General features: G+C 44.3%; 1 pseudogene; it reads left to right on the top strand.

Moving 5' to 3' along the window:
- The first annotated feature begins 44,510 nt into the window (after positions 1 to 44,510).
- On the top strand, positions 44,511 to 44,628 carry LOC124607854 (annotated as a pseudogene).
- The last annotated feature ends 99,551 nt before the right edge of the window (positions 44,629 to 144,179 follow it).

Genomic DNA, 144,179 nt, shown 5'->3' with positions numbered 1-144,179 from the left:
ATAGCAAAACTCGTATATTACTTCCAAGTCCTTGCTGTCTCTGACTGAATTAAAATGTGATCAGAAAACCTCAAAGTTTTTACTTCTTCTCTCTGAACTTTGGTTTGCCGGCCGCAGTGGCCGTGCGGTTCTAGGCGCTCAGTTCGTAACCGCGTGAGTGCTACGGTCGCAGGTTCGAATCCCGCCTCGGGCATGGATGTGTGTGATGTGCTTAGGCTAGTTAGGTTTAAGTAGTTCTAAGCTCTAGGGGACTGATGACCTCAGATGTTAAGTCCCATAGTGCTCAGAGCCATTTGAACCATTGAACTTTGGTTTATCCTCCAAATTTTTATTTTGTTTCCTCGCCCAACGTATAGGTTGAATAAAACTGGAGACAAGGTACAATCCAGTGTCACTCATATCGATGATGTCCTACAAAGATGCAAAAAAAGTTGTGTAAATACAATGAAGCGCCAAAGAAACTGGTATAGGCAAGCGTACTCAAACACACAGAGATGTAAACAGGCAGCACACAGCGATGCGGTCGGCAACGGTCGGCAACGCCTATATGGGACAAGTGCCTGGTGCAGTTGTTAGATCGGTTACAGCTGCTACAATGGCAGGTCATCAAGATGTAAGTGAGCTTGAACGTGGTGTTACAGTCGGGGCACGAGCGATGGCACACAGCATCTCCGAGGTAGCGATGAAGTGGGGAGTTTTCCGTACGACCATTTCACGAGTGTACCGTGAATATCAGGAATCCAGTAAAACATCAGATCCCCGACATCGCTGCGACCGCGAAAAGGTCATGCAAGAACGGGACCAATGACGACTGAAGAGAATCGTTCAACGTGACAGAAGTGCAACACTTCCGCAAATTTCAGCAGATTTCAATGCTGGGCCGTCAACAAGTGTCAGCGTGTGAACCATTCAACGAAACATCATGATGACTACACAACACAAAGCCTGTTTCAAGCTGTATCTTGCGCATGGACGTGTAAGTGTAAGGAGACAACATCATGAATCCATGAACCGTGCATGTCATCAGGGGACTGTTCAAGCTGGTGGAGTCTCTGTAATGGTGTGAGGCGTGTGCAGTTACAGTGATATGGGACTCCTGATACGTCTACATACGTCTGTGACAGGTGATATGTTCGTAAGCATCCTGTCTGATCACCTGCATCCATTCGTGTCCATTGTGCATTCCGACGGGCTTGTGCAATTCCAGCAGGACAATGCGACACCCTACACGTCCAGAATTGCTGCAGAGTGGCTCCAGGAATACTCTTCTGAATTTAAATACTTCCGCTGGCCCCCAAACTCCCCAGACATGAACATTATTGACCATATCTGGGATGCCTTGCAACGTGCTGTTCAGAAGAGATCTCCACCCTTTCGTAGTCTTACGGGTTTATGGACAGCCCTGTAGGACAGTTTTCTCTAGCACTGCTTCAGACATTAGTCGAGTCCATGCCTCGTCGTGTTGCGGCATTTCTGCAGGTGTACGAGTTTCTTTGGCCCCTCAGTGGATAATGTCATCGGCAGATATCAAAGTTTTTATATCTTCAGTCTGGATTTTAATTCCTACTCCAGTTTTTTTCTTTTGTTTGTTTTAATTGTTGCTCAATGTTCGGATTGAATAACATTAGGGATAGGCTACAGCCCTTTCTCACTGCCTTCTCAACCACTGCTTCCTTTTGCACCCCTTGTCTCTTGTAACTGCCATCTGATTTCTGTACAAATTGTAAATAATTTTTCGCTCCCTATATTTTATCCATGCCTGTCACCTCTAGAATTTGAAAGAGAGTGCCCCAGTCAACATTATCAAAAGCTTTCTTTGTGGCTACAAATGCTGTAAACATAGGTTTGCCCTTCGTTAACTTATCTTCTAAGATAAGTCGTAGATTCAACATGGCCTCGCGTGTACCTACATTTCTACGGAATCCTAACTGATCTTCCCCGAGGTTAGCTTCTACCAGTTTTTCCAATCGTCTGTACAGAATTCGTGTTAGTATTTTGCAACCGTGACTTACTAACTTCGGTAATTTTTCTCATCTGCCAGCACCTGCTCTCCTTGTGGTCTGAGGGTATCTCGCCTGTTAAATATATGCTGCTCAACAGGAGGAAGAGTTTTGTCATGGCTGGCTGTCTCAAGGCTATCACCAGCTCTAACGAAATGTTGTCCACTCTTGGCGCTTTGTTTCGACTTAGGTGTTTCAATGGTCCGTTGAATTCTTCATGCAGTATCTTATCTCCCATCTCATCTTCGTCTACATCCTCTTCCATTTCCGTAATATTGCTCTCAAGTACATAGCCCTTGTATAGACCCTCTATATACTCCTTCCACCTTTCTCCTTTCCCTTCTTTGCTTAGTGCTGGTTTTGCATCTGAGCTCTTGAAATTCATAGAGATGGCTCTCTTTTCTCCTAAGGTCTCTTTAATTTTCCTGCAGGCGGCATCAATCTTACCCCTAGTGATATATGTTTGTACATCCTTACATTTGCCCTCTAGTCATTCCCGCTTAGCCATTTTGCACTTCCTTCACCGCAATTTTATATTTTCTCCTTTCATCAATTAAATTTAATATTTCTTGTGTTACGCAAGGATTTCTACTAGCCCTCGTCTTTTTACCTGCTTGAATCTCTGCTGTCTTCATTATTTCATCCCTCAAAGCTACCCATTCTTCTTTTATTGCATTCCTTCCGTCTGTTCTAGTCAATCGTTCCCTAATCCTCTCTCTGAAACTCTCTACAATCTCTGGTTCTTTCAGGTTATCCAGGTCCCATTTCCTTATATTCCTACCTGTCTGCATTTTTTCAGTTTTAATCTGCAGTTCTTAATCAATAAATTGTGGACGGAGTGTGAAAATGTCATACAATTTAAAACCTAATTCCTAAAACTCTGTCTTACCATTATGTAATCAATCTGAAACCTTCCGTTATCTCCAGGTTTCTTCCACGTATAAAAATATCTTTCATGATTTTTAAACCAAGTGTTAGCGTTGATTAAGTTATGTTCTGTGCAAAATTCTACAAGGCGGCTTCCTCTTTCATTCCTTACTCCTAGTCCTTATTCACCTACTACTTTTCCTACTACCGAATTACAGACCTTCATAACTATTAAATTTTCGTCTGCTTTAACTATCTGAATAATTTCTTTTATCTAATCATACATTTCTTCAATCTCTTCATCATCTACAGAGGTAGTTGGCATATGAACTTGTGCTAATGTGGTAGGCGTGGGCTTCGTGTCTATGTTGGCTACAATAATGTGTTCACTATGCTGTTCGTAATATCTTACCCGCGTTCCTACTTTTTTTATTAATTATTTAACCTATCACTGAATTACCCCCCTTTGATTTTGTATTTATTACACTGTATTCACCTGAGCAGAAGTCCTGTTTCTCCTGCCACCGAACTTCACTGACTCCCACTGTATTTAACTTTAACCTATCCATTTCCCTTTTTAAATTTTCTAACCTACCTACTCGATCAAGAGATCTGACATTCCACGCTCCGACCCGTAGAACACCAGTTTTCTTTCTCCTGATAACGACGTCTTCCTGAGTAGTCCCCACCCGGATATCCCAATGGGGGATTATTTTACCTCCGGAATAATTTAACCAATAGGACGCCATCATCGTTTAACCATACAGTAAGGCTGAATGCCCTCTGGAAAAATTACGGACGTAGTTTCCCCCTGCTTTCAGACTTTCGCAGTGCCAGCACACTAAGGCCGTTTTGGTTGATTTTTTTTTTTTTTTTTTTTTTTTGGTCATCAGTCTACTGACTGGTTTGATGCGGCCCGCCACGAATTCCTTTCCTGTGCTAACCTCTTCATCTCAGAGTAGCACTTGCAACCTACGTCCTCAATTATTTGCTTGACGTATTCCAATCTCTGTCTTCCTCTACAGTTTTTGCCGTCTACAGCTCCCTCTAGTACCATGGAAGTCATTCCCTCATGTCTCAGCAGATGTCCTATCATCCTGTCCCTTCTCCTTATCAGTGTTTTCCACATATTCCTTTCCTCTCCGATTCTGCATAGAACCTCCTCATTCCTTACGTTATCAGTCCACCTAATTTTCAACATTCGTCTATAGCACCACATCTCAAATGCTTCGATTCTCTTCTGTTCCGGTTTTCCCACAGTCCATGTTTCACTACCATACAATGCTGTACTCCAGACGTACATCCTCAGAAATTTCTTCCTCAAATTAAGGCCGGTATTTGATATTAGTAGACGTTTATCACCCTGTCTCTTGTTCTATTCAGTGTTTTCCACAAATTTCGTTTTTCACTGCTTCTGGGAAAGGTTACGTATTTCAGTCACTAGAAACGGAACCCTTATGAGATCAGTTTGTTGTCCGTCTATCTGTCCGTGTGCTAAAAAATTAAGCTTCTAAATTAATGCATTCAAAAGGTACGGACATTTATGTCAGATATTTGGATACCCGCAGACTCACTCATGAAAACCTACAGATGAACTATCTGTATTGTCCGGGTTTTTGTCCAATTTTTTGTCTTTAGTAAGCCCAATTCCTAGTGCTATTTTGTAATAGTAAATCTAAAGCGGCTTTACTACTATCTTTCCAGCTTTTCGCAGTTAATGATTCACATCAGACCTAACAAAATTTCTATCTGAAGTTAAGCCCTATGTCTGAAACCAGAAGACTTCTTTTGACCAGTGATATTCCCTTTTGTTGTGGTACTCCCCTGTTTGTATCCTCCTTGCTTCGTCATCACGCGTTATTCTGATTAAGAGGCAGCAGAATTCCAGCACTTCTTCTGCTTCGTGACTCGAGTTTTAATGTTACGTTTGCCACTAATCTCACTACTGCAGCTCCTTGATGATTTCGTCGATCTTTGGCTTAATCTCGATCCATACTCTGTAGTCAGTTAATGAAGTGTTAGCCGGTCGGAGTGGCCGAGCGGTTCTAGGCGCTACAGTCGGGAACCGCGCGACCGCTACGGTCGCAGGTTAGAATCCTGCCTCGGGCATGGATGTGTGTGATGTCCTTAGGTTAGTTAGGTTTAAGTAGTTCTAAGTTCTAGGGGACTGTTGACCTAAAGAATATCTATGTTATCGTCGCATCGTATCAATGATATCCTTTCACCCTGATCAATCCCACTTCTGAACTTTACATTTATTTCCTCGATTGCTTCTTCTTTTACACTGGTTCTTATTGAAAATCCAAGCAAGGGCTGGGATCGAATCCGGAACCTGGGACTTTTGGTTATTAGTCAGTGTTGGATATCATCATCAGCCATTCCATTAAATAGGTGGCTTCTCCAAGTACTGAGTTCAAACACGTGAAACTTCCGCTCCCGTGAGCAGTGGTCTTCTTGGGTGATATTTGGCCAGTGGCCTCCAGCGATCTCCCTCAGGTCTTTGTCTCCTAGGTCTGGCGGTCATCCTCGAGGTGTGTCTGTCTCTTGAACTCCACCCAGCACCACCTTTGTCCCTCGGTCATAATATCTTCTGACAACATGGTCGGTTCATTGCCATTTCATAGTGGCTGTTCTCTGTAGGATGTCTTCGACTTCGGGATTTGATATGATGTATTCTGCCCTTTTTCTTGTATTTCGTTGTAAATCCCATCATAGAACTTTCCATGCCTAGCTGTGCACTTCTAAGTTTCCATCTGGTATGTTTATGAAGTGTCCAGGTCTCAAGCCGTAAGTCAATGTGGGATGGGCACTATTTTTTTTTCATTTTTACCGTCATGTTTGACCTGAAGATTGATGAATCCCTTCAAGACGCTTGCCATCCTAATTTCTTGCGTGGAAGGATTACCGATCTTTTGTTTCCAGTCATATTTACAAGCTGGCCGTATTCTGTGACAGTGTCCAGCACTTTACTTTTGAGTTTGGCATTTCCTACCGCGCTCCATTTATTAGATCTAAATTTTGTGTTGGAAAGATTTCTTCAGTCCCACTCTCTGTACTCCGAGGTAGGTAGCGTAGTGTAGTCGGTCAGTATTGTAGCTAGGGTACTGATTATTTGAAAGGAAGTACCATATTTAAGCGAATTTAATGTGAACTATTTTTTACCATATGTAGCATTCAAAACAGGGGTGTGCAAAAGTTTCGATGCCGCGTTACATTCGAGTAAAAACTGGAATCCGTCGTTCACCGGCAACATCTTTCACATTTAGGTATTGTTACTTACGCCACAATACATTTTTGTAATTCTCAGCTTCATGACATTATTGTTGGCCTATTACTGCTTGGTTTGCGTTAGTTAGTCTCTCTTGGTAGTCACGAAATGGAAGACAAGCAGAGAAGAACATCGCACGACGTTACTTTCAAGCTTAAAATAATTCATTATGCTGAAAAGAATAGTAACAGGAGGGCAGGACGAGAGTTCATTGTAGCTGAGAGTAACGTTCGCTTATGGAAGAAATAGAAATTAGCGTTACTTGCAATTACTGCTACTAGAAAGAAAATCGCGGCCCTCGTAAAGGAAGGCATCCTGTTGCCGAATTAAAATATTTGGAATTAGCCCCTGAAAGGAAGAAGAGCATGCAACCTGTGACTAACGACACCATAGGAAGCAAAGCAAGGGAGGGGAAGCAAATACTAATACACCGAGGCAAGAGTTTAATGCTAACGGCGGATGGGGCGGGCTTATCCGTACGACGCCATATGGCAGAATGTTTCACAGAATTTCGAGAAAAAAATTCAAGAATTTCAGCGGTATGTTATCACACTTCGGAAAGAGAAGGAATTTTCCATGAGCCAAGAAGGCAAAGCTGATGAGGCGTCAGTTTGGTTTGATATGCCACGTAATTGCACGATTGATGAGAAGGGGACGAAAGAAGTTACCATAAAAACATCAGGATGTGGAAAACAATGCATGACTGTAATGCTGGCAATCACAGAAGATGGGAGCAAACTTCCCCCTTTCTTAATCTCCAAGCAGTTCTAAGGCCCCTAAAAATGAAAAACTGTTGTCTGATGACGTCACTGTTGGAAATCCAGAGGAGGGATGGGTGGCTGAAATCTTAATGCTTGACTGGCTCCGAAGCGTATGGGAACTGCGCCTCGGTGGGCTTTCAAACTACCATCAATGCTTTGTCTTGATGCATTTAGTGGTCATCTCACTGGCGACATAAAAAAGAAGATCCACAACCTAGGAGTGATACTACTCCTTCTGTTTTACAACCCTTGGACGTTAGTGTAAATAAATCTATGTTTACGTCCAGGAACAATAAGAAAAATGGTTTCGCGAACCAAACCGTGAACTGATTCCAAAAGGAAAAATTAAGCATGCTGCACCCCACATTATTGCACATTGGCTTTCGGCTGCCAGGAAAAGCACGAAAGCAACAATGATCGTAGAGTCATTCAAGAGATGCTGTACTGCAAATACTCGGGACGGTAGAGAAGTTGATGTGCTCTGGAATGACATCGAGGAAGATGGAGAAAGAGCAAATGAATATGTTTGTGACATACACTCCTCCGTGAATACCAGTGATACTGACATTAGTAAACAATGATCAGTGACACTTGTGGTTTACGATATCTTTATTTGCATGTTATGTAGGTAATCAAGTTGGGATTCTGTTTTAACAATGTCTGTGTCACTAAACAGTGAGTCACTTACAATTATTGTTGTTTGGACAGTTCATGTTGTATGAATCCGTTGTTGTGTAAAATAAATTTAGGCCACCAGTGATGCGCCAACAAACCCTTCGGTTACGAATTTGAAATGGGGGTGCGTATTACATTCGTTGGCCATTAGATTCGCGTAAATACGATAGCTTACTACGTAGACATTGTTACAGATTCCTAGAAACAGCTTGTATGGCTCCATAGTATCTTCTGTATTAGAATTTCAAGAATTCAAAACGCCGAAGGAATTTTCTCTGAACCCTCGGCTTTCTCCCGCATGACGGGACGACTTGCCCTCCCTACCCTCGGAGGATGGGCGCGCGGAACAGAGGCTGCGCTCGACCGCACACTGATTGCCTCCGGGGATGCCTGTCAGCCGCGGCAGGCGGTGTGTGTTCGCCGGGGTGATATCGAAACAGCGGGGGGCCGGGCGGCCACCCCTCGCCTCGCAGACACGCGCCCCGGCGTTTCTCTGTCTTACGGGGGTCCTGTCTGCTAGCGGCAACGCGTAGACCAAGCGGAAGAGCGTGTGTGACAGCGCAGAGGAGCTTCAAGTCGTGGTGGAGCAAAAAGTTTGGCAAATAAAATACATCAACGCAGAAATTCTCGTCTGTTTACATGCTCTGTGATCATGTCTCTTGGAAGTATCGTACTAACACAATTTGTCGTCAGTTAAGACTTGCAGGAGTATGAGAACTGTCACAGTTAAGTCTCCGCTGGTACGAGGATACTCATAAACCCTAATTTTATCACAGTGGTTCCCAACATTTGGGTAATGATTCCCTGAAGGGTAAAATCAAATTTTCCTAGGGATGAAAACAAAAGGGATTTTATTTTTTAAAACATCTTTATTATTACCCTTTTTTCATAAGTCTGTAACAATGTTTACGTAAGTTACCAATAATTACATTTATTTTCAAATATTAGTATTAACACGTTACATTGGGCTGGAGGTTACTGTTTTTGAAACGAATGTATGTGTTGTGGACTGGCAAGACAGCCAATCCACAATGACAGGTGCGAGGTAGCCGAAAGGCACCGTATAAGCTCACGCAGGCTGGCGTGAGGTCTGGAACAGGACACGGAAATGAACTAGCAAAAATAGAACGTAGCTGTGGAATACTTAACTTTAATCCATAATTGGTGAACATCGGCCTGACAGTACATGCATCACAAGATAATTAGCAAATGATAATGGCGCCTTGCTAGGTCGTAGCTAATGACGTAGCTGAAGGCTATGCTAACTATCGTCTCGGCAAATGAGAGCGTAATTTGTCAGTGAACCATCACTAGTAAAGTCGGCTGTACAACTGGGGGGAGTGCTAGGAAATCTCTAGACCTGCCGTGTGGCGGCGCTCGGTCTGCAATCACTGATAGTGGCGACACGCGGGTCTGACGTATACTACCGGACCGCGGCCGATTTAAAGGCTACCACCTAGCAAGTGTGGTGTCTGGCGGTGACACCACAGTATAAACAACATTTTCTCCACATATGCCACCAACTACACACATACATTGTACTTACTACCATGCTTGCATTAAAATAAACTGAAACATTTACTTCACATGTGCATAAATATCTTAGGAAAAAGATTTCCTGCATTCGACCAGAAATTGCTTCCTTTTATACTTCCCAACAGATAACAGCACAACACAGCAGCACAACACAACAACACAACACAATACAACAGCACAACCCAACAGTAACCATTTAATGACTACTACACTGAAGAGCCAAAGAAACTGGTACACCTGCCTAATGTCGTGTAGGTCCCCAGGTGAGCACGCGAAAGTGCCACAACACGACGTGGCATGGACTCGACTAATGTCTGAAGTAGTGCTAGAGGGAACTGACACCATGAATCCTGCAGAACTGTCCATAACTCCGTAAGAGTAAGAGGAGGCGGAGATCTTTTCTGAACAGTAAGTTGCAAGGCATCCCAGATATGCTCAGTCTAGGGAGTTTGGTGGCCAGCGGAAGTGTTTAAACTCAGAAGAGCGTTCCTGGAGCCACTCTGTAGCAATTCTCGACGCGTGGGGTGTCGCATTGTCTTGCTGGAATTGTTCAAGTCCGTCGGAATGCACAATGGACATGGATGGATGCAAGTGAACAGACAGGATGATTACACACGTGTCGTATCTAGACGTATCAGCGGTCCCATATCACTCCATCTGCACACGCCCCACTCCATTACAGAGCCTCCACCAGCTTGAACAGTTGCCTGCTAACATGCGTGGTCCATGGATTCATGAGGTTTTCTCCATAGCCGTACACGTGCATCCGCTAGATACAATTTGAAACGAGACTCGTCCTACCAGGCAACATGTTTCGAGTCATCAACAGTCCCATGTTGGTGTTGACGGGCCCAGGCGAATCGTATAGCTTTGTGTCGTACAGTCGTCATGGCTCCGAAAGCTCACATCGATGATGTTTTGTTGAATGGTTCACACGCTGACACTTGTTGACGGCTCAGTATTATAATCTGTATCAATTTGCGGAAGGTTTGCACTTCTGTCGCGTTCAACGATTCTCTCACTCGGTTTCCCGCCCAAAAGAATGGATGCGAGCAGTCACAGAACCCTATCAGGTGCTCACTTTTCTCTTGTTCAGAACTTCGTGCGAGATGTTTAAAAATGAACCGTGACTGATTTTCACTTTTTCGACTATCATCTCGATTGTGGTAAGCCACGACTTCCAGTCCTATCGCGTTTTCCAGTTCTTCGCAGAGCTGAGAGGGCCTGCCACATCCATCAACGTAATTCGAGTGACTGGGCTCCGTCGGAAGCGTCTGTATCACCTAACCATTGCGTCATATAATGGTACATTGTGCCTTATAGTCCCACCAACTCCTCGTAGACTGTTTACGGCACGATGCTCCACTTCATCAATGAGCTGCGACGTGTGCTTTTTGGCTCCTTTTGCCGCATGATTCGGTGCTGTGTTGCCGGATTTCAGTGCTTACCAATCTACAGCCGTGAGCCTGCAAACAAACAAAAAATTAATAATATAAATTTGCTTCTTCGAGGTGGTAAGTGAAACATTACCAATTTCACTTCCAAAGAACGCAGGTGCTAATGGGTGTGAATAGTACTGAACTACCAGTTTAATAAGTCATGACTGCAAACTACGAACACGAATTCTTTACGGAAGAATAGAAAAACTGGTAGGCACTGACATGGCTTCCAGAGAAATGCTGGAAAATGTGAGGCATTTTTTATTTTTTTTATTTTTTTATTTTTTATTTTTTTATTTTAGAAGTTAGGTTAAGGAAATACTATCCTACGTTTATAGCATTTGTTGATTTAGAGAAAGCTAAGACAAATATTGAAAGGCTATTTACAATTTGTACAGCAAACAGTCGGCAATTATAAGAGACACGTGGCATAACAGGGATGCAGCGGTTGAGAAGGGAGTAATGCAGGGGTATAGCCTCTCCAAATGTTAATCAACTTGTACGTTGAGCAAACAGTAAAGGAAACCAAAGAAAAATTTGGAGTAGGAACTAAAGTTTAGGGAGAAGAAATAAAAAAAACTTTGAGGCTTGCCGTTGACATTTTAATTCTGTCAGAGATAACAAAGGACTTCGGAGAGCAGATGAACGTTGTGGACAGTGTCATTAAAGGAGGATACAAGATGAACGGTAAAAAATCAAAACATGGGTAAGAGAAATGTACTCTAATTAAATTATATAATACTAAGGGAATTAAATTAGGAAACGAAACACTCAAAGTAGTTGATGAGTTTGGCAGCAAAATAAATGATGATAACCGATGCTGAGAGGATATACACTGAAGCGCCAAAGAAGCTAGTATAGGCATTCGTTTTCAAATACAGAGATATGTAAACAGGCGCTGCGATTGGCAACGCCTTAAACAACAAGTGTCTGGTGCAGTTGTTAGATCGGTTACTGCTGCTGCAATGGCAGGTTGTCAAGATTGTAGTGAGTTTGAACGTGGTGTTATAGTCGGCGCACGAGCGATGGGACACAGCGTCTCCGAGGTAGCGATAAAGGGGGGATTATCCCCTACCACCATTTCATTAGTGTAGCATGAATATCAGGAATCCGGTAAAACAATCAAATCTCCGACATCGCTGCGACCGGAAAAAGATACTGCAAGAACGGGACCAATGACGACTGAAGAGACTCTCTCAACGTGACAGAAGATTGTTGCAGATTTGAATGCTGGGCCATCAACAAGTATCAGGCGTGAACCAGTCAACGAAACATCATCGGTATGGGATTTCGGAGCCGAAGACCCACTCGTATACCCTTGATGATGCACGACACAGAGCTTTACGCCTCGCCTGGGCCCGTCAACACCGACATTGGACTGTCGACGACTGGAAACAAATTGCCTGGTTGGACGAGTCTCATTTCAAATTGTATCGAGCAGATGGACGTGTACGGCTATGGAGAGAATCTCATGAATCCATGGACCCTGCATGTCAGCAGGGGACTGTTCAAGCTGGTGGAGGCTTTGTAATAGTGAGGGGCGTGTGCAGTTGGACTGATATGGGACCCCTGATACGTCTAGATACGACACTGACAGGTGACACGTTCGTAAGCATCCTGTCTGATCACCTGCATTCATTCATATCCATTGTGCATTCCGACGGGCTTGGGCAATTCCAGCAGGACAATGCGACACCCCACACGTCCAGAATTGCTACAGAGTGGCTACAGGAAGACTCCTCTGAGTTTAAACACTTCCGCTGGCCACCAAAATCCCCAGACATGAACATTATTGAGCACATCTTGGATGCCTTGTAATGTGCTGTTTGGTAGAGACCTCCAACCCCTCATACTCATACGGGTTTATGGACAGCCCTGCAGGATTCATGGTGTCAGTTCCCTCTAGCACTACTTCAGAGCCGGCCGGGGTGGCTGAGCGGTTCTATAGTCTGGAACCGCGCGACCACTACGGTCGCAGGTTCGAATACTGCCTCGGGCATGGATGTGTGTGATGTCCTTAGGTTAGTTAGGTTTAAGTAGTTCTGAGTTATAGGGGACTGATGACCTCAGAAGTTTAAGTCCCATAGTGCTCAGAGCCATTTGAACCATTTTGAACTACTTCAGACATTAGTCGAGTCGATGACACGTCATGTTGTGGCACTTCTGCGTGCTCGCGGGGGCCATGTTAGGCAACTGTACCAGTTTCTTTGGCTCTTCAGTGTATATTTGGATAAAGTCGTATACACGGCCCAGGCTGCAGGATGTAAACCCCAGCTTCAGGCCCTACGAAAAAAGAAACAAAGAAAACTAAGAGGTATTCTGTATAAAATTAACATTGAATGAGCCCCTACAATTGTGAACATGAGGTTATACATTTATTGCGCACTAGTCGTACCAGTCGCGTAAAAAGCCGGAAAATTTATTAAGTAACATACGAGATTGCTTGTGGGTGGGGCACGAAAAGGTTCTCTGAGTCAATCAGTGCCACACGGGGTAAACGGGACATAACCGAAAAATATGAACGTAGTAGCAGCAACACCCTGTCTCTGACCTATCTAGACACACCGGAGTCCAATTGCGGTTCACACGGCAGTCCGTTGCCCGCTCTTGCTAAGCTTTTACGAATTGTTGGGGCTGTACTGTTTTATGGTAAGCTACCTTTGAGGTTCATAAATTAGCATGCTACTGCTTTTATGCATTACTTTAATTTCTTAGGCCCGTGCCGCATGTCTAGTTGCTCGCAGTTGGTCCATTGGTTGTATTAGATTGACAATGTTGTTTCGATTAGGCCCCGTTGGTTACCCGGTGTGATACTGGTTGATGCAGGGAACATTTTCATGCCCACTTGCACGAGATCTCGCTTTAAATTCGCAAGATTTTTCACATGACCGGTTCGACTTTCTCGTACGCAGTCAAGTATAACCTAAGGTTCACATTTTTATGGGCACTTCTAATGTTAACTAACTTTATGAAGATTTCCTCTTAGTTTTTCCTGTTATTTTTAGCGCCTGATAATTGGTTTATTTCTGTAACCCGAGTCGTGTGTTCTGTTTTATCCAAAATAAATTATCTGTCAAGTACTTACTACTGGAGCGAATTTCTGTATCATGAAAAACATTAAAATCTGTTCTGTTCATGTTAATTGTATTTGTATTGCAATTTTATGCCTGATGAAAGGGGTTATATCTCGAAACGTGTTGCAGTATTAAATAATTTAAGCAAATTGACAGTGACTGTTACCGGTAACGGCCTCTGAAAACACATATCTATAAAATTTAACAGACAATCGCAGTCGAATAACAGCCAGTATGGCTTCAGGTTGGTTTGCCTTACGTTTTTCTTGTCATGAAATATGCAAAGAATTTACAGTTATGTAGAAGTCGCCGGATATCATGATGGTACTGTAGTCAGAATGCTGCAGTGTTAAGGCCCTCTGCAGGAAACGTGGAAATATTCACTTATTATGAGTCAGAATTAAAAAACTCAACATACAGAAAGCATTTTTCTTTTGCAGATGCATTACACTTTCCGAGACCCTTTCCAACAAATCAATGTCCCCCAGCCTGTTTCCCTAAAACTGATTTTATGTAATCGTCCCATTTCATATCACTTCACAATATTAAACCTAAATACTTACAGACTGTGACGTGATTAAGATGTTCACCACTAATCTTGTAATGAGATACTTTGGGGTTGTGTTTCTCTGTTATAGGCATTGATTCGCATTTAAAGAAAGCTGCCATTTACTACACCAAGGAGAAATTTTGGCCAAGTCTCTTGCAGCTTCTTACGATCTTAAAACGATGATACACTACGTGATCAAAAGTATCCGGACACCTGGCTGAAAGTGACTTACAACTTCGTGGCGCCCTCCATCGGTAATGCTGGAATTCAGTGTGGTGTTGGCCCACCCTTTACCTTGGTGACAGCTTCTACTCTCGCAGGCATACGTTCAATCAGGTGCTAGAAGGCAACCCATTCTTCGCGGAGTGCTGCACTAAGGAGAGGTGAGGCATGGCACGAAGTCGTCGTTCCAGAAAATCACAAAGATATTCTATAGGACTCAGGTCAGGACTCTGTGCAGGCCAGTCCTTTACATGGATGTTATTGTCGTGTAACCACTCCGCCACAGGCCGTGCATTACGAACAGGTGCTCGATCGTGTTGAAAGATGCAATCGCCATCCTCGAATCGCTCTTAGACAGTGTGAAGCAAGAAGGTGCTGTGATAGTGCCACGCAAAACAAGGCGTGCACGCCCCCTCCATGAAAAACACGACCACACTATAACACCACCGCCTCCGAATTTTACTGTTAGCACTACACACGCTGGCAGATGACGTTCACCGGGCATTCACCATACCCACACCCTGCCATCGAATTACCACATTGTGTACCGTGGTTCCTCACTCCACACAAAGTTTTTCCACTGTTCAATCGTCCAATGTTTACACTCCTTACAACAAGCGAGGCGTCTTTTGGCATTTACCGTCGTGATGTGTGGCCGACCGTGAAATCCAGGTTTTCTCAACTCTCGCCTAACTGTCATAGTACTTGCAGTGACCCTGACGCAGTTTGGAATCCTGTGTGATGGTCTGGATAGATGTCTGCCTATTACACATTACAACCCTCTTCAACAGTCGGCGGTCTCTGTCAGTTAACAGACGAGGTCGGCCTGCACGCTTTTGTGCTGTACGTGTCTCTTAACGTTTCCACTTCACTATCACATCGGAAACAGTGGACCTAGGGATGGTTAGGAGTGTAGAACTCTCGCGTACAGACGTATGACACAAGAGACACCCAATCACCTGACCACGTTCGAACTCCGTCAGTTCCGCGGAGCGCCCCAACTGCTCTCTCACGATGTCTAATGACTACTGAGGTCGCTGATATGGAGTACCTGGCAGCACAATGCACCTAATATGAAAAACGTATGTTTTTGGGGTGCCCGGATACTTTTGATCACATAGTTTATTTTCCTGTACCCATCAGCGTCGTCAACAAATAGCATTACCGATCCAATCAGACATATGACGTCTTGTGAACATCCCGATAATGTGAAACCGTTAACGAAACTGCCACCATCCGTCAGCAGAAAAGAAATCTAGTTACCTTGTTCCTCTTATTTCTTAGCCGTGCGGGCTAGGGCTCCTTGTCACCGTTTGCGCGGGTGCCCCCGTCGGAGGTTCGAGTAGTCCCTCGGGCACGGATGTGTGTGTTGTTAGTTTAAGTTAGATTAAGTAGTGTGTAGGCTTACGGACCGATGACCTTAGCAGTTTGCTCCCATAGGAACTTACCACAAATTTCCAAATTTCTTGTTTCTACTGTCCAGTTTATGCCAAATATTGGAACAAAATTACAGAAACCCAGCCCTCCTTACGTCTGCAGATCTAAATTAAAATGGAAAAGATACCACGCAATATTTTTTTACATCTCGTTGCACAAAATATTAATCAAATCTCATTGTTGGCATGTGAGTCAACTTAAATATTACCTGCTTGTGAGACAACGATCAAGAATTTTCAGATAAAAACCATAAATATGCGCAATCATTGTACATTTAAGTTATTTCGCCAGCTGAGCATTTTGTGTAACATGTGTATTAATATTGTTCATTTTTGTGGCCATAGTGTCTGTCGTTTCTTGTAGTTATTAAATGTATCTAAATTCCGTCTGTGCAACTACCAGAAAATGCATCTTTATTTTACCATACATGCTTCGTCTTATTGCTGTAAAACACCTTCAATGGTCTCCAGTTAAACGTATTGAAAATATTGCTTTATTTTCTAAATCTAAAATCTTTTCATTATAAAAGATAGTGAGATGAAAATAAAAGATCGTTGCTCCATATCTTCTATAACGAACAATTTTTAGATCTAGAATATAGAGGAATCTTGTAAAAACGTTTTGCTGGAGACCATTAACGATGTTTTACATCTATAAGACAAACGCGTGAGTAAAATAAAGACGCATTTTTTGGTACTTACAAAGACTGATTAAAATGCTTTTAATAAATGTTTATTAATATCGGTTAAATGTAGTTAACATGGCGTCCTGAAATAGTTATTTGTGTTGTACAAGTGTCATTCGCTTTATATTTATTTCAAGTTTTAATTTAATTGATTGCCACATGTATAGATCATATTTCGTCCATCATAAGCATGCTTAATACGTACTTGTATTAGGCGGATCGTCTCTGGTGTTTCGGCAGATGTTTGCAATTTCGCTTTTGCAGCGTGCAGCTGGAGTCAGCCTAAGTAGACTCTCCTCATCACGTGTTTCATGTGGCGTCCAGTGTTGACGAAATGCGTCAGTTTGATTCCCGTTACAAACAAAGCGATATTTTAAGGGGAATTCTACGTTTCCATGCAATAGAGCGGTCCCAAATTAGTCTAGTGCGATATTTGTCTCATCGATTTGTATTAACAAGGACAATAAAACACGAGGAATAAGCAGTACTCCAGTTGCGAACGACCAGCACTGCCGCATGGCGTTAGCAGTCAGCGCGTTCCAGGGCGGTGCTGTCTCTGCTGCATTACTGGTTATTCCTGGGCAATGGGCGTCACATAATAAGTGATGAGCAGTGTTTGTTTCGGCTAACTGCTGCTTCAAATTTCAAAAACGAAATTGGAAATATTGCCGAAATACCAGAGAAAATTCGCCTGACTGCTCTTGTGAGAGCCACCCTGCATACATAAGTTTCTTATTTTTGCTTTATTATTATACGGCTTGTGTTCTGTGTACAAACACTGCTGGTGAGGAGCAAATTGTAGAAACATTTTATTAAATGAAATTAATATAAAGGGACTTGTAGGAATCCAACGTAAATTATTAAGTCAAATTTATTCACGATTTTGTTAGAATTCACTTTGAACCTTCTCAAACCAATATTCCTGGTTGAATATTCTCATTAAAGCTTCTAGTGGTCAGCTGTTATGTTAGACTAGGCTTCTAAGAGGGTTGCCATACGAATTGGGCAATTATCTTGAAAACTTGTTTGACATACAGTTTCAATGTACTGTTGTTGGCCAACGAAGAATTTACTTTTGTAAAATTACAGCGATTTTTATATTCCTGTTGAAACGGTGAAGGTAGTTAGTGCTCAAGTGGGCACAATGTTTCAGAGGAGTCTTCGCAAAGCGCTTAATTTGGCGGAAGCAGCTGCTCCAGTTTACCGCATCCGCGTGCTTCCAGCTCCATTTACACTCATTTATTTCGACCCACCAACGTATAATTAATCTGTGCACGACTATTTCCTGATTCTTGCGAGAGAAATAACGGGTCCTTATTAACAAGGTATCGGCGATAGACTTGCAACGGGTGAAAGAAACCGGTCTTTAACAATAGGCGTTTTAGGTGGGCTACTCCGCAACGTCCAATGAAGCGTTACAACTAAGAAGAGATAAAGGACCATTTAATAAAGACAAAAGAACTGTGACCGATAATGGGAGCCATGCACATGAAACAGGATCCTACGACACGCAGTTAGCAGCTGATTGCAAAAGGTTTTCTGCCCGTTACTATAATGAGTCTCCAGTTACCTAGACACCTTTTTGTGAGGGAACATAAAGTTACGCGAAAGCAGCATTTTTGGGTCAACTGAAGCCTTCGATACCATCCGTCGTCTTTGAGCAATGACGTTGTAAGTGACGTCATTTGTTAACGAGCTGAAGCTTCAAAATCTTGTGAGATTAAACACTGTCTTTGATTGTCCCACTAACGAGTAAAATCAGTGGTTAAAATGTACGTGAACTTCGAATACCATTGAAATAAAGTTTCCTCTGGAAAATATAACTTTTCACGGCTTGCTAATTCCTTTGAGAGATTGAGTCTCAGTTTGTGTGTTACAGTGGTGCTGCATATTAATCCTTTATTATATTTCTTTGTTTAATTCCCTTGTTTCATCATTTTGTTTTATTGGTTATTGATCTCGCGCTGTAATTTTTGCAAAATGGATCCTTCATTAATACTTAATGGTAGTATGTTGCAGTGGGAGATGAAAGATCAGGATGCGACTATATTTTACAAAAGTTAGCTATAATCGGAGCATGCTGTAGATGCCACGAATGCGGTGTTAATACATGAGTTTGGTGGAAGTTTCGTGTGAGCGATCACGTGACGGCTACTTGTAGAAGAGTCATCGTGATAGTTTGTAGCGGTCAGTCAGGCATGGTATGTTGTCGCAGAGATTCTCAGTCTCTCTCTCTCTCTCTCTTATATTAATGGATTACTTCTGTTACGAGTCCACTGTGAGGTACGTAAGGCAGGAAAACGATTTTCATAAACTAACGCTAAAAGACTGACTTTCTTTTTGTATGGAGACGTATATGAACCTTTTTAAGTAAAGGGTATCTTTCGGGGGTCATGGGGTGATTGTGGAAACTGATGAATCATGTTTTGATAAGAAGAAAGTGGGAGGTGGTATAATGTTGTGGGTCTTTGGGTTAGAGGGGATATTATTTGCGGTGAGAATTATTATGTTTTTAAGATGACTGAAAATCGTATTAAGCGGGTTTTGGTTTCATTTACACGAGGCAGATGGAAAAAAGTAAATAAACTGGTTATTATTTGAAAGGAGACGCCATATTTATTAAGACATTTATCCCACAAGCTGGTGAATAACTTCACGGAAAAATCTTCGCAGTGGTCTACGGAACTATGCCTATGGGTGAGTTCTCACGTTGGCAGGGTGTTTCGACGGCTCTGTAGAAGTTTCGCTGGGAAGCCCTTACATATCCTCCGTACAGTCCCGATCTTTCTCCATACAATATCCATATTTTTGGAGCCCTGAAGAAGGATATTCATGGCCGTCGTTTTGCTTCGGACGAAGAGGGGCACGCCTGGGTAGTCATGGTTCCGCATTTTTCCATGAAGGCAATGACCGGCTTGTCTCATTTTTCTTTCTTTTTGAGTCATCAGTCTTCTGACTGGTTTGATGCGGCCCGCCACGAATTCCTCTCCTGTGCCTCTTCCTCTCAGAGCAGCACTTGCAACCTACTTCCTCAATTATTTGCTGGATGTGTTCCAATCTCTGTCTTCCTCTACAGTTTTTGCCCTCTACAGCTCCCTCTGGTACCATGGGAGTCATTCCCTGATGTCTTGACAGATGTCCTATTATCCTGTCCCTCCTTCTTGTCAGTGTTTTCCCCATGTTCCTTTCTTCTCCGGTTCTGCGCAGAACCTCCGCAATCCTTACTTTATCAATCCACCTAGGTTTCAACATTTGTCTGCTGCACTACATCTCAAATGCTTCGATTCTCTTCTGTTCCGATTTTCCCAGAGTCTGCATTTCACTACCATACAATGCTGTGCTGCAAACGTACATTCTCAGAAATTTCTTCCTCAAATTAAGGCTTTTGTTTGATACTAGTTGTCTTTCTTGGCCAGGAATGCCTTTTTTGCCAGTGCTAATCTGCTTTTGATGTCCTCCTTGCTCCGTCCGTCATTGGTTGACTTAACTTCAACTACTTCTTGATCATCAATCCTGATGTTAAGTTTCTCGCTGTTCCCATTTCTACTACTTCTCATTACTTTCGTCTTTCTTAGATTTACTCTCAGTCCGTATTCTATACTCATTAGACTGCCCATTTAATTCAGCAATTGTCCTCCCCGATATGTGAATGGTCAGCGTGACGTACTGCCATTCTAAAGGGCCCGGGTTCGATTCCCGACTGGGAGTTCTGTTGTCTTCATCATCATTTCATCCTCATCTGGCGCGCAGGTCGCCCAGTGTGGCGTCGAATGTAATAAGACCTGCCCCAAGGCGTCCGGACCTGCCGCCAATGACGCCAAACGCTCATTTCCATTTTCATTCAGCAGATCATGTAATTCTTCTTCACTTTCACTCAAGATAGCAATGTCATCAGCCAATCGTATCGTTGATATCCTTTCACCTTCAGTTTCAATTCCAAACCTGAACCGTTCTTTCATTTTCATCATTGCTTCTTCTATGTACAGACTGAACAGTAGGAGCGAAAGACTACATCCCCGTTTCCCACCATTTTTAATCCGAGGACTTGGTCGTCCACTCTTATTATTCCCTCTTGGCTCTTGTACATGTTGTATATTACTCGTCTCTCCTAATTTGTGTCCATCTCTTCCTTCTCTCCTCTCTCAGTCTGTTCATCTCCTCCTCTCTCTTCTTTCTTTCCTTATAACCCGTCCCCAACTGGATGCTAGTGGTTCTTACCTCCATAGTATTTCTTTCCAGATCTTGACTAATTTGGCTGAAGTCGTTCCAAGGGTTTAGAACGAGCTTTCTACCCATGGATCTGCACGTGCTTTATTGCTAGGGAATGTCACCCTGCAGTTTCATATTCACGCAGCTCATTGTTTATGACGTCATGTCTCCTGAACTATGTGTCATACATTGACATAGTTTTGTAGGTACATTCAGCAACATACGTGGATAATGTCTGGGAAATGTGTCGTGAATAAAATTAGTAGTAAAGAAGTAATCAATTAAAATGCCGTGCATGATGTGGCAGTTTTTCAAGCATCTCAGTGTTTGACGTCATATCTCCTGAACTATGTATTGAACAATGACGTATTTTTGTAGGTGGTTACTGTCTGCGAAATGTGTTGCGAATAGAGTTACCAACAAAGAAGTGATGAATGTAAACATCATGCTTTATACGGCAGTTTTTCACGCATCTCAGTGTTTATGACTTTGTATCTCCTGAACTATCTGCCGGGCAACGATGCAATTTTGCTGGTGCATTCAGTGGTATGTGTGAATACCGTCTGAAAAATGTGTCGCGAATGCAATTAGTGACAAAAAGTGATAAATTAAAACGTCATGCTTCATACGGCAGTTTTAATGCATGTCAGCGAAAATGTAATAAGCGACCATTTTTTTCCGTTTTATCATTTTGCTGGGGTTATAAGCGAGAAAAAGCAGTGATAGATGTTTGAAATGGTGTATGAAGTTTGTTGCAAGCCTTTAAGTGCTCTCTTTCTTAAATACTCTGTGAACTGAGTATTCACATTTCGTGGGTTACACTGCTTTTTCGCCCCCTAACCCACCGCTTCGATAGGTAGGTGTTTCGTACAATCACAGTGATTCTTTCCAGCCAATAAGAAATATGTGCACCAAATTTCGATGAAATCGGTCCTGTGGTTAGGAGGACATAAGGAACAAACGTACATATATACAATCACATAAACGTACATCCATTTTTATAATATCTATGCATTCTTTCTAGGCAGTAAGTCTGTACCAAGTATGGCTAAAATCGATCTAACATACATACATACGCGGACATATTTACAGTACATGCATAGATAGTACCTCCATTTTTATAATGTGTGTAGATTAAGAAGTTATTGATAGTCTCATTTCATAGTGCGGATGAAATCGGGACATCATGTTTACAAATACCATTCATGTACACCAAATGTAACTAGGGAACGAAATCTGCTGGGGATAGCAAAAGCGTTTCACGGCTGACATGTAAACACAAAAGCGAAAAACTGCTTTCCGACTGTGTTTTTATCTTCCGGTTGCTATACTTCATTTAAAAATAGTAACTGAGAGGCTGCGATGCTACGTAAATGTAAATGTCGTGTGATTACGGTAGACCGTTCGTCGGGTGCAAGTCTTTCTATTTGACGCCACTTCGGAGACTTGCGCGTCGATGGGGATGAAATGATGATGATTAGGACAACACAAAACCCAGTCCCTGAGCGGAGAATATCTCCGATCCAGTCGTGAATCGAACCCGGGCCCTTCGGATTGACATTCTGACGCGCTGACCACTTTTTTTAAAAATTGCTCTAATTTTTTTCGATTTTTGTTCGTTGTCGTTGTTCGGTGCGGATGTCCCATTATACCCGTTTAAGTTCAGTGTTGAATCGTTGACTCAGTTTTTTTATTGCAGAGGGCAGCTAACCCTCTGACCGAACACGCTGATATACCGTGAGGGCACCACTCAACTATTGTGGGCGGACTGCGATGCTACGTTACTCAAAGAAATCTCTCTGTGGCCGAGAGGTACCGGAAACAATACGCATTGTATGATTTTGTACCTGATCGGGCTACTCACGTGTAAGACTGGTCCTGTCCTTGTTCACAAAATCCTAAAAGGCGACCGCGAGTGTATGTAGAGGCAAGCAAATTAATGAATAAAGAAACTTTTCTCGTCTCCGATCTTCACTTGTTGTTCAGGACCAAAGTGTTATACAAATATTGTATTTCAAACACTACTTGTAGACCAACATGCTTGACGTCAATGGATAGAATAAAGTTAAGTTTGCCTGATCGGATTCGAATTCAGACCCCCCCCCCCCCTCCGCCCCCTTCCCCCTCTCTCTCTTCGAAAGATCACACATTCTGCGCTGGAACTCCTTGCGGACGAAGAGGAAGATGCCCTTGAAAGGCAAAGGGCTGACCAGAATTTTCATCCAGCACACAAGGTAACAGAAGAAGTTTTCTATGTCGTGGCTATATTCGTGACAAATTGTTCTTTCCTCTGACACGGAAAGGTACAAATTTGTAATATTACTGCCGACTCAATCTTACATGGGATCGGTCGGAAGACGTGACGCGTAACGTTTGGTTTGTAAAAGTTTGCTTATCAGGGGAGAGGGTCTTCGGTGATCCACTGTAATGTGCCTTTGGTAGTTGTGTGCTTGATCGCTCATTCTCGGAAGTGAAATGACCACCTTCGTCGAGCGTCTCATACTAGAATATTTATCTCGAAAATAGAAGTTTTTAGGAACAGCTTCATCTTCAGAACTTCTGCTGGTCACTGAGTGACCTTCATTTCGATATAAAAGGTTCGTAAATATTTAGCTCAAACACCAGATAAAGCTGTTTTTGGAAGTTAGTGAATAAAATACGCTACAACAAACTAAGAGCATAAATTTTTTACTGTAATTTGCTTTCGTCATTGGCTCGAGTTGACAAGAAAAGTGAGTAAAACCAGCCGCGAGGAATTAGCCGAGCGCCGGCCAGGGTGACCGAGCGGTTCTAGGCGCTACAGTCTGGAACCGTGCGACCGATACGGTCGCAGGTTCGAATCCTGCCTCGGGCATGGATGTGTGTGATGTCCTTAGGTTAGTTAGGTTTAAGTAGTCCTAGGGGACTGATGACCTCAGAAGTTAAGTCCCATAGGGCTCAGAGCCATTTGAACCATTTGGTTAGCCGAGCGGTCTGAGGCGCTGTAGTCATGGACTGTGCGGCTGGTCCCGGCGGAGGTTCGAGTCCTCCCTCGGACATGGCTGTGTCTGTTTGTCCTTAGGATAATTTAGTTTAAGTAGTGTGTAAGCTTAGGGACTGATGACCTTAGCAATTAAGTCCCATAAGATTTCAAAGACATTTGAACATTTTTTTGACTAAAACCATTGTAAAATGAGACAAGATTTTGAATCGGACGTCTAAACGCTTCACTGCCGTGGGAATGTCTCTATGAGAGTTTTTGATGCCAGAAAAGTGATTTTCGCTCTGCCACTAGGGTGAACGCACAGAAATCAGCAAACTGATGTCCAGAAGATACTCGATAGTTTACGTCGTAAATAAAAGCCGTGGCTGAAACGGTAATTTATTTCGCTATGATGAAATGAACGGTTAGGGATCCGCGAAATTGCCGGGATAAATACTTCACTCCCGCATTTCAACGTCATCACTCGAATCCCTTACGTCCTGCTAACGATCCGAGACGGCGGGAGCGAGAATTTCCGCGTGCGCCGCGGCCTTCTTGTTGTGCCGCGCACTGTTATTGCCGCAGACGTGCCGTCGGATCTGTTTCCGAGTCTTTAGAGATCCCACGACCTCTGGCGGCGCTTGGTAACGGGCCGCTCGTGGGTGGCTGGAAACACCGCGACCCCTGGCCGGCGGTCACGTCGCGGCTACCGGTCGTGACGTCGCCGCCGCCGCCGCCGCCGCAGCCACCTGCCTCAGCAGGAAGACACGTCGCGCACCCGGCCGGCCTTTTCTTTCTTCTTCGGCGGCTCGCAACCCGAGAGCCGCCAGGAAAAAGGCGGAACTCAGTCTCGACAGTATTCTCCACATCTGAGGCAAAGCAAAAGCCTGTCCACCGCGCAGAATGAAAGAACGTTACAAATCAAAATGACACAGATGAGAGTACACAATAACAGTAGCAACAAGTGTTTCAGTATATACCATATAATCAGAAGTATCCGAAAACCTACACTACTGGCCATTAAAATTCCTACACCACGAAGATGACGTACTACAGACGCGACATTTAAGCGACAGCAAGAAGATGCTGTGATATGCAAATGATTAGCTTTTCAGAGCATTCACACAAGGTTGGCGCCGGTGGCGACATATACAACGTGCTGACATGAGGAATGTTTCCAACCGATTTCTCATACACAAACAGGAGTTGACCGGCGTTGCCTGTTGAAACGTTGTTGTGATGCCTCGTTTAAGGAGGAGAAATGCGTACCGTCACGTTTCCGACTTTGATAAAGGTCGGATTGTAGGCTATCGCGATTGCGGTTTATCGTATCGCGACATTGCTGCTCCCGTTGGTTGTGATTGTTAGCAGAATATGCAATCGGTGGGTTCGGGAGGGTAATACGGAACGCCGTGTTGGATCCCAACGGCCTCGTATCACTAGCGGTCGAGGTGACAGGCATCTTATCCGCATGGCGGTAACGGATCGTGCAGCCACGTCTCGATCCCTAAGTCAACAGAATGGGACGTTTGCAGGACAACAACCATCTGCACGAACAGCTCGACGACGTTAGCAGCAGCATGGACTATCAGCTCGGAGATCATGGCTACGGTTACCCTTGACGCTGCATCACAGACACTAGCGCCTGCGATGGTGTACCCAACGACGAACCTGGGTGCATGAATGGCAAAACGTCATTTTTTCGGATGAATCCAGGTTCTGTTTACAGCATCATGATGGTCGCATCCGTGTTTGGCGACATCGCGGTGAACGCACATTGGAAGCGTGTATTCGTCATCGCCATACTGGCGTATCACTCGGCGTGATGGTATGGGGTGCCACTGGTTACAGGTTTCGGTCACCTCTTGTTCGCACTGACGGCACTTTGAACAGTGGACGTTACATTTCAGATGTGTTACGACCCGTGGCTCTACCCTTCATTCGATCCCTGGAAAACCCTACATTTTAGCAGGATAATGCACCGCCGCATGTTGCAGGTCCTGTACTGGCCTTTGTGGATACAGAAAATGTTCGACTGCTGCCCTGGCCAGCACATTCTCCAGATCTCTCACCAATTGAAAACGTCTGGTCAATGGTGGCCGAGCAACTGGCTCGTCACAATACGCCAGTCACTAGTCTTGATGAACTGTGGTATCGTGTTGAAGCTGCATGGGCAGCTGTACCTGTACACGCCATCCAAGCTCTGTTTCACTCAATGCCCAGGCGTATCAAGGCCGCTGTTACGGCCAGAGGTGGTTGTTCTGGGTACTGATTTCTCAGGATCTATGCACCCAAACTGCGTGAAAATGTAATCACATGTCAGTTCTAGTATAATATATTTGTCCAATGAATACCCTTTCATCATCTGCATTTCTTCTTGGTGTAGAAATTGTAATGGCCGGTAGTGTATTAGTGATTACTCACATTCTGAGACCGTGGCTGTGTACAAAATGTAGGTTGACTCTTACGGAGAAGGTAACAGCAACGTTTTGGAATGCTATTTAATTATTTAAATAGCACCGCTACCGGTTTCGAACCGGCAGGCGCATCTTAAGACGACATATTCTTCATTAGCGTTCACTAGTTATTTTCCAAATGATGAAATTTTCTTGGGGTGGTAGTGCCCTGTAACAAAAACAATATGTGAGACGATAGCTTTTTAACTGAAATTTGGCTCACGACAATTTTACATTGAAAAGCCAAAGAAACTGGTACAACTGCGTAATATCGCGCAGGGCCTCCACGAGCACGCACAAGTTCCACAATACGACGTGAAATGTCTCAATATGAAGTAGGAAGGACTCGACTAAAGTCAGGAGTAGTGCTGGAAGTAACTAACACCATGAATCCTTCAGGGCCGTCCATAAATACGTAAGAATACGAGGGGGTGGAGATCTATTCTGAATAGTTCGTTGCAAGGCATCCCAGATATGCTCAATAATGTTCATGTCTGGGGAGTTTGGTAGCCAGCGGAAGTGTTTTAACTCAGAAGAGTGCTCCAGCAGCCAATCTGTAGAAATTCTGTGCACAGTGGACATGAATGGATGCAGATGGTCAGAAAGGATGCTCACGTACGTGTCACCTGTCGGAGACGTATCCAGACGTATCAGGAGTCCCGTATCACTTTAACTGCACACGCTCGACACCACTACAGAGCCTACACCAGCTCGAACAGTCCCCTGCTGACATGAAGGGTCCATGGCTTCATGAGGTTGTCTCCATACCGGTACACGGCAATCCCCGCGATACAATTTGAAACTAGACTCGTCCGACTAGGTGTTGGGGATATGTGAACAAACATTTTCCAGCGTGCATAGTGGCGCATAAGATATTATGTGCAGGCTGCATTAGACTCTGTGGAATATACATGTTCCGTGTTTGTTGATGGGCAACGTAATATATTTGCTTAGCCAAATGTATTAATATGTGTTGTGCGAATAAAGCAAAAGTTTATTTTGTCCCTTAAATAGTTGTTACTTGTCTATCTTGTCCCTTAAAGAGTTGTTACTTGTCATTTAGCTGCGTTAATCTGCATAAACTACAACACTAGGCAACATGTTTCCAGTCATCAACAGTCTAAAGTCGGTGTTAACGGCTCCAGGCGAGGCGTAACGCTTTCCGTCGTGCAGTGATCAAGAGTACACGAGTGGACCTTCGGCTCCGAATGCCCATATCAATGATTTTTCTTTGAATGGTTCGCATGCAGACACTTGTTGATGGCCCAGCACTGAAATCTGCAGCAATTTGCGGATCGGTTGCACTTGAACGATTCTCTTCAGTCGTCGTTGGTTCCGTTCTTGCTGGATGTTTTTCCGGCCACAGCGATGTCGGAGATTTGATGTTTTACCGGATTCCTGATATTCATGGTACACTTTTGAAGTGGAAAATCCCCACTTCATCGCTACCTGGGAGATGCTGTGTCCCATCGCTCGTGCGTGGACTATAACACCACCGTTCAAATTGACTTACATCTTGATAACCTGCCACTGTAGCAGCAGTAACCGATATAACAACTGCGCCAGACACTTGTTGTCTTATATAGGCGTTGCCGACAGCAGCGCCATATTCTGCCTATTTACATATCTCTGTATTTGAATACGAATGCCTGTACCACTTTCCTTGGCACTTTAGTTCAAAATGGTTGAAATGGCTCTGAGCACTATGGGACTTAACATCTATGGTCATCAGTCCCCTAGAACTTAGAACTACTTAAACTTAACTAACCTAAGGACATCACAAAACACCCAGTCATCACGAGGCAGAAAAAAATCCCTTACCCTGCCGGGAATCGAACCCGGGAACCCGGGCGTGGGAAGGCACTTTAGTGTATATGCTTCACATCTGAGGGTTAACAAAAGCCTGTCTCACGTGCAGTACGAAAGAAAGTTACAAGTGAAACTGGTACAGGTGAGAGTATAGAATAATAATAGCAAAAATGTTTTAGTATATACTATATGAATGTATGTATCCGAACACCTCTTAGTCATATTTTGCCGAAATCTGACGTTCTGAGTCTGCGGCTGTGTACAAAATTTAGGTTGACTCTTACAGGAAAGATAACAGCAACCAGCTACCTTTATTTACTTAAATAGCGCCGTTACCGGTTCCGAACAGACATGTTTATCTTCAGAAAGCTAGTTCACGTTAAGAGACATCTTACGTTAGCTTTCACTTTTTGTTTTCCCAAATGACGAAATTTCCTTAGGGTGGTGGTGTCCTACAACCAAAACAACACGTGAGAGAATGTCTTTTTAACTGCAACTGTGCCTCAAACGGTTTTAAATGATGTAAGCAAATTATTAAAGTGAAGATATTTTGCTTACTTACGCTGAATAATCCACACCATTAAGTTCCAGTGCTGACTGCTTGTGATAAAGCAGTACCGAGGACTGTTTGATGCACATTTTTTATGTGTTTGTATACATCTAATCTAAAGCACCACTCACACACCAAGTTTCACTACGTGGAGGTATGTATACAAAGATACCATACTGCAACCATAAATATGCGAAAGACTTCCACTTTCAGACAAATTTCGATATATGCATATATGTGACAGGAGGAATTGGCAAATTATTAATGTTCCGCTACTTACTATTTATACTAAAAGAAAACTTACTTAAATTAAGATAAACAAATAAAGCGACCAGTTTGTTATAAAGTGTTACTGCAGTGATATTGTGTAAATATTTTGTATACATTGGAACCAAAGTAAATGATAAGAGAAAGATGTACACAAATAAATATTACAACTGTGGGCCCACCGAGTTTGCCAATGCAGCCTTTCTTCAAAATTTCATTCACCTTCTTTTTAGTTTAAAGTAAGCACTAGTCCCTTTAAGAATAACATGCAGACACTAAGCCGAAGTAAATAATATATAACAGCTTTCTTTGTCATACAGCACCTTCAACTAGCTATATCTAAAAAAAATGCGATGTCCACTGTTGTAATATTTATTTATGTAGATCAAACCCAGATCATTTATTTTGCTTCTGATGTACGCCCTGATATTTATCTAATATGTCCACAGCTGTAATGCCTACAGCCGTATTGTTGCGTTAGATGCCATCTTACATCACCAGCAAAATGTGCCAGTGCATCGTGATGCATGAACCATATCTCCCAATCATGGGTCGAGGGTAACATTTGAGCTCAGTTACATGGGGACCTAACTGAAAATTTATATTTAAAATACATTTATACTAAACAGATGGATATTTCTCCCTGAAGCCAATGGCAGCTTGTTACCACACTTCACAAGTATCTCTCAAATGAACTGCATTCTTTTCTCGGCAATGTATACTGCCTGGACAGTGTTGGCATGAAAATAAAAGCGTTAAAACACATAAAAACGAAAATCACTACAATATGTGAAAGAAGGAAATTAAACGTGGGCTGTTATAAATGTCAAAATGGCTCAAATGGTTCAAATGGCTCTGAGCTCTATGGGACTTAACTTCTGAGGTCATCAGTCCCCTAGAACTTAGAACTACTTAAACCTAACTACCCTAAGGCAGCACACACATCCACGCCCGAGGCAGGATTCGAACCTGCGACGTAGCGGTCGCGCGGTTCCAGACTGAAGCGCTAGAACCGCTCGGCCACCCCGGCCGGCAAATGTCAAAAGACTCCATTGGATTCACAGGCTACAAATCTGTACTCGAATTAATTAGTATTCATTAAGACATTGTCTTTTACTTGAAACATATTGCCTGTATCAAGGTATTTTGACCTCGTGCATCGAATGGAATACCTCAATTATTTCAGAAATCGTTCCAAAAAAACTGGCGAAATATAAGTTGAACAGTGCTCATGTAGCAGACATAGCGAGATTCTACATCTACATCTACATTTCTACATCTACATTTATACTCCGCAAGGCACCCAACGGTGTGTGGCGGAGGGCACTTTACGTGCCGCTGTCATTACCTCCCTTTCCTGTTCCAGTCGCGTATGGTTCGCGGGAAGAACGACTGCCGGAAAGTCTCCGTGCGCACTCGAATCTCTCTAATTTTACATTCGTGATCTCCTCGGGAGGTATAAGTAGGTGGAAGCAATATATTCGATACCTCATCCAGAAACGCACTCTCTCGAAACCTGGACAGCAAGCTACACCGCTATGCAGAGCGCCTTTCTTGCAGAGTCTGCCACTTGAGTTTGCTAAACATCTCCGTAGCGCTATCACGCTTACCAAATAACCCTGTGACGAAACTCGCCGCTCTTCTTTGGATCTTCTCTGTCTCCTCTGTCAACCCGACCTGGTACGGATCCCACACTGATGAGCAATACTCAAGTATAGGTCGAACAAGTGTTTTGTAAGCCACCTCCTTTGTTGATGTACGACATTTTCTAAGGACTCTCCCAATTAATCTCAACCTGGTACCCGCCTTACCAGCAATTAATTTTATATGATCATTCCACTTCAAATCGTTCCGCACGCATACTCCCAGATATTTTACAGAAGTAACTGCTACCAGTGTTTGTTCCGCTATCATATAATCATACAATAAAGGATCCTTCTTTCTATGTATTCGCAATACGTTACATTTGTGTATGTTAAGGGTCAGTTACCACTCCCTGTACCAAGTGCCTATCCGCTGCAGATCTTCCTGAATTTCTCTGCAATTTTCTAATGCTGCAACTTCTCTGTATACTACAGCATCATCCGCGAAAAGCCGCATGGAACTTCCGACACTATCCACTAGGTCATTTATATATATATTGTGAAAAGCAGTGGTCCTATAACACTCCCCTGTGGCACGCCAGAGGTTACCTTAACGTCTGTAGACGTCTCTCCATCGAGAACAATATGCTGTGTTCTGTTTGCTAAAAACTCTTCAATCCAGCCACACAGCTGGTCTGATATTCCGTAGGCTCTTACTTTATCAGGCGACAGTGCGGAACTGTATCGAACGCCTTCCGGAAGTCAAGGAAAATAGAATCTACCTGGGAGCCTGTATCTAATATTTTCTTGGTCTCATGAACAAATAAACCGAGTTGGGTCTCACACGATCGCTGTTTCCGGAATCCATGTTGATTCCTACATAGTAGATTCTGGGTTTCCAGAAACGACATGATACGTGAGCAAAAAACATGTTCTAAAATTCTACAACAGATCGAAGTCAGAGATATAGGTCTATAGTTTTGCGCTTCTGCTCGACGACCCTTCTTGAAGACTGGGACTACCTGTGCTCTTTTCCAATCATTTGGAACCTTCCGTTCTTCTAGAGACTTGCTCTACACGGCTGTTAGAAGGGGGGCAAGTTCTTTCGCGTACTCTGTGTAGAATCGAATTGGTATCCCGTCACGTCCAGTGGACTTTCCTCTGTTGAGTGATTCCAGTTGCTTTTCTATTCCTTGGACACTTATTTCGATGTCAGCCATTTTTTCGTTTGTGCGAGGATTTAGAGAAGGAACTATATAGACTTCCGCGGCCGGTGTCAAAATGATTAAAATTCTTAAGGGTGGTTGTACCCCGTCAAGGCATAAAATATTGTCATTGTAAACTTGAAACGAACGTTTCGAACCATTGCAACGGCCTGACTAGTTTTGGTGGAAGAAAGGTGGCTCTATTTATTGCAGACGATCGGTGTCAATACGTCGTAGTTAGTTTTTTAAAACTTTATTGGACCTAGAATTTAATAGGCTTGTCATGACGGAAGGCGGAGTGCTGGAGAGAAGCTATTGTGGGCTAGCCGACCGAGCGAGGTGACGCAGTGGTTAGCACACTGGACTCGCATTCGGGAGGACGACGGTTCAATCCCGTCTCCGGCCATCCTGATTTAGGTTTTCCGTGATTTCCCTAAATCTTTTCAGGCGAATGCCGAGATGGTTCCTTTGAAAGGGCACGGCCGATTTCCTTCCCAATCCTTCCCTAACCCGAGCTTGCGCTCCGTCTCTAATGACCTCGCTGTCGACGGGACGTTAAACACTAACCACCACCACCTGGGCTAGCCGGATTTTTAAGTGACTAGGGACAGTCTTTAAATCAGAGCACGGCTTCTGGTGGTCACGTTTCAATCCTGTTTGCGCGTAAATGCACTGACAGTTCGCCTGTAGCTGTTTGTTTACTATGTCACGTCCGTGGCCGCTGAGGCGTCCGGCCCGCGACCGCTAGCGGCCCACTGGACTGGTATAGCAGGCTGCCAGGACGCCGGAACTTTGTAGCCGTCCTCTCTATTGATGTCAGGCTGCTTGATAGTTTGATAATTTCAATCCGCTCTCCAATTTTGCGTTACTGCGTCCACGACTCTTTCGTCAAAAAAAAAAAAAAAAAAAAAAAAGGGTTCAACAAATGTGTGTGAGTTCTTAAGGGACCAAACTGCAGAGGTTATCGGTCCCTAGACTTACACACTACTTAAACTAACTTAAACTACCCTATGTTAAGAACAACACACACACAGGTGCCCGAGGGAGGACTCGAACCTCGAACCTCCGACGGGAGGGGTCGCGCAGTCAGTGACATCGCGCCTCAAGCCGCGCGGCCAGTCCGCGCGGCGTTCGTCAAGACAAGACCTACCTGGAACAAGATAACCTACCCACAGTGACGGTGGTGTTCCTCTATCGCCGATTCATTATGCTGTGCTAATCGCGCATTAGTTCATTTTCTGCTACTCAAGTGTTAACTGGTCTCCCTGTCTCCTCTATGTAGGTAGCTCCGCAACCACAACATAGTTCATATACTTGTGCAGTATTTAGTTTGTTGACTACATCTTTGGTTGGATGTATCATGTCGTGGGTCAGAACAGAGGATGGCTCAACTTTCCGGCGTCCTGGGTGCCGGCTATCCCTGCCCAACGGGCCGCTAGCGGTCGCGGGGCAGGAGCTTCACAGGACACGGACGCGACACCCGTAAACAAACAGGTTACAATGGAACTGTCAACACATTGCCGCGCACACCAGGAAGAAAACGTGCCCACCAGAAGCCAAGACTGACTGACAGACTGTCGCCAATCAACGAAAAATCGGCTAGAGCCCACCAATAGCTTCCTTCCTACCTTCTCCCTTCCGTCATGACTAGCCTATTACATTGTAGGGCCAATAAAGCTTCTTTTTTTTTTTATACATTGTCGTGTTGACACCGATCATCTGCAATAAACAGAGCCACCTTTGCTCCACCAAAACCACTCTTACCATGAGGAAGGCCGTTGTAATACGGTCGAAACGTTGGTTTTAAGTTTACAATGAAAGTATTTTACATCACGACGCGGTAAAACACCCAGAAGAATTTTAACCATCGTTGCAAGATTAGATCATTGAAGCTCTCCTCCACAAAACCTATTATGTCATTCTGAATAAGAGGTGGTTCCGACTTCAAATTAGTGTGAGTAATTTCTGAAGGGGAAATGAAATGCGAAAACTAGGATCACACGAAGGAAGCTGAAAAAGTGAATATAAGTAAAAGACTGCTAGAAAAGTACGGATTTTATTCTTACCTTTCCTTAGATCTGATCTAAATTTTGTTGTTTTGGTCTTCAGTCCAGAGACTGGTTTGATGCAGCTCTCCATGCTACTCCGTCCTGCGCAAGCTTCTTCATCCCCAAGTAGCTACTGCACCCTACACCCTTCTGAATCTGCTTAGTGTATTCATCTCTTGGTCTCCCTCTACGATTTTTACCCTCCACGCTGCCCTCCAGTACTTATTGGTGATTCCTTGATGCCTCAGAACGTGTCCTACCAGACGATCCCTTCTTCTAGTCAAGTTGTGCCACAAATTCCACTTCCCCCAATTCTATTCAGTACCTTCTCGTAAGTTACGTGATCTACCCATCTATTCTTCAGCATTCTTCTGTAGCATCGCATTTCTAAAGCTTCTATTCTCTTCTTGTCTACACTGTTTATCGTTCATGTTCCATCTACATCTACATCTACGTGGATACTCTCCGAATCACATTTAAGTGCCTGGCAGAGTATTCATCGAACCACCTTCACAATTCTCTATTATTCCAATCTTGTAAAGCGCACGGAAATAACGAACACCTACATGTTTCCGTACAGGCTCTGATTTCCCTTATTTTATCGTGGTAATCGTTCCTCCCTATGTAGGTCGGTGTCAACAAAATATTTTCGCATTCGGAGGAGAAAGTTGGTGATTGGAATTTTGTGAGAAGATTCCGTCGCAACGAAAAACGCCTTTCTTTTAAAGATGTCCAGCCCAAATCCTGTATCATTTCTGTGACACCCTCTCCCATATTTCGCGATAATACAGAACGTTCTGTCTTTCTTTGAACTTTTTCGATGTACTCCGTCGGTCCTATCTGGTAAGGATCCCACACCGCGCAGTAGTATTCTAAAAGAGGATGGACAAGCGTATCCATACGTGGCTACACACCATACAAATACTTTTACAAAAGACTTCCTGACACTCAAATCTATACTCAATGCTAACAAATTTCTCTTCTTCAGAAACTGTTTTCTTGCCATTGCCAGTCTACATTTTATATCCTCTCTACTTCGACCATCATCAATTATTTTGCTCCCTAAAAAGCAAAACTCACCTACTACTTTAAGTATGTCATTCCCTAATCTAATTCCCTCAGCATCACCTGATTTAATTAGACTACAGTTCATTATCTTCGTTTTGCTTTTGTTGATGTTCATATTATATTTTAGTTTTATTACGCGCAAATTTAGCTTTTGGTGTACGACGGGTCTTCCCTGTGAAGCAGTCGATTAGGTACAGTTCAAGTTACTGTTATCAATAGTTAATTAAGGAAAAGAGCGGGGAATGCAGTATAATTACATCACAGGTAAACCTCTGTGAATGGTTTACCCTGTCAGTCCAAAAACCTTCCTAACTGGATTAATGAAAAAATAAAGTTAAGATGCCAGTTTAATGGTTCAGGTGTCCTACATAGTCTCCCCTCACTTAAATAAAACGCACAGAACGTTCTTAACAACTATGTAAACCGTCAGAAAAATCCTTCTTTTGGGTGATCAACTCACGCGTTACATTGGCTTGAATGTCGGTTATGTCGTAAAAGCGCTGACACTTCATATGAATTTCTGTACTTTGTCGATATGTGGCAGGTTTTTATTGATAACACCAAGTCTCGTAACCCGTGATTTTTCCAGAAAAGAACTGTCTGCGATTCGCCTTTGAAACAAGTCGCGGCAAGTGTCCCCGGTCTTGTTCTGTAGTCAATGTGTTCGGGACCAGTTTTGCACACACTTTCCTCTTCTTCAAAACATTGCGGCCAATGTCTTAGACGCTTGATTTAGGGGTGTTGCTCCTTTGCGTTTTGTGACTGGACAACTCTTGACACCCTGCAGTAGCTCGTCCACTACTCAACAGTGCCTGATTACAACCTACTGCTGGAATGCACATGAGTTGTTTACAGTAACGAGCGTCTGAGAACCAAAGTGATGTAATTCAGTTTTGGCCACTTCTGAGAAATGAAAGGTTTTGCGTTTAGATTAATGTAAATTAATGCTTTACAATAAAGATAAAGTGGTATAAATCAAGAGTTTTACAACTCTCCTTATAAACGTTTTGATGAATTTGAATACCTGAGAATAAATACATGACGGAGTAAATAAGAGTCTTCACTTATTGCTCCCAGTATGCATTTTTCTGTCATAAACTGCTGACGCTTCCCAAATAAAAGAAGCGAAACGCGTATGGCAATAAACAAACTGCCTTTATTTAGTTGCATAGACGGTACATACCTCCACGAATTAAAATGATTTGCTTTATTGATTTTAATTAATAGAATGCTATCTACTGAGTCTGTCTAATAGTTCAGCAGTGCGTTCATATACCGATTATAAAGAAATTGTTGTTACTAAATGTCGAAGTTTCTTAAAATGTATTTCTCATCATTCTGATATTTCAAAAGGCTTTATAATGGGGTCTGTCTGCTTACTAGATTTCACCACATCATCTTCCTCTGCTAAAGGGTCAACATATCGATGTCTAGTTTGCTGAGCCGCACTTCCAGTTTTTAGTTGATTGAGGAAAGCGTGGTGCACCGAAGGGATTTGCGGAAGAAGTGTTATCATGTCTTTCCGTTTGGCCTCGGCGACAGGTCGCATAGCGTTGTTGAGAGGGATGAGTTTAATGGTTTCTGTATTTAATGTGAGACAGCACTGCTTGATTCGTATAGGGTCTAACCTAGATTTCAACACTGAGTGCAAACTTCCCTTATAAATACAATTTTTGGTTTAATATCATGTGACCATTATAAATATAGACTAAACAACGCTAATACCAGCACTGTTTCAATCGCTTTTTGATTTTGGATCGTAAATAAAGACGCAAAACAACATAGAACAACATGACCACGTCGCGTTGCCGATTGACTTAAACTACTTTTCCCGGGAACGCAAACCGAGCGGGATGGCGCAGTGGTTAGACACTGGACTCGCATTCGGGAGGACGACGGTTCAATCCCGCGTCCGGCCATCCTGATTTAGGTTTTCCGTGATTTCCCTAAATCACTCCAGGCAAATGCCGGGATGGTTCCTCTGAAAGGGCACGGCCGACTTCCTTCCCAATCCTTGCCTAATCCGATGAGACCGATGACCACGCTGTCTGGTCTCCTTCCCCAAACCAACCAACCAACCAACCAACCAACCGGGAACGCACTTCACTCTGGAGTGAGATGAAGAATGCATTTGGAGCTCTCATGTCGCTCCGACGGGAGTTACCGTTATACCACTTCTCAACAATAAATATCCGTGCAGTAAGAGTAAACTGACTTAGCTTTTGTTCTCAGTGACTCAGTTGTTGTTCAAGCTGCCATTGTAGTTATTGCGCTGACGTCACTAATACGCCAGGAATAAAGTCAGTCTCGGAACTTTTTGGACGGACGCTGTATGGTGCTAACAATGATTTCTATCTTCAGTAGAAGGTAAGACAAGCAGGTCGACGCAGCTAAAGTAACATGATTCAATAAAGATAGGGCAACAGGGTTTATCATCTTCAGATGGGCCCATACCGCTAGAAAACACTTAGGTTTCTAAAATACCTGTCATGGTATTTGGTAGCATCAGATTTCACCATGGATTTGCGATTGCGCTCTTTATGGTTATTCCAGACATGTCTGGTAACATAGCATCCAGTTTTTCTATGGTAACTGATATCCATCAACAGACAACATTCTGATTGCTCAAGGCTATTTCAAAATACCCGAACTACTCAAATACTGACTGCAGTACAGCACTCTACAACTGATCTAGATTAGTCTTACGGCCCGGTGGGCTCCAGTATCTGTCACATGGACCACATACTGTTGTCACATACTTGCCCTGAAATTTAGGTCTGTCTCATATGACATTCGTTATAATGCTCACTACTCCTCAATCTGTTGAGAAATGCGTTAGCTGAAGTTAAAAAAAAAAGTCACCCATCTCTCACACAGTTATGTCACATCAGCAATCCCTAAACCCTCACTTCCTAATTAATAAGGAAATATTAACAAGAAATACGAGTAAATATACATTAGATCACTCTGCCTGAGGAAAAGTATTATTGGCCATTAAGTATCACTGTACTCACGCCTAGATACACATACTTCAAAATACCCTGTCGAATAAAAGAAATAAGGTTTAATTGAAGGGCACTCTGTCGGAAACAAGTCTGCTTGGCATGCGAAGGATGTCAGTCAATCAAAATGGATATCTTATTGCAGCCCACCAAAAAAGTCATTTGCCGTATCAGCCGCCAGAGCTAGAATCGTCTCCTGTTACCAAGTACCCTATGAAGCCCCGTTTCTGTATGTGTGTGTTTTCAGTTTCTATGCTCGAAAACTAATCTCTTGCCAGTGATAAAAAACCAAGTTTAGTTTCACGTTGTGATTAATCCTGAATTGAAAGACATCTTTTTATAATAGCACGAAGATGAACACTCAACTAAACAACTCCGCTTAACATATTCTTTTTTGTTGTTTAATGAGTATGACATGCAGATCTGTTCTTTCATTGAGGAACAATGATTCACTAGGCCGCTCATCTGTTTCACAGACTTGTAAGTTAGGAAAGAAGTTGGTAACAATTTTAATTATGTTTGTGTGAAAAATGTGTGTGAAATCTTACGGGACTTAACTGCTAAGGTCATCAGTCCCTAAGCTTACACATTACTTAACCTAAATCATCCTAAGGACAAACACACACACCCATGCCCGAGGGAGGACTCGAACCTCCTCCGGGACCAGCCGCGCAGTCCATGACTGCAGCAACTTAGACCGCTCGGCTGATCCCGCGCAATTATGTTTGTTTAATGGTATGTTAGACATCTCAAATAAGCATTGGAATATCTTCCGCTACGGATTAATAGGACAACATTCCGAGAAATAATTTAATATGGTTGGGGGAACAATGACAGCCGTCAGTTACATACTTCTTTCATATTATGTATTCATACGATGGTCAATAAACACTTGTAGGTCTCAAAGAACATATAGTCAGCCTTCCATGTAATCGGGTAGCTTCGTCTTTGGCTGAGAACCGCAAAGGCATGTGTTACGCAGATTACTTAAACTCAAGAGATTATCTAGCCAATTGTACTGCTTGGCGCATAGACCCAACGAGACGACGTATGGCTGCTGGACAAAGGGGAAACGCTCTTCACTTCCGCCTGCTGCACGGAGCACGCTCTGTTTTCCCGCTGGGAGAAGTTGAACTATTTAGTGTAGAAGATTGTCTTCTGATATTTAAATGGGCACAATGAAGCGAATGGTGTTACCTTCGTGGGTGGCTACAGTTATGAAGAATTTTTTAAAAGAAGTTTCCTTTACATGATTTCGACTTTATAGCTATTCTCAAGTGAATGTGGAAATAATTATACAGTGCAGGGCATAGGAACAAGATGTTATTACATATATGACAACCTTACTTATGTGGTAAAATATATCTGACGTATGATTTGTTCTCACTATCAATTCCAAAGATCTGTTAAATGTACCTCTGATAATTATCTGACGCAGTACATTCAAGAGACAAATATCATTCAGGTCAGGAGTAGAGTAACGGAATGTAAAGGTGACAAATGGATTCGCCTATACCTATGAGGAAAGGTATATCGGTAATTAGAAACATATTTCTGTTCTTATAGACCAGTTGTTGTATTATGGGTATGAGTACATGTCGGAGATACATGATATGGCTGAAGAACAGTTATCAAACATTAAGGCGTATTTTATCGCCAATATATTCCTGTGACCTACATTCACCTCTTCTGTTCATCACCTGAGGTTAACATTTGTCAAAACAGCGGTAGAGATCGTAACAAAGGAGCATCACGGTGTGAGCCACATGATCTTTGCATTACCAGAGGTATTACCACGAAAGGCGGTGGGTGGGTATTTATTCAACTAAATTCTTAATATGTCTCCGTAATACACGTTTGTGACAGCCACTTACGGGAATACATTGTAATACTCCATACTCTGAGTGTAAATATAACGATTTTAGATGCACAATAAAATTTTGAGCTCAAAACGATCGCTTAGCTGCCATATCGTAAAATCGTCATTCACTGATTGAAGGAGATTTACATAAAAAATGACACACTTGTGCAGCAAATTGCATGAGACCTGTGAAATGGTGGGACTGCCACAAACTCAGAAACTGAAAGATCCTGAACCAGAACTGTTGAGTGACATTCTCTGCACATTCCTAAAATACGACAGTCCGCGCAGAGGGAGAATGAAAGGGGAGCGGGTGACAAGGGGCAGGTGACGGCGTATGATGCTTTGTGGGGTGAAGGGAAGAAGAGGAAAGTTGAGAGCGAATGGGAGGTGTTGGGTTGGCTGAGGGAAGGAATAGATTTGGAGGTGGGCAAAAGGGGGGGGGGGGTGCGGGAGGGGCAGAGGTATGCTACATCCATATATTTCAGTATTACTGAGCTCGTATGGTAATTAAATATTGACGTCTTCGCCACCGAACGCGTGCCTTGAGCTGCATTAAATTCTTATTAATGTACTCCCACTACTTTTAGCATATGAAGACCTGCACAAAACGTAATAGGTTCTATACATATTTCCAAGACGATACATCACTATGCTATATTATGTGTCTATATCATACACTGCAATATTACATCATTATTATTCCAGAATGAGATTTTCACTCTGCAGCAGAGTGTGCGCTGATATGAAACTTCCTGGCAGATTAAAACGGTGTGCCGGACCGAGACTCGAACTCGGTACCTTTGCCTTTCGCGGGCAAGTGCTCTACCAACTGAGCTACCCAAGCACGACTCACGCCCCGTACTCACAGCTTTACTTCTGCCAGAAGTTTCGCAGAAGAGCTCCTGTAAAGTTTGGAAGGTAGGAAACGAGGTACTGGCAGAAGTAAAGCTGTGAGTACGGGGCGTGAGTCGTGCTTGGGTAGCTCAATTGGTAGAGCACTTGCCCGAGAAAGGCAAAGGTCCCGATTTCGAGTCTCGGTCCGGCACACCGTTTTAATCTGCCAGGAAGTTTCATCATTATTATTAATTGCATATTAATGTAGTCTTACTATTAAAGCATATGAAGGTCTGAACCAGTCATAATGAAGGTGATACATCTATATATTATTTTTACAGGTAATTAAATATGGGATGGTTCAAAGATTATTAGGAGTTGTTAAAATTCTAAAATTACTAGCTGTTGTTGAAGCGAGTGCGTCCAACTTTGTCGTGAGATGGTTGCGTGGTTTTTCACGTATGATACTTTGTAATTGCATTTCATGTGAGCAGAGTTAGTTTCTTCGTCCGATTTCACAGTCTGACTGGAACACAAGGGAATCAAGCTCCACTTTCTATTCATTCATCCAAGAAGCTAGTAGTTTATCTCATTGTCTTTTCACTCATTAAATAATATTATGGTAGTTGATATGAATTCAGATTTATTTTTCTGACTGTTGTGAATGTGTGACCACGTTAAGGCACGTGGTACGTTGAAAGGCACTTGTATGTAAGATATGAGACTTTGTATTCATTTTTAGCAGAATGTACGCAAGCTTATGCAGTAGTAACACAATCTGTGGCTTTTGCGAAGGCATTTTCCAGTCCGCTGAGTTTGATCGTTGATTTGAATGTACTCACTTCAAAGCCTCGTTACTAGATATCTACATTCAGTTTTTTTTATACTTCAAGAAGAAAGAATGATTTACGTTCAGCAGATAGATTATTTTTAAATCAAATTTTCAGGCAGCAAGGTAAGAGCGTGTCGCAGCGGAACTTCAAGACACGCTTTTGCAGTAACAAAGACGTCAATATTTAGTTATCACACGAGCTCAGTTCAATTCTCTTAGGTGTTACTGGATACTGTGTGCAAGTCCATTTGTACGTATTACTGGAATTACTCCTACGAGGAGTGGTTGAACAACACAGATAGGGAGTAGCTACATGAGATTTGTTAAAACAGTTTTGGTTTCAAGTTATCTTGGTTTAGCTTATGTCAAGTGCCTTAATTATTATTCCGTTGCCCTATGACAAAACTGCTGGTCAGTACAACATGTACGGTAAACATTAGTCAGACCGCGTTGTTATTCACTTATGGGTCGGGTTTCAATTAAAGGGGAACATTTCAAAGTATTAAAACTTGTGTCATAGTATCTTACTAACTCACACTTTAAAGTCTAAAATTTACTGACCAGTTTTCAACGTAAACATACACACATGGTTACATGTCCATATATAAACACTCAGAATAAAATTAAATTAAGTGTTGATCACTGACATGTTCCACACCCAGGAGGATTTCCTCTTTTATGGATCTATGGAATAAATAATTAATCTAATCTAATCTAATCTAATCAGTGTGTCATTTAGGTAGATTCCTGTGAAGTGACAGATCCTAGTATCATTCGTGCTTGACGGGATAGTAATGGGTGTTGGTAATCGAATCTTCAGCTGATTCAGTTTGCAGTAAAATTTTGTTTGCTGTGTTCGGTATTTGGTGCGTGCTAACATGACGTGATTAAAACGGTTTGTCCTTCAATGTGATGATTGCACATTGCGATGTCTATACCTTTAATTTTGTATATAAGAAACTATCAGCCTCGATTGCAGTAATGAAACCAACCTTTATCTAGGTTTCAGACCAAGCAATTGAGTCTTTTTCGGAATATATATCTGAATCTATAATATGTCTAAAAGGGCCTGGTCTGTAAATAAAACTAAAACAGCCTGAATAAGAGTCACTAGATTATCACGATTGCTGACCGTGCTTCAACGGTGAAAATATTCTAGCATTATTCGTATTATGAAGCTCTGGCGTCGTTTACTCAATTTGACTCCCTCCAATCACCGTCTTCTCGGCAGTTCCAGCTGAATGTGGACTTAAAATATTTCTTTGTTACTTTGAGTTTCTGTAGACTTCATATTATGTTCTTCCTGCACTTGTTGGCATGTTTCCCGTGTAAAGTCACTAAATAGGAATCTAATTCCTTGGGATTTGCCTTGAATAATACCTTTCTTAAGACTTCTATAGATTTCTATCGGCTATTTCGTTTCCAATGATCCTTTCATCCACATCAACCTTTCCGGCAGTATGAATCAAACTCAGCATCTTGTATGTAATCGGGATGGTCGCATTCAGATATGGTGTTTCTGTTCTCTGTAGAGTACTTTTAGAGTCTGTTAAGATCAGGACCTTTTGAAATTCGTTTCTTTCATAGATAACCGCTGCTCGAACTGCTAATATTTCAGCAGGGTAAATGAACGTTTCGTTAGGTGCAGCACACATCCCTATTGTGTTAATTACCATGGTATGTTGCAGCTGTCCATGTAGGTTTGACCGTAATTTTACCAACAATTTTCTGTGATAGGAGACACTGTTGAATGCATGTCTTCTGTACTGTTTGTAAATAAGAGTGAGTCCTTGTTTTCCAAAGAAGCTATCTTGCGCGGACAACAGTTTTCTGCTGTACCGTTGACTTGTAGGACTAACGGCAATAATGCACTTAAACATTTATATACATTGCGTGCATAAGTGCGTAAGTTATTTAAATAACACTAAAATTCAATGTATCATATTTCTTGCCCTGTATAAAATATGTATGTATGTGTTTCAGGAAAAAAATAAAGAAAAATCGCAATATTTGAGTATTAAAGCAAAACAATAATTTTGTACTTGAAAAGGCAGACCCATCTTTAATTCATCATTATTTTTCTGCAAGTACGGCAAGCTTAGAATTCTAGGATGATAGTTGTCAATTACTGCGTAGCATAAACGTGTTTTATTTCATTTCTCTTTATTCCTATTAGCTTTACAACAAGAATATTAGGTTGTCAATAGGGTTTGTTTTCAACTCAATGCACAACGTACAATAATATGAATCAGTTTTATTGTATCCATTATCAAATGGGTCTTGAAAGCCTGTGACTGCAGAAACGTTGGTTTTGCTTGTTAAACAGTTATACTTGGTTTTATACAATGGCAGCGGCAGATTGAAAACAGATTTGTGGTGTCCTGCAGGATGCTGAATTATACAGCAGGTCACAGAAATGTGAGAATATTCAAACTAAGTGAATTGATTTAACGGGATCTGTTAATCGCTTTTTTCCGGGATACCAATTTCCTAGAGCAATATGACATAAAAATGACACCCTTGACTTCTATTAGAACTGCTCAAAACCACACAAAAAACAACATAACGCTAGAATTAAAAAAAGCCTAAATATCTGGAATTCTCTTCAACTGTAGCGATAAATACGTCTTCGATCTAAGTTTTTAAATGTTATTTATTCGACGACGGTTTGTTCTCACTATCAATTCCAAAGAGCTGTTAAATGCACCTCTGATAAATATCTGACGCAGTTCATTCAAGAGACAAATGTCATTCAAGTCAGGAGTAGAATAACGAAATGTAAAGGTGACAAATGGATTCGCCTATATCTAAGAGGAAAGATATATTGGTAATTAGAAATATACGCTTGTTTACATTACAGTAAAGTCATCAAAGTAATGCAGTAGCCAGCACATTGCAAGAATAACGCTTAAGATGACATAGTACGCGATAAAAGCACTTCATAGAGGAACCATGTTGCGAAATGCGTCCTTCTGTGACTGGCAACAGCAAATGCCATTGTATAACAAAAACAAACATATGATTCCGTGCTAGCAGACAACTAGTATCAGCCAACCTGACGTTGCAAAATATTGCAGCTAAATTTCAAGTTAGCTTCTAATATGGTGGTGCCTTGGCCATTTTGAGTTATTTATATAGGTCGTTGGGGTACACGGCCTTGAGGCGCGCAGGTGGGGTTGCCACGTCCAAAAATAGAAAAGCCGGACTTGGTGTCATATGTAGTCGGACATTTTGCTCTAAAAACCCATTTTTAATACAATATGATAAGTTGGGTATTTTCAATTAGCTTTTGCAACATCAACTTTAAGGCAACGGCCCTGCCGCAGTGGTTACACCGGTTCCCGTGAGATCACCGAAGTTAAGCGCTGTCGGGCGAGGTCGGCACTTGGATGGGTGACCATCCGGGCCGCCATGCGCTGTTGCCATTTTTCCGGGTGCACACAGCCTCTTGATGCCAACTGAGGAGCTACTCGACCGAATAGTAGCGGCTTCGGTCAAGAATACCATCATAACGACCGGGAGAGCGGTGTGCTGACCACACGCCCCTCCTATCCGCTTCCTCTACTGAGGACGACAGCCCGCATCTCGTGGTCGTGCGGTAGCGTTCTCGCTTCCCATGCCCGAGTTCCCGGGTTCGATTCCCGGCGGGGTCAGGGACTTTCTCTGCCTCGTGATGGCTGGGTGTTGTGTGATGTCCTTAGGTTAGTTAGGTTTAAGTAGTTCTAAGTTCTAGGGGACTGATGACCATAGATGATAAGTCCCATAGTGCTCAGAGCCATTTTTTTGAGGACGACACGGCGGTCGGATAGTCCCGGTAGGCCACTCGTTACTTGAAGACGGAGTGCTAAACATCAACTTTAAACACGGTTAAACTAAAAAAAGTAAACTATTAAGAACCATTCTTTTGATTTGGAAGCTATGATAGCAACTAAGTGCCCAGTCTTCTTAACTGCTCAGTCTTTTTCCTACTATAAACTTGACAGTGACAGTGTGAGGAGGGAGCCCTGGCTGGTATTGCCACGTTCTACTTTATACATGAAACGTATACACATGCGGATCAGCGGAAATTGAAGGATTTATCTATTTGTAAAAAAACTGTTATTATGAAGTTATACGGAATTGACGTTACCTAAATTGAGAGAAAAAAGAAAACATTAGGCTGAGCACGAATCAAGACTAGGCGCAAACTTTTATATCTCTTCAACCATATGTCTAAAACATGCACTCATACTTTCATTACGTATGTTTCCGTACAGGAAAGACAGTTTAGTTGAAAGTCTCTTTCCCGTTGTCGGGGGATAGATACGATATTGCAGTGCCTGTGTTGTTCAGGAGTACGATCCAAAGTTCCTTCGGACTTGCGTGCATCCTGGAATCTCTGGAATAGAAATATCTTCAGCGATGAGTCCTGCTTCGAATTTAGCCCCAGTTACCAGCAAAGACGTGTCTGGAGACAACCCGGAAAGTGGAGGGATAACAACCTGAGAGTCCCTCACCATACAGCCCAACAACTAAGATTGATGATCTGAGCTGCCTTTTGATTTCATAGCAGGTCTCTTTGGTTGTCATCTGCAGCACCGCTATAGCACAGCAGTTAAGTCGACAATGTTCTACGCCCCGTTTAGTTGCCCTTCAGGCAAGCAATTCTGAGCGTACGTTTCAGCAATATAATGCCCGCCCACACACAACGACTATTTATACTGCTTGTCTTGATGCTTGCCAAACCCTGCGTTGGCCATAAAAGTCGCCAGATCTCTCCACAGTTGAGAACGTTTGGAGCATCATGGGCAGAGCCCTCAAACCAGTTTGGAATTTTGACCAGCTAATGCACCAGTTGGACAGAATTTGGCACGATATCCCTTAGGAGGACATACAGCAACTCTTTCAATCAGTGTCAAGCCGAATAACAGCTTGGACAAGTTTAAATATTAAAAAACTAAAAACCCGCCTCGATTGTGTAAAAAGCACCTCGTGTTAACACTAGGTGCTTTTTACGCAATCGAGGCGGGTTTTTAGTTTTTTAATACATTAACTAACGATTGTTGACGCGCTGGGATGTTGAAGATTCTTAGCTTGGACAAGGGCCAGATGTACACCAAGTCGTTACTGACTTGCTCAATTTGTGATCTTTCTCATGAATAAATCATCAAACTTTATGAAAGTGTAATAATTTGTTTGTGTGCATGCACACCACATCTATCGATGTATATTCCATTCAGATAATTCTTTCGCGGTGCGTCTTTTCTCTTTTGCCTTCGAGAATATGTACAAGATGGTTCACCTGCCCCTTTCCATGTGTTTTATACAACTCGCTACACCGTCAAATACCAAGCTAAAGATTTCCAGACTCTCTATCGCTTCACGCGATCTATCAGTCCTACAGAAAAAAGAACTGGACCTTTCTGTTGGAAGCTTAATGTGGTTAATAAGTTCTCTCTAGAGACTCTAGTTTCGGAATTATTCAAGCAAAATGTAGAAAAGCGACCGTCAAACGCTTTTTCTTGATAACTCTAAACTTGTGGCCAAAATCGAAAATGTGTCCCAGTACAGAATTTAACTACATTAAAATTTTCAGAAACAAGTCCCTTCATTTTTTCTGGAGGGACAAATAGTTTGCTTGTAGGAAGCGAGAGAATATGAAAATCTCACACGTGGTTTCTGTTGGCATTGAGGGTTGCATGAAACCTATCCCTAGGGGGAACTGAATCATCCTGTGCAACTTTACGCTTGTTGTTGTTGTGGTTTCAGCCCTGTGACCGATTTGTTGCAGGTCTCCATTCTAGTCTATCCTGTGCAAGCCTCTTCCTCTCCGAGTAACTACTGCAACCTACGTCCTTCTGAATCTGTGTAGTGTATTCACCTCTTAGTCTTCATCTACGATTTTTACCCTCCATGCTTCCCTCCAATATGAAATTGGTGATCCCTCGGTGCCTGACAGATCCCTTCTCCTAGTCTAGTTGTGCGACAAATTCCTCTCCTCCCCAATTCTGTTCAGTACCTCCTCATTAGTTACGTGATCTATCCACCTAATCTTCAGCGTTCTTCTGTAGCACCATATTTCAAGAACTATTCTCTTCTTGTCTGAACTATTTATCGTCCATGTTTCACTTCCATACATGTTTTCAGTCCATACATATACTTTCAGAAAGGACTTCCTGACACGTAGATCTATACTCGATTTAATAAATCTCGCTTCTTCAGAAACGCTTTTCTTGCCATTACCAGCGTACATTTTATATCCTCCCTATTCCGCTCGTCATTAGTTATTTCCTTACCAAATAATAAACCTTATCTACTTTTTCTAAGCGTCCCGTTTGGTAACCTAAATCCCTCAGCATCACCTAATTTAATTCAACTACAATCCATTATCCTCATTTTGCTTTTGTTGATGTTCATCTTATCTCCTGATTTCAAAACACTGCACATTCCGTTCAATTGCTCCTCCAGGTGTTTGGCTATCTCTCATAGAATTACGATATTATCGGCAATCCTCGAATTTTTTATTTGTTCTTCATGGATTTTAACTCCTACTCAAACTTTTTCTTTTGTTTTCTTTACTGCTTGCTCAATATAAAGATTGAATAACATCGTAGATAGGTTACAACTCCGTCTCGGTCCCTTCTCAACCAATGCTTCTCTTTCATCCCCCTCGACTCGTATAACTGCCATCTGGTTTCTGTGCAAATTGTAAATAGCTTTTAGCTCCCTGTATTTTACCCCTGCCACCTTCAGAATTTGAAAGAGAGTATTCCAGTCGACATTGTCAAAAGCTTTCTCTAAGTCTACAAATGCTGAACACGTAGGTTTTTCTTTCCTTAATGAGAAGTCGTAGGGTCAGTATTGCCTCGCGTGTTCCAGCATTTCTACAGAATCCAAACTGATGTTCCCTGACGTCGACTTCTAGCAGTTTTTCCATTCGTCTGTATCCTTGCGGTATACCTCACTATCCCTGCTCAACCGCACGGAGTGGCCGAGCGGTTTCAGGCGCCATGTCACGGAATGCGTGGCCCCTCCCGCCGGAGGTTCGAGTACGGTAGTCCCTCGGGCATGTGTGTGTGTTCTTCTTAGCGTAAGTTAGTTTAAGTAGTCTGTAAGTCTAGGGACCGATGACCTCAGCAGTTGGTCCTTTAGGAATTCACACACATCTTAACATTTATTCCTGCCCATAGTTATTACTCGTGTTTACGTTACTAGCTTGGAACAGGCATCAGCTTGTTTGCTCTCCGTCCTCGCTAAGAAGAATGGCGGAAGCGGGTCAGGCGGTTCTCGTATAAAGGGTGGTCCATTGATGGTGACCGGGCCAAATATCTCACCAAAGAAGCGTCAAACGAAAAAACTACAAAAAACGAAACTTGTCTAGCTTGATGGGGGAAACCAGATGGCGCTATGGTTGGCCCGTTAGGTGGCGCTGCCATAGGTCAAACGGATATCAACTGCGTTTTTTAAAATAGGGACCCCCAGTTTTTATTACACATTCGTGTAGTACGTAAAGAAATATGAATGTTTCAGTTGGACCATTTTTTTCTCTTTGTGATAGATGGCGCTGTAATAGTCACAAACATATGGCTCACAATTTTAGACGAACAGTTGGTAACAGGTAGGTTTTTTAAATTAAAATACAGAATATGGTACGTTTGAACATTTTATTTGGGTTGTTCCAGTGTGATACATGAACCTTTGTGAACTTATCATTTCTGAGAACGCATGCTGTTACAGCGTGATTACCTGTAAATACCACAGTAATGCAATAGATGCTCAAAATGATGCCCGTCAACCTCAATGCATTTGGCAATACGTGTAACGACATTCCTCTCAACAGCGAGTAGTTCGTCTTCCGTACTGTTCGCACATGCATTGACAATGCGATGACGCATGTTGTCAGGCGTTGTCGGTGGATCACGATAGCAAATATCCTTCAACTTTCCCCACAGAAAGAAATCCTGAGACGTCAGATCCGGTGAAAGTGCTGGTCCTAGTATGGTGCTTCGACGACCAATCCACCTGTCATGAAATAAGCTATTTAATACCGCTTCAACCGCACGCGAGCTATGTGCCGGACATCCATCATGTTGGAAGTACATCGCCATTCTGTCATACAGTGAAACATCTTGATGTAACATCGTTAGAACATTACGTAGGGAATCAGCAAAAACTGCACCACTTAGATTGCCATCGATAAAATGGGACCAATTACCCTTCCTCTCATAATGCCGCACCATACATTAACCCGCCAAGGTCGCTGAATGTTCCACTTGTCGCAGCCATTTGGATTTTCCGTTGCCCAATAGTGCTTATTATGTTGGTTTACATTGCCGCTGTTGGTGAATAACGCTTCATCCCTAAATAGAAAGCGTGCAAAAAATCTGTCATCGTCCCGTAATTTCTCATGTGCCCAATGGCAGAACTGTACACGACGTTCAAAGTCGTCGCCATGCAATTCCTGGTGCACAGAAATATGGTACGGGTGCAATCGATGTTGATGTAGCATTCTTAACAGCGACGTTTTTGAGATTCTCGAATATCGCGCAATTTGTCTGCTACTGATGTGCGGATTAGCCGCGACAGCAACTGAAACACCTACTTGGGCATCATCATTTGTTGTAGGTCGTGGTTGACGTTTCACATGTGGCTGAACGCTTCCTGTTTCCTTAAATAACGTAAGTATCCGGCGAACGATCCGGACGCTTGGATGATGTCATCCAGGATACCGAGCAGGATACACAGCATACGTCCGTTGGGGATTTTGCTCACAATAGCCATATAGCAACACGATATCGGCTTTTTCCGCAATTGGTAAACGGTCCACGGGTAACGCATCACGAAGCAAATACCGTCCGCACTGGTGGAATGTTACGTGATACCACGTATTTATTCGTCTGTGACCATTACAGCGCCATCTATCACAAAGAGAAAAAAATGGTCGAACTAAAGCATTCATATTTCTTTACGTACTACACGAATATGTAATAAAAATGGGGTTCCTATTTAAAAAAACGCAGTTGATATCCGTTTGACCTATCGCAGCGTCATCTAGCGGGCGAACCATAGCGCCATCTGGTTTCCCCCTTCAAGCTAAGCGAGTTTTGTTCTTTGTAGTTTCTTCGTTTGACGCTTATTTCGTGAAATATCGGGTGTTTAAAAAGTTAGTATGAATTTGAAAACTTAATTAACCACGGAATAATGTAGATAGAGAGGTAAAAATTGACACACATGGTTGGAATGACATGGGGTTTTATTAGAAAAAAAAAATTCAAAAAATATCCAACAGATGGCGCTGCACAGCATAATAACTCCTACCGTGACGGGTGAGAGGTGTTACAGAATCGCATCATCCCCAGACTGGCTGATAAATACCTGCTGGAACGTACGATGTTTATGCAGGATGGCACTCCACCATATATTGCTAGACGCGTGAAAGATCTCTTGCGCGCGTCGTTTGGTGATGATCGTGTGCTCAGCCGCCACTTTCGTCATGCTTGGCCTCCCAGGTCCCCAGACCTCAGTCCGTGCGATTATTGGCTTTGGGGTTACCTGAAGTCGCAAGTGTATCGTGATCGACCGAGATCTCTAGGGATGCTGAAAGACAACATCCGACGCCAATGCCTCACCATAACTCCGGACATGCCTTACAGTGGCTGTTCACAACATTATTCCTCGACTACAGCTATTGTTGAGGAATGATGGTGGACATATTGAGCATTTCCTGTAAAGAACATTATCTTTGATTTGTCTTACTTTGTTATGCTAATTATTGCTATTCTGATCAGTTGAAGCGCCATCTGTCGGATATTTTTTGAACTTTTGTATTTTTTTGGTTCTAATAAAACTCCATGTCATTCTAAGGATGTGTGTCAATTTGTACCTCTCTATTTACATTATTCCGTGATTTATTCAGTTTTCAAATTTATACTGACTTTTTGATCACCCGGTATTTGGCCCGGTCACCATCAATGGACCACCCTGTATATTTGGCAGGAGACGACAAGGATGTGAGTCAATTTTACCTCTCTATCTAAATTATTCTGTGATTTATTGTTTTCATATTTATATTGACCTTTTGATCACCCGGCATTTGGCCTGGTCACCATGAATGGACCACCCTGTATGTTTGGCAGGCGACGACAAGGATGTGTGTCAATTTTTACCTCTCTATCTACGTAATTCTGTGATTCATTGTTTTCAAATTTATACTGACTTTTTGATCACCCGGTATTTGGCTCCAATCGGTGTGCGGTGCGCGAGACAAACTGCGCAACGTATTTCTCGGCAGATTTAGTCGGTAACTTTTATTGGTCGCAATGCTACACCAACAAATCAGTCTTCGAAAGGGTCGTCAGCCACCCTGTATATTTGGCAGGAGACGACAAGGATGTGTGTCAATTTATACCTCTCTATCTAAATTATTCCGTGATTTATTGTTTTCAAATTTATACTGACTTTTTGATCACCCGGTATTTGGCCCGGCCACCATCAATGGACCACCCTGTATATTTGGCAAGAGACGACAAGGATGTGTGTCAATTTGTACGTCTCTATCTACATTATTCCGTGATTTATTGTTTGCAAATTTATACTTACTTTTTGATCACCCGCTATTTGGGCCGGTCACCATGAATGGACCACCCTGTATATTTGGCAGGAGATGACAAGGATGTGTGTCAATTTGTACCTCTCTATTTACATTATTCCGTGATTTATTGTTTTCAAATTTATACTTACTTTTTGATCACCCGCTATTTGGGCCGGTCACCATCAATGGACCACCCTGTATATTGGCCGGAGCCGACCGTAAAAGGCTGGGCACATGGCAAAACTACGCTCGCGGGACCTGGATGGCGCTGCGCCTCTGGCCTCGTCACAGGCGACCGTGGGTCGGCGTGTCCGTGGCCGTGACCGCGCCGAGCGCCGGCCGGCCGGGCGGCCACAGCTCTGCGCCTTATGACGGCTGACCCCTCGCCGCGGCCGCTGAACCCGGCCGGCCGGCAGGCAGGCAGCAGCGGCCAGCGGCCACCGCGCCAGGGGCCGGCGGGCCGCTCCGCCACCGACGCCCGCGCCCTTCCGCGCCGCACCTTCCGCGTTCTCTCGGCGCCCGCGAATTCCTCGCTTTGTTCCGCACCAGTCTCCCACTCTGCGCTCGTTCACCTCCAGTGCTCCTCTGCGCGGCTACTCGCCTCTTTGTTGTGCAAACGGAATTGTGCAATACCACCGCAGCCCCGGTAATTCCACTCGTCGTAATCTCGCCGCTTTACACGGTAATGGGCCACAACTAACGTGGCCGAGGCGGGTCGTTGCCTGTTTAGTATGTTCCGTATCCAGCGCCGCTGCCCCGCCGGCACACAGTAAGTTGCCACATTATACTCGTCGACGGGAAACGTTCCCTTCGCCCGTTCGCGGAGCTATTGTGGCGTTGTGCGCAGTACCAAACGCGCCCGCATCCAGAATACGTGCGCTCCAATCGGTGTGCGGCGCGCGAGACAAACTGCGCAACGTATTTCTCGGCAGATTTAGTCGGAAACTTTTATTGATGGCAATGCTACACCAACAAATCAGTCTTCGAAAGGGTCGTCAGCCACGCTTTGACCCGTGTTAGGTTAAACTTCTCTCCGTTCCAGAGTCAAGAATTACTGCTCTACTCTCGCGATAACCAACTACAGGTGCCTCATCCCCTGCTCTATTCGCTCCAGTGCTCTGCCGGTTATTATTTTCTGGCTACTTCCTCCCCTCTTCATGGCGTTGGACTTTGTGACACTACTAAAAAAAATGATTCAGATGGCTCTGAGCACTATGCGACTTAACATCTGAGGTCAGCAGTCCCATAGAATTACTGAAACCTAAGTAACCTAAGGACATCACACACTTCCATGCTCGAGGCAGGATTCGAACCTGCGACTGTAGCAGCAGCGCGGTTCCCGACTGAAGCGCCTACAACCGCTCGGCCACATTGGCCGGCACACTACTTACTTAACAGCTATTTGCGGTTTTACACAACTACAGTTTACCTAAATGAATATTTTGCCATCAGGAACAACTGATTGGAAATTAATATTTCAGCTAGTACGAGGTCTTCATTTAACATGAGTGAAACAGTGCGCGTGCCGTAGCCTTTGGTAAGCTCCACCGTGGATACAGGCGACTGGGCCGACAATGGACTAGGTAGATTTGCAATAGATGTAATAGTTAATAAAACTGAAGGGGTATATCGTTTAATTAAAAATATCTACAACAAGAAAGGCGTTACTACAATGAAGAGCCAAAGAAACTGGTATACCTGCCTAATATCGTGTAGGGCCACCGCGAGCACGCAGAAGTGACGCAACACGACGGGGCATGGGCTCGATTAATGTCTGAAGTAGTGCTGGAGGGAATCGACACCTTGAAGCCTACAGAGTTGTCCATAAATCCGTAACAGTACTAGGGGTCGAGATGTCTTCTGAACAGGCATCTCAGATTATGTTCGAGTCTGGGGAGTCTGGTGCCAGCGAAAGTGTTTAAACTCAGAAGAGTGTTCCTGGAGCCACTCTGTAGCAATTCTGGATGTGTGGGGTGTCGCATTGTCCTGCTGGGATTCCCAAGTCCGTCGGAATGCACAATGGACGTGAATGATTGCAGGTGATCAGACGGGATCCATACGCACGTGTCACCTGTCACAGTCGTATCTAGACGTATTGGGGTTCCATATCACTCCAACTGCACACATTCCACACCGTTACAGAGCTTGAACAGTCCCCTGCTTACATCTAGGGTCCACGGATTCATGAGGTTGTCTCAATACCCGTACATGTCCATCCGCTCGATACAGTTTGAAACGGGTCTCGTCCGACCAGAGAAAATGTTTCCAACCATGAACAGCCCATTGTCGGTGTTGACGGGCGTAGGTGAGGTGTAAAGCTTTGTGTCGAGCAGTGATCAAGGGGACATGAGTGGCCCTCCGGCTCCGAAAGCCCATACTGATGACGTTTCGTTGAATGGTTCGCACGCTGACACATGTTGATGGCCCAGCACTGAAATCTGCAGCAATTAGCGGAAGGGTTGCACTTCTGTCACATTGAACGATTCTCTTCAGTTGTCGTTGGTCCTGTTCTTGCAGGATATTTTTCCGGCCGCAGCGATGTCTGAGATTTTATGTTTTACCGGATTCCTGATATTCACTGTATACTCGTGAACTGGTCGTACGGGAAAATCCCCACTTCATCGCTACCTCGGAGATGCTGATTCCCATCGCTCGTGCGCCGACTATGACACCACGTTCAAACTCACTTAAACCTTGATAACCTGCCATTGTAGCAGCAGTAACCGATCTAACAACTGCACCAGACACTTGTGTTACATAGGCTTTGCCGTCCGCTGCACCGTATTCTGTCTGTTTACATACTGTATCTCTGTTTTTCAATACGCATGCCTATATCAGTTCCTCTGGCGCTTCAGTGTATGTTACATTACTAACCACCTGAAGATGCTGCTTAAACGCAGCGAAATCGGTTGTAGATAAATTATCAAGTAACAGCTGTTTGTGGTTTTATTCAAGTTCAGTTTGCCTAAACTGAATATTTTGCGATCAGGAGCATCAGTTCGGAAGCAAATATTTGAGGTGGTACAAGGTCTTACATGTTGTGTGTGATAGTATAAGTTCCGCAAACTGTACGTGAGGTAACCTGTGGTAAACTCCAACGAGATACCAACGCTTGGGCAGACAGTGAACTTGGCAGATCTGCAGTAGACGTTAAAGTTAATAAAACCGAAAGGGCATGTGGTTCAATTAAAAATACCTACAACAAGATATGCGTTGCTAGAAAGAAGAAAACTAAAACACTACACCACAGTGATAAGACGGGAATGTCTGTATGCATACGAATGCTTAACTATGAACTTCAAGCTGGGCTGAATAGAGTTACTTAAAAGACGGGTTAATAGAAAAAGAATGGGTGCAATACAAACCACAGACTGTTGGAAATGGAGAAGTAATGAGGAAGTCTATCAAAATACAAAGATAATTTTGGAAGCAACCACAAATGGAATGTCAATTTCCTTTGGACATCTCTACCTATTATATGAGGATGCAAGCGAAACGAATATTCCAGTTTTACTTGAAAGCCGGCCGGGGTAGCCGAGAGGTTCTATGCGCTACAGTCTGGAACCGCGCGACCGTTACGGTCGCAGGTTCGAATCCTGCCTCGGGCGTGGATGTGTGTGATGTCCTTAGGTTAGTTAGGTTTAAGTAGTTCTAAGTTGTAGGGGACTGATGACCTCAGATGTTAAGTCCCATTGTGGTGAGAGCCATTTGACAATTTTTTTACTTGAAAATGAAGTTCACAAGAGCATTTATCACAAAAATAAAGAAAGAATTAGAAAGAAACGACATTGAAGAAACGTAAATAAGAGAAAGAAACATTTTTAAGAAAAATATTCTAAACTTAGAAGGCAGAATAAATAAGAAGTAAGGAGAAAACATGGGTAGAGGATGAACGAGTAATGGAGAAATAACAAAGAAAGGAGAAGAACTAAAACTGTTAAGTGATGCTAGTTGGTCGACACGAACATAAAAAAGTTATAACAGTTGACAACGCCTTCCTCTATCCTGACGTTATTACGAATCTGGGCTCTGTGAGTGATAGAAGTAAGTCATTCTTGACTTAATAACCGTTAATCGCACTTATTTTTCTGGTTTCTACAGCATATTTTATCATAATACAAGAGTGAAAGACGCACACATCTTCTGTCAAAGGTGTAAGAACCTTTCTGCCTGATTTCATGTTAGGCATTGTGTTTCTGAGACGGAATTGGCGGAAAGTTCCAGCATTTGCTTATACGGCTGTAAGAAAACGTGTAAAAGCATGAGGCACACCGATCCGCTTCACCAGTGGTCGCTAATGCTGTGTGCACTTCCTATTCAGACGCGGCTCACAACCTCAGTTTCGCAAGCTGGGGCGTTAAGCCGTCCTCACACGAGACGTGTTTCTCACAGTGAAACGCGTTAGACGTGGTGTTCCCCGGGGTTGCTGCACGTTCTGGAACGACCTGCTACGGCTCAACGAACGTGTATCTCATCGTGATTTGCGATCTATAACGCCACGCGTATTTAGGGGAGCGGTTTGGTCGCCGGGAAGTAATATGAGGGGAGGTGACATTGTTGTACGGCTGAATGCTATTGAACCCTAGGTGTCAGAGCGAGCCGCCACAGGTCCGACTAGACGAGCGAAACGGGCGAGTCCAGGTACAGAGGCTCGAAAAGTCTACAGAAATGAGTAAACCTCAAGGCTGGGAATTTGTCCGGCTATGGCTCACATGGCCTTTGTGCAGGACGTGTCATAAAAACTGACACAACTCTTCCAGAACCTATAGTAATTCACAGTCAAGCTTAAAACCAAATCTGAATACATCTGCAGTCTCAAAAAGCACATGCAACAAAACAACAGCATTTCAATATCTTTGAAACTACAGATGTTAATATTTCATATGTTGTTAGTATTTCAGAGCAAATAAACATTTTCACAATGAACCTCTGAAATAACTACTTCTAGACGCTTCATGCGATTTCATCGTATTGTATCTCAGCTGATAGCTATCATTCCTGAAAGCCAAATACCAATTTTTTTTAAAAAATCCATCTTTTATTCTACATGTTTGAAAGTTTTACAGTGTGTAGAGACATTCTTTAGGAACAATTTCCATCCCTCTCAACTGCCTTACGCCATCTTGGATCCAGCGCCTTTATACCCGCACTGTAAAATTCTGGACCATCCTGTTGGAGCCACTGTTTGGCAGCGTGCACAAGGGAGTCATCATCTTCAAACCTTGTTCCACGAAGAGAGTCTTTTAGTTTCCCAAAGAGATGATAGTCACATGGAGCCAGGTCAGGACTGTAAGGCGGGTGTTTGTGTTGTTCATCCGAATTTTGTGATCGCTTCCATGGTTTTTTGACTGACATGTGGCCGTGCACTGTCGTGCAACAGCAAAACATCCTGCTTTTGCCGATGTGGTCGAACACGACTCAGTCGAGCTTGAAGTTTCTTCAGCGTCGTCACATACGCATAAAAATTTATGGTGGTTCCACTTGGCATGATGTCCACAAGCAAGAGTCCTTCGGAATCGAAAAACACCGTAGCCATAACTTTTCCAGCAGAAAGTGTGGTTTTGAATTTTTTTTCATGGTTGAATTTGCATGATGCCACGCCATTGATTGCCTCTTCGTCTCTGGTGAAAAATGATGGAGCCATGTTTCATCCCATGTCACAATTTTTACAAAAAATTCATCTCCACCATTCTCGTACTGTTCCAAAAGTTTACTGCTTACCGTTTTTCTTGTTCCTTCGTGAGCCACTGTCAACATCCTGGGAACCCACCTGGCACAAACCTTTTTTAACGCCAACACTTTCAGTATTCTGCAAACATATCCTTCCCCTATCCCAACGTAGCGTGACAATTCGTTCAGTGTGATGCTTCTGTCAGCAGTCACCAATTCGTTAACTCTATGCACATTGTCTGGAGTGTGTGCAGTACGAGGCCTGCCGCTGCGAGGACAATCCTCAATATTGCCGTGCCCGCTTTCATCACGTAAACTGCTTGCCCACCGACTAACTGTACTGCGATCGACAGCAGATCTCCATACACCTTTTTCAACCTCCTGTGGATGTTCCCCACTGTCTCGTTTTCACAGCACAGGAATTCTATGAGAGCACGTTGCTTCTGACGATCGTCAAGTGTAAGAGCCATCTTGAAGACATACTGTGACGGCGCCACTCACCGGAACAGGTTGAACTAAGTTTGAAAACAGGCGGGAAGTATGTATCTACACACTGTAAAATTTTCACACATGCAGAATGAAAACTGTATTTTTACAAAAATTGTGTGCATTTCTTTTGGTGTGACCCTCGTATATATTTTAAACATTGACTGATGACGTCTGTTATACCTTTTTTACTATGCAACTGTATGTCAGAAGATCCTACTCTCCACAGTTACCTAGCAAATGACTACGGCGAGAATACTCCATATTTTGCTATACTTGTATGTTTATTAAATGAGCAATTTACTATTCTGGCAACAACTTTTTTCAAATGGTGATTGCAAGTTCTATTAAAAAACTGTTCTAATTTAAAAGTGGTCAGTCACATACCTTAGCAGACGACACAATTGTTGTAACATGCTAGTTTGGTCTGGGTGAAGCTGAGTGAAATGGTGTCTGTAGAACTTAAGAATGACATTTATGGTGGGGACAGTCTTTAGCCAATGGAAAAGCAGGCAGTAGCAGAATAGTACGGGAATCTAGGGGAGACTGGGATTTTTCGAGTGAACAGCTCAACGGAGCGATTCTGCACACTTGGATGTTTATTCTGGAAGAAGGCATACCTGACTATGGTATCATGTGGATTTTGATGGAGTGAGTGATAGATTCTGGGCAATGAACGGCTGCTACAATACCTTAATTTCTTGAGGTTTTCATATTTAGAGAGGTCTGAATGTGCTCCAGAGTAGGACTCCCCTATTCCGCTTGGCTTACAGAACCGAGGATAGACAGAATATGAGTTTCTACTTGTCATCCATTCTCGTGACGCTATGCCGCGCACCCACCTTCGTCGCGACTGCACAGATATCCGCGGCAGCGGAGTTGATCTCAAAGTTTGTGTGTAGTAGTGTAGTATATTGTCCCGGCTAGTTAAGAACCATTCCCTGCCATGTGGGTCGGGCATAAAAGATCTCTGAATGAATCAAGTTGTGAATCTAGTCGTGAGAACTAGCAGTTGAAAATTGATCGCGTTTTTCCAGAGATATTTCATACACTTTCAACCACGACGGATCCAAAGACAGTTTTTCTATTACTCTGGAGTAAGATATCAGTTGAGTTCCAGTCTAATTTTACTAATTTGTTTTCCTGAGTAATTTGATTTAGTTACTATAGCAGTCTGTATGCATTCGTTGAATCCTATTAAATCTGTTTGTAAAAAAGTTTATCAACTTCCTTCAGTAAACCTTGAATGTTCACAGATTTTATTGTCTGTGTACTAGTTGATTATGGAATTTAGTAAACACTGGGAATGTCTCGTATATTTCTGTTTTATTGACACAATTAAGTTCTTAAATCAGTGAGAGACGGCGCTGGGGGATCAAGAAAAGGAGAGTTGGTCCTAGTGTGTATTGTTTCGGTATGATAACAGTCAGTCAGTATTACATTCCTTCGTGTACCCATCACCAAAGATATGCTTTCCCATGAAACTGTCCTTTGCCATTAATGTCCGATAAATTATAAATGTGTCTCTGGCCATACAATGTCCAAGCTTCTCAATTCTCACGACACGATATTAATTATGGATTCGAAGCCTTTCCGTCTGTTCAGCACAAGTTTAGTCTTTTAACGGGCACTGTTTTTCACTTCTCGTTTATTAGCGAAATCACCTTGACAACGAGCGGCAAAGATACTAATGTGATAAGGTTCAAATTATTTTCGGCCCCAATACTCTTTAATAATTCAGTTACAGCGAATGAAGTCCTAATTTAACATAAAAGTTTCCGTATTGTCAATAAATCTCTTCACAATCGTAAGTATACGATCATAGCGTTTCGTTTAACAACTCTATTTCTAATATCTACTCTTTGTATAATTTTAACTAACTAATACTTCGAAATACTACTACCGTTTTTTGGCTCTTAGGTCATTTCGTATTACAGAATTTAACGTAATATTTATTTCTGTATAACCATTCTCTAAAGAGCGCTTACAACGCTCTCAGCATAACTTTACTGCATTTGGTAAAGGTGTTTTCTGTCTTATTCTACTTGAATATCGTAGGACCATTTCCCATTTATTTGAGATGTCCTTCCTTGAATAAACAATATTTAACATAATTCTCTGTTGTCTACATCAAATACAGACATGAGAGTAGAACCCTTATTATTAAATTCTTCATTTAGACTTTATTTTTTTCTGTATATTTAATTAACTTCCAATTCAACCAATGCATAGACTATTAAACTGCAGGATCACAGCTACAGGTTATTATCTGCAGCGAATTAATTAGCTGTGGAGTATGAAAGCAGATGCGCATGACTCGACTCTATGACTACATCGATCTATTCTTTCTAAACCGAGCTGTGCATAGCCTAGGTACCTAAAAGTATGGGTAACCGCAGGTAAAGATGCAACTGGTTTCTCGTATGGGATGCTGTTTAAAAGAGCATCTAGACAGCAGTAACCCTTAGGTACCGTCGCAGACCACAGCGCTTTCCAGCGGTAATTGTTAGCTGCATCGGCGTAAATCACACTTCACGAAAATGGACGCGCGTAGAGTGGTTCCTTCAACCCTGGTAGCGATAGTCGAAGGAGCGTGGAGAAAATCGCGAAACAGATTCTGGTGTCGTCGATGACTTCAACAGTGAATTGCTGGTAGAGGAGTACTATATAGGCTGCAATTGACAGTGACATACAAAATGTACTACAAATCACTATTTTATAAAATACACGATTAATAGAAAAATAAGAACATCAAATGACGTGTCTCTAGTTTCCTTGGTCTCTCTCTTGTTCTTCTGCTTTCCATATTGTACGTATTTTAGGTATTTAATATTTTGTTTGGCATTTCATTAGTGTCACAAGTTCGTCCTGACACATTTCACTTTGTCAAACACCTGGGATAACACTTCAGCACAATGTTTATTGCGATAATTCGTATTTTTTTTGTTATATAAGCCCTGCTCCTCCTTGTTTGAGTTTTTATGTTGGTAACGCCATGTAGCGCTCTATATGAAAATCACTGACTGTACTGTGTGCAGTCTGTGACTGGTTTGCATTGTTGGAATTTGCTATTGTAGTGTTGGGCAGTTGGCTGTTAACAGGGCGAAGCGTTGCTCAGTTGGAGGTGAGCCGCCAGCAGTGGTGGATGTGGGGAGAGAGATGGCGGAGTTTTGAGAGCGGACGATCTGGACGTGTGTCCACCAGAAAGAGCAAATTTGTAATACTGAATATCATGAACTGATATATATATATATATATATATATATATATATATATATATATATATATATATATAATGACTTTTGAACACTATTAAGGTAAATACATTGTTCGTTCTCTATCAAAATCTTTCATTTGCTAACTATGCCTATCAGTAGTTACTGCCTTCAGTAGTTAGAATGTTTTATTTAGCTGGCAATATTGGCGCTGGCTGTATTGCGCTAGTTCGAGTAACGAAGATTTTTGTGAGGTAAGTGATTCATGAAAGGTATAGGTTATTGTTAATCAGGACCACGCTTTTGTATGGATTATTGAAAGTCAGATTGCGTTGCTCTAAAAATATTGTGTGTTAGTTTAGTGATGATCAGAATAAGTAAAGAGCGAACTGTCTGAGTACGCTCAGTTTTGCTCAGCTGTTTCAGTATCAAATAACGTAGAACTTTACCAGCACAGTCATTCTTTACATATAAAGGGGAAATTTCAAGTATAAACTGTAATGAACTGCAAGGGAATCAACCAATGTCGGATGGATAGTGCTCTTACTCATAATAAATAAAATAGAGTATTGCAGATCACACTTCTGTTAAAATAATAAGAAACTACCAGGATCTTGCAGAAAACGTAAAAGAAATTCAGAGGTAGCTGGACACGAAGGTGTTATGGCCGAATTTGGAGATAAGAGATCTGTTGTATTAAAGTCGTAGATTTATAAAAATCCGTAATACACAAGACTGCAAATAAAACTGTATTTGATTGCTAGTTTCAGCTTATCTACAAGTCATCTTTAGATCATAACGAAATACACTGATTAGCAACTGCCAAACGGCGGGACACATCCCCATATTTTGTATGAACAGGGTTGTTTGTTTTACAATCCAATGGAACAATGATGTAAATTACCGCAAAATAACACGTTGTCATCTGTTATGGACACTGAAAGAAACAGGCAGTTTAGATATGTGGACAGTGCGATAATATTAGTCGCATTACGTTATTCTGAAGTAACGCGAGAAGCATAGTCCAAAACAGTCCCTGCTCCCGACTTTTAGAATAGCATAACGTAGCAAATGTGACTGCAGTATCCACATATGGAAACTGATTCTGTGTGAGTGCATGATATATGACAACCTGTTATTTTGGGATAATTTACATTATTACTCAATTAGAGTGTGCAACAGACGATCCTGTTTCCACATATTACTATTACGTGACCTGTCGTTTGGCTGTTGATGACTAATCACTGTATTTCGTTACGATTTGAAAATGGCTTGTAGGTAAAAGCAGAAACTACTATCAAATAAAAAAAAAAGGTTCAAATGGCTCTGAGCAATGTGGGACTTAACTTCTGAGGTCATCAGTCCCCTAGAACTTAGAACTACTTAAACCTAACTAACCTAAGGACATCACACACATCCATGCCCGAGGCAGGATTCGAAACTGCGACCGTAGCGGTCACGCGGTTCCAGACTGTAGCGCCCAGTACCGCTCGGCCACCCCGGCCGGCACTATCAAATAAAATTTTATTTTCAGTCTCAACTGTTAAGGGTTTTTCTGAATCCCCAGCTATTCAAAAAATGGTTCAAATGGCTCTGAGCACTATGGGACTCAACATCTTAGGTCATAAGTCCCCTAGAACTTAGAACTACGTAAACCTAACTAACCTAAGGACATCACACACACCCATGCCCGAGGCAGGATTCGAACCTGCGACCGTAGCAGTCCCGCGGTTCCGGACTGCAGCGCCAGAACCGCTAGACCACCGCGGCCGGCCCCCCAGCTATTACCTTTTGTTTCATAGTTCAATACTGAACCCATTACGGTAAAGTTTCGAAGTAAAACTCGGGTTTACGTTGAGGCAGACGCTGTATACAACTCTATAAAGGCTATAATTACATATTTCCTTATGTGTTATTTACCGGTAACAAATTGAATCAAAAATGACGCTCCATTGATAAATCATCAATGTGCTGTAATGGAATGGCGTATTTTCATATTACATAAGTTATAATACGAAAGCAAATATGAGAAGCCTCTAACAGTCGACATGTAGAGTCTCGCCAATTTATGATAACAAATTGTACCAATAACAACGTGAACAAGATATCCTTAACGTGCTGGTGCTTTCAAGTAAATTACAATCACAGCACATCAATTATAACATAAAAACCACAGTATACACATATCAACATAATATGGTATTTAAAGTTTTTTTTTAAGTTACCGCTACCAGCCACAAACTTTGTTAACTAGTGTATTATTTATTTAAAAGCATGTTTTGAGGGAATACCTCATCTTCAGGCTAAATGGCATTACAAAAACAACTGTTATTATACAGGCTTTTCGTAAATTTTGTGGTTATCCTGTGGAAGAAGAGAAAACTTAGTAAGAGGCGATGTCACTTTGGAAGCTGGACTGATGATGGCATGAAAATGTTTTGTAAAGGTCATTCACTTTGTCCTTCTGGCGTGGCAGTCTCGTTGTGATGCGCTGAGGTGTTTCCATTTCCGTGGCTCTCTTGGCTTTGTTGGTCACTGTTCGCATATTGTCACTAAAATAGCAGTAAATTGGAAACACGATCACAAAAACAAATCTGCAGTGTAGTGGTCAAGATGGCGATCGAAATACAGCTGGTTTCGATTTGACTACCGATTTGTCGATCTATATGGTGTCAGATGTTTACATGTCTTCCGCACGTCTTGTTATCGTATTACAGATGTAGGTTGACGAAATACATTACAAATTGAGCACCTGTTACAATATTATTGTACACGTCATTATATCAATTATTTATTTTACATATTTGGGAGTACTGTAGTGAAATGGAAAAGAAATATGAATTTTTGAAGTCTGTCACTTCATTCAGGGTCTCGTTATTCCCCATGTGGCCATGGATGAATATTTCCATTTCTTCCAATATGTCCATTTTCCAGCTCTTTTCTAAATTATTTAGTACTTTGAGATTGTCGTCTATTGTAACACTGTGTCCTGTTTCATTTATATGTTTCGCTATAGCAGATTTAGTCGGTTTGCCAAGTCTGAAACAGTCAATGAGTTCTTTAAAGCGGGTTTTAAAATTTCTTCCCATTTGGCGAATGTAATATTTGTTGCAATGACTGCATGCAATTTTATAAATGCCTGCTTTGTTAAGTTTCTCTGTGAGATGTGAGATGTCATGTATCAGTTTCCTTTTTAAGTTGTTGTTGGTGGCAAAGGTGATCCTGATGTCTGTTTTTGTTAACAGCTTGGCTATTTTGTCTGATATAACACCTAAATATGGTAATGCTATGTACTTGGGATTTTGGATGTTATGTGAGGAAGCTGTATCACATTGTTTTTTGCTATTTTTAGTTGTGCATTGTGACAGTGTATCTATTTCATGTTCGTGATAGCCATTATTATGTGCAATGTATTTTATAGTGTTCATTTCTGTCTCATAGTCGGCAGCATTAAGTAGGAATTTCTATGCTCTGTTTAAGAAGGATCTGAATGCACTTGTTTATGTGAGCTGGTATGTGTGGAAGATTTATTAATGACTGTGTCTGTGTATGTTGGTTTTCTGTATACATTGATATTTAGGGTTTGGTCTGCGTTAGTTATTGACATGTCTAGAAAATTAAGTTTGTTATCTTTCTCATGTTCTATGGTGAACTGGAAGTTGTTGTGTAAATTATTGAATCTGTTTAATAGAGTTTCTATTTCTTCATCAGTTCCATTGTACACAATGAATGAGTCATCAACATATCTGCAGTAATGTACTATTTTCTGGGTTATTATGATTTTGTTGTTGAGAAGTTTATTTTCAAGGTGGTTAATGAAAATTTCTGCAATGATTCCACTTAGAGGGCTTCCAATTGCTAGGCCTACATCTTGTTTGCACATTTTACCATTAAATGTGAACTAATTGTGTGAAAAAACAAGCTCTAGCAATTCTGTTAATTCAACTACTTCAGCTGTGGACATGGTCTGACCTTTTAATAAATTATTTTTGATTATATGTATGGATTCTTTGATGGGTATGCTCCTATATAAATTTACTATGTCAAGGGAGATGAGCTTTGCGTTGGATCCCTCGAAACATGTCGCTAAATAAATAAGTAATACAATAGTCAACACAGTTTGTGACTGGTAGCGGTATTTTTTTTTTTTAAAAAAAAGAGCCTTTACATATTTCTTGAGACAGTCACGTTCGAAAAATGGCCAAAATGGCTTAAAATTCTTCCTAAGGTCTGCTTGTTAATTAAAACCGATGCTGCATCTCCCTGGCCACGTCCCTCTCTGCTAGACAAACACATTATATAGAAGATTCTCTCTTTCATGTTACTCAGTGAATTGGAATTCCACGCTGTAACGTCACCAGATACTTGTCCACTAACATTTGCACGTCCCTTGAGAGAACGCCTTTAGGCATCAAACTATGTTACTAGGTCCAAATATAGGATTATCTACGTACAGCTACATATATACTCCACATACCACTGTATATTACATGGCGGAGGATACTGTGCACCACTGAAAATGGAGCTATGGAGAACGACTACCTCTATGTCTCTGCGTGAGTTCTAATAGTCTGCCATCACCCTCATTAGATACTTGCAGTCTTACAAAGGCAGGCTGTGCGTATGAGACAGTAGAATCGGTCTGCAGTCTGTCACCACTGCTGGTTTTCTAAACTTTCTCAACGTTATTTCAGTTTCACTTCATCTGTGTCAGCCAGTATATTGGTTGATCCTATATATTTCTCGTGAAAAGACCTTGAAGGTAGAAATGAAAGAGATTCGAGCTCACACGAAGACCTATTAGCAATCGTTCTTGCTGAGGAACATTGGTGACTGGAACAGGACAAGGGGGAAATAGCAGTGGGGCACTGAACACCCTCCGTCTTACACCATACAAAAACGCATTGTCATCTAGTTTTGAGCTATGAAGAAAGTTACAAGCCTCTAGACCATCAGGAAGTCAGTTTGACTTTAACTGCAAAATTTGTACCGAACAGACAAACAAACACGAAAGGGACGTAGTAAAAGGGCGAAAACCCGTTTTAAAAAGGGCACTTTCAGATTTTTGTTTTAACTTTTATCAATATTCCTTTTATTCTCTCAGAATGGCTTCTTTTTCATTCTTCAGACCAAGTTTTTTCGGGCCCTGTTGGGTTTTTCTGCCAGAGGAAGTATCCTGTCATAGATTCTACTGTCTAAAAATTTTTCTGTCTCTTATATTAAGTTCCTGCTCACTTCAAGTCTTATTTTACTGCACCAATTGATTTTATTTTTTCAATTTTAACTTTACTGCAACTTTCGCAGGATTCTACTACCTGTTTATATTCGGATTGGAGCGGGGCTGATATACCTGTTCTGTATCTTGTAAGTAGGCTGTTTATGTAAATACATTGTTTGTTCTTTATCAAAATCTTTCATTTGCTAACTATGCCTATCAGTAGTTAGTGACTTCAGTAGTTAGAATCTTTTATTTAGGTGGCAGTATTGGCGCTCGCAGTAGTTTGAGTAACGAAGATTTTTGTGAGGTAAGTGATTTATGAAAGGTATAGGTTGTTGCTAGGCAGGGCCTTTCTTTTGTAGGGATTATTAAAAGTCAGATTGCGTTGCGTTAAAAATATTGTGTGTCAATTTAGTGATGATCAGAATAAGTAAAGTGAGAAATGTCTGAGTACGTTCAGTTCTGCTCAGCTGTTTCAAAATCATATAATGTAAGAGGTTTATCAGCACAGTAATTCATTAATTTTTCTAAGGGGACGTTTTAATCTTAATTTCTTTCCGGAATTTGTCCTAAATCGGTTCCGGTGTGTGATGGGATGATTTCTTCGAAAAGGTATGGACCTGTTTGGACCGCTGTCCTTGTGCAACTAAGCTAGAGCTTCGCCTCTAATGATCGTTAACACCTAACGTCATACCCTTTTTTCGGTAGCGGTGGTAGCACTCAGTCTTCGTGTTCTGCCGTTCAACGTAGTTAAAGACAAGACACCTTCGGGAAAACGAATATAGCTAGAAACAGCTTCCGGACACTTTACACTAAATCAGGTGAAAACAATGGAGAGACACTAACTACGCAACTCAGAAAAGATCGAGAAAGAGTCTATTAGTCCCTCTACTCGAATGCTAGAAGAACGCTTTTTCGGCCAAACAGGTGCGCGTGCCAGCATAGTTTGTAGCTGACAGTATTTGTTAATGTTTCCTGGATTAACAGAAATGGTTCAAATGGCTCTGAGCACTATGGGGCTTAACATCTGAGGTCATCAGTCCCATAGAACTTAGAACTACTTAAACCTAACTAACCTAAGGACATCGCACACATCCATGCCCGAGGCAGGAATCGAACCTGCGACCGTAGCGGTCGCACGGTTCCAGACTGAAGCTCCTAGAACCACTCGGCCACAACGGCAGACTCCTGGATTAACTTTTTGACCTTGTTGTTCACTTTCATTTCTTCCATTGTGTTGAAGAGTGTTTCCCTATCTGTGAAACCATATGCATTCTTGAAGTCGACAAATGTTGTTGTAGCGTTCCTGGACTTCCTAGTTGCTGATATAACTCTCAGGCACCAGATGCGTTCGCTGCATTATCTTCCCTTTCTGAACCCTCCGTGGTATTATCCAATTTGTGGATCTATCTTTGGCTATAGCCGACTTAATAGGGCTTTGGTTAGCATTCTGTAGCTGAGGGGTAATACTGAAATTACTCTGCAATTAACCTCTTCCTTTAAAAATAATTTTCGTCGACCTTTTCCCAGTTACGGCATTTGAGACTAAATTGCTTTCGTAAGTTGGTTTAGCATTGCAGACTCCAACAACGTGGCTTACTGATGTGTTGTAAATCAGGAGAAAATCACAAGTTTCCTGTTACGAGGGGTATTCAACAAGTAAAGAAACAATTTTTTTTCTGAAAGTAGGTTTGTTTTATTTGTATTATTACACCATACTATTCACTACTCTTTTGGCTACAGAACCCTACTTTTTAAAGTAATCTTCCTTCTGTGTGACGACCTAACGCTACCTTATTGGGAGGGTACCACTCTATTGGTGGACGTCGGAACCAACGCCCTGTCGCACCAATAACCTCCCCATCATCCACGTACTGATTCCCGTGGAGTGCATTCATCATTGGGCCAAACAGATGGAAATCGGAATATGAGAGATCCGGGCTGTAAGGTGGTTGAGGAAAAACGGTCGAATCGAATTTTGTGAGCTCCTCTCCGGTGCGCCATCTTGCCAAAGTAATCTGCTCAATTTCCTAAGAGTAACACAATACACTTCACAGTTGATCGTTCCACCATGGTGGAGGGCATGAAGCAGAATAATTCATTCAAAGTCCCAGAAAACCGTCGCCTTGTCTTTACCGGTCGAGGGTGCGCCTTTGCACTTTTTCTTCCGAAGTGAGGTGGTGTGGCGCCACTTCGTGGATTGCCGGTTTGTTCCCAGTTCGAAGTGATGAGCCCAAGTTTCATCGCCTGTGGCGATGTTCGACAAAATATTGTCACTATCATCCTCGTAATGCCCAAGTAATTCGTCACAGATAGTCCCTCCTCGCTCTTCATGACCTTCTTCTGTTAGGCACACACCTTTGAGTGGCCCAACTAGTGGACGAGTTTGTCAGCACCGCCAAAAGAGCTGTCCAGTTGACCAGCGAGGTGTTTGATTGTGACTTGCCGATCACCTCGAATTAAAATGTCCGCACGTTTCAATACTGCAGGAGCCACAGCTGTGCGGCCGGAGGGTACGCAAGAGCTCGGACAGGTACGCGCGACCTTGTTGCGATGATGACAGACGCCTCGGCCAACGACTCGCCATGCTTTTGTTCACTATTAGGTCTCCGTAGACATTCTACAATCTGTGATGCTCTGGTTTTCCGCCCAAAGGAACTCAGTGACAGCTCCCTGCTTGGAACTACCTCCGTTGAAGGCGACGTATTGCGTCGCCACGTATTGGAAATTTGTGAAGCTGTAGGGACTGAAGCGGTAATATTGATCGATGTCCCACAATGCATTCCGCATTTATTCTACCGAAACTGCTCTAGAAAAAAAGTGTTGCTTTAGTTATTGAACGCCCCTTGTAGTTGGGATTTTGGAAAATGGCGGTAAGGGCATTTTCTGGCTAGATCCGGAGTTCGCGTGTAGAGCAAGCAAAGGTTGCGAAACTCGTGTGAACTGAAGGCAATGGCAGTCCACCTTCAACGGAGCAGTGGTGACTTCACTAGTGCCCGTTTCGACGCTCATTAACGGGTAGTAGGTCGGCTTGACTTTTGAATGTAGGTGTTACAGGAAATTGAATGGTGAATACGCACACGGCTGCATTCATAAAGCCTCCAGGTGACGCCGCCTTCAATGCGGGAGACGTTTAGAACCCCGCCTCCCGTCCCGACGCTTTCTGCTCAACGTGCCTTTACCGACCGCGGAGGATTGTGACAGCGAGCACTTAGGCCGCCTCAATGGGTGCGGGATTATGGGGCAGCAGCAGCAGCTCCCGGACAAATGAGGAGGGACGGAGGACCATCATAACGGGGGCGGCAACCCAACCAGCCAGGCGTCGTTAATCTGCGGCAGGACAAAGGCTGGTAGTGCAGCAGGGTCAACGGCCAGCAGGCGGCTGGGATGGAGGCAGACGCAACGCCAGCCGGTAGCCTCCAGAGGCGGCCGCTGCCCACACCGCCGCTGGGGAGGTCTCTTCGCTGGCCCGCTGCCACTTAGGACCCGCGGCAGCGGACACGCCCCAGAGAGCCACCCACGATGTGCGTGGGCGGCGGCAGCACGCAGCTTACAAGTGCACATAATAGCACATAAACTGCAAATGGTTATTGCATTTGCTGTTTCACAAGACATTCTTAATTTCGTAATCGAAGTTAAGCTTGTGAATAATAGATTAATGACAATTTCCTTGAAATATGCGAGTAAAACACACACATGTCGATCAACCACGAAAATTAAACATGGAAGTAATGGAAAAAAGAGCCCATGAAACTGGTACACCTGCCTAATATCGTGTAGGGCACCGCGAGCACGCAGAAGTGCTGCATCACGACGTGGCATGGACTTGACTAATGTCTGAAGTAATGCTGAATCAATCCTGCAGGGCTGTCTACAAATCCATAAGAGAACGAGGGGGGTGGAGATCTCTTCTGAACAGCACGTTGCAAGGCATCCCAGATATGCTCAATAATGTTCATGTCTGGGGAGTCTGGTGGCCGGTGGAGGTGTTTAAACCGAGAAGAGAGCTCCTGGAGCCACTCTGTAGCAATTCTGTTCATGTGGGGTGTAACGTTGTCCTGCTGGAATTGCCCAAGTCCGTCGGAATGCACAATGGACATGAATGGATGCAGTTGGTCAGACGGGATGCTTCTGTACGTGTCACCTGTCAGAGTCGTATCTAGACATATCAGGGTCCTATATCACTCCAACCGCACACGCCCCAAACAATTACAGAGCTTCCACCAGCTTGAACATCCCCTGCTGACACGCAGGGTCCATGGATTCATGAGGTTTTTCTCCATACCCGTGCACGTCTATCTTCTATATACAATTTGAAACGAGACTCGTCCGACTATGCAACATGTTGCCAGTCATCAACTGTATAATCTCCGTGCTGAAGGAGCCAGGCCAGCCGTAAAGCTTTGTGTGGTGCACGAGTGGGCCTTCGGCTCCGAAAGCCCATATCGATGATGTTTCATTGAATGGTTCGCACACTGACACTTGCTGATGGCCCGGCATTGAAATGTGCAGCAATTTACGGAAGGGCTGCACTTCTGTCACATTGAACGATTCTCTTCAGTCGTCATTGGCCTGCTGTGTGCATACACAAACTCTGAGTCTCAGATATTTTTATCGCGAGTAGTAGCGAGCGAGCAGTTGTCGAGTGAGTCGGACGCAGGGAGCGGTAGAGAGAAGCTGCGCCACATGTGTCGTCGAAGCCTGCCGTGATAGTGCTACCAGCGCCGGAGGAGACTTTGGTATTAATTGTGTTTTTTTTTGTTATATGCCTTTTCGCTGCATGTGATTTGTGTGTGGATGTTGTTGTTGTTGTGGTCTTAGTCCTGAGACTGGTTTGATGCAGCTCTCCATGCTACTCTATCCTGTGCAAGCTTCTTCATCTCCCAGTACCTGCTGCAACCTACATCCTTCTGAATGTGTTTAGTTTATTCATTTCTTGGTCTCCCTCTATGATTTTTACTCTCCGTGCTGCCCTTCAATACTAAATTGGTGATCCCTTTATGCCTCAGAATATGTCCTACCAACCGATCCCTTCTTCTAGTGAAGTTGTGCCACAAATTTCTCTTCTCCCCAATTCTATTCAATACCTCCTCATTAGTTATGTGATCTACCCATCTAATCTTCAGCATTCTTATGTAGCACCACATTTTTAAAGCTTCTATTCTCTTTTTGTCTAAACTATTTATCGTCCACGTTTCACTTCCATACATGGCTACACTCCATACAAATACTTTCATAAACGACTTCATGACACTTAAATCAATACTCGATGTTAACAAATTTCTCCTCTTCAGAAGCGCTTTCGTTGCCATTGCCAGTCTACATTTTATATCCTCTCTACTTCGACCATCATCAGTTATTTTGCTCCCCAAATAGCAAAAGTCCTTTGCTACTTTAAGTGTCTCATTTTCTAATCTAATTCCTGCAGCATCACCCGACTTAATTCGACTACATTTCACTATCTCCGTTTTGATTTTGTTGATGTTCATCTTATATCCTCCTTTCAAGACACTGTCCATTCCATTCAGTTGCTCTTCCAGCTCCTTTGCTGACACTGACAGAATTACAATGTCATCGGCGAACCTCAAAGTTTTTATTTCTTCTCCATGGATTTTAATTCCTTCTCCGAATTTTTCTTTTGTTTTCTTTACTGCTTGCTCAATATACAGATTGAATAACATCGGGGATAGGCTACAACCCTGTCTCACTCCCTTCCCAACCACTGCTTCCCTTCCATGCCCCTCGACTCTTATAACTGCCGTCTGGTTTCTGTACAAATTGTAAATAGCCTTTCGCTCCCTGTATTTTACCCCTGCCACCTTCAGAATTTGAAAGAGAGTATTCCATTCAACGTTGTCAACAGCTTTCTCTAAGTCTACAAATGCTAGAAACGTAGGTTTGCCTCTCCTTAATCTTTCTTCTAAGATAAGTCGTAGGGTCAGTATTGCTTCACATGTTCCAACATTTCTACGGAATCCAAACTGATCTTCCCCGAGGTCGGCTTCTACCAGTTTTTCCATTCGTCTGTAAAGAATTCGTGTTAGTATTTTGCAGCCGTGGTTTTGTCAGGGGTGTCTCTCCCAAGGCTATCAGTAGTTCTAATGGAATGTTGTCTACTCCCAGCGCCTTGTTTTGACTTAGGTCTTTCAGTGTCTGTGGATAAACTCAGAGTAGATTCGAATCTTTGTTGTGGCCAGAAACGTGTTTGTTGAGTATAGACGCTGTGGTATAATTAAAAGTCTGCGTGAAGTTTGCCCATCCATTTTCTGAATATAGTAAATTAAAAGTTTTTATTGGTTTCTTTCATTTTTCTTTACATTGTTTAAGGTTAGTTGGCCAAACCCCTCCTGATCAATAGGTTTCTATGTGTAAAAGTATGGCAGTGATTGTTGTAATTAGTCCATGCATTGCTCTCTGCATGGGTCACAGTATTGCTTTTTGAAATATTTTAGCATGTTGCTGATCACGCAGTCGCGGTCGCAAGATGAGGTAAAATTGCCTGTTGCGTACAGTAGCAATGCAAACAGTTGTAAGGAGACGTCAGAGGATATTTAAAACTCGCAGTCAGATGGTTGACAATTAATTTATTGATAATTCGTGGGAGGGGTAACAGATTTTGTATTGAAACTTCTGTTTGTACATGTTCTCTATCAGAATACTGTCATTGTCATAAGTGGATTGCCTCATATACTTACGTATATGTTTTAAAATAATTACGAACGCGTTTGCAGGCCACGAAAACTGACAACGGCCGTTAGAGGGGTGTGCTTGACCCCACGCCACCCCGCATGGTGTCCAGTGAGGCCATAGGCAGCGGATGGCACGTGGTCGGTGGTCGGTTGGTAGCGATGGGTACTCCAGGACCTGTGGACGGGATTTACGTTTATCATTTATAAGACGGGAGAATATTTAGAGAGACAATTCACGATCGGAGAGTTCGCCTGGCAGGAAACCCAAAACAGCCGGAACTACTTGGCCTGAAGAGAGGGAAAGAGCGCATTCTGACAGAACTAAAGTAATGACCTAAAAACTAAAATAAAACTCAGAAAATATTCCGTGCTGTACATCGTGTTGTGCAATACGGCCCAAATGTGAATAATTATAATGATGAAGAATAGGAATACGAGACCCTACACGAAATTACCTGTTACTCTAGGTGGTTTAAAAATAGTAAATCTTTCTCCGTTTCAGGTCTAACTTTTATGGGTTCCGAGCGACCTAAAGTTGATGCTTAATTTTTGTCAACGTTTGGCGCGTTTGCATTACTTCGGTCTTGTCCTTGCACGCAACAATAGTGTCAGTTCAGCAGAAGTCACAAACCTTGCTTTGGTGCGCAGACTTTATGTCCATTGTTATGGTACAAAGGCAGTTTCGTTCTGTTTATAAGAAAGTAGGATCAGACGCAAAGAGGATAAAAGCGTGGTATAGGCACTTCATGGACATTGGCAGCACTGTGAAGCGGCATGTAGGCTGTAGGTGTTTCTCTGAAGAATAAGTTAAGAATGTCCGCCAAGAGTCCCAACGAAGTCCACACAGATCAATTCGTCAGGCTTCACGGGAGCTTCAGATGACAAGTGCAGTTACTCATACGCTCCTCAAAAAGCGGCTGCGTCTGTATTCATAGAAGGTGCAGTGTGTAGGCCGTAAAACCCGATGACAAGTAACGGCTATATAAATTTGCAAGTGAAATGCTTAACCGAGTCGATTGGAAGCCTGGTTTATTGTCAAGTGTAATGTTTTCTGATGAGGCCACGTTCCATATCTCTGGAACTGTGAATAAGCTTGACGTTCGCACTTGCAGGTCACAGATTACAAAATCAGGGGAAAGGTGCGAGACATCCTGAAAGTGAACGTTTGGTGTGGCCTCATGTGCCACAAGATAACTGGAACGTACTTCCTTGCTGAAGGGGAATGTCACAGGAACGACACACCTTGACATGCTGGAGACGTTTTCTTTTCCCAAGACTACAGATCTGCAACCAAACCCCTGGCTTCAACAAGATGGTGCTCCACCTCACTCGGCACTGGATGTTGGGACAACTCTGAGTTGAACATTTCCAGAGTTCTGGACTGGACTTGATGGACCCGTGAAGTGACCTCCACGTTCTTCTGACATCACACCAATGAAATTTTTTTCCTTTAGGGTTACGTGAAGGACAGATGTTCGCCACTGCAATGCTGGACCTTCAAGACATGTGTATTCGGGTTGAAGTTATCAATACGATCTCTCCAGAAACGTTGCAGCGTGCAAGATCCCTGCCCCCACTCGTAGTAAATCTCCAGAAATGTCTCAGTTCAGCCGGTGAGTGCTTAGATGGTGGTTCAAAGGACCGTATAGTACTCGTATAAGTTTGTACTCGAGTTTGCGATAATTAAGCCAGATCGTCTTTGAACTGACTAAGTGAGCCGCCACGTAAGAATACTTTGTACCTGTTATGTGGAGATGCTCTCATAATTTTATGTCGCCTTGCAGGGCCGTAGCAGGGCCTCCGTATTCTGAAAGTGCAATACCACTGTCTACTCTATGTGATCAAAAGTATCTGGACACCTGGCTGGAATCCAATATGGTGTTGGTCCACCCTTAGCCTTGATGACAGCTTCCACTTTCGCAGGTATATGTTCAATCAGGTGCTGGTAGGTTTCTTCTGTAATGGTAGCCCACTCTTCACGGGATGCTGCACTGAGGAGAGGTATCGATACCGGTCGGTGAGGTGTGGCACAAAGTCGGCGTTCCAAAACATCCCAAAGGTGTTCTCTAGGATTCAGGTCCGGAGTCTGTGCAGTCCAGTCCACTACAGGGATGTTATTGTCGTGTAACTACCCCGCCACAGACCTTGCATTATGAACAGGTGCTCGATCGTTTTGAAAGATGCAGTCGCCTTCCCCGAATTGCTCTGCAACAGTGGGAAGCAAGAGTGTGCTTAAAACATGAAGTGTAGGCCTGTGCCATGCAAAACAACAAGGGGCACGAGCCCCCTCCATCAAATACACGACCGCACCATAACACCACACCCGCTTCCGAATTTTACTGTTGGCACTACACACGCTGGTAGATGACGTTCACGGGCCATTCGCCATAGCCACACCCTGATATCGGATCGCCACCTTGTGTACCGTGATTCGTCATTTCATACAACGTTTTTCCACTGTTCAATCGCCCAATGTTTACGCTCCTTACACCAAGCGAGGCGTCGTTTGGCATTTACCGCCGTGATGTGTGGCTCATGAGCAGCCACTCGACCATGAAATCCAAGTTTTCTCACCTCCTGCCTAACTGCCGTAGTATTTGCAGTGGACCCTGATGCAGTTCTGAATTCCTGTGTGATGGTCTGGACAGATGGCTGTCTATTACAAATTTCGACCCTCTTCAACGGTCTCTGTCAGTCAACAAACGAGGTCGGCCTGTGCGCTTTTGTGCTGTACGTGTCCCTTCACGTTTCTACTTCACTATCACATCGGAAACAGTGTACCTAGGGATTTTTAGGAGTGTGGAAATCTCGCGTACAGACGAATGACACAAGTGGCACCCAATCACCTGACCACGTTCGACGTCCGTGAGTTCCGCGGAGCGCCCAATTCTGCTCTCTCACAATGTCTAATGACTGCTGAGGTCGCTGATATGGAGTACCTGGCAGTAGGTGACAGCACAATATGAAAAACGTATGTTTTTGGGTGGTGTCCGGATACTTTTGATCACATAGTCTATGTTTTATATAATGGAGCGGGAAGAAGATTTTTATGTCAATCATTTTTCACAGGATGTCACTATGGTGCGTCTGATGAAGAAACTTCGTAAAATAAACTTGTTCACACTGATTATAAGCTAATTATTAACGGTACAAAAGCATGGTCTACCACATGACTTGATCGAAAGGCATTCTATCGAAGACTGCCGACTATGGAGCACAGTATGTAACTTCAGCGTGCAATTGCTAGTATGTGTATAAGATTGTACATCTTCGGTTATGCTAAAGGTATTCATTTATTCATTAATATCAACGTTTCCTGGCATTGTAAAATTACCGAAAGATAGTATTTATGACATGTAGACTCCTCGTAATGTCTGAGCGGTAAAAGGCAACTTTTGCTAGCACATATTTATTAATAACAATTGCTTGATTCACGCCAGAATAAAAGTCCTTTCCATAAACATGCCACTGCTAATGTAACGAGCGATTTCTGCATAGCCGCCTCAGTCCACTGGCTCTGAAAGCGCCAGATGGCCAACCATCTCTGCTAGCCTGTGGGGGGGGGGGGGGGGGGGGTATCGCTTGTGCCTTACTCCGTACTGCAGCGATGATACATTAACTTCATATATGTGAAACAGCAAAACTGGAAATAAAATACCTACATGTTTAGTTTGATACTACATGAGAATATTTTATGATCTGAAGATGGTAATAGTGAAGTGTAAAAGTTTGTGTGATGACGACGGACCTGTAAAATAAAGTGATCACGGACTCATTTTCAGACTTCATGTGTTCAATTGAAAAGTAAAATGCACTCTTATCTGAAAATAATGGGTAACTTACAAGCGAACCAGAATGGAAATTGATTACAGACTACATTGTTCGCGTCATTACAGGGGCTCACGTGGTAGTGTTTGGATTTGATTTTGTAATTTTTGAGAAGAAGGTAAGTTTATTTCATTTACTTTTGTGTTGGGAACAAACAAGATAGCGCGTTTCGTTGTAGACACTACAGTTGCTGAGGTTGGATAAAATACTAAATTTACATATGTGTAAAGGTAAAGCTATGGTGTAGGCGATAGGCACAGACAGCGCTGGTGCCTGCTATCGATACTGCATAGGTGCCCCTTGCTAGTGGAGCTTCACGGGCCACACCAATGAGATGGAAGTAGCGAGGAACGTCCATAGATATTCTCTGCGTCAGCTTCGGCGCCCTGTCCTGAAGCAGGCCGACATACGGACACGAGGTCAGTCATACGCCAGGCTAAGTAGTGCGAAAAATCTCACAACTTTGGAATGCCCTCACTAAAAAAGTGTGACACTGCTACACCCTTAACCCACACCGTTGCGTCATGACGCGTAGCAGGGTAGTAACTGACGTGGAGACGGATCAGTTCGGTGGTTTCCATGGAGTGAGGCGACCGTCGCAGGAGCAATTCCAACATGCGTCGTGTGAAGAGCCGGCAGTCGGCAGCCGTAATCACAAACGAAACGGTGCATGTCGGTGTCGACATCGGCGAATCTGGGGCAGAGAGGGTCCTCGGCAAGATGTATATTGTATAAACGTTGTCGGGTGGAGAATTTTTCATTGTCCCATGCCACAGCGCCCTCACCGCGGTGGGAAGGAAAGATTAGTGTATGTTATTCCACACTCGCTTCCAGCCGACAGCCCATGTCGGCGTTCAATTACATTACGAGTCAGTTGAAAGAAGCGGTACAAGGCCTTGGTTCTAGGAGCCCTCGTGGCCCGTATAACATCCAACGGACAACTGATGCGAATGTGACACAGTGGTGGCGCGTTATGTCCAACGGGAATCCGCGGTCGGAGGGATTGAGGCGCCGCCTCCTCAATCAATGTACCAGTGAGTGTGTCCTTGTACGAGGTAGGTAGGCGATGCACCGTCCGTAGAAACAGAGCGCGTGCCCAATTTTGCACGTTTATCATTCCAATGTCGCCTGCAGGCGTGGGCAACGTCAGTGTCTCGTAACTGGTCTTGAACACCCTAGCACCGCTGACGAAATGACCAAAGGCGCCTGGAACTTGGCAGCCGCCGTAGCGGGCATTGGGAGAAAGTGAGTGATGATTAACCTTCGGGGCGAGGTAAACATTGACAAAATGTTCCCGCATGATCAAATCAAATGTTCGAAAGGTATGAAGACGAACTTGTGTGTGGATCACATTAAGTAGTCTGCGATACGTAGCTCTTCCTGTGCTGCACGTTACCACGGAAGGTCGTTCCCAAATATTTCGTCGCTGGGACCTTGGTAATAGAGACTGCTGTACGGATATTCAGTCCTCATTTCACATTTATGTAGTGTGACTTCCGCAGGTTTATACGGCTCCCGCCCACCTCGCCGGAGCGCTGAAGCCACGATATCGCCGTACACATATCTTCTACCGACCTCGCCAAGAAAATTACACCTAAGAGCCAAAGAAACTGGTACACCCGCTTAATGTCGTGTGGGGCCCTCGCGAGCACGCAAAAATGCCGCAACACGACGTGGCATGGACTCGACTAATGTCTGAAGTAGTGGAGGGAACTGACACCATGAACCCTGCAGGGCTGTCCATAAATCCGTAAGAGTACGAGGGGGCGGAGATCTCCCCTGAACAGCACGTTGCAATGCATCCCAAATATGCTCAATAATGATCATGTCTGGGGAGTCTGGTGTTTAGACACAGAGAAGTGATCCTGGAGCCACTCTGTAGCAATTCTGGACGTGTGGAGTGTCACATTGTCCTACTGGAATTGCCCAAATCGGTTGGAATGAACAACGGACGTGAATGGATGCAGGTGATCAGACAGGATGCTAACGTAAGTGTCACCTGTCAGAGTCGTATCTAGACGTATCAGGGGTCCCATATCACTCCAACTGCATACGCCCCACACCATTACAAAGCCTCCACCAGCTTGAACAGTCCCCAGCTGATATGCAGGGTCCATAGATTCATGAGGTTGTCTCCATACCTGTACACGTCCATCCGCTCGTTACAATTTGAAAGAAAACTCGTCCGACCAGGCAACATGTTTCCAGTTATCAACAGTCCAACGTCGATGTTGACGGGTCCAGGCTAGGCGTATGTCGTGCTGTCATCAAGGGTACACTAATGGACCTTTGGTTCCGAAAGCTTGTATCGATGATGTTTTGTTGAAAGTTGCTCAGCAGACATTTGTTGATGGCCTAGTATTGAAATCTGTAGCAATTTGCGGTTCTGTCACGATGAACGATTCTCTTCAGTTGTCGTTGGTCCCGTTCTTGCAGGATCTTTTTCCGGTCGCATCGATGTCGGAGATTTGATGTTGTACTGGATTCCTGATATTCACGGTTCATTAGTGAAATGGTCGTAAGGGAAAATCCCCACTTCATCGCTCCCTCGGAGACGCTGTGTCCCATCACTCGTGCGCCTACTATAACACCACGTTCAAACCCACTAACCTGCCACCTCCCAATATGGTTGTTCAGCTTGAATGACTGTAGCGAGGAGGCGAACACAAAGTATGCACGTGAACAGCTTGTAATCCGAATTCACTAATTTCGACGGCCGGAAATCTTGAGATCTGCACCCCTCGTTCGATTTTGGCGCACCATGCCCTCCAAAAATTCGGCGGGGAGGTAAAAGTCCGGATCCAAGAGCTCGCAGCACATCTGCCTCCAAACTTCGTCCATCAGGCGAAAAAAGGTGCTGTAAAATTCATGCGTAAGAGGATCAAGTCCAGGAAATTTGTTTCTCTCGCCGCACGACAGGGCCATGCGCATTCCTTCCAACGTGACGGCCTCCAAGAATGTGGCGTCATCTTGCGCTCTACTCGAAGGTGCAGGTCGTATAGTACGTCCTGAACAACATCGTCAGGCCGTTGACCTGCCAGATACAGAGAATGGGAGATGGTGGAGTGTGTGTCTGCACTTTGCTCGTCCGCCGCAATAACTGCCGTGATGAGTGGCCTCTTACGGTGTCTCGTTCTCTGCCGATATGATTGAGGGAAGCACGTTCGTCTTTGAGGGAATCTTGGAGTCTCGCTCGAACCCGTGTGCCTTCCAGTCTGGCAGCAGTGATCTGCAGAAGCTGCGCCTATGTCCTGTGGACGGCCGTCCAGCGATCTGGCGGAGGCAGTTGCTACGCTGGTTCTCCCAAGACTCAGAGGTCGATCGTTGCCAATGCGCCTTTTCTCGTCCTTACGTCATTAGAAAATTGAGAATGCGCTAGGTGACGATCAGTTTGGCTTTAGGAAAAGTAAAGGGACGAGAGAGGCAATTCTGACGTTACGGCTAATAATGCTAGCAAGGCTAAAGAAAAATCAAGACACTTTCATAGGATTTGTCGACCTGGAAAAAGCGTTCGACAATATAAAATGGTGCAAGCTGTTCTAGATTCTGAAAAAACTAGGGGTAAGCTATAGGGAGAGACGGGTCATATACAATATGTACAACAACCAAGAGGGAATAATAAGAGTGGACGATCAGGAACGAAGTGCCCGTATTAAGAAGGGTGTAAGACAAGGCTGTAGCCTTTCGCCCTACTCTTCAATCTGTACATCGAGGAAGCAATGATGGAAATAAAAGAAAGGTTCAGGAGAGGAATTAAAATACAAGGTGAAAGGATATCAATGATACGATTAACTGATGACATTGCTATCCTGAGTGAAAGTGAAGAAGAATTAAATGATCTGCTGAACGGAATGAACAATCTAATGAGTACACAGTATGGTTTGAAAGTAAATCGGAGAAAGACGAAGGTAATGAGAAGTAGTAGAAATGAGAACAGCGAGAAACTTAACATCAGGATTGATGGTTACGAAGTCAATGAAGTTAAGGAATTCTGCTACCTAGGCAGTAAAATAACCAATGACGGACGGAGCAAGGAGGACATCAAAAGCAGACTCGCTATGGCAAAAAAGGCATTTCTGGCCAAGAGAAGTCTACTAATATCAAATACAGGCCTTAATTTGAGGAAGAAATTTCTGAGGATGTACGTCTGGAGTACAGCATTGTATGGTAGTGAAACATGGACTTTGGGAAAACCGGAACAGAAGAGAATCGAAGCATTTGAGATGTGGTGCTATAGACGAATGTTGAAAATTAGGTGGATTGGTAAGGTAAGGAATGAGGAGGTTCTACGCAGAATCGGAGAGGAAAGGAATATGTGGAAAACACTGATAAAGAGAAGGGACAGGATGATAGGACATCTGCTAAGACATGAGGGAATGACTTCCATGGTACTAGAGGGAGCTGTAGAGGGCAAAAACTGTAGAGGAAGACAGAGATTGGAATACGTCAAGCAAATAATTGAGGACGTAGGTTGCAAGTGCTACTCTGAGATGAAGAGGTTAGCACAGGAAAGGAATTCGTGGCGGGCCGCATCAAACCAGTCAGTAGACTGATGACAAAAAAAAAAAAAAAAAAAAAAAAAAAAAAAAACCTTCCACGTCGCCTAACAGGCCGAGACATCGCCGTTTCTTGCGGCTGATTTTACCTCCCCTGCTGGAAGAAGTACCACTGATGATTCGAAGGGTTATGTGGCTGCTACGTGATGGTGCTCCAGCCCAGTTTGCCGTTAACGTCCAGACGCATCTCAGTCGTGTCTTCCTGGTCGATTGAGCGGACGAGGGGGTCCAGTTGCATGGCCTGCTCGTACACCGGATCTCAAGCCGTGCGATTTCTGGTTATGAGGCCGTCTCAGATGTGGAGACACTGGAGCAGTGTATTCATGCTGCCATTGACACTGTTCGGATGTAGCGTGGCCAATGTGAATGTATGAGACCGAAACGTGCTACGGTGCGTACGCACATGCGTGGACGCACATGGAAACCACTTTCAACACATACAGCATACTATCCCACAGATGCCTGCTATGAAAGCTGAAGATACCACTCCGCCTAATGGTGCCCTCATCTGTGAATAGAACGGATGACACAAATCCCGGAATTTGTGGTTGCCTGTTGGAGAAACCAGTGACAAAATTGCTCCCGGTGTGGAAAGTCTACCGTTAGTGAGCCCTGCTCATGCTGTAAGGTGGTAGTAACAATTGTCGTGGAGAACGTTCCACGCGGTCGTCTGGCTTACCCTGTACTGGCGGGCCAACTGCCTGGTACTGACACGGTGGTCGTCTTCCACAATGTTAATCCCATTTTCCTCCAAATCTGGTGTTCGAACATGTCGGGTACGTCCTTAATGATTTCCTGCTTTCTGAAATGACCCTGTCTCAGACAAACGGCGAAACAATGTTGATACGTGTTACAAACCGGACACAATAGGAAGGACCAGGCCCCTTTGCTTTTTTCTTTCATCACTCGTTTATTACATCAGAGAAATACACATTTTAAGACAAAATTTAACCACATGAAATATTGCTCCGAGTAAAGGTTAACATAAGCAGTGACAACAACAAATTTTAAGGAGGCAATGTAAGGTTTATATCAGTTTAGCTCAAACACGTAGCTAGTGATTGAATCACGACACAGACACTTTAACAATTTCGGCAACAAATAAATAGCGTGAATTTGTACTCACAGTAACCGACTAATCGACAGCCTTGCCACTGAATAAGCAGTAGGCCACTTGGAATTAATTAGCAACACCCAGCAACTAGGGGAGTCAATACCAACAGTCTTTAAATGTCTTGCTCCCCATTAAATAAACAAACTTACAGTAATTAAATGAATAACAAATCAAACACACTACGCTCCACTCAAACTCTTCAGTGGAAGCCAAGCCAAAATGAAGATTCCATTAACTGACTAGCACTGAAGTCACACTAAAGCTCATCTCTGGGTTCCCAGACACACATGGGGCAAACTTAAACAAGACAAGATTTTGAAGGGAGCACAACAGTAAAACCGGTAGTGGAGCAAACTCGTGCCACTGAAAATTAAGGTACTAGACCGGGGCACAAGGTGGTATACAATGAGGTTGCCTTAGTGCTATACTGCGCTCCGAAATATTAATTCAAATGGCCAATTCAAAATTAAGTACACATAAACCGGCATTAATTAACGAGGAGTGACACCAGGTCGCTCGAAGGGATCACAACACTTAATTGAAAAGACGAATGCCGGAGGCAGCAGTAACATCAAACACCTTCTCCGACTTTTAACCAGGAGTCACTTCCCACTATATAAGTAAACATTTAACCAAGCACAAGGAAGGAACCCCAAAGAGAAAATTCAAATAAAACCCCCAAAAGATTATAAAGGACAGGGAACTCCAACTATTTAAATCTAAAAGAATTAGCTCTCCCCAAAGGCAGTGTAAACGCTAAGGCAACCCTTAAGAGGCGACCAAAATTGGTTACAAAAAGTCTTATACATTTGCTCCTTCTCTTTAAAAGAAACACAAGGCTGTTTAACTTCTGCTGGACGTCCGGTATGGCTCGTGTAGGCCAGGCAGCAACCCAAGCTAGGCGGTCGCAAGGCACGGCGAGCAAAATCAGGAGAGCAGACAGGCAGGCAGCCAACACATATCCTCCATCCTGAACCGACAGACCGCGTGCAACCGACTACACATATACGTGGTTGCTTCCTCAGCAGGTAGCCCGAGCAAACGTCAACTGCCTCTCGCCCCGCGAATGCGGAAAACAACAAGGCAAGCAAAGATAAGAAACCTCAAAGGATCGATAATGGACATCCAAGAGAGTGGCGCGCCAGTAACGAGCGCCACTGCTCAAATGTTGCAGACATTGAATGCTGTGGTTGTTGTCGGCGGGGATAGGTCTCCTGATACAACCTTGCTGGTGGCCGCCCGTTGCCATTTGCCTTTCCGTAAGTAAACACCACGTTGTTCACACATGTTCACATGTGTGTGGAATCTTATGGGACTTAACTGCTACGGTCATCAGTCCCTAAGCTTACACACTACTTAACCTAAATTATCCTAAGGACAAACACACACAACCATGCTCGAGGGAGGACTCGAACCTCCGCCGGAATCAGCCGCACAATCCATGACTGCAGAGCCTTAGACCGCTCGGCTAATCCGACGCGGCAAACACCACGTTGGCAAGCTCTCTATTCGCATACGGAACCATTGCGTACAACGCAGTATCACATCCACTACAACGTGAGTCAGCAAGAGAAGTGAATCGGACACAACGTTACCAATTACTATGACAAGAGAGGGTGCTAGGGCGTGACGTATGAGTAACAGCACCACCCTCAAGGAGGAAACCCTGTATACTGCGTATTAGATCGCACTGTCGGTAACAAAGTATGATTCGATAAGTGGTCCAGAATGGAGACCATACATTTTCGGACATAAGTTCATTAGACCTTTTTTGTTCCTTGTCCTCTCATCGATCAGTCCCTAGAGTTTGTACACGGTGGAAAAAATCACCTTGTATATTACTTATCGGCTGAGACAAGACGTCCGTCCGACAATCCACCGGCCGCCGGCATCAGGTGGTCGCTCGAGTCTGACATCACTCTTTCTATCTCCATTTCGGACGCCCAGTCACCAGCTGGAGGTGTGGTACGATACGCGACTGATGACGTTCATCTGGTGTCTTAGCCGCAAAATCGCCAGGGTGCTCGTGAGTGTGCTGAGCATCGTCAAACCGTCTTTGTCCTTCAGATGTTGCCAACAGCGAAACACAAACTGTTGGAGTGAGATCCACAGTTCAGGTCGCAAAGGGATTGTTCTCATCCTCCCGCAACGTGTCACTATCTCGCGAAGCATTTACTGCAGACAGCCTTCTCTTCCTCCATCCTTTGGGTGACATCTGCTTGCGGGAACGCATGTCCGTTTCCTGTCGATCACGACGTACATTAGGGACCTCCCACATCTCCGAGTACGAGCTTGAATCGACTTTCTGGTGCTCTCCTTCCTCACACAGCTGGAGTGCAGACGTGGTCACTGCTGTCGAGCACGTCGACGGTTCCGATGGAGGCTGCGTCGTCGTGGGCTCGGAAACCGGTCCCACGGGGTAGGTAAATGGAACAGAACAGCCTCCGCGTCCGTCATGTTCCTCGCTGCCTCAACGTACGTAATAAGCAGCGTCCTCGGTCGCGATGTAGGCGTCGTGTCCGCACGCGGTATCTGGACGAGGCGTCTCTGCAGGCATTCAGAGTTTAAATGCCCTTCCTGCCCACACCCCGAGCAAGTTAGGGGTTGACCGTTATAAATGACGATCGCTCGACAGCCACCAAAGGTCACGTACGACGGGATGAGTTTGCGCAGTTCGATTCGCATCTGACGCACTCTATTCAGAACAGTTTACGTCTCGAATGTGTGCCACGTGACTTAGTGCTTCCCCGTAAGGCCCCTGCTCGTCCACGAAAATATTGGCCGGAACTTCAAACGGCTGCTCGGAGATTCGTATCTTCCGAACTCTAAGACCTGCATGGTCGACGATCACCACACCCACATTGCAGTCAGAGTGTTAGAAACGATATCCATCGATGGAACGGCGAATAAGCTGTTCGCACGCTGCTTCATGGACAAATTCCAGGTAAACTGTGCTAGAGACTATCGAAAGATGTATACCGAGGAGTTCCTGTGCATCGAGGTACAGTACTTCAGGCAGGAAACGCTCTACTTCGTATGCCTTAGGTCGTGCGTACCGGGCGTGGAACGTTAATTTTATCGTTGCCTTTCTGTACGAAAGCGCTATCGTCGTTCGAGGTGAGATGTCTACACTACGATACGAGAACCGGCGCGAGTAAACCACGGCCCGCTGGCGGATCGCCGCACAGAGCCCCGCGCACGTCCGCTTCGCAAGACGGCTGAGAGCCGACTGACGACTAAGATACCCAAGAGCGACCCTCGGCCCGTCCTCACAGCTTACTTCCGCCAGTACCTCGTTCCTTCCAAATATATTGCAGTTCTTATATTTTACAAGTAACTTATCACCTGTTTCGAATCCAGTTCATTTGTGGCAACCCATCACAACGAACACAAAATTGAGTTCTACAGTTTTACGAGACTTATTACCAACATATGGGATATTGTACACAATAAAACCGAAAAATGAACAAATGATTCTATATACGGATTAATGCGTACATTTTAATGAAAAAATATTTCCTTTGAAAACCTACTTTCGTTTTATAAACACGCTCTTTTCGGGGCAGCCCACTAATAATGAAGCCTCTCATTTGTATTATCTACTCACTTTCTAGTTCATACTGCTGGACATCCTTTCCTTGTGTGACGTGACTGACACCGGCTGTGGTCTATTAATTGTGTACTATACGGTTACTTCATTTTCTCAGCGTGTGAAGTGTACAACTTCATATCTTCCTCTTTTGATTGCTACCTTGCAGTGGTTGCGCTAGGGTGATGTTTCATTATTGTCTCGACTATTGTTTTTTGTGGTCTCCAGTATTACTCTCGTTAGCTGAACAACACAAATTTCCTAAGATCTCTGTGAGTGTGTACGAAAACATGAGGAAGAATGTGAACGATCGAAGAATGAATGTCCACTCTGCAGCTGAGTCTGCGCTGATCTGCAACTTCCTGGCTGATTAAAACTGTGTGCCTGACAGGGACTCGAAGCGGAGACCTTTATCTTGGTTCAAATGGCTCTGAGCACTATGGGACTTAACATCTATGGTCATCAGTCCCCTAGAACTTAGAACTACTTAAACCTAACTAACCTAAGGACATGACACAACACCCAGTCATCACGAGGCAGAGAAAATCTCTGACCCCGCCGGGAATCGAACCTGGGAACCTGGGCGTGGGAAGCGAGAACGCTACTGCACGACCATGAGCTGCGGACCCCTTTATCTTTCACGAGAAACTGCTCTACAACTTTTTTTTGTACATTCTGCCTCAATGAACTCTTTTCTTCAATAATAAAAAAAATGGTGGACAGTAGAGTGGTCAGTTCTGCGCTGGTGGAGACAGGCTGGGCAGGGGTCAAAACCCGAGGCCTGGCCACGATGCCTCCCCGTTCCCATCCCCGAATCTTTCCCCTCTAGTTTTTTTTTTTTTTTTTTTTTTTTTTTTTTTACCGGGGGAGCAGGGTAAGTAAACAAAACATCTTTATTTGTACAAGCAAATATACAACAGAAATTCCATCCTCCAGGCGGAATCAACACGAGATATTACAGTCGAACAAGACAAGCAAAAGTCTTTACTAACAAGGTGTCGGAAAAAAGTAATAATAACAATAATACTGAAGTAATGTGAGAGGTGTGAGGCAATAGACAAAAAGGGAAGAACGTGCGACGGTATGACAAGACTTGCAGTCAACTGCCCGGCAGATGGAGCGTGGAGGCAGAGTGGGCAGGACTCAACATGTGAGGCCTGACCACAGTGTCCCCCGGCACCACCACCGGGAAGAAGCGTCCGAAAGGTAGGTATAAGCCAAAGAGGAACGGACAGTAGAGTTGGGGGAATGTCCAGCGTACTCTGGTATAGTGTATAAAAGAAAGGACTCCACTGTGGGTTACGACATAGAAAGTAGCGCGGAGAGTCTCAGATATCAACAGGGGGCAGGGGGGGGGGGGGGGAGGAGGTGTGTCGTCCGCGTGTAGGACCACCCAGCTGAGCGGGGGTGACGTCAAGATCGCGTGTAGGTAATTGAGGAGGGCCCGTTAGCACGGTCGGTGCTCGACTTCACTGTGTGCAGTTTGTAAGTACTGCCAGAAGACAAGGCGCGATTTGTCGTCATCACTATACATGTAGGTGTTCGTCCACCCCTTGACCCATACAGTCGCATGATTTTTGGTGCCAGGGAAGTAAATATCTTCAGGATGCTTAAAAGTCCCTGAGTCAATCGAATCCGACGGAACGCGGAGGTAACAGGCAACGAACTGTCGACCAAGTTTCCAGACGTCACTAGTAGCAGCACAAGTCAGTTGGTGGACAGCGTCATCCATGAGGTGGCAATTTGAACAAAGCGGAGAGTCCGTTAGTCCGATGGCGTGAAGACGTTGACTTGTGGCGAATTTGCCACATGCGACGTGGTAGCATGTGGCCCGGACGTTGGATGGAATCAAACGCTGGTGGATATGCCACCAAACTGTGGGCCACCGCGTCGATGGATGTCTGAATTCCATGCTGTTGCTGGATATGTAACGAAGCAGTAGGGTGTAAAAATCTTTAGGTCGAGGAGAGCGCGTGGTCTGTGTGTGTGAGCATAACTGAAGTCAACGATGAAATCAGAAATGTGCGTCAGATGGTGCTTGATATGTCCGACTGGTATTGGTGGCGTTATGGTCGCGGGCACAAGAATTTCCAGCAAACTGCGCGTAGAAGAGGGGCCCCTGTTCCACTGCTTGTGCATGGTGGACATGGCAGCAGGAGTACCTGTGCGATGTGGACCATTCTGGACGCCACATGTTGAATGAGGTATTGGATACGTTGTAAGTAATTGAGAAGGTGGAGGAGATTTTGTCACACCCCCGTGCGGATAATTTAGAGTGTACGCAAAAATTGATGGCAGCGGAGCGGCGGACGGTGGAGGTGAAAATGATACCAAGGTATCGTAGCTTCTGCATACACGAAAGAGGTGCTAAGTCGTCGTGTGAGAGGCTGCGTCCAATGGACATCGCCGTGGATTTAGTCACATTAATGTTACTGCCCGATGCAGTTCCTCACGCTGATTTCAAATCAAGCACCGTTTGTGTTCCATTCCGTGAGCGGACGAAGAGGAGGAGGTCGTCCGCGTACGCACGACACTGAAAACTGCGCTGTCGCAAAGTGAGACCTAAAAGGTGGCTCGTCAGACTCCCGATGAGTGGCTCCAGGTTTATGGCATAGAGTAGCGTCGAAAGTGAGCCACCTTGCCTTATGGAACGCCGGATCGTCACTGGTCCCGCCACACGGCCATTGACCTGAATCAGCGATTCGGCGGTGCCATACAGGCGCCAGATGACATCGATAAAGGCGGGTGGAAAACCCATTCAGCTCATTACTGGGAACAGAAAACGATGGCGCACCTTGTCGAATGCGCTATCAAAATCAATGGCAACCATCGCGGCGCTGAGTCTGCACGCCGCTGCCAGTGCAATTAAAACATGACATTCTCCTGTGGCCGTTTGTATATTAACTGGACTACCCGGAGTTGTCTGTTCCGGGGATAGAATGCTAGGCCCTCTTGCGGCATCGCGTTGCCAGGAGCCGTGTAAAAATTTTATAGTCTGCGTTAAGCAGAGTCAGGGAACGGCAATGTGCTGTTGTCACTCCCAGTGTCGGTTTGTGGATGGGTATAATAATTCCCGTGACAAAGGACGGCGGTACGGCGTTTCCCATCATCAGTTCATAAAACATCGTCGTCCACCGTGATGCCATTAGCGCGAGGAAAGTGCGATAAAATTCTATCGGCAATCCGTCGCCACCAGGTGGCTTATTCAGAGCACATCTGTTGATTGCATCGTGGGCTTCGTCGCGCGTAACTGGCGAGGGTGCGAGTTACGAGTGGTAACACAAACTGCTCAGCGCGGTTGTTGGTATTCTCCTCTTGGTTCATTGTGCGGTAGTGGTCTACAAAGGCATTGACGATTTCGGCCTGGCAAATGACTTGCTGGGTGCGACAGGTGTAGATTTCTGTGATGAGTCCTTATCGCCGATGTTTCCTATCGGAGGAGATATGATGCATGGTGGGATGTTATTGTTCCGCCGAATCTTGACATCGGGTCCGCACCATCGTCCCCTGCAGTCTACGGCGTGTGAACGTTATAATTTGTGCCTTAATCCTGCTGCGTTCCCTTTGGGTTTCAGGGGTGGGCGACTGGGCATCGTAGACATAGTCGGTAGTGCGCCGTACGCCACCTGACGGCATTATCGGTGGCATAGCTAGGCTTCCGTCTGGGGTATCTCCACCCCAGCGTGTGGCTCGGGCCTTCGTCGACGTCGCCACTCCACGCCACTGAAGGCCCTGTCGTTGTGATGTTCTTAAGCTCCACTTCGTTCGTAGTAGCGGAGGACGTCTCGGCGGCAGTCGCAACGGTGGAGTTCATTGGTTCAGGTGCACCTGTGCGAGCCAGCAGAGTAGGCATCGACACAGCGACAGCCGGCGTCATGCTCTCGTCATTCGTGTCGCCGTGCACGTTCTCCGAGGCCTCGTCGAGCCGGACGGCTTCTGGAGCCTCAGCGGGAGGTGATCTGACCCGTTCCGAGACCGTACTGCGCCTCCTCTTGCGCCTTTTAGCTGCTTGTCCATTTGTGTCGGAAGACGGAAGGGGTCGCGGCGCTCTGGGAGAAGGGCCGTCGCGTGAAAGATAAGTGAAGGGGCGCCCATATGATCGGCCGAGTGGGGATCGGAAGTCGTCGCTGTTGGTAGAGGCGCCGGAGTAGCGTCAGGCTGTGAGCTCGACGCGTCGACCTCGGCGGTATCCGTAGAAGCAGGAAGGGTCACCGGTACGTGGTCCGACGGACGGCGGCAGGTGGGAGGAGAAGAGAGCGCCGATGCGTAGGTGCTCCGTAAAACCGGCGGCGGAGTCTGAGGTGCCACAGTAGCGACTGGCAGTTAGGTGATTCGTCGCTGAAGACACTCAGGCCTGAGGTGCCCTTCTTTGCCGCACCCGGAACAGGTCTTGCGTTGGTCGTCGTATATTACGACCGCGCGGCATCCGCTGATTGGAGGTAAGATGGCCTGTGGCGATGGAGACCGATGGTGATCTGTCGTACACCATTAAGTTCGGAAACCGCCCAGCATTCGGCAGTGTGGCCATGTACAGTGCCATAGGGGCGGAAAGTCGCGATACTGTCTTCCGTCGGGAGCTTGTATGGTGCGCATTTCCAAGCCTGCGTGGTCGACAGTGACCGCACCGACATTTCAGTCAGCGTGACAAAAGCGTAGTCCGTGTTAGATATTCTTTTGCACACCGCGTCATTGACGACTTTGACGTTCACCGTACTGCTTAATATCGAGAAATGGATGTCGGAAACTGGGATCTTAGCAACGTCGCGTAGGAAACGTTCCACTTCCAAGGCCTTGCTCGTGTGTAGTCATTTCAGAAGCTGAATCGTAGTGCTGATTTTTTAAAACGGTTGGCCATGGTTCTACTACACGTAAGCGACACGTAAGTGATGGCCGCTGAAAAGTAACAGCGAGAGCGCGCGGTCCGCAGGCGGAAACAACAATACCTCCGCACTGCACGGCTGCGAAAGACGGACTGCCCATCTGAGCTACCCGATCACTGCTCAGATGCCCTCCTCACAACTCTTCTTCCTGCTTTCCAAACTTCACAGTTCCCCTCCGAAATTTGAAAGAAGGGATATGGCCGAGACACGGTTTACTCACAGAATGAAGCCTGGAAACATTCCCCCATGCTGTGGATAAATCATGTCTTCTCAGTATCCTTTCTTCCAGGAGTGTCAGCCCGCAAGTGTTGCAGGAAAACTGTGACGTTTGGAAGGTAGGAAATGAGGTACTGGCTGTTGAGCCGTGATTGGGTCGCTCAGCTGGTAGAGCACTTCCTCACGAAAGACAAAGGTCCTGGATTCGAGTGTCTGTGCACCACACAGTTTTAACCCGCCAGGAAGTTTCACCATGAATGTTATTCATAGAAAAAATACGGTGAAAACAAATGTTCAAACAGTCATTTCATGTTTATTCACATTCTAGCACTTGTTCATAGCGCAGTCATATTATCACACTTTTGAAACGAAAAAAATGGGTCAGATGGCTCTAAGCACTATGGGACTTAACACCTGAGGTCATCAGTTCCCTGGACTTAGATCTACTTAAATCTACCTAACCTAAGGACATCACACGCATCCATGCCCGAGACAGGATTCGAACCTGCGGCCGTAGCAGCAGCGCGGTTCCGGACTGAAGCGCCTAGAACCGCTCGGCCACAGGTGTCGGCTGAAACGATTCATTTCTGTTTACTGTAGAGGAGCTCAACTGCAAGTGACTGTATTTTGATAAAAGCATGGAAGCGGTCCGTAAATTCGAAAGTGCTAACAGCGCTTTTTCTGTGAAGTAAATCAAAACCCAGTTGTGAGTGTTTGTATCGCATAATATCCACGGTTGATAATGTCATTAGTGAACAAAATAGCATTCTCTTTAATTACTCGAAAAGAAATGTATTTATTTCATGAATTCTATGATCCAGTGACTGATCAGAACAAAAGAACAATTAATTGCTAAAAATTTCTATTCCCGAAACATATTATATATGTGTGTATAAGAAAGTCTCCGTGTCAGACTATTGAGGCAGTGGTCCGACGTTCAATCCCTGCTTGCTTCAATATTTTTGTCTTAGTAACTTTTACTTCTTTCCATTTTGGCAATGATTTGAAAAAGGTGAAAAATGAAAATTTGTGGTTCCGAGTTCACCTTAAACCGACGGTTCAAGGAGGAGTACAGTGTGGTACAACTTCCAACAGCACCAGGCTTAGTCCTGCCACATTAATACCAACCCACGGGGTGATGACAGCTTTATTTTTAATCAAATGTTGATATTGGTAAAGTATTCCTGACACTTCGGAATATGTGGGTCCTAGTGATACACCTAGCGCACGTCCCATGTGAGTAGGCGGTTAGCAGCTAAGGAAGTTATCTGGAATGGTCTGATGCAGCTACAACGTTTCAACTGCTATATCTGTTTAGCGAACTTTCAAATGGGTGTGAGTAACCACAGAACCCAGCGGACGGCGATCTTTCTCATGTTCAGAATATCATGAAGGTAGGGAAAACCGAAGCGTTTTCACTTTTTCCATCTCCTCGACGGTGGTATGGCCAGTCTTCGAGCATCCGGGTTCTTAACAGAGCGATGTTCTTCTTGTTCATCATTCAGACATGTTTAACAACAATAGAATCGTCTGAGCCACTTGACCACTGTGTGGTGTGATGGAGAATTGCTGTGCGCACTCCTACCAAGTGAGCACTGCTTGTGGCATCAGTTTTCACTTTCTAATGGAGAAAATAAAAATTCACATGATATATTACTTTATCTGCGGAATTTGCCGTGTTATTTTGACTCGTTTAACGAGGCGGAGCAGTCTACCTGGAAACAAGTAAAATTTTTTTAGCAGAGCGACAAGTGTGTAGGGACTGGATTGATTACGTAGCTTATCCTACACCATGTTTATTAGAAACGAAATACCACAATAATTTGCAGGTCCATGGCCAAGTAAGAACACAAAAAAAGGCGTCACCACCAATTAAGAAAGCGAAAAAAATCAACCTTTACATACAGTTTTCTTCAAACCACAACTGTTACCTATTACGAGGGGCGTTCAATAAGTGATGTAACACAGTCTTTTTACTGAAAGCTGGTTGTTTTTATTCAAAGAGTCGTGTGCCATTACTTATCAATGTCTTATGTGCATTACATTTGTAAAATTTTAGTAGGTATGTATATCCAGTTTACGATCTCTCATTTTATCACTGCTGCGTCGCAGCGCCACCTCTTAAAGTGATTCTGTATTAGGCTTCAGTTCTGGCACACGACGCTATGGCACATTATGCTTACTACCTGAGCCCCCATCTTACTCTGGTACTCGCTCCTGTGAGCGGAAACGCGTTATACAGATCTTGGTGCCTCTCGCGTCCATCTAGAAAAGGTAATGATTTTACTATTTTATATTTCTAGTTTTTACTGAGTTTAACGAAGGCGATGTTGGCCTGATACATTTGACGATGCCCTTTGGCTTCACTGACTAAAGGATTCTTCTAAGAAATACCAAATTAAGGCATTTGCTCTTTCAATAGGTAATCTGTTTATATATGCTTATAGGTTATCCGAGCCTGCACAACGCGATCGCGATTCTTAAATAGATGTATTTGTTCTCTGTTTTCTATGTAGATAACCTGAAGATGCCTAAATAAGGCGAAACGCGTCGTTGAAAAATAAAAAAACTAAAATTGCAACCAATACTGTTTTTAACCAATATAATTCAGAATATTTTTTTAGAAAGTGTGGTGTCACCGCCAGACACCACACTTGCTAGGTGGTAGCCTTTAAATCGGCCGCGGTCCATTAGTATACGCCGGACCCGCGTGTCGCCACTGTCAGTGATCGCAGACCGAGCGCCGCCGCACGGCAGGTCTAGAGAGACTTCCTGGCACTCGCCCCAGTTGTACAGACGACTTTGCTAGCGATGCTACACTGACGAAGACTCTCTCATTTGCCGAGAAGATAGTTAGCATAGGCTTCAGCTAAGTCATTTGCTACGACCTAGAAAGGCGCCATCACCAAGTATATTGAAATGGAGATTATATCTGTACAAGAGCGATGTTATACAATTATGGATTAAAGTTAAGTATTCCAGAAGCTACGTACTTTTCTTTGTAGCATTCATTACGTATCCTGTTTCAGACCTTACGCCAGCCTGCGTGAGTTTAAGCGCGTGCCTTTCGGCTTCCTCTCAATGTGTCTAGGCTGTCTTGTCTAGACACAACAGAAAGTATAACGGATCGATTCTTCTGTCTTCCCAAAATAAGAAAATTCAGACACGCATTTCGGTACCCCAACTAATGGATGAATGTGTCAGCACTACCAACAGAGACGTCCAATAGTGTAGCGAGGTGTTTGATTACGATCCGTCGATCACCTCGAGTGGGAGCGTCAACACGTTCCACCACGACAGGTGTCTCAGCTGCTTGCGCCCGAACCGGCACGCGGGAGATCGGACAGGTTTGTGCGACCTTATCCCAGAGACCTACCCTGCTTTTGTTCACTACCACGTTTCCGTAGCCCTTCTGAAAGTGCCTATGAATATCTGCGATGCTCTGGCTTTCCGCCAAAACAAACTTAGAGACAGCTCCCAGCGAGAAACGCATGTTCAAGCTATTTTGAAAGCGACGTTTATCACCGCCACCTATCGTAACTTCATGAAACTATAGGGGCCGAAGAGGGAATGTTGTGCTATGTCCCACTACAAAATCTGCATTTTTTTCGACCGAAATTGGCCGATAAAAATGTATTTCATTACTGAACGCCACTCTACTTACAGATCACCTTAAGGGGCTCCGGAACGCAATATACTTGCAATGTTAAAATAACGCTTATAAATTACATCTTTCCTCACAAAGTATTTGAGGTAGGAAGTTGAAATTTTTACAGATTATTTATTCGAATATGGGCTACAACTTAACACAGGGATTTTACAAAATTTTGGTTCAGTTATTAAAGATGATTTTTTTTCAATTGTAATGAAAATTCACAACATTTTTTTGCAATTTTTTATTTATATGTTCAAAAATATACAGTTTTTTGGAAAAAGGCTGTGTTAAATTATGCAGAAGGTACTGTGTAACATTTACTGAAAGTTTGAAACAAATATGTTTGGAAGATCCTTAGAAAACATGTAATTAGTATGAGAAAAGAAAAGTTTTGGGAATCGAGCGACAAAGATTGGATTAACTTTTTAGTGCATTCCAGGTCCATAGGATGGATTATCTTCATCCTCTGCAAACTCCTCCTCCAGCTTCCTCTTGTTCCTCCTCCTGTTTACTCTTGCTTGTATTTCTAGACTCTTTACAGCCCTGTCTGCAGCCCGAAGGCGTTCCTTGTCTAAAGCAAGCATCGCTCGTTGTTGTGTTCGTAGATTTTGCTACCATTTTCTTCAGTTGCAGTTACTGCAACACTGTTCCAAAAGGTGGTCATGTATGAACACTTATCACATTTCAGTTGTTTTTCACTAGCAAGTCCTACGTGCTTTATTATGGAGAGTTCCAGACCAACTTCACTACAATGAATACATCTTACACAGTTTGAAAAAATTCCTTTGAGAACCGACATATCAAATATTTCATTCACATCCGATTCGCCCATAAAACATTCATAGTTTTCACTCATTGAACCAAGCTTCTTCTGTGAAGTATTTTCTTTCCCACTTTGACTGCTATGGGCAGGTGTACTTGAGAGGTTAGGTTCACTCACTTGGTTATCGTCTTTATTGTTTACAGTAATAACACATACCTTTGGCTTTCCAACATTTCTCCTTTTCTTAAAAGCCTTCAGAGGCATTCTAATAACTTTACTTTTACTCATTATTATACTTCAACAAAACAGATACTCAAGAAGCAGAATTAATTACGAATATTTTCGAGATAACGACAGAGTAAATAAACATGAAACAATCGACAATCACACCAGCGATATATATTGAACCATCACAGGTTAGCCACAGCACATACTTTATCTCACATCACTAAAATGTACCTGATGAACACGGACGTTAATAATAACACCATTTGACAGCAGTTTAACAGCGCCACAGTGGGTCACGCCCATGTAGAACACATTTCAAAAAAAATTTAAAAATGGTTGTAGTCTTCGGAATTGAATAAATTACATATCTATTGAAAGGTAATAGTCTGCAGATTCAGAAAACGCAAAAAAGTAAAAATTGAACTTTTCATGATTTTGAGCCTTTCCGGAGCCCCTTAAGCAACAATATCCCGATTAGAAAACAGGGTCCAAAAGCTTCTCGCTAGTAGCTGATAGTTACTTCAGAACTACTGGCGACGCAGCTGTAGTATCGGGGCCTCTGTATTCAACACTTCAAACTTGCGATGAACACATGGTATGTCGTGGGGCGATCACTCTGTTTTTAAAATAATTGAGAAGCCACGATCACTCCAATATCGTTTACTAGAGACAATATTTAAGCGATCGTGGCTTTTCAATTATTTTTCACCTCAAACTTGATAGGCAGGTGAGGTCGGTGCTCTCACCCAGCTGCAATAACAAGGTCCTGGCACCTGTTCCATGTTGTTACGTCTCGTTCCGCCCGAGAGCCTCCTCTGCCTTCGGTCGAACAGGCACAATCGAATTCTCCGTGTATCTCGACGGGTCGATCGACGCAGCACCGGGAAATTCAGATGCTGTGCTGGAACCAGCGGTACAACACCGTCTCCAGAACGACTCAAACCTTATTACGTAGGACGGCCAGAGTGGCCGAGCGGCTCTAGGCGCTACAGTCAGGAACCGCGCGACCGCTTCGGTCGCAGGTTCCAATCCTGCCTCGGGCATGAATGTGTGTGATGTCCTTAGGTTAGTTAGGTTTAAGTAGTTCTAAGTTCTAGGGGACTGATGACCACAGCAGTTAAGTCCCATAGTGCTCAAGCCATTTGAACCTTATTACGTAACCTCTTTCTTAGAGGTGACAGTTAAAACTTTGCAACTACCTGTCGTATCAATAAAAGAACAGCAGGCTGATGGAAGTAAGGACATTGAACGAAGGGCGTTCAAAACTAAAAGCAACACAATTTTTTCTGAAAGCGGGTTGGTTGTATTCAGGATTCCGATATACCATAGTCTTCCCCACTCTTTTGCCCACAAAACTCTATTTTTCAAGATAATCTCCGTTCAGTGCGACAGTTTACGCCCTATTTGGAGGGTCTGTATGGCCGCATGGTACCTCACAGCTGGATGACTTCTCACTGCATCAACAACGACCCCATCACCCACGTAGTGCATCACGCGGAGTACACCTTTCATTGGACTAAATAGATGGAAAGTACGATATCAGAGCTGTAGGGTAGATGAGGAAGGACAGTCCAAAGAAATTCTGTGAGCTCGTTTCGGGTGCGCAGACTTGTGTGTTGCGTTGTCGTGGAGAAGGAGAAGTTCGTCTCCATTTTTGTGGCAACGAACACGCTGAAGTCGCTTCTTCAGTTTCCTGAGACAAGCATAGTACACTTCAGAGCTGATCGTTCCCAATGAGGGAGGACTCAGAATAAACCCTTCAGAGCCGCAAAGGGTTCCATGACGGTTGAGGGTGCAGCTCTGAACCTTTTCTTCAGAGGAGAGGTGGAATGGCGTGGCTCCGTGGATTGCCGTATGGTTCATGGTTCGCAGTGATGAATCCATGACGATGTTTGACAAAACTTTGCTCTTTATGGTCTTCTGAGCACAAGGAACACAGCGGGCACACATCTTTGAGTACCCCAACTGATGGACGAGTGTGTCATCACTACATCCAGTTGGGAACGAGTTGTTTGATAGTCATCCGTCGGTCACGTCGAATGGGAGTGTCCGCACGTTCCAAAATTGCAGGAGCAAACAGCTGTGTACAGCCTGCTGTGCACGCAGGAGATAGGACAGCTTTGAGCGACTTTGATGCGATGATGACAGACGCCTCGCCCAACGACTCACCGTGCATTTTTTATTTACTGCCAGATCTGCACAGACATTCTGCAAGTGCCTGTGAATATCTGTGATGCTCCTGTTTACCAGAAAAAGAAACTCAATGGCAGAATTTTTTGTGGTAAGTTCCTACTTGACCAAATTGCTGAGGTCATCAGTCCTTATTTTTTTGTTTTTTCCTTTCTTTATTCAGTTCCCCATTGGGGCGGGCTGGCAGCAGCATATGCGCTGCTCTTCAGCCGAAAGACGTAGAACATACAATAGAAGACATTTAAAAATAACATAAAGGAGAAAATTTTGTGTACATAGATAAAAAATAGGGGGAACATTATGAAAGACAATTAACAGAAAGGGGCGACTGTAAAATGGAGATAAAAAAGTAGCACACACAAAAAACCCCACACTGGGACAGTTAGAAGAACACAAGGCGAAGTTTGACCGGAGCATAAAAGTATGGACAGACGGCATAGCACATAACAATCACTGACAGTAACACTCTGTACAAGTCCAGAACACAATTAAAATCACACCTCATGATGCACAGGAGAACAGCACCAAACACAACACTGACATAGCACACCGATGACAATGAGCAAAACGGAGGATCTGCCAGGCGCAAGGAGATAAGGGAGAAGGAAAGAAGGGAGGGAGGGGAAAAGAGGGAGAGAGACGGGAGAGGGGAGTGCCAAAGAGGGCCAGGGAGGGAAGGACGTGGGAGGGAAGGATGCGAGGATAGAGTGCAGAGACTCGGGGGGGGGGGGGGGGGAAGGAGTAAAAACCGCTCTGGGAGAAGGAGGGGAGAGGAAATGAGGGGTCCTGGGGAGGGAGGGAACAAGGCAAGGCCAGGTTACATTTGGAAGGAAGGTTATATGTCACAGCCAAGTTCAACATCTGGGAGGGAGAGGTGCTGGAAAGTGCCCTGATGAAGGAGATGGAGGGCGTCGAGGTGGAGAGAGGGAGGGATACAGAGATAGACAGAGATAGAGGCACGACAATGGGTGGGGGGTAGAGAGGAAGAAGGAACCCAGGGGGTGGGGGGATCTAACCTGCGGACAGTGTAAAAGATGTGAAGATATTGGAGGAAAAGGAGGAGGTGGAGGAAGGGGATGAGGTTGTACAGGAACCATGTAGGTGAAGGGAGGCAGATACGGAAGGAAAGGCGGAGCGCATGGCATTCGAGGATTTGGAGGGCCTTGTAAAAGCGGGTGGGTGCAGAGATCCAGGCAATGCTGGCATAACAGAGGATAGGATGGATGAGGGATTTGTAGATACAGAGGATGGTGGAAGGATGCAATCCCCATGTCCGGCAAGACAGGAGTTTCAAGAGGCGAAGTGGGAATGGGCTTTCTGTGGATGGTCAGGAGGTGAGGGCTCCAGGTGAGGTGATGGTCGAGGTTGAGTCCAAGGTATCTCAGGGTGGGGGTGAGCTGGATGGGACGACCATAAAGGGTGAGGTAGAAATCATGGAGACGGAAGGAGTGGATGGTGCAGCCTATGATGATTGTCTGGGTTTTGGAGGGGTTGAGTCGAAGGAACTGATGGTTACACCAAGTGGTGAACTAGTCAAGGTGGGTTTGGAGGGTGCATTGGGACCGTTGAAGGGTAGGATAGAGAGCCAGCAAGGCAGTGTTATCAGCATAAAGGTGGACATGTGGGGGTGGCTTGGGCATATCAGCTGTGTACAAGAGATGAAGGAGAGGGGATAGGACGGGGCCCTGGGGGACACCAGCAGTGGGATAAAAGATATGGGAGTTGGTGTTATTGAGGGTGACAGAGGAAGGACGGCGTGAGAGGAAGGAAGCGACCAGACGGACAGAATTGATAGGCAGGGCATAAGTTTGGTGTTTAAAGAGGAGACCGGGATGCCATACCCGGTCATAGGGAAACAAAAATGGCGGATAGGCCTCTAGGCTTACACACTACTTAATCTAACTTAAACTAGCTAACACTATGGACAACACACACACCCATGCCCGATGGAGGACTCGAACCTCCGACGTGAGGAGCCGCGCGAACCGTGGCCAGACGCCTTAGACCGCGCGGCTACCCCATGCGGCTTGAAATGCACCCTTTTTAAAAGAGCCATTTTGAAGGCTATGTACAGCGCTTCCATTTATCGCAACTACAGGAGCCGTAGCGGGCATATTCAGGCATATTCTACAACGTCCGACAGCAGATTGCGCTGGAAAAAAAAAATGTGCTGCAGTACTTATTGAACGCCTCTCGTAGCATACCCTTAACCAATTTAGAGGTCGCATTAAGCAATAATGTCATAAGAACATAGCGTCGAAAATCTCCTCGCTAGTAGCTAGTGACGCACCTGTGATGTAGGGGCCCACCACATTCGGCAAGGTCGGTGCTCTTGCCCACCAGCTACCACGGAGGCTGGGCGCCTTTTCGGTCTCGTCCCTTCTCGCCTCGTCCCTTCTCGCCTCGGGCCAATAGACTCGGTGGAGGCACAACGTATTCCTATACAAAAAAGCTACATCAAATATCCTACAAAAATATGCTTTTTATTTTATCTGTATGTGTATTGCGAGGGAGAGATTATGAAAATCTTGCTCGTGGTATTTAAAGGCATTGCTGGTTGCAAAACTCCCATAACTATGGACGGCTGAAACATCCTATGTATGGGTGGTATCACTGGACTCAGCTGCCGGGATATTCAGATGCCTTGTGGAACGCTGCCGTGACCAACACTACACAAAACTTTGCGACTGTCTCTTGTATCAGTAAAAGGACAGCAGACTGATATAACACACAGTACGGACATTGTAATATGATACTCTGAAACGCACACTCGTCAAATGTTAGGCAACTCAAGTTTGAGTAAGTTAACAGGTTTAGTTTTGTTGTTATGCCTATGAAAGATACAATGAAGAGCCAAAGAAACTGGTGTACCCGCCTAATATCGAGTAGGGCCCTGCGAGCACGCAGAAATGTCGCAACACGACGTGACATGGACTCGACTAATGTCTGAAGTAGTGCTGGAGGGAAATGAAATTCATGAATTCTTCAGGACTGTCTATAGATCCGTAAGAGTACGATGGGGGAGGAGATCTCTTCTGAATTGTACGTTGCAAGGCACCCCAGGTATGTTCAATAACGTTCATGTCTGAGGAGTTTGGTGGCCAGTGGAAGTGTTTAAACTCAGAAGGCTGAACCTGCAGCCACTCTGTAGCAATTATGGACGTGTGGGGTGTCGCATTGTCCTACTGGAATTACCCACGTCCGTCTACATCTACATCTACGAGGTGCATTCAAGTTCTAAGGCCTCCGACTTTTTTTCTCCGGACTGGAAAGAGATAGAAACATGCGCTTTGTTTTAAAATGAGGCCACGTTCATTGTCAATACGTCCCAGAGATGGCAGCACCGTACGGCAGATGGAATTTTACCGCCAGCGGCGAGAATGAGAACTGTTTTAAATACTTAAAATGGTGCCGTTTTCCTTACTTGAACAGCGTGCAATCATTCGTTTTCTGAATTTGCGTGGTGTGAAACCAATTGAAATTCATCGACAGTTGAAGGAGACATGTGGTGATGGAGTTATGGATGTGTCGAAAGTGCGTTCATGGGTGCGACAGTTTAATGAAGGCAGAACATCATGTGACAACAAACCGAAACAACCGCGGGCTAGCACAAGCCGGTCTGACGACATAATCAGGAAAGTGGAGAGAATTGCTTTGGGGGATCGCCGAATGACTGTTGAACAAATCGCCTCCAGAGTTGGCATTTCTGTGGGTTCTGTGCACACAATCCTGCATGACGACCTGAAAAGGCGAAAAGTGTCTTCCAGGTGCGTGCCACGAATGCTGACGGAAGACCACATGGCTCCCCGTGTGGCATGTTGCCAAGCAATGTTGACGCGCAACGACAGCATGAATGGGACTTTCTTTTCGTCGGTTGTGATAATGGATGAGACGTGGATGCCATTTTTCAATCCAGAAACAAAGCGCCAGTCAGCTCAATGGAAGCACACAGATTCACCGCCACCAAAAAAATTTCGGGTAACTGCCAGTGCTGAAAAAATGATGGTGTCCATGTTCTGGGACAGCGAGGGCGTAATCCTTACCCGTTGCGTTCCAAAGGGCACTACGGTAACAGGTGTATCCTACGAAAATGTTTTGAAGAACAAATTCCTTCCTGCACTGCAACAAAAACGTCCGGGAAGGGCTGCGCGTGTGCTGTTTCACCAAGACAACGCACCCGCACATCGAGCTAACGTTAGGCAACAGTTTGTTCGTGATAACAACTTTGAAGTGATTCCTCATGCTCCCTACTCGCCTGACCTGGCTCCTAGTGACTTTTGGCTTTTTCCAACAATGAAAGACACTCTCCGTGGCCGCACATTCACCAGCCGTGCTGCTATTGCCTCAGCGATTTTCCAGTGGTCAAAACAGACTCCTAAAGAAGCCTTCGCCGCTGCCATGGAATCATGGCGTCAGCGTTGTGAAAAATGTGTACGTCTGCAGGGCGATTACGTCGAGAAGTAACGCCAGTTTCATCGATTTCGGGTGAGTAGTTAATTAGAAAAAAAAATCGGAGGCCTTAGAACTTGAATGCACCTCGTAAATCTACACTTGTACTCCGCAAGCCACCCAATGGTGTGTGGCGGAGGGCACTTTACGTGCCACTGTCATTACGTCCCTTTCCTGTTCCAGTCGCGTATTGTTCGCGGGAAGAACGACTGCCGGAAAGCCTCCGTGCGTGCTCGAATCTCTCTAATTTTACATTCGTGATCTCCTCGGGAGGTATAAGAAGGGGGAAGCAATATATTCGATACCTCATCCAGAAACGCACCCTCTCGAAACTTGGACAGCAAGCTACACCGCGATGCAGAGCGCCTCTCTTACAGAGTCTGCCACTTGAGTTTGCTAAACATCTCCGTAACGCTATCATTCTTACCAAAATAAGCCTGTCTAAACGCACAATGGACATGAATGGACGCAGGTGATCTGACAGGATCCTTACGTTCGTGTCGCCTGTGACAGTCGTATCTAGAAGTTACAGGGGTTCCATATCACTCCAACTGCACACGCCCCGCGCCATTACAAAGCCTGCTCCAGCTGGAAGTCCTCTGCTGACATGCAGTGTCCATGGATTCATGGGGTTGTCTGCGTAGCAGTACACGTCGATCCGCTCCATACAATTTGAAACGAGACTCGTCCGACCAGCGAACATTTTTCCAAGTGGCGAGGCGTAAAACTTCGTGTCGTGCAATCATCAAGGGTATACGAGTGGGTCTCCGGCTCCGAAAGCTCTAATCGGTGATGTCTCGTTTAATGGTTCGTGCCCTGACACTTGCAGGATTTTTTTCCAGCGGCAGAAATGTCGGAGATTTGATGTTTTACCAGATTCCTGATACTCACAGCATAGTCGTGAATTGGCCTACAGGAAAATCTCCACTTCATCGCTACCTCGGAGACGCTGTGTCCCATTGCTCGTTCGCCGACTATAACACAACGTTCAAACTCACTCAAATTTTGATAACCTTCCATTGCAGCAGCAGTAACAGATCTAATAACTGCGCGTGACACTTGTTGTGTTATTTAGGGGGTTGTTTGGTGGAAGAAACCAAACTGCGACGTCATCGGTCTCATCGGATGAAGGACGTACGGGGAAGGAAATCGGCCATACCCTTTCAAAGGAACCATCCCGGCATTTGACTGGAGTGATTTATGGAAATCACGGAAAACCTGAATGAAGATGGCCGGACGCGGGATTGAACCGTCGTCTTCCCGAATGCGAGTCCAGTGTGCTAACCACTGCGCCACCTCGCTCGGTAGTCTTATATAGGCGTTACCGGCTGCAGCGCCGTTTTCTGCCTGTTTACATATCTCTGTATTTGAATACGCAAGCCTGTACCAGTTTCTTCGGCGCCTCAGTGTATGTCGCGGACGACCGCATGCTGCGTTGGGAGGCCGAGCAAAGGACGCGCATTCCGCAGCGGACCCCGCTGGCGGCCTCGCTCGCTGCGACAAGTATCTGGCTGCTGGCTGCTGGCTGGAGGGCAGACGCCGTGCGAGGGGCCAAGTCTCGGGGCGGCAGGGATCGATGGCCGGCTGGCCGCATGAATACTGCAGCAGAACGGCCGGGACGAGCTGCTCTCGCCTCCCCTCCTGCGCCCAGGGCGCACCACCACCACGCTGCTTCCTCAGTCTCTCGCGTTTCGAGAAAAGCGGCACGTGGCCGGTTTCTCTGGATGCTGTGCCTGTAGTGGCGTCCCAGCAGCTTTCGGTGAGATGTTTCATACCGATACTGGTACCTAAAATTAAATCGATACTTCAATATTATTTTAGCAACAGTACACTCACTGATGGTACTGCAAACAAATGATTCCGATTTTGTGCATTTTGAAACTTTTCTTTTGCACTGCTAACACTATGATCTCTGCCCGCGGCGTGATTTAATGTCACCTGGTAGCGTTGACGGCAGGTGACTTGGTAAGGGAAGTATACCCTTTCTGATCTGAAGTATCCGAACGCCCATATGTAATGAGGAATTGACCCCTGGATGTCACTAGAGGAGGAACCGCCAGTATAAAAGGAGTCGGGGAGTACTTCGTCCATTATAATTATCCGGGCTATTATGCCGTGGTCGGTTGATGAATTCTGTGTCAATTCCCGACGTTTCGTCCCCGTCTGCGGAGGACATCTTCAAGAGGGTCTGTAGCTCGATGGAAGGTCCAACACACCCACTGGCTCGCTACTGACTGTCAGGCTGTGTGGTGTGTTGGACTTTCAATCGAGCTACAGACCCCTTTGAAGATGTCCTCCGCAGACGGGGACGAAACGATGGGAATTGACACAGAATTCATCAACCGACCTCGGCAGAACAGCCTGGATAATTATAATGGACATGGCATTTCCGGCCGTGAAAGTCTGCATTTTAGTATCAGACGCCTCTACAGGAGGGGGGGGGGGGGGGGAGGAGTACTTTGTTGGAATTAAGAGAAACAATGAAACAATAACTGGAGAACAGATGGATCAGAAGAGCTCAGTGACCTCGAACGTGGATTAGTCGTTGGATGTTACCTAAGTAAAAAATTCAGCTAAGCACACTTCAACCCTTCTAAATCTGCCCAAGTCGATTGTTGGTGATGTGATTTTGAAGTGGAAACGCGAAAGAACAATCACAGCTAAACCAAGATCAGGCATATATCATGAACTGACGAACACAGACCGTCCAGCATTGTGGAGGGTGGTTGTAGAAAGTCGAATGAAATTAACGGAAGGAATCACCCATGATTTCCAAAGTGCTACCATCAGTCCGGTAGCACAGTGACTGTACATCAGGTGTTAGAAAGAGTGGCGTACATTGATCGAGCAGATCCTCATAAGTCACGTATGTTGTTGTTGTGGTCTTCAGCCCAGTGACTGGTTTGATGCAGCTCTCCATGCTACTCTATCCTGTGCAAGCGTCTACATCTCTCAGTACCTACAGCAACCTACATCCTTCTGAATCTGTTTAGTGTATTCATCTCTTGGTCTCCCTGTACGATTTTTACCCTCCACGCTGCCCTCCAATACTAAATTGGTATACCTTGATGCCTCAGAATACGCCCTACCAACCGATCCCCTTCTTCTAGTGAAGTTGTGCCACAAATTTCTCTTCTCTCCAGTTCTATTCAAGACCTCCCCATTAGTTATGTGATCTACCCATCTAATCTTCAGCATTCTTCTGTAGCACCACATTTCGAAAGCTTCTATTCTCTTCTTGTCCAAACTATATCTGTAGTCAATGCCTTTCAGGTGGCATAAAAAAGACCGACACCACTGGACGGTGGGTGACTAAGAAAGAGTGACGGATCACGTTATGTCCTGTGGTAATGTGATGGAAGGGTTTGGATTTATCGAAAGCCTGGAGAACGTTACCTGCCATCTTGTGCAGCGACAACAGTGAGCTATGTAGGAGACGGTGTTACGGTATGGGGAAACTTTTCGTCCTTACGGTGCTGTCTCCTTATTCTGTAAGGCGCACAGTAGATGAGTTCGGAAACTGTTTGTACCAGCCTTACAATGTACTGTGTGATGAAGTATCGTCTGTAACGCAATGGTTTGTAGACAGCAACGTTCCTGAAATGGACTGGACTGCAAGCCTCCTGACCTGACACAATGCGAAAGTTTTAGGCTGAGTTTGGACGTAGTTTCGCTTCAGTCCTTACATCACTGTCTTCTGGTTTCAGCTCTTGAGGAAGAACGGGCTGCTTCATTCAGGCACCTCAGTGAAAGTGTCCCCAGAAGAGTTCAGACCGTCATAAAGGCGAAAGGTGTACATACCTCATATTAATGCCCACTAATAGGCGTTAAGATATATTTGGTCAGATGGTGTACAATCGAAGCAGAGACGAATGGAAAATCTTTCTAACAATGATACGGGCGACTTGTACGCAAATTCACGTACACAAGTACCTGTGACGAAGGGTTGATTGTTATGACCTGAAGACTGAAAACGAGCATTTCTGAGACGATGCAGCTGGTTACCTGCTCGCTTGCTCCTGCCGTCAACATCTGTGGAAACTGCATGAAGGACAGTGAAACTACGATTAGGGGCGGTGTCCGACATCCACTCTCACCACAGAACGTAGAGATAGGAGGCTTGCACACTCTGTAAAGCGAGATAAGAGGCGACCTGCGCCAGATCTGACGACAGGGTACAAAGCTGGCGCAGGCGCAAGTGATTCAGAGCACGCTGTCCAGCGCTCATTGTTGATCATGGGGCTTCACAACTGACAACGCCTACGTGTCCCCATCTTGATACAACATCACGATTGCAGTGAGCTCGTGACCATGGAGATCGGACGGTTGATGTATAAACGCGCGATTCGTCCGATCAGAAGAACCGTTCCTTACTACATCAGGTCGATGGACGTGTCCAGGACAACTGCTGCTCGAAAGACGCACAACATCACGGACGCACGGCCGTGGGGCAGTATTACGATTTTTTATTTTAATTTTATTTTACACGTCTAGTTCCGTAGGTACAAATTGAGAAGCAAATCTCCAAGGTCATGGAATGTGTCAGTACATGAAATTACGACATAAAAGTAGTAATACATAAAATAAAATGTCTATGAACCTAAAAAACGACAACCCAGAAGTTTATGTCAACGCAGGCATCGACACTACTGGCCATTAAAATTGCTACACCACGAAGATGACGTGCTACAGACGCGAAATTTATCCGACAGGAAGAAGATGCTATGATATGCAAATGACTAGCTTTTCAGAACATTCACACAAGGGTGGCGCCGGTGGCGACACCTACAACGTGCTGACATGGGGAAAGTTTCAAACTGATTTCTCATACACAAACAGCAATTGACCGGCGTTGCCTGGTGAAACGTTGTTGTGATGCCTCGTGTAAGGAGGAGAAATGCGTTCCATCACGTTTCCGACTTTGATAAAGGTCGGATTGCTGCTACTCGCGTTGGTCGAGATCCAATGACTCTTAGCAGAATATGGAATCGGTGGGTTCAGGAGGGTAATACGGAACGCCGTGTTGGATCCCAACGGCCTCGTATCACTAGCAGTCGAGGTGACAGGCGTCTTATCCGCATGGCTGTAACGGATCGTGCAGCCACGTCTCGATCTCTGAGTCAGCAGAAGGGGACGTTTGCAAAACAACAACCATCTGCACGAACAGCTCGACGACGTTTGCAGCAGCATGGACTATCAGCTCGGAGACCATGGCTGCGGTTACCCTTGACGCTGCATCACGGACAGGAGCGCCTGCGATGGTGTACTCAGCGACGAACCTGGGTGCACGAATGGCAAATCGTCATTTTTTCGGATGAATCCAGATTCTGTTTACAGCATCATGATGGTCGCATCCGTGTTTGGCGACATCGCGGTGAACGCACATTGGAAGCGTGTATTCGTCATCGCCATAATGGCGTATCACCTGGCGTGATGATATGGGGTGCCATTGGTTACGCGTCTCGGTCACCTCTTTTTGGCATTGACGGCACTTTGAACAGTGGACGTTACATTTCAGATGTGTTACGACCCGTGGCTCTACCCTTCATTCAGTCCCTGTGAAACCGTACATTTCAGCAGGATAATGCACGACCGCATGTTGCAGGTCGTGTACGGGCCTTTCTCGATACAGAAAATGTTCGATTGCTGCCCTGGCCAGGACATTCTGCAGATATCTCACCAATTGAAAATGTCTGGTCAATGGTGGGCGACCAACTGGCTCGTCACAATACGCCAGTCACTAGTCTTGATGAACTGTGGTATCGTGTTGAAGCTGCATGGGCAGCTGTACCTGTACACGCCATCCAAGCTCTGTTTGACTCAATGCCCAGGCGTATCAAGGCCATTATCACGGCCAGAGGTGGTTGTTCTGGGTACTGATTTCTCAGGATCTATGTAGCAAGTTGCGTGAAAATGTAATCACATGTTGGTTCTAGTATAATATATTTGTCCAATGAATACCCGTTTATCATCTGCATTTCTTCTTGTTGTAGCAATTTTAATGGCCAGTAGTGTATGAGAAACAGGAATCAGCTTAATTTTTCAAGGAACTCCTCGACAAAATAGAAGGAGTGACCCATGAGAGAGATCTTCAGTCTCGATTTGAAAGTGCGTGGATTACTGCTAATATTTTTGAATGCTTGTTGTAGTTTATTGAAAATGGGTGCAGCAGTATACTGCACACCTTTTTGCACGAGAGTCAAGGAAGTGCGATCCAAATGAAGATTGTATTTCCGCCTAGTTTTAACTGAGTGGAAGCTACAAATTCTTGTGAGTAAGCTGATATTGTTAACAAGAAACGACAATAAAGAGTATATATATTCAGAGGCCAACGTCAGAATACCCAGACTACTGAACAGGGGTCGACGAGAGGTTCGCGAACTTACGCCACTTATTGCCCGAACCGCCCGTTTCTGATCCAAAAATGTCGATTGCGGATGGAAGAATTACAACAAAAGGTACTACCATATGTCATAAGCGAATGAAAATAAGCAAAGTAGACTACTTTTCGTATCGAACTATCATTCACTTCAGATACCGTTCGAATAGTGAAAATTGCAGCATTAAGTCTTTGAACAAGCTCCTGAACGCGAGCTTTCACGACAATTTACTATCTATCTGAACACCTAGAAATTTGAACTGTTCAGTTTCACTAATCATATGCCCATTCTGTGAAATTAAAATTTCGGCCTTTGTTAAATTGTGTGTTAGAAACTGTAAAAACTGAGTCTTACTGTGTTTTAACGTTAGTTTATTTTATACAAGCCATGAACTTACTTCATAAACTGCACTATTTGAAATCGAGCCAATGTTGCACGCAACATCCTTTACTACGAAGCTAGTGTCATCCGCCAAAACAGATATTTTACGATTACCTGTAATGCTAGAGGGCATATCATTTATATAAATAAGGACCAGGAGTGGCCCCAGCACTGATCCCTGATATGGAGGTATTCATCTGAGCTCCCATGAGAGACTTATGGTAAGAATCGAAGACATCATGACACATTTGGACTACGTGAATATTATTCCAGACCACCTGCATCCCTTGATGCTTGATGTCTTCCTCGTGTCACAAGGCCAGAATGATGCTACAGTGGTTTCAGGAATATGGTAGTAAACTGCTGTTGACGTCTTGTGGTCCTATTTTTCCTGGCATGAATCCGATGGAACCCATATGTGGTGCCATCACACAAACCACTGACCCGTAATTTACGGGAAAGGCGTTACCTGTGCGTAGACATCTGCTGCCACATACACCTAGAAAGGTGCCAGGAACTTGTCGGATCCATACTACGCAGAATCGCTGCTGTATTACGTTCCAAACGTGGACCAACACGCTATTAAAGAGTGCTCATTGGTTTCGGTTCCTCAGATTTTTGACAATGAGTTGTGGGAAGTATGCTAAACTTAAAAGAACAACCTCGAAATTAAATTTCAATAATAATGCAAACGGTAGAGACATATACCGAAAAAACAAAAGAAACCTAATCACTGACGTTAGCTTCATGCTAAAACCTCGATGTCGATGGTCTATTTCTTACGATAGTATTTAATCACGGTATATCTGGTTTCGATATGGATGTGGCAGGTTAAAGAAAAACTATCGATAATTTATAATTTCAGTAATATAGGAATCTTCTTGTGCGCAGTCTCAAACACTTTCCCCAAAACTTCTGTTTACAACACTTAGTTTCCTAACATGACAGAAAGTAGAGAATGAAATTTTCACTCTGCAGTGGAGTTTGTGCTAATGTGAAACTGCATAGCAGCTCAGGCGGTAGAGCACTTGCTCCAAGTTCGAGTCTCGATCCGGCACACAGTATTAATCTCCCAATAAGTTTCACTGCAGAACGTAGTTTTCCGAGTAGTGAAACAGGATTGTAATCTGAGTAACGAAGGAGCTAATGCTCGAGAATTAATATTTAGTCTTTTACAGACATAAACAACATGCACCATATAGTAAGAGCTTAAGATTATAGCAACCGTTCAAACCACTCGGCCGGCCGGGGTGGCCGAGCGGTTCTAGGCGCTACAGTCTGGAACCGCGCGACCGCTACGGTCGCAGGTTCGAATCCTGCCTCGGGCATGAAAGTGTGTGATGTCCTTAGGTTTAAGTAGTTCTAGCGGACTGATGACCTCAGATGTTAAGTCCCATAGTGCTCAGAGCCATGTGAACCGAACCACTCTCAACGCCTCCATTAGAACGGCTCACACTCTCCTAAACATCCTTGTCATTTGTTGTGCAATTGTGCAATGAGACTGGCAGTTAAGACCACACAAACCAACTCGTTTTCAGTTATTGTTTGGGTTGTATACAACAACGACTACATAAAATGAAAGCTTCTAGTTCAATGCAGAGGCTACCTGCTTTTCCGGTGCTCAAATACTTTAACACGGAAGTGGAATGGTATATTTTCAAGAAGAAGGCAGATTCGCTCTGGGGACAAGTGCCACAATTTCCAACGACGTGGCAGGGCTTGTGAAGTGAATAACACATGAGTACCACCCATACTGGGTGGCTAAATGTAACATCTTATTTGTCAGTCTCATTCAATACCTGCCCACAGATTGATAAATAATGAGGCATTGAAGAAGAGTGATAGAAGCCTAAACAAAACACGTGTGCCATGTAGCTGGCTGTGAGCATAATCAAAGTACAAAAACTACTTCTATGAAGAGACAGTGAAAGTTATTTTAATCTGGTCGTGCTGCTGCTCTTGAGACCCACGGCGAGATGTAATGTTACAAGCATAACGTTTTGGAATTTGTAGGTTAGTCATGGACCTTTAGAAACGTTTATGGAGACGCATTTGTGGTTTGACTTTTTATGTTGATCCTACATACGATGCATCACATATCTACCACGTCTCTGATATCTGGACAGATTTTAAAGCCGTTATTTTGGCGGGACTACTAACTTTCGCCGGCAGCAAGGGAACGTCCCACCTTCGTAAGCTGTTTCTGCTTGTACACTACTGGCCATTAAAATTGCTACAACAAGAAGAAATGCAGATGATAAACGGATATTCATTGGACAAATATATTATACTAGAACTGACATGTGATTACATTTTCACGCAACTTGGTACATAGATCCTGAGAAATCAGTACCCAGAACAACCACCTCTGGCCGTAATAACGGCCTTGATACGATTGGGCATTGGATGGCGTGTACAGGTACAGCTGCCCATGCAGCTTCAACACGATACCACAGTTCATCAAGAGTAGTGACTTGCGTATTGTGACGAGCCAGTTGGTCGGCCACCATTGACCAGACGTTTTCAGTTGGTGGGAGATCTGGAGAATGTCCTGGCCAGGGCAGCAATCGAACATTTTTTGTGTCCAGAAAGGCCCGTACACGACCTGCAACATGCGGTCGTGCATTATCCTGCTGAAATGTAGGGTTTTGCAGGGATCGAATGAAGGGTAGAGCCACGGGTCGTAACACATCTGAAATATAACGTCCACTGTTCAAAGTGCCGCCAATGCGAACAAGAGGAGACCGAGACGTGTAACCAATGGCGCCCCATACCATCACGCCGGGTGATACACCAGTATGGCGATGACGAATACTCGCTTCCAATGCGCGTTCACCGCGTTGTCACCAAACACGGATGCGACCATCATGATGCTGTAAACAGAACATGGATTCATCCGAAATAATGACGTTTTGCCATTCGTGCACCCACGTTCGTCGCTGAGTACACCATCGCAGGCGCTCCTGTCTGTGATGCAGCGTCAAGGGTAAACGCAGCCATGGTCTCCGAGCTGATAGTCCATGCTGCTGCAAACGTCGTCGAACTGTCCGTGCAGATGGTTGTGTCCCTGTTGACTCAGGGATCGAGACGTGGCTGCACGATCCGTTACCGCCATGCGGATAAGATGCATGTCATCTCGACTGCTAGTGATACGAGGCCGTGGGGTCCAGCACGGCATTCCGTATTACCCTGCTGAACCCACCGAATCCATATTCTGGTAACAGTCATTGGATCTCTACCAACGTGAGCAGCAATGTCGCGATACGATAAACCGCAATCGCGATAGGCTACAATCCAATCTTTATCAAAGTCGGAAACGTGATGGTACGCATTTCTCCTTCTTATACGAGGCATCATAACACCAGGCAACGCCGGTCAACTGCTGTTTGTATATGAGATGTCGGTTGGAAACTTTCCTTATATCAGCACGTTGTAGGTGTCGCCACCGGCGCGAACCTTGTGTGAATGCTCTGAAAAGCTAATCATTTGCATATCACAGCATCTTCTTCCTGTCGGTTAAATTTCGCGTCTGTAGCACGTTATCTTCGTGGTGTAGCAATTTTAATGGCCAGTAGTGTAGAATGAGACCTTCTGGAAAACAGATACGCCCATCGTTGTAGCCTACTGATATAGCACCGTTCGCACTGCAAGCCGCATGTGCCGCTTGTCCCTCGACCGCAACATTTAACTGACGATTTTGCAAGCAATCCTTACTGCTAACCGAGAGCGACATAAACATTAAACTCTCACAGCCATGAACACTTGCACTAACTACTTTCTGCTTCCCGCCCACCATCTCTCACTGTGTAGTTAGCGCACTCATGCTGGAGGGTTTCGCAGATATCACATTTCGCGCAAAAAACTGAACGAGTCATTTTATTTGAAATAGGCGAGAGGCCGAAAGATAGCACCGGAAGCATAAGAAATATAAGCAGATAATGCAGTGTACCGGAACTGTTTCGGTGCCACTAATGAGGGAGATCGTTATTCCCGCAGTGTATCTGTACTGCAGTTCTGCGTATCTTGTAATTAACGGAACACGCTGCTTCAGAAAGTTGCGGATCCGTGATTTTTTTATGCCAATCGCTGGCGTCTTTTGTATGCGTGAAAAAAAGAAAGATGGAAAAACACCAAAAAACGGAATGAAAATAAATAATGAAAAGAAGCTTATCTAGCGCTACAATTTGTGAATATTACTCGTGAAGTAAAAAATGTGTATGGATAGCCGCTCCCTACCCTGATTGTCAGCAGGGGACTGTTAAAGCTGGTGGAGGCTCTAATGGTGTGTGTGTGTGTGTGTGTGTGTGTGTGTGTGTGTGTGTGTGTGAGGCGGGGGGGGGGGGGGAGAGGGGAGGGGGGTGTGCAGATCGAGTGATATCGGACCTCTGATACGTCTAGATACGATTCTGACAGGTAACACTTACGTAAGCATCCTGTCTGATCACTGCATCCATTCGTGACCATTGTGCATTCCGACGGACTTGGGCAATTCCAGCAGGACAATTCGGCACCCCATACTTCCAGAATTGCTACAGAGTGGCTCCAGGAACATTCTTCTGAGTTTAAAAACTTCCGCTGGCCACCAAACTCCCCATATATGAACTTTATTGAGCATGTCTGGGATGCCTTGCAACGCGCTGTTCAGAAGAGATTACCAGCCCGTCGTACTCATACGGATTTATGGACAGTCCTGCACGGTTCATGGTGTCAGTTCCCTCCAATACAACTTCAGACATTAGTCGAATCCATGCCACGTCGGGTTGCGTCAGTTCTGTGTGCTAGCCGGGTCCCTACACGATATTAGGCAGGTGCGCCAGTGTCTTTGACTCTTCAGTGTATAAGATATGGAGTGTGCACTTTAAAAATATAATGTACGGACTAGAAGCCATATGCAGTGTGATATCCTAGAAATGTCAGATGTTTTCACTTTGGAGAAAAAAATAAGATGTTGGTACAGAATTACGGAAATTCTCCGTAATGGAAGGCAATATCGATATATCATACTGGTCAGTTGTACGTGAAAGGCAACAATACCGATCGAATGAGTAAGATGCATATGAAATAGGGCAAGATGTATGAAAATACACTCCTGGAAATTGAAATAAGAACACCGTGAATTCATTGTCCCAGGAAGGGGAAACTTCATTGACACATTCCTGGGGTCAGATACATCACATGATCACACTGACAGAACCACAGGCACATAGACACAGGCAACAGAGCATGCACAATGTCGGCACTAGTACAGTGTATATCCACCTTTCGCAGCAATGCAGGCTGCTATTCTCCCATGGAGACGATCGTAGAGATGCTGGATGTAGTCCTGTGGAACGGCTTGCCATGCCATTTCCACCTGGCGCCTCAGTTGGACCAGCGTTCGTGCTGGACGTGCAGACCGCGTGAGACGACGCTTCATCCAGTCCCAAACATGCTCAATGGGGGACAGATCCGGAGATCTTGCTGGCCAGGGTAGTTGACTTACACCTTCTAGAGCACGTTGGGTGGCACGGGATACATGCGGACGTGCATTGTCCTGTTGGAACAGCAAGTTCCCTTGCCGGTCTAGGAATGGTAGAACGATGGGTTCGATGACGGTTTGGATGTACCGTGCACTATTCAGTGTCCCCTCGACGATCACCAGTGGTGTACGGCCAGTGTAGGAGATCGCTCCCCACACCATGATGCCGGGTGTTGGCCCTGTGTGCCTCGGTCGTATGCAGTCCTGATTGTGGCGCTCACCTGCACGGCGCCAAACACGCATACGACCATCATTGGCACCAAGGTAGAAGCGACTCTCATCGCTGAAGACGACACGTCTCCATTCGTCCCTCCATTCACGCCTGTCGCGACACCACTGGAGGCGGGCTGCACGATGTTGGGGCGTGAGCGGAAGACGGCCTAACGGTGTGCGGGACCGTAGCCCAGCTTCATGGAGACGGTTGCGAATGGTCCTCGCCGATACCCCAGGAGCAACAGTGTCCCTAATTTGCTGGGAAGTGGCGGTGCGGTCCCCTACGGCACTGCGTAGGATCCTACGGTCTTGGCGTGCATCCGTGCGTCGCTGCGGTCCGGTCCCAGGTCGACGGGCACGTACACCTTCCGCCGACCACTGGCGACAACATCGATGTACTGTGGAGACCTCACGCCCCACGTGTTGAGCAATTCGGCGGTACGTCCACCCGGCCTCCCGCATGCCCACTATACGCCCTCGCTCAAAGTCCGTCAACTGCACATACGGTTCACGTCCACGCTGTCGCGGCATGCTACCAGTGTTAAAGACTGCGATGGAGCTCCGTATGCCACGGCAAACTGGCTGACACTGACGGCGGCGGTGCACAAATGCTGCGCAGCTAGCGCAATTCGACGGCCAACACCGCGGTTCCTGGTGCGTCCGCTGTGCCGTGCGTGTGATCATTGCTTGTACAGCCCTCTCGCAGTGTCCGGAGCAAGTATGGTGGGTCTGACACACCGGTGTCAATGTGTTCTTTTTTCCATTTCCAGGAGTGTAGTTAAAATGTAACAGCAACATATGATGTTCAGCACAACTTTTTACATTTTGTTATGCAAGTGTAATAGTATCAGTGTTATAAAATATGAGCTGCAGATAAATTTGCTATTGATTAGAAGTATGATATGAGCCGCCTAGAGACAAAGCGGTGTAATTAAATTTTTCCCACTTCTGAGAAATGAACGATTTTGCGTTTCGTTTAATGTAAGTTCATGGTTTACAGTAATTCCTGATTCATTTGATGTCATGCACAAATGAAATATTATAATTATGTTTACTACAGACATTTTAGTTATTTGTACTTTAAATTCCTTCTTGGAGTCTCTAAAAGTTGGAGGACCATTTTTCCTCTCAGAAATTTAGTTATAGCGACAGGTTGGTGAAGCTGAATTCCTGAGCGGAAATACGTTGTCTTTTATTTCTGAAACATGAACATAATGTGATACAATAAATGTGAGTTTGTAATTATTGCTCACATTATGCACTTTTCTCTCACAAATTGAGTTTAAATAATTGCATTATTGTTGTTAAATACTAGAATGCTACCTACTGAGTCGGTCCAATAGTTAAGCAGCGCGATCATCTACGAAATAAAAAGAAATTGTTGTTTCTAAATGTAGAAATTTCTTAAACCGTAATTCAAGCCCCGCTGATATTTCAAGAGGCTTTGTAATGGAGTGTGTCTATTTATTCAATTTCACCGTCCACATCATCTTCCTCTGCCAAAGTGTCAACATGTCCAGGTCTAGATACCTGAACCGCACTTGCAGTTGCCAGTTGTTGAGGAGAGCGTGGTGCACCGGAAGGATTTATGGGAGTAGTGTCATCATGCCTTTCGTTTTTGCCTCGGTGGCAGGTCGCATAGCATTGTTGAGAGGGATGAGTTTTATGGTTTGTGTGTTTCATGTGAGACATCAAAGCATGATTCGTGTAGGCTGTAACCTAGACTTCAATATGCAGTGCAAACTTTCCTTATAAATACAATTTTGCTTTAATAACCAAAAAAAAAAAGGTTCAAATGGCTCTGAGCACTATGGGACTTAACATCTATGGTCATCAGTCCCCTAGAACTTAGAACTACTTAAACCTAACTAACCTAAGGACATCACACAACACCCAGTCATCACGAGGCAGAGAAAATCCCTGCCCGCGCCGGGAATCGTACCCGGGAACCCGGGTGCGGGAAGCGACTTTAATAACATGTGGACATTATAAACCTAGACAAATAAAACAGTGCTAATACTTACTAGCACTGTTGCAATCCCTTTTTGATTTTGGAGCGTAAATAAAGACGCAAAACAACACAGAACAACAAGACGACGTCGCATTGCCGATTGACTTAAATTACTTTTCCTGCGAACGCACTTCGCTCTGGCGTGAGAGGAAGAATGCATTTGGAGCTCTCAAGTGGCTCCGGTGGGAGTAACCATTATATCACTTCTCAACAATAAATTTCCATGCAGTGTGAGGAAACTGAATGGTATATTTCAAAAAATAAATTTTTCTACTTACGCCACTTCGGTTCTCAGCGGCTCATTTGTATAAGGCTTTAAGGTGTATTAATTTGGCAGGGGACGGACTTACGAAAGAAAAAGTATAGCTAGACAAGGTTGGATTACAAATCGAAACGTATCAAGGACACTGGATGTGGGAATTATGAAGAAATGGGGAAGTTGGTTCATGACAGAAACAAGTGGAGAATAAAATGCAACCAGCTGAAACAAACATACATAAGTATTCAAATAGGAAAAAGGGAAATCGGAGTGTTGTAGGAGATGCTGCCAAACCATCTACACAAAAGGGCTCTGTCTTCTGCGTCTTTATTAGCGCTATCGGACAGATGTAGGTTAAAGTGCAAGCGAAACAGAGCACATGTTTTTGACTTATGAAATCACTTGAAGGCATATCTTGCAGAGTGCGGCTGGAGGTTTTTCACAATGCTAAGTACTTTTCCGTGATAAAGCAGCAAGTCCGAAGGTCGCATTCGATCCGCTCTCACAGCCGCTGACGCTCGCGCGGCCAAGCAGTCTGCCAGCGATTCGTGTTGATATTTTGCGATAGTGCACGTGGAATGTGAAGTGTTCAAGCTCAAAGTGCAAAGCTCGGAATAAATCGACGATATTCTTGCACAAGAAACGCAACAGAATTTTCTTTTTCTGCAAGAAACCACGGCTGTACTTTTAACATTGCATCCCATTAAATGAACACGTATTTTGTCAGTATCGCTCCTGTGTTGTACTTTTTGTTTTCTGTAGGTCAATGCCTGCAATCCTTTCGCTTAATGTTACTCTGTTATTGAGTGTGTGCTTGCCATTCATTGGCCAATTCTCACGTTTCTTTGGATATTCACCTAAGTATTGGCTGCGATTCACAAGTTATTAGGCGAAACTGCTACTTCGAAAGGAAACATGAAACGTATTGCGGCATGCGAAGTACAAATACACTACTGGCCATTAAAATTGCTACACCACGAAGATGACGTGCTACAGACACGAAATTTATCCGACAGGAAGAAGATGCTATGATATGCAAATGATTAGCTTTTCAGAGCATCCACACAAGGTTGACGCCGTTGGTGACACTTACAACGTGCTGACATGAGAAAAGTTTCCACCCGACTTCTCATACACAAACAGCAGTTGACCGGCGTTGCCTGGTGAAACGTTGTTGTGATGCCTCGTGTAAGGAGGAGAAATGCGTTCCATCACGTTTCCGACTTTGATAAAGGTCGGATTGTAGCCTGTCGCGATTGCGGTTTATCGTATCGCGACATTGCTGCTCGCGTTGGTCGAGATCCAATGACTGTTAACAGAATATGGAATCGGTGGGTTCAGGAGGGTAATACGGAACGCCGTGTTGGATCCCAACGGCCTCGTATCGCTAGCAGTCGAGATGACAGGCATCTTATCCGTATGGCTGTAACGGATCGTGCAGCCACGTCTCGATCCCTGAGTCAACAGATGGGGACGTTTGCAAGACAGCAACCATCTGCACGAACAGTTCGAGGACGTTTGCAGCAGCGTGGACTATCAGCGCGGAGACCATGGCTGCGTTCGGGAGCAACAGCAGTTTATGTTTATATACAAGATTTTGTTTATTTTTTGCTCTCACTTATCTCTGTGAAGAAGTGAACTGTGTCTGAGTCTATACCTGTATATACCAAGTTATACTAAGTTATTCCTTACCTTTCACTGCATTTGTATTGTGTGAGCTGGCTTGAAAGTGTAGTAAAAACCAGAAGTAGCGTAGCAGCAGCACTTACAATGGGTCTAGAGACTTTTTGGGTTTCACCCATGACAGCATGCCTGTGTCGAAGTCGAAGTCGGAGAGGTCCGTCGCGAGTACGCTGTGGCGCTTCCGTGGAGGAAGTCGGGCAGCGTTGGCTAGGCGCGGACTCAGTCGCTAGTGTGCCTACGAACAAGCAGGAGAATACGTGGTTCGCTGCAGTGCATTGGGACGGCCCGTATATTGAAGTTGTGGCCACGACATTTGAGCACGGAAGTCATTCCTGAGCTGTGCGCACCGAGTGCAGGCTGTGTGTCTGTCTGCCACTTTTCCGTGTCACGCACGGAGGACGCCATCTGTATGGCTGTTGTGGAGCAACAGGCATCAGTATCGGGCTGTCGCCCGTCGTTAGGTCAATACTGTGTACCGAATACCGAACCCAGATGGGCGCTGTGGATTCACCAGCAGCTGGTGTAAGCTGTCGGCTTGCCATTTTCTTGCCGCTGTGTGTCTGAAGGATGGCGCTTTGAAGATGTTCAAATGGTGCCCAGCTGAGGCTGCTGCAGGCCAATCATGAGTGAGCTACGTTGTTCTGTGAGTAATTATGCACCGTACGGCGCTGTATTTGTTTTGGAGGTTTTAGCTGACTTCTGTGTCATATTCGTGGTGTTCCCGGAATTGTGTTGAGTTCCCTAGCGAAAGTGATGTTTATATCGGTTCGGTGCTCTCTCTTACAATCCAGGGGATTTGTTATGACATGTCAAGTTTATTCTCTTTCGCTCCTCTTTGTTGAAATTAGTGTTAGGTTCATTTGTCGTGTACTTATGGCTGTAATCATATGTTTAAGTGCTGCAAAGTACTATCATCCTCTTTTCGAGTCTTAATGATGTACGTGTGTCTCAAGTTAGCTGGTGTACTTGTCATGTACAATTCAGAGCCAAAGAAACTGGTATAGGCATGCGTATTCAAATGCAGATATATGTACACAGCCAGAATACGGCGCTGCTGTCGGCAACGCCTATATAAGACAACAAGTGTCTGGCGCAATTTTCAGATTGGTTACAACTGCCACAATGGCAGGTTACCAAGATTTAAGTGAGTATGTACGAGGTGTTATAGTCGGCGCACGAGCGATGAGATACAGCATCTCCGAGGTAGCGATGAAGTAGGGACTTTCCCTTACGACCATTTCACGAGTGTACCGTGATATCAGAAATTCGATGAAACATCAAATCTCCGACATCGCTGAGGCCGGGAAAAGATCATGCAATAACGGGACCAACGACGACTGAACAGAATCGTTCAACGTGACGGAAGTGCAACCCTTCCGCAAGTTGCTGCAGATTTCAGTGTTAGGCCACCAAGTGTCAGCGTGCGAACCATTCAACAAAACATCATCGATATGGGCTTTCTGAGTCAAAGGCCCACTCGTGTACCCTTGATGACTGCACGACACAAAGCCCTACGCCTGGACTGTTGATGACTGGAAATATGATGCCTGGTCGGACGAGTTTCATTTAAAGTTGTATCGAGCGGATGGACGTGTACGGATGTGGAGACAACCTGATGAATCCATGGACCCTGCATGCCAGCAGAGGACTGTTTATAAAATAAATAAATAAATAAATAAATAAAATATAAATGTTAATTATTGTATATATATATGATAGTGATTGGTTGTAATTAATATTTGCTTATCTGGAACGTGGACGTTTAATTATTTGGTATCAGACGCTTGACAATGGCTTTTTCGTAAATGCAATGTTATTCGCAGTTGACCGTGAAATAAGACTCAAATAATCGGACTTCGTATTTAAATCGTTTCCAAAGACTGCTGCGGTAGGTGCAGACTCAAAATCTAAATCTCAATATTAGAATAATTTGCCAGCTATGTCAATACGTCGTACAGAGGTGACTGTCTACTAAACATAAAAAGTTTACACAGTTAGTTAAATCAGATATATTCAACGAATAAGCCTACAGTTAAATAATTCTAGTTACTTTCATAAATATAAATTCTTTACAGAATCGAGTGCCTAGTAAGATTGCAACTCGCAGTGTTCTTATCTAACACCACATATGGCGGTGTGTCAGTTAATAAAATATACGTGCTTCCCGCACCAGCTATTCTCCAGACCTCTTTCTTCTTAATGAAACATAAGAGTGTCATAATTGTATTTTGTTTTATCAGCGGCATAGCGCTGCAGTTCTGTGCCATAGGCTTTATTTATTTGTCAGAGATTAATTATTTAACTAAGATTTCGCGTTTCCGAGGAAACTCACGCACGGCATGCAAATGTGCCTTTGTATGTTCAAGCTGGTGGAGGCTCTGTAATGGTGTGGATCGTGTGCAGTTGGAATGATATGGGACCCCTGATACGCCTAGACACGACTTTGACAGGTGAAACTTACTTAAGCATCCTGTCTGATCACCTGCATCCATTCATGTCGATTGTGCATTCCTACGGACTTGGGCAGTTAGGTCACATAGTGCTTAGAGCCATTTGAACCACTTTTTGGACTTGGACAATTCCAGCAAAACAATGCGACACCTAGCACGTCCAAAATTGCTACACAGTGGCTCCAGGAACAGTCTTCTGAGTTTAGACACTTCTGTCGGCCCGAAAAGGCCCAAGACAAGAGCATAATTGAGCACATGTGGGCTATCTTGCAACTTGCTGTTCAGAAGGTATCTCCATCCCCTCGTACTCGTACGGATTTATGGACAGCCTGCAGGATTCATGGTGTCAATTCTCTCCAGCACTACGTTAGACATTAGTCGAGTCCGTGCCACATCGTGTTGCGTTCTCGCGGAGGCCCTACACGATATTAGCCATATGTACCAGTTTCTTTGGCCCTTAAGTGTATGTTCTTCTGTAAAACTTTTGTGTTAGTGTGTGAGGATTAGTGCAGCAGTTGCGACAATTCATGCAAACATTTCGATGTGTTCTTGTGTAGTTTTCTGTGAACATGTTAAGTTTAGTGCAACAGTTGCGCCAAAATATACAAGCATTTCGATGCGTCCCAAGTCAATTGATGTACGAGCCATGTATGTTCTGTAAAGTCTCAAAAGGAACTAAATCTCAAGGCCGTTACAGTCTGTATTTGAAGCGCATCGTCGTAGTGACGCTACTAGTGCTACTCTTATGCTACTGGCTCGAAATCTGAATATAAATCATCTTTCAGTTGTGGAAACGTGCCTACCAACTGTCGTTTATGTCGCACAACTCGTTCTTGGTGTTTGGGTTTTCTTTCCGTCAGTGTACTTGATGTTGAAACGTTCCCTTAGAAAAATTATGAATGACTGTGCTAGTAAAAAAGACAGCTGTGTAAAACTGAACGTACTCAGACAGTTCTCTTTTTAATTATTCTGATAATCACTAAATTGATACACAATATTTTTTAGCGCAACGCTGTCTGACTTTCAATAATACCTACAAAAGAATGGCCCTTACTAACAATACCCTATACCTTTCATGAATCACTAACCTCACAAAAATCTTCGTTACTTGAACTACTGCAATACAGCGAGCGCCAATTCTGCCAGCTAAATGAAAGATTCTAACTGCTGAAGACGCTAACTACTGATAGGCATAGTTAGCAAATGAAATATTTTGATAGAGATTTACCTTAATAGTGTTCAAAAGTCATCATATATATGACATCCATCTTTACAAATTTCTTTTTTCTGGCGGACACATATCCAGATCGTTCGCTTATAGTAGCCTCTTAAAACTCTGGCATCTCTCTCCACATCAACCATTGCTGGCGGCTCACCTCCAACTGCCTAACGGTATGCGCTGTTCACATCCAACTGCCTAGCACAACACAAGCGAATGTTCGAACAACGAGTCCAACTAGCCGCAGACTGCACGCAGCACAGTCAGTGATTTTCATACAGAGCGCTACGTGGCGTTACCAAAATAAAAACCTAAACAGCCTATTTACAATATCCTTATTTTTTTCCTGTCCGCCCCCGGTAGCTGAGTGGTCAGTGCGACAGAATGTCAGTCCTAAGGGCCCGGGTTGATTCCCGGCTGGGTCGGAGATTTTCTCCGTTCAGGGGCTGGGTGTTGTGTTGTCCTAATCATCATCATTTTCCTCCCCATCGGCGCGTAAGTCTCCGAAGTGGCGTCAAATCGAAAGACTTGCACCAGGCGAACGGTCTACCTGACGGGAGGCCCTAGTCACACGACGACATTTTTTTCCTGAATGAATTAATACCTATACTTACTTATGTGTATACTGACGATTTCTGTTTTTCGACTCTTTTGGTCGGACGTCGAAAGACGCACTTGTACTATACTTACGAAAAGTCTTTACTCTTCCGCGTCTGTAATATTCATTTTCTTGCTTTTTTAAATCTTTTTCTGCGTGTGCTATAGGACGCAAACATTTCACCGCCCATCTGGTAAATAATTAAGAAGTTCAACAAGAAAACGACGATACCACTGAGAGTAGAACTATTTGTTTAATTGGATTTCGCTGTCTTATTTGTGTGTAGAAGTGTTCCAAATTTCTTGTCTGTTATCTGTTGTGCTTTCTTCCTGTGTGTGGGAGGGAATATGACCTTGGAAGGAGAGGTGAGGAGAATGCCAGGTTCTAGTTACAGAGTAGCACTCTTGTAGCACATGTTGAGGTATTCGAAAGGTTTCGATCCGGGAGTTTTTAGATTTAAGAACTGTACATGCACGAATATTATGAAGTTCAATAATTACGGAATGTTTACGACCAGTCTGGCTAAATACGAGTTTTGTATAGTTCACATTTTCGACAATAGTACCCCACAAACGTAATGTATACGGTCTATCCTTTGAAACTTCCTGGCAGATTAAAACTGTGTGCCGGACCGAGACTCGAACTCGGGACCTTTGCCTTTCGCGGGCAAGTGCTCTACCAACTGAGCTACCCAAGCACGACTCACGCCCTGTCCTCACAGCTTTACTTTTGCCAGCACCTCGTCTCCTACCTTCCAAACTTTACAGAAGCTCTCCTGCGAACCTTGCAGAACTACTGAAAGAAAGGGTATTGCGGAGACATGGCTTAGCCACAGCCTGGGGGATGTTTCCAGAATGAGATTTTCACTCTACAGCGGAGTGTGTGCTGATATGAAACTTCCTGGCAGATTAAAACTGTGTGCCGGACCGAGACTCGAAATCGGGACCTTTGTCTTTCGCGGGCAAGTGCTCTACCAATTGAGCTACCGAAGCACGACTCACACTCCGTCCTCACAGCTTTACTTCTGCCAGTACCTCGTCTCCTACCTTCCAAATCTTTGCAGGAGAGCTTCTGTAAAGTTTGGAAGGTAGGAGACGAGGTACTGGCAGAAGTAAAGCTGTGAGGACGGGGCGTGAGTCGTGCTTTGGTAGCTCAATTGGTAGAGCACTTGCCCGCGAAAGACAAAGGTCCCGAGTTCGAGTCTCGGTCTGGCACACAGTTTTAATCTGACAGGAAGTTTCATATCAGCGCACACTCCGTTGCAGAGTGAAAATCTCATTCTGGCGTGTCCTTTGTTTCTACAAGACAGAAACGACAAAAGAGTTCGCTGGTCAAAACTCAGCCGTGCGGCGGCCATGGAAGAACGTAATACCCGTTTTGTAAGCTGCCACTGTAATTCGATAATTAGACCGCAGTCAGCCCACACGGGCTGCGAAGGTCGGCCGCGAGCGGACGCACCCAGGGTCGCCCTACCTCAAGGCGGAGGCTGTAATCTGCAGCGCCAACCTGCGTTTGTAGCAGTCCGGCCGGCAAATTGATACTTTGCCGTGCCAAACGGATAACACTTTGCGCTGCCTGTAGCATTCACCAGAAGCGTTACCTGAGCGAATGGAACATCTGAAATAATTGGTTTAATGGTTCGTGCATGATCAAGGTCAGAGAAACAAAACCTTTCTATCTGTGGAACGAGTACAAGTGTTTTCAGCTCACTGAATCCTACTGCCTGCACCTTGTAGCAAATCAGTACTGGGAGGTACACTAACGTGTAAAAGTTAAGCACAATGCCAGCAACCAGAAATATGCGTTCTGAAAAGGGAAAGAATGCCTTTCTCCATCGATGAAACTCGTGATTCTTAGATGACCAAAAATACAGCATTAAATCTGTGTCAGAATTTTGTTTGTTTACAGAATGTAGATTCTTGGTAAGATTTGAAGTGTAAGTGACGAAAAGTATTTGGGGGAGTAGGCTTTCTAGGTCGTTGTTATCCGCATTTATCGGTAAAAATTCTGCATCAGCCCGATACGTCGCGCAGGTGTGTTGGTATTGTGATTTCCTGCACCGATCGGAAGGTCGTCCCAGACTTTGTTTGTAAACTTACAATTACCATGAGCGTTACCTACGGCTTGAGCTCGAATGAACTGCAGCATTTCAGTTGAAACAAAAGCGCCAGTTGGGAGTTGGGACGCGTTAGAGACTTCTGTGGAATAGTAGAGTGACCATCCGTTATGCCAAGAAGGAAAATCGCCACGAATGACCGGGTCCGCATCATCACATTACTTGTAGAAGGCTTGTCAACCAGGGAATCCGCTCGACGTGTGGTGTGCACCGGAATCAGAGTGATGTGCTGCGGACAGTGCACAGAATGATCGATATCTTCGTCTTATGAGTCAAAGGAACTGCGGGATGAGTACTCCAGAACTAAATTCGGCATTCGAAGTGGATGCAGGGTGTCATGTATTGCATCAAACTGTTACGAGACGATTGCATGATGCCAATCTTCATCCCCAACGACCGTGGCAAGCAGAACATCGTACACCACGACACAATGGACTCAGTTACATCGGTGTTAGGTATTGTGTTCTGGTAACCGCAGATAACTCGTAACATCGAACGCCTCGAACACTGTGTCCCACATGTGCAACAAGGTGTTGGTGGTGTGATCGTCTGGTATGGCATTACATGGAGCTACCGTACGCCTGTCGTGATTACTGAAGGCAATCTCAGTGCTCATCGTTACATGGACGAGATTCTGCAACCAATAGGAGGACTGTATCGGTGAATATTTCGTTTTGATAGATGATGACTCACGTGTCCATCGTGCTGTTCTCGTGAACACGTTCTTTCAGCATGCTAGGATCACAAGAATAGAGTGACTTGCCTGTGCCCCAGACGTGAAACCAATCGAACATGTATGGGATCGACTGAAACGCGCTGTTTTGGGACGTCGACAACAACCATGTACTGCGCGCGATTTAGGCAGAATCGCCATTGAATAGTGGGACGGTTTCGACCCGGCTAGGTTGATGATCTTATCGATGGCATGCCACGACGGATTGAAGCCTGTTTCTGAACAATGTGACGTACGACCATGTGTTAACATTACTCAGTGGTGCTGTTAAAAATCCCTCCGGGAAACATATGATTTTGTCTTTAGTCAATTTTATTTTTGTTCTGGACATACTGCAAATGAGAACGAACGCGTACCTCTGAAATAATTTTGTGTGTGCCATGAATATAGAAATAAAAGGATGATACAAAACTTTTTTAACGTGTTTTATACACAATGAGTGGGCAAAAATCATGGGAAGGCACTGAATATGATGTCCGTCGGTGGCTTGCACAGCGGCAGTTGAGCCCTGAGCATTGCGTTTCTCTCCGTACAGTCTTGGCAGGAATGGCTTCCTGGCACCCGACGTTCAAGTCGCTGGTGGTTTGATTCTTACCTGACCGTCAAACGCTTGGTATGGCTCCACAGAAGGAGTCATGACGTTTGTGGTGGACCTGTGCCACGGATTACACGAGTGGAAACGTGGTCTCCGAGATATTAAAGAATCATGCTGGACACTGTAGACCTGGGAAACAAAAACTCCTGTGTAATTTCCGAAATGCTATGGCAGAAGCGTCTTGAACCAATTGTCATACCACGTTCAAAGCCGGTTGACTCATTAAGTGCTGCCTTCTTCACTGCACATTTGCCTCTGTCAGACTGCTCGGCTATCGCGTCTACAGCCGTGGCACATCTTGCTGCAAAGAGTCTGGTGTCGTACACGACTTACCTTCAAATAAATGGGACCATCCAGTGCCTTTCAGCCACTTTTGTGGGGAAACTGATTAACCTAATGACGCGCAGCCTAAACCACTGGAGAAAAGCTTGAAATTTGGTGGAAACATTGTTTGTGTAACGAAGGATTTTTTTGAAAGAGCAACGCCTATTGAAGTGAAAGAGGGGTTAATAGTTTCTTTCATCGATTTGACGTACAGCCTTTACCATTGATACTAGAGACATAAAATTTGGACGGTAAGTTCTTTCTACTGAGAACTATAAATTAAAGAAAGTATTGTAAAAATGTAAGAGTGAGGTTATAGTTCAAAAGTACACGCGTGTTATTGTACGCTATACATTTAATGCTCTATATGGAATTTTCTTCTTTGCTGTCAGAAGATTGGGGACTGATGACCATAGATGTTAGGTCCCATTTTTGTCAGAAGACTTTCACCGTCACATATAGAGATAGGTTGGTGGAGACGTAGAGTACATAGCAGATGAAGTGTTCAGTAACTGAGTATCTGAATTTCCTTAAGTTTTGAACTTGCACTTTGTACGTAACTCTACGCAAATGCAAATAGCCTTTCTCGACGTCTCTTCGTTCAAAAATGGTTCAAATGGCTCTGAGCACTATGGGACTTAACATCTACGGTCATCAGTCCCCTAGAACTTAGAACTACTTAAACCTAACTAACCTAAGGACAGCACACAACACCCAGCCATCACGAGGCAGAGAAAATCCCTGACCCCGTCGGGAATCGAACCCGGGACCCCGGGCGTGGGAAGCGAGAACGCTACCGCACGACCACGAGATGCGGGCCGCCTCTTCGTGATCTACCAGCAAATGTTAGTCCATCAGCCAAACACCTTTCAATCGAACACCCTCTCCCCCTCCTCCCCCCCCCCCCTCTCCCCTCTCACAGTGTTTGATGTTGAGTGAGATGACACGTACCCGTCTGTGACAGCGTTATCAACAGATGGCGGAGTTTGAAAAGCGTCTCATAGTGGATCTCCATTTGGCCGGCTGGTAGAATCGTGCGATAATGAGATCTGTGGTGCATTCAGATGGGCCAGTGGCCCGACATTGAACGGCATGGGAAAGGGAGATGATGATGATGTTTGGTTTATGGGGCGCTCAACTGCGCGGTCATCAGCGACCGTACAAAGACCCAGTTTTTACACAGTCCATCTTCTTTTCACAGTCTAGTCTAGTCACTCTCACAAATGATGATGATGAAATGATGAGGGCAACACAAACACTCAGTCCCCAGCAGAGAAAATCCCCAAACCGGCCGGGGATCGAACCCAGGACGCCGTGATCCAGAGGCAGCAACGCTACCCCTCAGACCACGAGCTGTGGACTGGGGGGGGGGGGGGGGCGGGGGGGGGGGGAGGGGGAGAGAGGAGGCCAGGCATATTCCCCATGTCAAGGTTCTGGTCGACCACGCCTGACTACCACAAGGGAGGATCGCCGTGGCGGAACATGCTCTTCTGTCGGGTAATCACGTAGTGAAATTTTTGGAAACTGAAGTTTTATTTATGTATTAGACGAACTATTATCTACGGCTTTATAGAGAAGCCATCGAAATATATAAACATGGAGATAATTTTAACAGAAAAGAAGAAGCTATGAAACTCAGCAATATATGGACAGTGGGGCTACAGAATCGATGAGAAGTTTATATCTTTGATGTACTATGATCGATAGTTGTATTTTATCCTTGACAAGGTTTATCTCTGCTATCACGTGAAATTCAGACCACGCCCACTTTCCGCGATATTTAGACCGTTCTTCGACGTCTGACTCGTCAGTCGGCAAGACTCAGCACAACTAGGAGCACCTCCGAAGATGTCTAACGTAGATTTGGGCGAAACGTCAGGGATAGAAGAGTTCCATGGACCACGACCATACAACCCAGAAGAATTCTCGGCAGCTGTATTGTGCACCATGCACGTGGCAAGCCCTTCACATCTGCGCCTGTCATCCGAAAACAGGTAATGGACTCTTGAACTTCCTGCAACATTCTGTATCATCTCGCACCATTGCTCGGAGACCAGCAGCAGCCCAGTGTGGGCTTCTGTTAACTCCACAAGACAAACGGCTGTTTTCCGTGCGGTGCTACGATCAGAAATCTTGGACTGCTGATGAATGAATTCCCACTGTGTATTTAGCGATGATCGTGCTTCTGTGCTGATCCAAGTGACCATCGTTGGCGACTATGGCTGCCACCTGGTGGGAGATCCCATACTTTCAATGTTTGGAGCGGTGTTACTCCTGGAGTTCTGTTGTGGAGAGCAATCGGGTATGATTTCAGGTCAAGCCTGGTAGTGACTGAGGAAGCTCTGACGGCGCAACGGTACCCCACATGTGCTACGTCTCATGCTGTAGCACCACGATACCATTTTTCAGCATGATAATGCTCGTTCAAACACGGTTAGCGTGGCTGTGAACTATCTATGTGATCTTGAATCACGTGATCAGCAGGGATCCAGATGTGTCCCCCGATAGAACCTGTGTGGGACCAGTATCCAGGATATGAAGAACCACTTACAACAGTTGTGGGCCAGTTTGTCTCAGGAGAGGATATAGTGGTTTTATGACATCTCTCCCAAAGCAATCACACCCCGCATCTGGACCAGAGAGGATATAATGTCAAACAGATAAATGGGCGCATGTTGCCAAGTTCTCTGTAAGTTTGGCTCACTGGAATAGCCTCACCTGTCCTCTCAACCCATGACATTTCATTTCCTCTTCTTCTTCTTCTTCTTCTTCTTCTTCTTATCCTTCTGGATGCTTCACTTATTTTTTGTCACGCAGTGTACATCGTCAGTCGCAGAAGAAGGCACAGGATCATCATTAATGGACTTAAACCAATGTACAAGGGTAGCTGAATTTTACAGCATATATATTGTCATTTCAGGAAACGCCATCTGCTAGGATAGCAAGTGCATGGGAGCAGTGCGGTGAAGCGTATACTGGTCAGTGGTGCAAAAATTAGGCCACAGTGTACATTCACTTACCCTTGCTTGGAATCTATCTCTGTCACAAATAGCCTGTGTGGACTATATAAGCACTAGTTTGGGTTTTCAGCTGACATATACTTCACATTTAACCGATATTTCGAAAACTTTCTCTATCTCTTGCGTAGAGTGGAGAATTCGTTGCTCGCTGTTTGGACTCCAGCCAAACTGTGTGTGTATCTGTGGTGGAGAGGGATTGAAGATTACATGAATATTACTCTATTCATTTTTTGATTGATGTTTTCTAGTCAAAAACAACTTTTTTCCGGAAGCTTAACTGTCCAAGCCGCAAGGTCAGAGCAACAAAATGTTGCATCCCAGTTGCTTCCCTGGCCATCATTGCTGTCAAATCATGCTAAACTGTCTAAGCATCCCAGTTGCTCTCCTGGCCATTATTGTTGTCAAATCATCTCCTTGCAATCCAAAGGAATTACGCGAACTGTGTCTGAAACTTAACGTCAAATTAATATTTTCAAGTGTGAAGAACGTGAAGAATCTACATTACGGCGACTAATTGCTAATGTTTTGCATCTCTGAAATTAGATTTGCGTGCGTCAATTGTGTTCTTTGCTTCAAGGACCGAAATTTTCTGTCAGCGGCACTTTGAAATCAGGAACAGAGGTCAGTATGTAGGGGCATTACACGGAATGGTGCATCGATTTGATCTCTGTAACATTCAAATTTTCAAATCTACTCTTTCATCTGAATACAAATAGCTACAGGACACGTGAGTAGGCTGAGAGCGCACTAACTACTTATTCAAAAAGCTCAACCACTTGTATGCATAGCGGAGCGCCTGTTTAGCGATGAGTCTGTTTAGCGGATGACACATCTTCGAGAATGTGGCGAGCAGTACCTGCGACTGCAAGCAGATTCACGTCTAACAGACCACGGACAAAGCGAAGACTGTATAGTTAAGGTGACCACAGATTAGATTATGCATGGTTACTGTAAAGAAATTTCCAAAAATTCTCCAAAATACTGTTAAATAAAACTTTAAAAGTTTCCGAAAATGAATAAAATTTCCTAAAGATATCATTAACCGTATACAGCTTTCTTTATTATGCAACAGAAAGCCGATTTCACACCATTAAAAGGGCATGTTCAGGGATAATAACTTTTCAGTTTATAAGGCTGATAAAATGTACGATGTCCCACCGTTCAAGTTGTAAACCCATTACTTACGTAACCTCTTGAAAGGTTGATAATCGAATAGCTGATCTTTGAATTCATACACTGAAACTCCAGTAAAATACCAAGCCAAATTATAATACACATAAAGTCAATTAAATTTGTGTCATTAAATGTAGTCGTAAAATGCAGTCCGCACGAAAAGAGGAGCGCAAGATCTCTGCAGGTTCATGTAGATCACCATTAAAACATGTGCTAGGAGAACTATTCCATGATTTCAACTTTTAAGAGGTTGCGCAATTAGTCGAATTACAAATTGAACGATGGCATATCGTACATTCTCTCTAGCCTTATGAAATGGAAGTTATCATCTGAAGGTGCACCTTTACACTGAGGCGACGAAAGTCATGAGATACTTCCTAATATCGTGTCGTGCAGCAAATCGACGTGGCATTGACTCAACAAGTCAATGGAAGTCCCCTGCAGAAATATTAAGCCATGTTGCCTCTACAGCTGTCCGTAATTGCAAAAGTGCTGTCGGTACAGGATATTTTGCACAAACTGACCGCTTTATTACATCCTATTAATTGGGATCCATGTCGAGGGATCTGGATGGGCAAATCATTCGCTCGAATTGTCGTGAATGGTCTGACATGGCGCACTGTCATGCTTAAAAATACCATCGTCGTTTGGAAACATGAAGTTCATGAACGCAGCAAATGGTCCCCAGGTAGCCGAACACCATTTCCAATCAATGATCAGTTCAGTTGGACCAGAGGACAAAGTCCATTCCACGTAAACACAGCCCACACCGTTATGGAGCCACCACCAGGTTACACAATACGTTGTTGATAACTTGGGTGCATGGCTTCGTGGAGTCTGCGCCGCACTCAGACCCTACCATCAGTTCTTACCAATTGAAATCGGGACTCATCCGACCAGGCTACGGTTTTCCAGTCGTCTAGGGTCCAACCGATAGGGTCACGAGCCCAGGAGAGGCGCTGCAGGCGATGTCGTGCTGTCAGCAAACGCACTCGGATCGGTCGTCTGCTGCTTGCTATAGACCATTAACGCCAAATTTCGCTGCACTGTTGTAACAGATACCTTCTTGGTACATTACACATTGATTTCTTTGGTTATTTCACTCAGTGTTGCTTGTCTGTTAGCACTGTCAGACCTACGCAAACACCGCTGCGTTGTCCGTGGTGAGAGGTAACGCCCGAAATTTGGTATTCTCGGCCCACTCCTGACACTGTCGATCTGGAAATATTGAATTCCCTAACGATTTCCTTAACGTAATGTGTCCTGCATCTAGCTCCAACTACCACTCCACGTTCAGAGTCTGTTAATACGCGTCGTGCGGCCGTAATCACGTCGGAATCCTTTTCACACGAATCACCTGCGTACAAATGACAGCTTAGGCAATGCACTGCTATGTTATACCTCGTGTATGAGGAACTACCTTCATACGTAACATACACTGGTGAGCCAAATCATTGTGACCACTAGCTTAATAACATGTCAGTCCGTCTTTGGAACGAAATACATCGCTGATTCTGGGTATCATGGATCCGACAGTTTGTTGGTAGTTTCGTATGTGGCATGAGATGTGTACTCCGAGGTCATGTAATTCGCATAAATAACGGAACCCTGATTTGCGTACGATGAACGGTGGGCTCCGAAACACTCCTGCGTGCACCAGCATTGTACTCTTTCGGCAGAGAGGTCACAGATCACTTTATCGTGCAGACAAGCCTCCAGCACCCACGTTCTGTGAAGAGTCATGGACGTCCAACCTTTTAGTGCCTAGTGGTAGTTTCACCGTCTTTCCGTAGATGCTCACGAGAGTAACACACGAAAATTCGACCAGCTTCGCCACTTTAGAGATACTCGTTCACAGGCCCTGCATAGTAATAATCTGTCCTTTATCAAAGTTGATTATTTCAATGGATTTCCCCACTAGAAGCCCGTAACTTCGCTAGGGTGTTCCCCCGTCCGTGTCTGCTCCGCTTACATACTTTTGTTACCGCGTTACGTGCTCGCGATACCACTAGGCTGCATCCAACTTCACGGTGGGCAGTGATCATAATGTTTTGGCTTACCACTATATGTGCATATCGATATCCCGTAACATTTGTAATGGTGTGAAATCTGTTATGTTGCCTAATGAAGGAACCTGTGTATAGCTAACGTGGCTTTGAAAAATTTTCATTCATTTTCGAAAATTTTTTTAAACTTATGTAAGATTATTTTTCAGAATTTTTGAACATTTCTTTGCAGTATCAATCAATACTGTAAGTTCGCAAAGGAGGATCATCGTGTTCTGATCCAGCTGATAAGTAATCAATCTATTACATTGCCTGGCCGCAATAATATAGCAACTTAACTTTCACATAGTATGCAAATTAGATAGATATTTTCAGGTGTGGATACATCCTAAAAACATATTGATCGCTGTTGCCAATAAAAGAATTTTTGATGAAATGGGGAAAGAAGAGCACAGAATAATTAGACGATAAGTTCAACGGATAATATATTAGTCACCCCTTTGAAATAGCAGACTGGTCACCTTGGATCACTGTAGTGGGTGTGGAATTGGTACCAGGGGGTCACGTGGTCCTCCATCACAGACTTAAGTCAGTGGACTGAAGTGGCGTGTGTGTGCCAGTCCTAAGTATGGAATCGGTGCAGATAGACTGATCGATTTGGATACGTGACAAAATGGCAGAAAGGTGTTATATGCCGTGTATGGACGTGCCTGTCATCGCATCGTGAATGAAGATGGCCGATATCTTTACAAGGAATGGTGTCCTACACGCGGTCACTTAACACGGAGTAAGGCCAGTTGTAAAAAAGTTTATGACCGACCGACTGTTATCTACAACGAGTATTACTCCTTGATTTCACAGTCGAACTGAAAGCCGACAGGAACTGCTCCTATCGATGAATGCGGGTATATCTCAACCACATTTCGAGCGAGCTTTGTGAAGGGTAGTGCATGCAGTGGATGTTAGAAATTGGAACGTAGCTGAGTGGAACCGTATGATGTGGTACGACGCGATGCGATTTTACCCTTTTCAAATAATGAGAAGCACCTAGTGCACCGACGGTTAAATGAGGCGTTTATCTTGCATTGTGTGGAGCACAGCATTCTACGGTAGTGAAACATGGGCTGTGGGAAAACTGGAACAGAAGAGAATCGAAGCATTGGAGATGTGGTGCCACGGATGAATGTTGAAAATTATGTGGGCTGATAAGCTAAAGAATGAGGAGGTCCTCTATGTGGGCTGATAAGCTAAGGAATGAGGAGGTCCTCTTCAGAATCGGAGAAAAAGGAATAGATGTTAAACACACAAGAAGAAGGGACTGGATGATAAGTAATCTCTGTTAAGACATGAGGGTAAAACTTCCATCGTACCAGACGGAGCTGTAGAGGATAGAAACTGAAGAGGAAGATAGAAATTGGAATACATCCAGCAAATAAATGAGGACGTAAGTTGCAAAAGCTACTATGAGATGAAGAGGTTGGCACGGGAGGGTAATTCGTAGCGGATCGGCCCGCATTTAACCCGTCAGAAGACTGATGAGAAAATAGAGGAAAAGATGAGATCGTAGATCGGTCCGTGATGTTTCAGGGTGTTTTCCTTACCATGACTTTGGTACACTTATGCAGGTTACCGTAAACATCAATCAGGATTTTTCATTAATGAAACTGTCACCACTCTACTGTAATATTTCGCTTATTGTTTTTCTTCGCTGTATCTCGTTCTTGGCTTTATTTCTATTGTTAAGTGTAAAGGTGTAACTGTCATTAAATATCAGGTATGTCTGGATGGCGTATCGTCGTCTGAATATGTCATTCCATTATGATCTTAAAAAGTTTGAGGGATGATGCGAAGTGTAAATGTATCAATTTGACATAAGGGACCCTGGTCTGGAAACGACCGAGTCGGAAGCTACAAACTAAAAACGTTCTGGTACCTGTGACAGTGGAATAAATGCATCAGAACTGTTGTTGCTAATATTTTATAATGGGAAACTTTCATAGGTGGTAGTATGGACAAAAAGAAGAAAAAAAAGATCCATTAAACATGGACTCTAAAGTGCGTATCTTAACAGCTATGAGCACTTCATCTTTGAACTGTGAAACAAATGTCTTGTAAGCTATCTGCTTTCCATATTTTGGGAGGAGGTAGTACAGAGAAAAACAAGAAAGAATTGTCTAGGAAGCATGGGCTGTAAGATGCTTACCTTCAGAGGTACCTGCAATTGTTCAGTAGAAGAGATGTGTTTCGCAGTAGCGAGGATCAGCCGTTGTTCATGGCTCCTAAAGTATACACATCAGAGCCTGTGTTTACTGGACATTTCTTTCTCGTTTTGATTCATAATATCACCTCTCAAATTATAGACAGGAAAAAGGTTGCAGTAGAAGAGGTTTGTTTCACAGCATCAAGAATGAAGAAGTGCTCATAGCTCTTTACGTATGCATTTGCGAGCCCATGTTCACCGGACACTTTTGCTTCGAATGACCGTTCTTGTCACATCGCAGAATATCGACCATTGCTCCCGAGACACCCCGTATACACCAGTTGTCACATTATAAGATCTGAGCGCGAGGACTTAGTGCGACGATTGGTGTGTATAACCAGATCTGTGTTATTATATTCCGAAGACAACATGTCATCCAGACAGGTCAGATATTTAATGACTGTTTCACCGTCGTACTTGATAATGGCTATAAAGCTGAAGTCGCGGTAGTGTGAAATAAATGAATAATAAGAAAATGATGGCAATTTATTCGCAAAGTACATTATGGCTGTTGTCCTTAAATAAATCATAATGTTTATTTCAACTATGTCGCTGACCAAATGCTCAAATGCTCCCCTATTCTGGACATCTCCATATGGAGTATGATGTGATCAGTCCCGTTTCCCAGATTGACCACAGTACACAGGCTGAAGTGGGTGTATGCTGGAGAGGGTTGTACTGTACAGACTACTGTGGAAGGCTGCATGAACGAATCTTGGGAAAGAAGACCATAAAAAGAACAAATAAAGACAAAGGACGGAGAGGGAGTGTGTGTGTGTGTGTGTGTGTGTGTGTGTGTGAGAGAGAGAGAGAGAGAGAGAGAGAGAGAGAGAGAGAGAGAGAAGGAAAAAGAAATAGTATCTACGAACATTCGTCAGATACTGCAGGAGGTTGGAGGGGCCACGTGAAACGGAGCGTCGTCTGTCTCCCCATGACGATATTTGGACTTCAGAATGACTTTTTCACTACAAGCTCAACCTCCGCTTAGTTTTTGTAGCTCGACGGGATACATTCATCATTGAGTGACTTCATTCGATATTGCAAACTTAAGGGAATGTAGGGATTACCTTCCTTTTTCGACGCTGGAGACAATGATGCAAAATGTTAGGGTGGTGTCTCCTGGGGAAGGGGGAGGTGGGAGGGAGGGAAAATTTTTTGCCCGGTGTGCTTATGGTACGCCAACTAGAATTCTGCAGCGTAGCGGTGCGCATCCTCGGATTGCTAGAAGGAACTGGTTTCCCAGACATTGCCCGTTCCCGCAGAAGAAGCGGCTGTGCGCTCGGCCATATATCTCAGGTGGCGAAACAGCGCTACGGGCCGCGCCGCCATAAGTTTGGGCGTTGCGTAGCGGCGGTCGCAGCTGCGCTCCGTCACGCGTGTGCTGGCGTGAGTCACGGCACGCGGAAGGCTGGCGGGACACGTCCGCGTCCACGTCCACGTCCACGGCCCGCGGCCTTCCGCGTTACGCGCCGAAATTTCGGAGCATCGGTCACGCAGGAGCAGTGCGTGCCTGGCATACGCACTATAGCAGGGTGCGCTGCCGCGCCCATCCCTCAAGCGAAGAGCATATTTCACGACCGGCTGGCGACGCAGGACATGTCTAACGCTCGGAATGATACCCTGCTGCTTCGACATACGGTTCATCCCGACGTAAATACGACTATCTTGATCAATCACTTTTTTGAGGTAATTTCGTCGTAGAACCATCGTAAGCTACATGATGATTATGGCCATTACTAGACAATTACAGTACTACTGGTAATGTTTACTAGCTGAGACAGGAAATGGGCTTCGGATTACCTCAAGCATTAATCTCTGATACCGGTACTAAATAATATCTATAATACTAAACGGCTAAACGGCCACGCAGATGCATAATTGCAGGTTGTCTATCTAACGGCTTTCAGGAACAATAAAAATTTAATTTTCTCCAATTCATATAATTTTCGATCGAATTAAGAAACGTAAAGTGCTGTTACAATCTAGTCTCAAAGAGTGTAATCTTACTTTAAAGGTTTAACACAATAATGAAAAATTATAAGTTCTAGTCTATTGTCGCAATTTATTTATTTTGCCTCCTGGCTACTGGTTTCGGTACACGGTACCATCCTCAGCCCATCCCATGGTACGCAGACGTGTGTCAAATATTTGACTCATGGACCAAAACATATACTGTTTTTCTAATGTACTCGTTGCTCTTCCACCGTCAGTGTCATGAACATGTAATTTATAACACAACAAGACAAATAACGTAGAAACAGTGTATATGTGTACAGGCAGCTTACCTCACGGCGTGCAAATTACCCAGACTACACTCATCCAGTTCCACAATTCCCACTTACCTTCTTGACTTTTTTTTTTACGTTTGCCGTCGCTCGTGGTTTCAGCAGAGGCCAGGAATATCTGCAAGTCACACACACTCACCAACTTGGAACGCTATTAATTCCACTTGCAAATAGATACTTTGGAAATTATCACACCACAGAAGTGGTACTGAAAAAGCAGAAACACCTCTCTGCACGTGTAAAAGCAGGTGAACTTCAGTTTATCACTAAGAAAAATTAATTAAAATATTTATATAAACCGGAAATGAAGCAATTCCGTTCCCCTAGTTAATCATAACGTTCCAGGTGGTGGTACCTGTTTAACTCTGGAACAGCGACGCGTTCCTGAGTTTTTGGGAAAACTACTTATCAAATCCTGGGCAGCTCACAAATACAGCAGTAGTGGCGAAGCTTGGAACGCGACCTTCGTCATACAAACTCCGAACCAAATAGCAACAACACAACTTGCGGCAAGCAGTCACAAGTTAAGAGCTGCGCAGCCTACAAGTATCATAAACGCCATGCGCGGCACTTCCTCGTAACAGGTATAAGACGCGCCGGTTTGGACCGGTCACCACTCGTAACCCATGCGGAAAAGACATCGCTCTGCGGTGCCAGATAGCACCGTCCAGCAACTTCTCTGCATCCTGACTCCTCTCCAACTCACTTTACTCTGGTCTCACACACAGACGGTGCCAATCTCCGGGTTTAACACTAAGAAATGCGTGTTTTTTTTCCACACAACTTTGCAGGGAAGGCTTGCCTAAGTTTCCCATTTAGTGCCTGTTGTACCGCAGTAGACTAACCAGAAGTTGGCAATAGGCGCTTCTTTCTTTCCCTATTGGCTACACGTGTGTTGTGGGAAAAGTCGCTCGTTTCCCATGCTGTATGCGAAAACATGGTTGTGGCTTCCCCTGTGCTTTGTTTCCAGAAAACGCACAGCTGCGTTTCTGATTGTCTTCAGGACCCAGTTGAAGAACAGCGCAGCATGCAGCAGAAAGGCGGCTAACAGTACCGCTGGCCAGAGAGTAGCACTCTCGGCTAGCTGTCTCACCGGCTTCATGCGCCCAAACGAAAAATTCTGGTAACATCTCGAGACGCCTCTATTCAACCACAGGGAACCTCAGGCGAGTTGGTGGCCACACGCCTCTCGTCCCACCAGCGGGGAATTTTAGCGGACACTGAATTTCGCTTACACCTGTCCCTGTCGTCCTCCCAGAAACAACACATAATTCAATTATTAAAGCTCGCACGACGTGTGACTAATCAGTATCGTCATATACACTCCTGGAAATTGAAATAAGAACACCGTGAATTCATTGTCCCAGGAAGGGGAAACTTTATTGACACATTCCTGGGGTCAGATACATCACATGATCACACTGACAGAACCACAGGCACATAGACACAGGCAACAGAGCATGCACAATGTCGGCACTAGTACAGTGTATATCCACCTTTCGCAGCAATGCAGGCTGCTATTCTCCCATGGAGACGATCGTAGAGATGCTGGATGTAGTCCTGTGGAACGGCTTGCCATGCCATTTCCACCTGGCGCCTCAGTTGGACCAGCGTTCGTGCTGGACGTGCAGACCGCGTGAGACGACGCTTCATCCAGTCCCAAACATGCTCAATGGGGGACAGATCCGGAGATCTTGCTGGCCAGGGTAGTTGACTTACACCTTCTAGAGCACGTTGGGTGGCACGGGATACATGCGGACGTGCATTGTCCTGTTGGAACAGCAAGTTCCCTTGCCGGTCTAGGAATGGTAGAACGATGGGTTCGATGACGGTTTGGATGTACCGTGCACTATTCAGTGTCCCCTCGACGATCACCAGTGGTGTACGGCCAGTGTAGGAGATCGCTCCCCACACCATGATGCCGGGTGTTGGCCCTGTGTGCCTCGGTCGTATGCAGTCCTGATTGTGGCGCTCACCTGCACGGCGCCAAACACGCATACGACCATCATTGGCACCAAGACAGAAGCGACTCTCATCGCTGAAGACGACACGTCTCCATTCGTCCCTCCATTCACGCCTGTCGCGACACCACTGGAGGCGGGCTGCACGATGTTGGGGCGTGAGCGGAAGACGGCCTAACGGTGTGCGGGACCGTAGCCCAGCTTCATGGAGACGGTTGCGAATGGTCCTCGCCGATACCCCAGGAGCAACAGTGTCCCTAATTTGCTGGGAAGTGGCGGTGCGGTCCCCTACGGCACTGCGTAGGATCCTACGGTCTTGGCGTGCATCCGTGCGTCACTGCGGTCCGGTCCCAGGTCGACGGGCACGTGCACCTTCCGCCGACCACTGGCGACAACATCGATGTACTGTGGAGACCTCACGCCCCACGTGTTGAGCAATTCGGCGGTACGTCCACCCGGCCTCCCGCATGCCCACTATACGCCCTCGCTCAAAGTCCGTCAACTGCACATACGGTTCACGACCACGCTGTCGCGGCATGCTACCAGTGTTTAAGACTGCGATGGAGCTCCGTATGCCACGGCAAACTGGCTGACACTGACGGCGGCGGTGCACAAATGCTGCGCAGCTAGCGCCATTCGACGGCCAACACCGCGGTTCCTGGTGTGTCCGCTGTGCCGTGCGTGTGATCATTGCTTGTACAGCCCTCTCGCAGTGTCCGGAGCAAGTATGGTGGGTCTGACACACCGGTGTCAATGTGTTCTTTTTTCCATTTCCAGGAGTGTAGTATTTGAGAATAAGAGCAGATATCGACTTCTATAACAAAATATACACATGATTTCAAACATTTTAAAAATCGTTTCTCGCTGATACCACCGCTTCCAAATTTCCTCCAGATGGTGGCATGAAAAATAAAAAGAACAGATTAGTTTTTAGTCAGGTCCCTGTTCGGGCGCCACATCTGGCGTTAGGAACTTGCTTATTCTGTATAAGAAATAGTAGTAAATAATAATAGTGATGCTGTAACTGTTTGTTGGTAATATTTACTGACAAAATGTAACCTAACACTGATTGCGTGCTTACGGCTGTCCTGTGTGGCTGTTTTTTCGTAACTTAAAAAGAGAGAGAGATTATTAATTGATCACCGATTCGTCGGTTCTCGATTGTGTTCAGGAGACGTACGGATTGATTACGCGAAGGGGCTTTCTTAATTGACCTTTTGACCCGGATTGCCTTCACGCTATCAGAATCTTCGATGAAAATACCTAAGAGACCTATTTGAATATAAAAACGGAATTGAAAACAAATTAGTGGAATTTCGTAAGAGAAAGATTAACATATCGGAAATTGAACGCATTAGTGGTCTCCCAAATACAATCGAGACACCGCGATAATGAGCGAACCTGTAACAAAGCTCATATACAATTTGAACATCATTTTTGGTTAGTGAAAGAAAAGAATAAGAAGAAAATTACTGCATCGTACAATATTAATATATTTTGAACTAATTGGCTTTAAACTTCTAGACATTGACAAATACACAGTAAATGCATGACTTACAAGTGATATTTCTTTTGTACATGGCGCAGTCCAATAATCGCTGTTTTGTCAGTCCGTTCCTTCTTAAAATTAAATGTCCTTGCGTGTGCGTAAGTACACTGTATCCTCACCCGAGTTACCGAATGTTTGTTCGTCGTTTCACATAGTTTTTACACAAAATAAAAATACAACTTGTAGCAGTGCTATGTAGTACGTCTTAACATGTTGGCGACCAAAAGTACGAGGGATAATGAAGTCTCTAGAATATTTCTTAACAAAAGATAGATTGTTCATTCTTCTGTTTCGCAGCTTCTTGCTATCAAGCGCAGCGGAAATGATTTTAAATATCTGCCCCCAGCGGGTCATAGTGTTTAGAGTATTTAAACGCTGGATGCGCGTTTTGGTATAGGCGCACATTAAAAAAACATTTCGTCTCTTTACTCTCGCGCTGTGATGCTTAGCATTTTTACGAACTACAGCTCGCTGCCTGTTCTTTTCTTTTATGACAAATATCTCATATGCAAAGTATCTGAAATCCAATAATATTACAGTAGGACCAAATTGAGGAGCAAATCTGCAGGGTCATGGAACGTGTCAGTACATGAGGTTACCAAATAAAAGCAATAATAGATAAAAATAAAATGTTCATGAACCCGAAAAAGTCATGCAATAAGTTTAAGTAAACGCAATCAACAATTCAACACGAATCAGCTAAATTTTCCAAGGCAGTACTGTACAGAACAGAAAGAGTGACCCATGAGGAATGTCCTCAGTTTCGATTTGAAAGCGTTGATTACTGCTAAGATTTTTGAATTATTGTGGTAGCTTATTGGAAATGGATGCAGTAGTATACCGCACACCCTTCTGCACAAGAGTTAACGAAGTCCGATTCAATGCAGGTTTGATTTCTGCCGAGTATTAACTGAGCGAAAGTTGGTTATTCTTGGGAATAAGTTAATATTGTGAACAAGAAGTGACAGTAAGGAACATATACATTGAGAGGCCAATGTCAAAATACAGAGACTAGTGAAAACGGGTCGACAAGAGGTTCGTTACCTCACACCACTTACTGCCAGAACCGCCCGTTTCTCAGGCAAAAATATCCGTTTAGAATGGGAAGAGCTACCCAAAACATAATATTAAACGACATAAGAGAGTGAAAATAAGCACAGTAGAATAATTATCGTGTCGAACGATCACGTACATCAGATACCGTTCGAGTAGTAAAAATGGCAGCACTAAGTCTTTGAACAAGATCCTGAACTTGGGTTTTCCACGACAGTTTACTATCTGTCTGAACACATAGAAATGTGAACTGTTCAGTTTAACTAGTCATATGCCCATTCTCTGAAATTAAAACGTCAAGTTTTGTTGAATTGTGTATTCGAAACTCTAAAAACTGAGTCTTACTGTGATTTAGCGTTAATTTATTTTCTACAAGCCATGAACTTATGTCGTGAACTGCACTATCTGAAACCAAGCCAATGCTGCACACAACATCCTTTACTAGCAAGCTAGTGTCGACAGAAAACAGAAATATTTTAGAGGTACCCGTAATACTAGAGCAATACTAGAGGGTATATCATTTATATATATAAATAAGGAACAGGAGTGGCCCCAACACTGATCCCTGCGGCACCCCCTATTCGCCTGAACCCCACTCAGACGCCACATCACAGCCATTCTCAACTCTGTGAATAATTGCCTTTTGCTGTCTGTTGCTAAAGTAGGAGGTGAACCAATTGTGAGCTATTGCCCGTATCCCATAATGGTCCAACGTTGCTAGCAAATCGTGTGATATAAAGCGATCAACTATCCTTACATACACAGCCTATTCAATAACTGTGCAAACACTGATGGCATAAAAATAGGTCTAAAATTCCAGAATGAGATTTTCACTCTGCAGTGGAGTGAAAATCTCATTCTGGAAACATCCCCCACGCTGTGGCTAAGCCATGTCTCCGCAGTATCCTTTCTTTCAGGAGTACTAGTTCTGCAAGGTTCGCAGGAGAGCTTCTGTAATGTTTGGAAGGTAGGAGACGAGATACTGGCAGAAGAAAAGCTGTGAGGGCCGGGCGTGAATCGTGCTTCGGTAGCTCAGACGGTAGAGCACTTGCCCGCGAAAGGCAAAGGTCCCGAGTTCGAGTCTCGGCCGGGCACACAGTTTTAATCTGCCAGGAAGTTTCAGGTCTAAAATTGTCTACATTATCCCTCGATCCCTTTTTATAATACGGCTTTACTACTGATAACTTAAATCGTTCAAGAAACTAACCATACCTAAAGGAAAAATTACAAATATGATTAAATACAGGGCCAACGTGTGCAGCACAATACTTTAATATTCTGCTTGGCACTCCATCATATCCATGAGAGTCCTTAGTCTTCAGTGATTTAATTATTGACTCAGTCTACCCTTGTCTATATCACAAAGGAGTATTTCAGACAATCTCGGAGAGGCATTTGCCATGAGGTTTATAAGATTCCCTGAAGACACTAAATTTCTATTTAATTCACCAGCAATGCTCAGAAAAGATTGTTAAATGCTGTACAAATATCTGATTTATCAGTAACAGAAATATTTTTATTACGAACTGACGTTATATCGTCGGCTTCAACCTGATGACCATACACTTCCTTCACAACTGACCATATGGTTTTAATTTTATTCTGTGAATTAGATATTCTATTTTCGTACTAAATACTCTTTGCCTTCCTAATAACATTTTAATCATCTTACAGCACTGTTTGTAATGGGTTACTATAGCTTGATTGTGACTACTTCTAACATAGATACACTACTGGCCACTGAAATTGCTAGACTAGGAAGAAATGCAGATGATAAAAGGGTATTCATTGGACAAATATATTATACTAGAACTGACATGTGATTACATTTTCACGCAATTTGGGTGCATAGATCCTGAGAAATCAGTACCCC

The sequence above is a fragment of the Schistocerca americana genome, chromosome 3 (genome assembly GCF_021461395.2).
Source record: "Schistocerca americana isolate TAMUIC-IGC-003095 chromosome 3, iqSchAmer2.1, whole genome shotgun sequence".
Lineage (NCBI taxonomy): Eukaryota > Metazoa > Arthropoda > Insecta > Orthoptera > Acrididae > Schistocerca > Schistocerca americana.
This window is presented reverse-complemented; position numbering and strand designations above follow the sequence as displayed.